Below are 121,250 nucleotides of genomic sequence, written 5' to 3' on the forward strand. Positions count from 1 at the left end.
CCTCGTTGGCATGTCTTCACTTAAAGCATGGATGTTATACATTAAGCCCATGGACCGAAATCAGCTGACAACAATTTTCCAAAGTAATTTTTAGGATTTGTAATTCATAGTTTAGCTGTCAGAGTCTGGTCTATTTGGTTTTTAATCAGTTAAAAGAGCTTCAGTTGGTGATGTGATTGCTATCAATCATGTACAAATTATTATTACAAGAGGAGTGATTGAAAGTGTTTTTTAATGACTGGACAGGCCAGGCCTCATTAGTTCACAAGTTAATTAAAGTGGACTTCTCTGCGGCACATTTCATGTTTTTGACTATGCTTTCAACCTTTCGTGTCGGTTAGAAATGGATTATAATCCATTGTGTTGTGCAGTGTTGTCGTAGCTGCTTTCTGCTGTTAACCAATCCTGCCCTGTCAGGCTACAAATAGCCATCCAAAATGACTTTCAAAGTGGAGGGAAAATTATCTCCCAGCTGCTGCACTGAGCAGACAGATTTACTTTCATGCTTAGAGTGGTATACAGGGCTGGCGGTAAAAATACGGCCCTGTAGCACTGACCTCACATCACTCCATGTCTCATTTAAATCTCACCAACATCAGTACCTGGATTGCCAACTGAAGTGGATAAAAAGACGACAGATATTGGCTCAGTTGTAGCATCAACTGCCTGAAAGTGAGTTTTTTCTGGCTTCATATTAGTTGCCAGATTTGGCAAGGAATTGGGTGAGTGGATTTTGTCCATTTTGGGTTGAAACGAGGCCGCTTTAGCCATTTACACTGACTGTGGATCTTGTGTGGTGACCCGATAGTGGGCAGGATGCGGACCTGGTTCAGTTTCAGCATCCAGACTTGGGCCATGTGTAGTCGGGCCAATTCTGGAGCATCATTCATGCTGAACCCAAGCCAAGAAAGTTTCCTGGCCTGATGGATCTGCGGCCATTACGGAGCCAAACCATTCAGGCAACCTAGTTAGAAAGAGGTAAAATTTCACCCGGTAGCCCAGGAGCCATGACAGTAACCTGGCTTTCTTCTACTACTCATATTAGATTGTGAATCATTTCATATTATGAAATATAATTATTTTCTCATAATTTTTTTCAGAATTTATCATTTTATTATAACATTTCATCTTTCATAAGAGCTCTCTCCAACTCTTTTTGAACCACAGACAGGTTTTAAGGCACAAATTTTTCCAGCAAAACGTTGTATAACACCTTAACAAGAGCTTAATGATGCATCATGCATGGAAAAATACATGTTTAAGGACAGAGTAAAACAATGCTGACTGAAGTGAAATGTTTTTCCAAACTAAAAAAAACTCCAAACTTTCCATTCACTCTTTGCTGCATACCAAATGATCCACAAGCCATATACTGGTCCAGAGCTTGGTGCTTGGGGTCCCCTGATTCAGAAGAGAATAGAAAATGACATTACTGTCCAATATTTGATCACATTGTCAGGTTTTCTGTGTGATTTCATAGTATGATAATGTGATACAACGCCAATATATCCACAGAAAATTTCAAATTCAAAAAATGTTGTCGTAGGGTTTTTAGAAAACAAAAAAAATGTTTTTTTTTTATTATTCAAAACTATTTTTGTTTTGTTAGTTGGAACAAAATCTATGCAATAAAGTCCAGTTGCACAATGCTTAATGCCACGCAAATGGCCTACTTTATCTGTAAAACACAATTCAGTCAACATTGCAAAGTCAAAGTAAACATTTTGCATGTAGCTGTGGGCGTGATCGTGCGCGTGCGTGCGTGGCCACGCCCACCTCAATATCCCTGCGTCACTCACAGCTCCGTCAAGTCACGGCTCCGGGAACTGGCGCGCGCCACTGCCATCGCAGCCTCGTCGCAGGGATTTGGGCCGCGCCTCTTCCACAGTCCACCCTGCTCGCCCGCCCCGACTCGACAACAACAAAATCTCATCCTTTGCAGTTTTAGCTTTGAGTCCGCGCCATGGCGTCCGACAACGAAGACGTCGCGATGAGAGAATCTAAAAGACGGGAGCGTCAGTCAGGTAGAGGCGAGTCTCCGTTCTTTTACTTTTTTCACGTTGTGATCACCTCGAACAAAAACATCAGCCTCGTCCTAAGTCGCGTGGCTTTAAGAGTAACAACACAACGCCGCGGGTTATGTATTTTATGTATGTTTGATTAAAAAAATACCCGTCAGAATTAGCAGTAAACATTAGGTGGCTAACTAACTAGCTAATGTCACGAGCTAACGTTAGCAAACAGATAACGGTTTTGGGGGCGATGCAGTTCACTTGTTGACATAAAGTTTTCAGCGCTGGTGAATTAAAACAGACGTGTAGAAGGAAAAGTTACGTGCTGTGTTTAGTTTATTTTGTTTACTAGCTTTTTTGTTTGTGGGTGCTGCCTCCTTACGTCATCTAGTGTGGGAGGAAAACTTAATTTACAGGCTGACATGGAGCGATAACAGTTCAGGGTCAGTGATAAGGAAATGAGGCTGTTAATAGCAGCATAGGGTAAGATCATTTCAGCCAGACCAGTTTAAGGTAAAAGCATCCTGATTTACTGCTAATGCGATGAGGCTGTGCAGTACTGGGTGATCAGTATTGATTATGTCTGTGTAATCAGTCCAGGCCAGCCACTGATGTTCATGGGGATGTGATTGCTGGAAATGTTTACAGGACTTGGCTTACTATTCTGTAGCCAATGTAGCTTTACTATAAGCAGATGAATAGTTCTGACTTCTGTCTGTAGGTCGAAGCAGACGTGATTATTATGATCAGGAAGGTATGGATCTGCATGTGGCCTCTGCGTTGTGCCTGCTAACATGATGGGACTGTCTAACACAGGGTTTTTTTGTACAGCCTGCAAGCCAATACTGGTCAGTGGGGTCCAATCTGGCTCACTAGATGACCTTGTATATGGAAAAAAAACATTAATTCACTGATATATATGTCATATATAGATATGTCAGCTGTAACCCTAAGCATGCAGTCCTTAGGAGTGTGTGAGCCCCTCAATAGTATGCTGGGATGGTCCAACTGGGAGTTAAGTACCCTGAACACACAACATTGGGATATTTGATGGCTTATATGTTGGCTTCCAAGGAAAAAGATGGCCAGTCTAATCCTGAAGACTTTGACAACAGCCATGCTATTTTCGTGATATGATAGAGTTCAAATGAAGCATCTCAGCTGAGCGGGACATGCGTTAAAGTGTGTTAAAGTTTCCATCAACCTTAACTCATGCAGTCGTAATAACAGTCACGACTGCGGTTTCTTTGCACAGTTTCTTTGACTCATTTAAAGTTTAGTTTGGCCTTTTTGGCTAAAATGGATGTTGTAAAATGATACAAGTGCAACTGTCTTTTACTATAGAAAAACAAAACATGAAAACACTGGTTATACACATCATTTCTTTTCCTTCTGTTTTTTTTTGTCTTTCTTTCTGATAAATTACACCTTCATTCCTGAATAATGTCAATTCACAGCCCTTTTGGCGAAGTGTTAAAATAGATTTAATTTTTAATAGAAGTAGCAGTTATTTGTGGTTTATTCAAAAAAGAGAGCTGCTTTTAATAAGAGTCGTAGTCATCGGGGGTTATCTCTCTTAATGCTAGAGAAGTTGGCATGAGCACTCTTTTATGGCTGTTGCCAACATTACCCTGAGAAGAAATACTGTTGCAAAAAGGAGCCTTTGCTAACATGGACAATTTTGAGTGATTAGTTGTCTTCTTTGCTCCCGTTCACATGACAGCGTTTTCAGGTAAAAACACAAAACTTCCGTTGCTTGGGGTGTCTGAAAATGCAACTTTTGAAAGCGGCTCCCAAGCTGCTACTGCAGTAACATTTGCCGTGTAAACGCAAACACTTTTTTCAACAAAAATCCAAAGACAGCGCGATTTTACCTGAAATATGATCACGTAAATTAGGTCTAAGTTGAAGCTAAATTTAACAACGTACATAGATACATTTATTTAGACATTTGTGCACTTGTTCTGACATAAATAAGTAACATTTTGGAGTTTTTGCTTTCTATTGATTACTATGCCATCCTTTTGGTCTGTCTGTGAAGTCAAACGAGTGTGACACCCCTGGACTAACATGTCACCGAACAGATGTGTGTGAAAGTGGTTTGATGTGGCAATAAGCCTGACTAACCACATGTTTCACAGTAGGTGGGTGGAAGCTGATCTGATGCATGGTTAGATTACAGATCTGATCTGTAGAAGACCTCTTGCTTTGAACAGATGTGTTAAACTCAGTGTGCTTTCATGTGTTTCTGTGGACAATTCAAAGCAAATGTTTTCGCTGTGTGTTTGCCGTCTTTCCCCCCCCAGCTTTGGAGAATCCAGACACAGACATTGGTTTATGCGGCTGGCTGCTGGTTGGCGTTTCCATCCTCCTCATGCTGGTTACTCTGCCCATCTCCATATGGATGTGCATTAAGGTCAGCTCAAGCGCCAGTTTCTACTTTACAGTCAAAGTTTATTTTGGTCTAAAGTTCACTTCAGCTGATGAAAGTAAAAGAATCGGGGCAGGTGTGCTCAGTCACTGTTTAAAACGTCTTTTTTGTGCCATGTCTTATGTAATTATTTACTCGGCGCATTAACCGCTGAGTCATTGTTGATTTAAGTTGTTAGCATTCATCAGGAATCCAGTTCCATTTGACCCACGCGTGACAGTGGTGTGGTTTCTCCTCTGTGTACAGATTGTGAAGGAGTACGAGCGTGCCATCATCTTTCGCCTGGGGCGCATTCTGCGAGGAGGAGCCAAAGGCCCAGGTCAGGAATAAGTACTGCTTCATCTTGTGACTCAAGTGTGAATTTTGACAAACAATTTATTAATGATCTCATGAACTCTTGAGGGAATAGTTTTCCTCGATCCACAAGCTAGAAGTGAATTTTTTTTTTTTTTTTTTTTTTTTTCTGTAAAATACACACTGGGAAAATTCACAATGGCCATCATGACAGAAAAAATAGAAACAAAGTAAGCAATTTGTTTTTCAAAACTACTGATATAATCGATTCTCAGAATTAATCAAACCAAAAGACGGAAACCACACCGAGCTCTCCAACTTAATATAAACATGAGAAGGAAAAACAGCTGTCTATAAAAATCTCTCATCAGAAAACAACTGCTCGAGCACACAAGAAAAGCGTGATCTATCCGTTTTTGGGCAAAATATGGAAGGTGAAACGGCTTCATCAGTGAGAGGACAGAGAAAACACCCCTCCACCTGAAGCATGACAAAGATCCCCGCAAAGACGAGAGCACTCACTCACACTCTCAGAAAGACTCACAATACCAAGACTCCTCATACAGAACACAGATATAACACAGATGATATGCCAGGGTCATAAAAAACACTCAGTACATCTATTGATGCCAAAGGAAATGAAATAGTCACTTTCTAAAATAACAAAACCTGCACTGATTGCTGAGTTTTGTTTGGAAGTTATAATTTCTTTGCTGTAAAACATAAAAGATGAAAATATCTGTTTTAATAAATCTAAAAAGTCTAGATGTTTGGGATTTTGACAGGAAAAAAAATTACCTTTCAAAAAAAATTTTTTTTTTTTTTTTAATTGCACGTATACTGCTGGCTTCTTGTCCTTTTTCAATCAAAGCCACTGAGAATTCTCAGCTTCATACGCCCCCCAGCCCGGTCACATTCAGCTGTTCCCATGAACTGCACTTGAGCTAAGTCATCCTCTCCTCCATTTGTTTACAAATGCTTCTCCTTATCTCCGGGATTGTGATTCTGGGGTGTGGTGTTTTGCTTGAAATGGCAGTGAAGAGGGGGAAGGAAGATCACGTGACACTCCGATGTGGTCAATTCACTTAGAGTGGATGCCTTGTTTTTCTCCTGTGGGATTAATCTCATCAGCAGCTCTGGAAACCCAATGTTCAAGAGCAGAGAGGAAGTGAAACATGCATTTTGCCGGCGAATGGTTTGTTTTATGAGGGCAGGTCAGACACAAACCAAGGCAGTAGAGTCCACTGGGGGAAGATCATTTGACGCGCTCACACAATGTAAAACTTACTCTCATCACCAACATCTGGTCAACCAAGAAGCCATAAAGCCAATGCAACAAGGTCGCTCGCTTTCAGAGCAGCATCACTGGTGTCTCAGCTCTGCTCTCAATGATTCTTTGTGTCTCCGTGTTTAGCTGAAGATTCAGTGGAGCTATATTAGACTCAAATTAGTACTCCTGACAATTACTCAATTTGAGGAATGAGGCAATATTGAGCTGTGCAGGACTCTCAGTATCGGCTGAACATTCAGTGAAGCGTGTGGTGCAAACTCAAGCAAATCTTCAGTGTGCCAGTCAGTGATTCCTACAAGGGAGACGTTAAATGAATGTTTCTTTGTCTCAATACGCAGCCTTTCATTCTGCGTTGCTACTTTTTAATCAGACCTGTGAACATATAGGAGAGCTGCATGCAAGCATGTTTTCAGGATTTTCTGTTGAAATTCTCTTGTCAACACAATATATAACTTTTTACCTTTTCAAATAGCAATTGCAGTGTGTTTTGATTGTCATCCAGCACAAGTCAGTGAACTGTACACTCTGTGGTATTCTTCATTTGGCTTAAAACTCCTCCTCCGAGATGAAATGTAAACACAGGGGCTGTGTTGGAAACTACAGATATAAATAAAACTTCTTCCATGTCCATGTTTTCTGCACTTAAAGATGAAAACAAGATGAGTTTATCGAAAGAAAATTCCAGCTGTGTGTCGCCACCAGAAAACTTTCAGCTCTGCAAGTTAAATATCCAGCTTCATTTGAAATGTTTATATGAAAGCGAAACTTAATATCCAAACATAAAACTGACTTCTATGTACTTTTTCTTACAGCCGTAAAAGCATGCTAAGCTAAAAACTCGATGACCATTTATACGTTTTCACGCAAATGAATGTCTCAGGCATAAGTTTGGCCTAAATGGGACATTGCTCTGAATGCATACCTAAAACAAAAAGCTCTGTAGCACGAGTGTGTGTCCCATGTTTCTTGGAAATTCATGTAAAAAAAGGTTGAGTATTTTTAAATCCACATATTAGATCCTGAATGAACCTCTGAATAGCTGTTTGATTGCATGTCAGTCTGCAGTTGGGCCCATTACTCCTATAGTTCTGTCCCTAGAGCTATAAACTAAAAACCTGGAAATGATTATGGAAGGATGTGGGTGTGTTGGGTGTGTTTCCATTGTGCTTTCCTGCCCATCCCCTGCCATATTTGACTGGCAGAGAGCCAAAATAAAAAAATTTGCAACATTGATTAGAGACTGACGTTGTTGTCAGCCGCACATCAACCAGAAAGTATCACAGTGTGAAGTTCAATCGAGTGACAGAGACGTGTACAAAACTCAGTGCTACTGTAAGCTCTGAGTCCACAGAGCGGGAGGAGTCTGTATGACGCCTGGATGCCTCGGTTCTTCTTCCCCCTCTTTTGAAAGACAGTGCATTTGTTAGGAAAAGAAGTCATACAGGCTCCCTCGAGGTACAATTTGCATACATCTCATAAGTCTCCGTCTCTTCATCTTTTTGATTTGTTGTTTTACCGCATCTAAAAACAAGGCGGGGTCCTCTCAAAATGCTGAAATGTGACTCCTCGGAGAGCCAGGGGACTCCGTTTATGACAGCGCGGGGTTAATAATAGCTCTCTGCATGCAAACCTCACATTCTTGAAAAGCTGGAGGAGCCAGCGCCAGAGTTGAATTCAGGATTTGGTTTCCTATTGTGTCCCGTAAACCTTTGAATATACATATATATCATTCTCCATCTGCAGCAGCTGCCGGTAAAACATTGAATAAAAAGGATGTTTTGTTTCCTGTGCACATCAACCGCATCCAAAAAACGAGTGATCAGTGGAATTTTCCAGGATGTCACGAGATGCTTTACAGTCTGTGAGAGCACCCGAGGCCCTTCCTCCTCCCTCACTGTGTCTGACAAGGAGTAAATTGTTAGGAGTGTTGGGAATGTCATGGTGGAAGTGGCTCCTGTTGTCTTCATTTCTCTTCCCCGCCGAACAGATGGTTGTGATCTCACCGTTTAAACGCACAATATCCTGACAGGAAGTGCAGCCAGCTACTAGCGGGCTGGCGCGATATTAGTGTTTGCTAAATGATCGCACACCTAGCGCACGTCTGTTTTCGCTCAGCCGCGAGCGCGCCGTTTGTTTGACGCGCTAATTCGGTCGCGGCGAGTCGGAAAAGCGGCTAATGAAAGCTGCAAATATCCACAGCTTTGCCTCGCTGTCAGCACAGCTGCAGTCTTATAAAGAGAGAGCTGGTCTTGGCTCGCCGCCAGGCTTCCATTCATCCTGGTGTTTTCAAACATTTGTGGAGAAGCTTCCTCATTATTGTGTTTACCGTGGCTTTAGTCTTTGTTGAAACTATTTGCATTCTGGTGATTCCGCAGGCTTGTTCTTCATCTTGCCGTGCACCGACAGCTTTATTAACGTGGACATGCGCACCATCAGCTTCGACATCCCGCCGCAAGAGGTACGACGCAAACGCAGCCCGTCACTTTTATTAGCAGCTCATTTCCGTCTGGCGTTTCCTGACCCGGTCGCCGTCTTTGCTCTCAGGTTTTGACCAAAGACTCGGTGACGGTCAGCGTTGACGGCGTGGTTTACTACCGGGTGCAGAACGCCACCCTGGCCGTGGCGAACATCACCAACGCGGACGCCGCCACCCGGCTGCTGGCCCAGACCACCCTGAGGAACGTCCTGGGCACCAAGAACCTGGCGGAGATCCTCTCCGACCGCGAGGAGATCGCACACAGCATGCAGGTACAGGAGCCGTCGAGCGCGCTGCCATGAATTCATTTTGAGGAGATATTCTGCACGGGACCAGTAAATGTCAAACCGTTTAGCTCAACATTGACATTTACAGTCTGCAGACCAATGTTACCCTGCAACCGAGGGAAAATCTGGTTACATTTTTCAGTAAATGCTCCTAATGTGTCCGCTGGAATTCATACTAATTCTGTAAGAGTAAAAATCCTCACACAACACTGATTCTTAAGCATTAACATCAAGAGAGAATGTTTTTTTTGTTTTTGTTTTTTTATGCACTAAACGTTGAAGTTTTGTGTTGTGAGAAGCGGCAACTTTTTACCCATGTTCCTGTTCATTAGACATTCTGTCCAAAATGTCATTTAAAGCAGCAAGACGGTGCGTAATTTAACGTTCATTTTGCACTCGTCTGGCTAGATTGAGTTGAAACCGTGCTGGATGTGGCAGTAGTATTTGTATTGTGACTTCAAAATGTTTAAATATATCGCTCGCTTTACGTCTTGGCTACTCTTGAAACTACAACTATTACAAATAGATCTTTGTAGCCATCTCTACTCTTCTATAAATAACAAAGAAATGCTCATTTGTTAGTTGCTGTTCAGCTCTTAACACACTGATGATGTGGCAGGTAAAGTACGCACAGTTCAGAATAATGCTTTAGGGTGGAAAACACAATGTCCGTCAGCTGTGATGTGATGTTTTAAAGGTATATTTAATGAAGGATTTGAATGAACTTGCTATTTTCTGTAAAACTGGACCTTGTTCCAGGAAAGAAAAAAAAAAAGAAAAAAAAACTCGTTTTGTGTGGCATAGTAGTCCATTTTGTGAAGAAACAAAGCATCAAAAAACGTCTCGCAAACAGCTGCAAACAACAGTTTTTAAGCCTAAACAAAACAAACAAAGCTGAAAAAACACCAACAGACAGTTAACCTTCACACAATACTGGTAACTGTCGACACTGAGAAGATCAGGAACCCCGACTCCTCCAGTAAAGTGACCTCAGAAACCGTTGGACTCTGCTTAAATCAGATGTTCCGGTGGTCTTAACATATGGCAGCCCAACATATGGAGGAATCTTTATATTAATCCCATTTGTCAATCATGGATTTATTCATTTATTTTCCGTGTCGCTCCTCATTTCCCGCATTCAGGTTCTCAAGCTCATTATTAAACGATCAAACATGGGACTCCACTAAGAGTCCACCTGTCCCAGGAACTCAGCGGAGGATTACAGTCCCATCCTCCTCTCAGGCTGCGTAATGCAGCTGTCACATGAACCTTGAGAATCCCCGCTAAACCAGCAAACTGCACTTAACTGCATGTGGAATGTTTACTGAGAAAAGCTCAGCTTATCCAGTATTTGTACGTGTGGGAACCAGCATTTAGTTGGCGCTCCAGTTTTAATTATTTATTTATTCATTAAACTTTTACTTGCAGTTTATGCTGAGCTGCTGTAAAGGATGAAATATTTATCTCTAAAGCAGACTTGAGTCGGCCGGATTGTCAGCGATCAGGAGGAGGTGCGTTCATGTGGAGGAGGTTACACATCGAAAAAACATGTGTTTCTGAAAACCAACAGCTCGCCGTCTTGTTTGGGTTCGTGTTTTGATACAAGCTCTTTGTTTTTAAACTTGAAGGCAACAAAACCTAAGTGCAGCCATGGGGCGGAAATGCCAGAAAAAGTTCCCTTCCACAAAACCCTGAAAGGTGCGGCGTTTTCCACCGTAATGATGAAACACGGCCCGATGCCGGGTCTCATTTTCCTGCTTTAGATTAATGAAACGCAGCATCACTGAGTCTTTGATTCTGCCTGTCCAGCGCTGCGGCCAAACACCGCAACGTTTATGTTTATAGGATCAGCCTCTTAAGATTCCAGGTCAAACGTCTTCAAAACCTGAAGCTTTGAAAGCAACAGACTTGTGTTCACGGAAATAACCGAGCATATCCATTGAGTTTGTGACAAGTTGGAATTAAATGTACTCGCTGCCAAACTTTCCGAAACAAACAGCCCTGCAGAGCCTGCTGCAACTCGGTGCACGACAACGTGCTTCCAACTTCTCTTTATATTACCCTCGCTCAGCTTTATAAGGCTGTAACATTCCAGACAGAGCCTGCAGCTGCCGCTGCTGCCGAAATGAACCAAAAAGGCCAGATTTTTGCTTGAAAGAGCGCAACGTCGGGGACCCTGAGTGTGTGCCGCGCAGAATGCAGCAGTATACATTGAAGTTTCGACAGTGCCAGCATGAATAAACATAACAGGCGCGCCTCCTGCACAGACATCAATCTCTTAGTGATTTGAACAAAACTGGCAGGTTTATGTGAGCGCTGCAGTTTAAAATCGATTGCAGCGCTGTAAAAAATTCATTTCCTCTGTCATATGATGTTAGCATTGTCTTCTCTGATGCAAACATGCCGTACAAGCACCTGCCATCACCTCTGTTTGTATTTCATTTGTCTAACCTGCACACCATCTGTGTTCCTGCCTTTCCCCGTGCAGTCTGCTTCAGCGCCATCTGCTGGACTGCTTTGGAAATGCACCACAGGCAGTAATAAAGACGGATGCAAGGTCATTGTCAGATCATATATTTAAGGTGTTTGATGGAGTCTTGTATGTGTTTGTCCTCTTTAGACCACTCTGGATGATGCCACGGACGACTGGGGCATCAAGGTGGAGCGGGTGGAGATTAAGGACGTCAAGCTGCCCCTTCAGCTCCAGAGAGCCATGGCTGCTGAGGCCGAGGCGGCCCGTGAGGCCAGAGCCAAGGTGTGCTGCTCCCCACTGTTTCACAACACAAACTCAGTTTAGAAGGAAATAAAAATGCAGCGTCTCACATGGAAACGACTAATGCTGAAAGCAGGTCATTTTCCTGTAACTGGGCCTCAAGCTCCTTCACATATGAGGCAGTGTTATTTCTCTTGCTCAGACATTCCCTTCATACGTAATGGGAAGATGGATGGCTGCCTGATGGGTCAAAGGAGAAATAAATGTGATGTTTGAGTGACAGAAAGTCGTCACATACCGACCACCAGCAAAAGGCTCAGCGTCTCATTTAGATTTTTCTCATTGGTTTATTTCATGACAAAACCCTGCGAGTGAAGTTTATCTGAGGGTTGAAGTCTGAAGACACTGCAAACTTCATGATAAATATAACTTTTCCCACGGAAGCTTCTTTGACCAGATCCAGCCCGCTGGCTTTCTGCCTTTTGTTAATGTCGTGTTCCAAGATAATATTCCTCTGAGGCTTCATGTTAAAAATGTCTCTTTTCATGAATTTGTGAGGAGTCAAACTGCCCTCATGTTTCCTCTGCTTTACCCTGCGTTGGAGGGCGAGGATCCTACAGGAAACCCATGACCTTGATGATTTGTTGGAAGTAGTGTCCATCAAAAAACAAAAAAACTAAACAATCCCTTTATAATCATTCATTTAGCCGACCAGGAAAACCACAGCGGCTTGTTGAATGTTTGATGAGCGTTGGCAGCTCTGCACTTTGTAGAAAGAAGGAACACACACTTCACTTAATCGAGATGTGTGTCCGGTGTGTGGCTGAAGGCGTGACCTCTCCTCTCTCCTCAGGTGATCGCAGCGGAGGGCGAGATGAACGCGTCCCGCGCGCTGAAGGAGGCGTCTCTGGTCATCGCCGAGTCTCCCTCCGCCCTGCAGCTGCGCTACCTGCAGACCCTCAACACCATCGCCGCCGAGAAGAATTCCACCATCATCTTCCCGCTGCCGCTGGAGATGATGCACGGCTTCATCAAACACTGAATCGCTCCGCCTCCCACACACACACACACACACACACACACACACACACACACACACTCGTAGGCCGCGTTTCTCTTCCACCCTCAGAGCCCCGAATGGTTAAACACCTTTTATCTCCCCCATTCCTGACTTTAACGCACCTTTCATGAAATTACTTATTAATGTTTTAACATAAAGCAGCAGGTGGTTTAGCTTTTATCTTCCACTTTTCCATTTGATCGTGTTTTATGCTACAAATGTTTAAAAAAAAAATTCTTACAGGGCTCCGTGGCTGTCTGAGAATCTCGAACCTCATCAGTTTTATAAACACTTTGAAGCAAAGTGCCTGCTGGATACGTGGCCTAAACACACACACACACACACACACACACACACACACACGTACGCACGCAGTTCAAACTTTATGGGGTTGTGTCGCAGACCCTGTCAGCTGATCAGCTGACCCCCCCCCCCCCCCCCCCCACCCTCGTCATGTCAGGACCACCTTCAAGACAGTGGGAGGGGCCGCCTCACCCCCAAAACCACATTATAGCATTGGATCTCCTGTGGGTCCTTCATTTTGGGCTTCACAAATGTCACGTACTCCACTTTTACACCCCCACAAAATAAGAAACACAAGACCACACACAGACAAACACACAAGTCAGCATAACTTTGACCTAATCTCTGGTGTTCCAGCTTGACGTGGGGTCCCTGTTCTTCGCCCCACCAAGTGAAATTCGCAAACGTAAAAAGTCTGTCTATGTCTAATATCTGGTATTGTAGCACTACTGCAGCCACTGCCAGCATCTTAGTGCTGCGCTGCTTTTTCCACCTGAAGTGGAGTTAGTTACATGTTTTCACATATCCCTGTGCCATTGCATGTTCTCGTACTATATCCATGTAAAGTTTAAAGCCTCAAACGTAACGGATGGTACAGTACGTGATGTACTGTATCGCAGAGATGCTTTGAATGATCAGGAATGAGGTTCTTACTGAGGGTCAGTGTGTGTGTGTGTGTGTGTGTGAGGCCCAGCAGCTGAATCAAAATGACTCGGCAACTGAAATGTGATGATCGGATGGAGAGGGTCTGTTTTCGTGGTTGTTGCTGCTTCTTTAGCGGTTGTGCTGTGAGCCACACTTTTCCTTTCATACCTGCTTCTCGCTCCATCAGGATGATCTCCGCCTTAATCAGATCATCTTTTCATCAGCAGTACAATTGGTTAGTTTGTTGCCAAAAAGAAAGGATGCTTGCAGTATATGCTGAACTCCTTTTACACAAAACTCTGACCTTTAATAACGACCCCATGCAGCCTGACATCAGATGCTCTGAACCGTCTCTTTTGCTTCTTGGTTTTGTTTGTTACATTTAACCAGAAAAGTAGCAGCTTTGTGTTTCTCTGTGGGAGCGTAAGAGATTAAAACTTCAACACTAAAGCAGCACTAAAGTTGTGCAACATTGTCAGAAAAAGCTCAAATTTTTTTCTCAGATTGCCAACGATGACACTATGAGCTAAAATGTCAAATTTCTGTTTTTATTTCTTTTAATGTTGTCATGTAAATATCTCTTCTCTGTACTCTGTACCTTTACAGGAGCGGACAAAATCTAAAAACCTGAACCGTTCCTTCAGGTTCAGCTCAAACCACTCAGCCACCGTCGCTCTGACGAGCCAAGAGCCTTAACTTACTGCCATCTATACACCTTACAAGCTAATGTTACATTCTATGCACTATGAATAAGATTACAGAGTTTAGTTCCTTTTTTTTTTTTTAAGCATTCTGTCACCTATGCCAAAAGATGTAGTCAAGTGTCAGACTGCTGTAGTTTGTTTAATGAGACGTTTCTAAAGAGTCCAAGTGTGACTCTGCTGTTTTTCTATAGACTAGTGGTGTGAACTGTATGATAGTTTTTGCTGTAATGAAATGGAGAGTTAATTGCACCGAACAGCTGTTACATTAAGCAGGAAGTGTTTTAGTTTTATGTAGCTGCCTGAAAGAGATGTTATGAAGCTGGGAAACCAAATTCAGAGTTTTAAGCATGAACGTATTCAGAAAGAAAAAGTACACGCAAAACCACTCCTGATCACTGATCAGAACTCAGAAACGACTTGCCTTTTTTTTTTTTTTTGTGGTCATCGTATCTCGTCTACTCACCCCTCTGACCTATTCTTTCTTTGTAGAAAACCTGACGTCTACATTTCATTTAAAGCCTCATTTAATATTCATGCTCATGTTAGCAGTGGCTGGATTTTTTTGTACGGTTTGCTAATTTTTGTATGATTTTTACCTCTGCAAAGTATGTCCCTGTATATGCAGAATTCAAATAAAGCTGTTATTCAAAAAGGATCTGATGGTTTTTAAAACGACTGAAAAGTAAACCTGTGAAACTGTCCTGCTGCTAAAGGGAAGAAACGGAACATCTTCGGTCTGGATTCAGATTTGATGCTCGCTCAGCAATACTTTTCGCAATATACAGACGTGGATAAAATTGTTGATACCCTTTGTTTAATGAAAGAAAAATTCACAGTGGTCAGAGAAACAACTTGAATCTGCTGGAAGTAATAGTAATAATAAAAAAAAAATCTAAGAAATTTAACTAATGAAAGTCAGACATTGCTTTTCAACCATGCTTCAACACGATTATTTAAAAAAAAAAAAAAAAAAAAAAAAACTCAAGAAACAGGCCTGGACAAAAATGATGGTACCACTAGAAAAGACTGAAAATGATGTGACCAGAGGGACGTGTCAGTCCAGTGTGTCCACTAATTAGCATCACAGGTGTCTCCAATCTGGTAATCAGTCAGTGGCTCATATAGAGGACGACAGGTCGTCACATGAAGTACCACACTCAACATGGACCAGAGGAAGCAGAGGAAAGAGTAGTTGGAACTGGCCAAACTACATGTTGACGAGCCACAAAGCCTCTGGGAGAATGTCCTCTGGACAGATGAGACAAAAATGGAAGTTTTTACCGAGGCACATCGGCTCTATGTTCACAGAAGGAAAAATGAAGAAAAGAACACTGTCCCACTGTGAACTTTTCTTTCATTAAACGAAGGGTACCAACAATTTTCTTTATGTCTGTAGTGTCATTTATTTTCTGAAAGCTGTTTATGGCTGGGAACAGTGACGTTTTTACGCGTCCAAGTTGTAGAGATCCACAGTCACGAAAAAAAAAATCCCAGAAATATCTAAGCTTTGCATATATAATCAGTCACTTAATTTCTGAATTATATGATTTAAATTAAACTGCATTATGCCTAAAATGACTTTAGTGTTTGAAAATGTGTTTTAATGAAATGTAGTGTTTCAGTACAGTTATTTCTCATCTGGATTTATTATGAACTGAAAGTGAAAAATTGTTCCTGCTTGGAAAAAACATCCCTCCCGCCCCGACCCCCAGAGTTCTCCTTCTGCACTACGAGACGTTTTACTTGGACCCTTTGTGGAATTTCTGGTTTTCATATGTTGGGTTAAGTGTCTGTAAAAGCAGAGGCAGAAAAAACTCTTGACAGGTTTGGTTTGGTTTTATTGAAATGATAATCGAGGGGAAACCTTCAGAAAGTGCCAGAGAAGATGTAACTGGTTTTTAAAAAGCAGCAAAGCGTCAGTTCCCCACTAAAAGTTCGACGGCAGAATTCGAGCCTCCCGGGCGGGATCTGTGAAATTTTCTTTAAAAAAAAATAAAATAAATACAAGTGACATCTAAACTAAAGTTACAAACAACACATCTAGAACTGGAACCGTACCTTAAAAAAAAGAGCAGGCTTACTGTAAACTAAAGGAAATGATATTAAGGCATTGGTTGTATTGCTTTTCATAAGCTGTTTTCGTGGCAGTGAGGTTTCTAATATTGTAGCACGCGAACTTTAACTTTGTCGCTCGCTGTACGTTCCGCTAGTCAGAGGGTTTTATTGTCAAACTATAAAATGAGAAAAAAAACCGTGGAGAATAAAAGCCACAGCGGACTATATTTAGTGCAAAAGCCAACAGAGAGCCCGTTTGTCTGCTGGAAGCCCCGTTCCTACTGGTGTCCTGACGAGTGTGAAGGCACCGCCGAAGCATGTGAGACACAGTGGATTAAAATTCATCAAAAGTAGTAACATGCTTGGAAAAGAAAAAAAAAAAAAAAAAAGGGAAAGTCTGGAGCTCAGTGCAGCAGCGCAGCAGAGGGAGGAGGATAACGGTGGAGGGAGGGGTGGGGTGGGGGGGCGGATGCTTTCATATGGCCAGCTCGGCCATGGCGCGCTCCAGAGGGTCGCTGGTCCAGTAGTCGTCGTCCCAGCCCAGGAACCAGCCGGAGAACGTGGGCGGCTCGAAGCCCTGCTTGATTTTGACGATGGGCGTCCGGGAGTCCCTGTTGGCCGGGTCCGTCTCGATGTAACGGACCGCTGAGGAAGAGGAGGGTGAGGGTGACAAGCGGCTCACTTTGCAGGCAGCATCTCTGTAGAACATCGCTCTTGACTGGTTTACGTTCTCCAGACCCATCTTTACCTCAGGGTCGTGGAGGGTTGAGCCACGCCCGGCTGAATATTGACTAACCTGGACCGATCACCAGTCCGTCACACAACTCCAAACAACTCCTCAAACAGTAGTGATCAGCCTTCCTTTGTAAAACCACACATTTTTCGTCTCTTACATACGAATGCTTGAACATTCCAACCAACTAATCCACTTTAGTCAAGCTTCTGTCCATCCAGCAAACCAACCAACAAACTAACCAGCCATCCCACACTCCAAATATGATCTCCTCACAAAAATGAACACCAACGCACGACTCAGGGACGACTAACATGCATGTCTTTATATGTAGGAATAAAGCTGGAGTTCCAAATACGACATGATTCTGTGTTGTTTCTTTACCGGATGCCATGGCTTCGGTCTTCTCTTCCTCCTGGGCCTCATTTCCGATCCAGACGAACACCTATCAGGAGAAGGTTCGCTTATTCAGACGCGTCAGGCCATGACACAAATCGCGGTGCGCTGCGTCTCGCTGGCGGAGCGGGCTTTACCTGCTCCCAGGTGTCCAGGATCATCACGTCGTCCGTGGCCAGGTCGTCCTGCGTCATCTCCCCGGGAACCTCCTCAATCTGACGGCAGCAAACGTTTACATTCAGTCCAAACCCCCCAGTGAGGAGAGAAATCTGCTTCTGAGGAAGACTCACGATGAAGTTCCCGGTCTTATTGGAGCAGGCGAAGAGACGCGGCGGATGAGCGTCCATCTTGTCCTTGAGTCGGGTGGAGGTGCGATACTCCGCCTTTCCTCCCAGAGCCTCCCAGAAGTCGTCTGTCAATGGAACACACACACTTCAGGTCACTGGATGAGCTCTTAGCAAAGCTGTTTTCCTAAACTACAGTTAGTATGGAGCTCACATTTCAGGATTTTAGACATCGTCTTGCCAAAATTTGAGTAAAATTGCAGTGATTGTCTCACTGAACAGAATAAGTCCGAACTGTTTGTTTGGGTAACAGACGTTTCTGAAAACATCTAAACCCACAGTGCTGGGTCTTTGTGAATGAATGATTGCACATCAGAGGCAAAGAATGGAGAAATGAGGCGGAGAAAACGAGCTGAAAGAGGTAATAAAGCCCAGCCAGACTGCGCAGGCGATCGCAGCGTATTATTGCTATTTCGTCCATGATGGTGCGAACATCAGAGTGTTGAGTGGGAGAAGCTTCGGCTAAAACGGTGGATTTGTCTTTAGCAGCCATCAGACGAGGCCGAGCGTTGATGAAAAATTGACCACGTTCTGTTTTAGCCCGAGGAGGAGGCTTTTTTTTTTTTTTTTTTCATGAGAAATTGTTAGCGGCGAGTTTCTTCAGCTGGACTGAAAACATCTGAAGGAGTGACGCAACCCGCTCTCCTGTAATATAGATGAAGGCGAGCGCTTGGCTGAAACACAATGAGAGCTGTTTAGCTCCAGCAGCTGGACAGATGTGGCGCTCACCGCTCTCTCCTCCCTCCGACACGTCGGCGGCCGACACCCCCAGGATGCCGCACAGCTGCTGGGCGCCCTGCTTCTCCGGGTCGCTGGCGCCAACGCCCACCCAGGTGAAGGCGCCGCCGGGGGTCACCAGGACGAAGGCGTCGTTGGAGTTCAGGTTGGACGCCGCCGCGTCCAGCTGTGGGTGGGGGGGGGACAGAGGAGGGAAGGTCGATACAGCGTCGTTTCGACAGCGTGATGCGATGAGATGCTTTCAGAAGGTCGTCTTACCTCCACGGCTCTGGTGTGTCCCGCCGAGTTGGAGCGCACCTGGAAGAGTCGGGTCTCGGCGGGCGCCGACTGCCCGCCCTCCCTGGACGTGCCGCCCTTGTACACCACCATGGGCTGGCCTCCGAACAGACTCATGAGGTGGGCCGGCTCCTTCCCCTGCACCACCCTCACCTGGCACACAAGCAAGCGGCGAGGTCGCCGCGGGTCAGCGGGCGGGGCTGAGAGTCACACCTCATGCCGTCGGACGCCGTGAAGTGTCTCAGTGAAGCCAAGGTGCGTCAACAAACCGCTGCAGACTCCGCTGCCGCCACACGATGGCGGCGTGGAGCCGAGCCGAGTGAGGTGTGTGACACTGAGGCACAGGGTGTTTTAAGAAAAGTGACCAGAGTCATCTGATGCGCAGATTTTAGAAATATCTCCAGGTGTGAGTGTGTTTTGCAGGCATTTGTTCTCCACATTCATTCACACTAATCCCAAATCTGCTCGAGGAAGTGGAGTAAATATTTACTGATGAATCACACCGCAGGCAGCCGATCTGTGTTATAGGGTGTTTAACACACTTTGGATCAAATATTTGATATGTGCAGCTTGTAGTCGATATTTTTGTGGAGCTCGCCGTCTCTGTAGATTTGGCCGTTTCTTTTTTGAGGAAGAATTACACCAAACTACAGCAGAAAGAGCTGAAAACAACAAAACATGGCAGCATCTGACATGCCTGCATGGACGGAGGATTCAGGCACACAGATGAAGACAGGCCACTGCGCGGGGACGTCATGAGCATGGAGGACGCACATGCAACGTGGAGAAGACAGTAAAGACTCCCATGATCACAAAGACACAATGAAAATTACACCCTCCAGGGTGTAATTTTCCTCATCTCAGTGGCTACTTGCACTCTTTGAAGTCAGAAGTGTTTTTTTATGTGCTGATGGAGGAGAAGGAAGCTGCTCATTAACATCCGCACTGGAATGTCCTGTTTGGATTCAACCGAGATGGTGTGATATAAGTTTAACTTGGTATCCTACTTAAATATTAAAAAATATATATACATTTTCAGATTAAAACTTCTCAGCTCCTGAGGAGTTTTAAAAGTGTCATTTATAAGCAAACTTCCATCATTGTCTGTGAGCTGATTGATGGATATCACATAGAATTATGTGTGGGTTTTCCATCAAGTAACAAAAAATAGGATAAAAAAAAGCATTTCTAATGTAATTTTAAAGTCATTTAACCTAGTTTTATGCTCATAATACATCACCAGTAGAGAAAAAGACCCTATCTCACTACAATCTAAACCAGAGGTGGGCAGATTTAATGAACAGGAACCCAAGTTGTGACCATTCTGCCAAAATTCTGGCAAGTAATTTCATAAAAGTTTTAATCTATCACGGCAATTAACTGAGTTTTTGCAGTTCACTAAAGTTCAATGTGGCTTAGATGACTGGTGAAAATGATATCTAACTGAGTTTAAGAAATTGTCCAGTCTCATGGAAGAAAACAGTGGGATGTCAAACACTCCGATATGAAACTCCTGCACCATCCACAACAGTGCCTTTACTTCAAACTAACATGTGCTTTTAAAGTTTTAAACTTACACGTCCAGAGAAGTCAAGATTTGTATTTAATCTATCATCAACCTTGCTATACTGTACCTTCAACTTTCCTGCTTCTCCTTTTTCACACATTGAACTGAAAACAGCCAACATCCTGAATGTGATTCATGCTGCCATCTTGTGGTGAAAAGTGCTATTACAAGACATAACATTTAATGCAATATACAGAAACTCTGGTTTCCTCGCATTTTGATTATTTTAAGTCTTTTTTTTTTCAGTTCAGAAACCTTTATTATTGCAACTTTTCTTTATCTATGAGTGAATGAGGTTGATAATGTGGCTTTGTGAAATCACAGGAGTTGCTTTGGGAGGAGGAGGAGGAGGAGGAGGAGGAGGAGGAGGAGGGGAGATACCTGAGTGGTTATAGGAGCACCAACAACCTGAAGAGACAGAACAGGCCAGAAACCAAGGAGGGAGAAGCAGCAGCAGCAGGAGGAGGAGGAGGAGGAGGAGGAGGGAGAGGAAAAGAAGAGTTACAGGAAGTAAAGGTCGGACAGGATGTGACTGAGTGAGCAGCGGAGGCATGATTAACCTGAAAACGAATGTAAGCACATGAAAACAGAGATGTAGATGGAGACAAAGGGGGGAAAAAGAAGGAGACTGGTACCTGCACAGGACCACCGCCCAGCTCCTCATCCAGCTGCGCCCCGAGGATCGCACAGGCCCCGATCTCGTCCTGGCTGGAGTCCATCCCCTGCCTGGAAACAAGGCGGATTCACTCCGGCTGCCTTCAAAGCCCATCCACTTCAAAATGGGCTTCATTGAAAAACACACACGCTTTGTGTTTCGATCTCATCTCTCATTCCCAAACTTGCTCGTTCAATTTTTTTCTATTTGATTCTCTTTGTTTTTGATTTGCAAACTTTGCAAATACTTGTTGCCAGACTGTTATTGATTCATCTCAGAGCTCTCACACAAGTGAATTAAGGGTAGATTTTTTTTTAACTCTAAAAATCAAAGTATTTAAGGGAACTTCTAAAAACTGACTGTTTTTTTTTTTTAGTGTTTAATCTTTAATGCTTCAGCTTGTAACAGGAATTTTAATGTTGCAGGAGATTCCACCAGCTCACTTTGATATCTAATCTCTCATGATGCACAATCCATATTTGATGCCCTATAAACTCCTCTCTGAACTGGGAACATATTGATTTTTATCTCGCGATTATCAGATGCAGCAATTTGGGGAGCAAAAAAAAAATGCACTGAACTCTTCAACTTGAGCTCCATTGTATTTAACCCTTGACCTCCAAATCAGACTGTCTGCCTGGAAGTCACTCAGACCTGGAAGTAGCATTGAACTGAACAGTATTCACTAAAACCCTTTAGTGAATGCTGTATCAAATTTGTCGCAGCTTATTTCAATAGAGGCTTTTTTTCCTTAGACTCTCAGTTTACCTTCATCATTTGTAATTTGACACCAGCTTCAGACAACCATAAAAACCAAGTATTCACAGAACCCACAGACATCAATGTTTTCCGAAAAGTTATTATTACACTGTTTGACGCATTGAAAAACAGCACTTGAAACAAAAGGATGACAAAAATACCTTCAGAAATCTGTTTTTTGTTCGTGTAAAAAAATGTAAAAACCTCCACAGATTTCAAGCTGCTGCTTGAGACGCGCTCTCACCACATGTAGATGATGTGTCCGCGGCGTCCTCCGTGCTGGTAGTTGTACAGGATGATGTAGCTGTCTCCTCCGTAGAACTGTCCGTACGTGGACGGATCCACCGCCACCTTATCGGCTCCCTCGACACGCCAGATCTGTCAAAAAGAAAAAAAGTGTTTCAGCAGAATCCCTCACGATGGAAATCCCAAACCGTGCGCGCGGCGCCGCCGTCCCCTCACCTGCTTCTCCCCGGTGCCGTCGTCCACCATGCCGTGCTGGGCGGCCATGGCCGACGACTCGTGCAGGCTGGCGGCGTCGAAGGCCACCTTCTCGATCTTGGCGATGCTGTTGGCGATGTACGCCACGCCCAGGCCCACCGTCTGGTCCTTGTCCCGCCAGTTCTTGAAGAACTGCTTGAAGAGCGGCGTCTCGCCCGACTCGGGCAGGATCTGGACCTGCGTGTGTTTGGGGTAGCCCATCTTCTTGATGAACTCGTCCGCCGCCTTCATGGCCGCCTTCCGCTCGTCCATGTTGGCGTCTTTGCCTGAGGAGAGAAAGAGAAGGGCGGGATGTTTAAGAAACCAACGTTAAACCAACGTACAGTCCGACACAACCCACAAACTACCCAGCCACGATGATCTCTGATTCTCTGACATCTTGACGATATGGAAACGTGAAACTGAGGTATTGAATTTTTATCCATGAACGCCGACCTTTCCAGACGAAGATCTTTCCGTCCGACCCGTGGTCGAGGATGAAGCAGTCTCCGGACTCCAGGGCGCTCTGGGCGAACGGGTTCTCTGCTGCGACCAGAGCAATGGTCATCCCCCCGCTGGCGTTGGACACCTTCAGGAAGCACAGAAAGCTGACGTGAGGGACTTCTCTTCAAACCTGATGGATGCTCTTGGGGTTTCCACCTGATTTGATATTTTAATTTGTGGGGTATTTTCAGAGTTAAGAATCTCAGAACCTGTTCACACTGAGGGAAACATTCCTGTGGAAAAAAAAGGGTCTGTACACAGAACAACCACTGAAAACTCTGCAGTGTTAACACCAGGCCTGCCGTCACACTGCAACGCAGCCACAGACACAGAAGAGGAAGACAGTTGCCACACTCTGTCTGAACTCTAAAAACTAAAGATTGAAGCATAAAACGTGACTCGGGGGTGAAGGAGAAGGCGACAGTCTGACACCTGTTGTGGCTGGACTCCAGAGTGAGGCTTCCTGCTTCATCACAATAGCAGCATCCTGCTATCGCCGCCAGAAAATTAGAATAATGACTGAATGATTTCCAGTGACGTACTTTATAGATGTAACATATGTGTTGCAACAAGCAAATCTGATATGAATTAAAGGATGTTTTTATCCTTTTTTTTTTTTTTTTTTATTGTATTATTCCTATGGAAGAGGAAAGTGAGTCAGAGAACCCAGAAAGCCTTGTGTTATCTCCTCCTCTTCCGTCCATTCCCTCACCTTGTAGAGTTTGGCTCTCTTCCGGTTGGAAGCGTCGGCCTTGATGTCATCTGAAGCTCCCGGCGGCAGATCCGGCTTATCTCCCAACACCTGAGCACGGACGCACAAGTCTTAACTCAAAAATCCAAACAGCTCAGTTTGTGGCTTCATCCGCCCTCCCTGCTCACTGCTCCCACCTCCAGCATCTTCTCCCTCTCCGCCCCCTCGTCGCAGACGTAGACCCGAGCCCTCCCGCTGCGCTCGTTGTCGCGGATGCCCTTAGCGACCTGCGTGGCCTTCAGCTTCTCGAAGCGGTTACTCTGAGAGCCGCACCACTGGTAGATCTCCTGCAGGCCGAAGAGGAGAAGGACAACTTCTTTTTGTCTCTTCTGTACTTTCACACCATGTTAAATAAAAGGAGCTTTATGGGATTGTAATCCAGCCTCACGTTTCCCAGGTCCAGGATGAAACAGTCTCCCTGGTTGAAGCTGTCCCAGCTGACCGGAACCTCGGTCGCCCTGACGACGCGCTGACCTTTGATCTGGAGCACCCGCTGCACCTCCACCTCGTTGGTGACCACGTGCTTGAACCCGGAGGCCACGCCTCCTTTCTGGAAGATAGAAGGAAGTCACAACAGGTTAAAAAAAAAAATTGACGATTATCTTTTAAAAGAATTATCTGGATTTGTGAAAGGAGTAATGAAATGACCAAATAACAGCTCAAGGAAGTCAGTCGTATCAGCTGTTTGATCCTAAATCCTGTCCTTCTACAGCTACGCTCCACTAAAAGCTTCATAAGGGGTGAACATCTGTCAACCAATGATCATCAAGCCCTGTGACTGCATGGAAAAATGAAGGAACATCTTATAATGATGACACTTCTGGGAAAAAGCACCAGCCTCACCATGTACTTGAGTCCAGACTTGAAGTAGCCCAGGAAGGTTCTGGACTCGTGTCCCTGCACCTCGCGGTACTGGATGGGTTTCCCCCCCAGGAAGTCGTCCATCTGGACGGTGAAGATGGCCGCCGAGCCGCTCTCATCCTGCGTGCAGAAATCCCCTGTGATGGAGGAACAGCACATGAAATCCATGCTAGTCCCGCACCTTAATTCATCTCAGCGCTCGGACTGCGCCCGTCCCCAGAGAGATGCAGAGCCCGTCTGACCCGACGTCCCGGCCACAGCTTCACAGAGGCGCCAAATCGATGCATCTGAGCGTCGGAGCTTCCGGACCCAGCAACGCGTTAATGCGTGCATGTCACCCTGTTCCTGACGTCAGGGCGCGGTTCAGCACGGTGTGGGCGGGTTACATCACAGCGTCTATTGGGAAATCCTGTTTCCAGGATCAATCAAACTGACTAAAACCAAAACAAATCAATTTGATATAACAGACATGGTCAAAGTGACCCAATTTCAAACCTGTTTTGACAGCCAATATCTATTCTGAATATGACCCCGGACTAATATGAATATATGATTTATGTTAAGCTTTTGGACTGTTTCCCTGCTATGATGTCTTTGTCAAAACTAAACAAACCAAAATGTTGATTCTGACAGTTGTTATTTGCATCTTTCTCAATTTCATCAAAACGTCATCTAAAGTTGAAAATCCTGTAAACAAATGATAAACGTGGAGTAAAGGTGATGATGACGTTTACAGAAAGTGTCGTTTTCGCCCGTTTACACAACGATGGAGATGGAGAGTTTTCAAAAAGTTCCACCTTGGAAACTGGTGTAAGAAAGTCGCATTTTCAGTGGTGCTGACTAAAGCTGTCATGCAACAAAAGTTTTGCGTCTTCACTTGAAGTCGTCGTGTAAACGAGCCTCAGTAATCGCTGCACTATTTATCTCGATATGTAGAAATTTCTAGAGAGGCTGAAAATAATTACTATCGTAGTGGTTTTTAAAATATGAGCCCTTTTACCAGCACAAAACCATGTAGAAAATTTAAAAAAAATTTAGGGTAAAACTATTGTTTTTTCCAATCAAACCTGTTCTTAGAACAAAATTAATTCGAAGTTGAATGCTGACAAACGTTTTTAGTAGAAATTTTGAGTGCAAAACCATAAGAATCGTGACAGTTGCAGACTTATATAAAGACCTGCCAAACATTTCAAATTATGTTTTTTTTTTGTTCCGTAAGTGGGAAAGAAAAGTTAATGACATATTCTAACATCGGGTAAAATGTAGAAGTAGTGCAATCAACCTAAAGCATCTTTAGGAGTATTTTGAGCGGCACAATCTGCATATTTCACCCTTCCCTCTACAACAAAGCGGTCAAATATAGCTGCAAAAAACACCACAAACCCCTCCAGTCGACTGAAATGCAAAACCACAACAGTTATGAAAGAGTAATGAAACCGTCATGTGTGTCAACTGTCGACCAATGCTCGTGTCACATGACCCCTCTTCCTGTCTGCTCTCAGCATCTGCAGTGGAGACCGGCGGCTGCAACTCCGTCAGGTGGAATGATCTTCCCACAAAGCTGCACTCACCCAGCCAGAAGTGCAGGTCGTACTGCAGGGCGCCCGAGCGCTGCTTGATGGTGTTCAGGACGAGGTAGGCGTCCCCGGTGTAAAAGCCCCCGTACAGGTTCTCGGGAACGGGCACCAGGTCGAAGTTCTCCACCCTCCAGACCTGCAGGCCCGGCTTCTGCCCGGCCCTCTCGAACTCTGGGTGGCTGGCCATCCTTCCTGCGGGGGCAAAATCCACACTGCTCACTGGTGCTCTGCAGCGTTGTGTGTTTTCTATGTGACATTCACGGAGGAAAAGGCAGAGCCCTTCCTCCTGGAGGCCGTCTGTCGCCATGGGTACCGAGATAAAGTTTAGAGCTGTAGTTAGACATTAATGCACAGCAGCGTGAGTCACTGGGGTGCTGAGCGTCGGGTGTTTCCTCCAGAGCAGCAGCAACAGGAAGTCCTGGCAGCTGTGGCTCAGTTAATCATAACACTATGAGATGGTAGCAGAAGACGAGCCGCATAAATAAAGAAACACAGACTTCATAACTTCAAGTTCCTCATTTCATCATAACTACACGCACGAACACAAATGTCTACAACTGCTAAAAGCCAAAACAACCTTTTTCCAATACCTCTTAAGGCATTTGACTATTATGATGATCAGGTTTTCTCTGTGTGTGGTTTTCTACCAAGACACACACGCAAATTTCCACATTGATAAAGATAAATGAAATAATACACGAGGCCAACCTTCAATCCAACTCTCAGGATTTTCACAGCTTGATCTCAAAATTGACGCTTAAAGGTTTCATTCTTCATGTCTGTTGAGTAACATTAACATGCTTTTACACTTTTTTATACTAATAAAGTTACTCACTACACCATCTTGTGGTACAAAGTAGTATTACAAACTTGACTGGGTCAGGGTTTATCATCTTTGACTTGACTAGATAATTGCATTATAATGCTCATTTTGTGTTGTTTTGAGAGGTTTTTATCAAACAGGTATATTTTCACTGACTTTCTCAATTGTTTTACTTTTAATGTAACAATATTATTGTGAGATGAGAAACAATCGGATAAGTTTAATAGTCAGATCAGTCTGTTTCTTCACTTTTCCTTAGAGATTGATTTCGAATTAAAAATCAAAAGTTTGGCTTATGTCAACATTTAAATAAATTAAAGTTGCTCATAAAAAAAGCCTTAAAAGAGGAAAATAAAAGTGGGAACTAAACTAACTCTATTCCTGGCATCCAATCTCACCCAAAAAAATTTTTACACACACACACTTGAGCTGTATCTGATACACGGGAGACTCATGGCGCCCGATCAAGAGACTGAAGTAGGTGTTTGTGCTGCTGCTGGATTACGATCTGGTGCCCTCTCTGCATGTGTGGCTGCCTGAGATTATTCAGACTGCCGCTGAGCTTCCTGTTGAGATCTCCGTCACAAGCGTCTGCGAAGCTACTCGCATAATCCTGATTACAGCAACAACCTGAACTCCACCAGCTCTGTGTGTCGTTGCAAGTGGGAGATGTTTATCGTAAAGGTTCAGGTAACAGTTGAATGAGGAGATATTATTGCCGCTGATTGTTTATGTCTATTTATTTCTCCCTCCCCCAACATCAATATCGAAAATCACTCAAAGCAACACTCTGGTACCTTTCTACTTCTAGTGAGAACAATCTGAAAAGATAAAACATTTCTGGATGTGCACAGTTTCCATCGACTTATTGTGAGTCAGTTTTTCATCGAACTTATTGCAAGGCTGTTTCCAAGATTAAAATAACTGCTTCAAGAGAAATATCTGAATTCTTCTTCTGCTTCTGGCAGCGGTTTAGTGGTTAAACTAAATCACATTATACTGCGAAGCAATGCTGTAATAAAACATGCAAAAGAAATTACAGCAGACTCCAACCCACACTGACTCCCCAAAGCATATTAACTGCTAGATGGGGTCTAAACACTGCATAGAGCGTGTAAACAATTTAGGAAAGTGAAGCAATGATCTGAAATTAGAGTCTGACCTCACTGAAGGGACCTGAAGGTTTTGTGTAAATTTTAGAAAGTTTTGAATTTAGATGTAACCCAAACTGTCTGAATGAGAGGTTCTGTCGTTCAGACTGAACACGGACTCAAGTTTTCCTCAGGAATTCTTCTTGGACCTGCCGCCTTTCATTCTGCACGGCTGACTCGTCCACACTGAGGGAAGAATCGCCCTTTCTTCCAGGCAGCCGCCTGCCCACAAACATGGCAGGAATCCGATCCCGAACCAGGAGGAGGGAGGCGGCTCAGCATTCACAAAAACTAGAGCCACAGCTGTAAGGGCGCCTTCTCCTCCTCTTAGGTAACACACAGTCTGCACTGTATTCTCCAACGCTGTGGAAAAGCAGCAAATAAATTTCACAGACGTGAATGTTTTTCATGTTTGTGACGTGTTTGAGCGCATTCTGGAGGCCGGCTGGCAAAGTCCGAGCATGAAAAACAAACACGAGTCTAGGTTTGCCTCGAGGTCACAGTATAAAGACCTCTCACATTTATAGCTTGACTTCAAGTGAGGACAGCCAGACACAGTTAAAACTGAAATGTCTGAGAGTCATATGAGGCCACACCAGCTTCATAGCTTCTACGCCGAGATTTCTGAGGCTGCAGGGCAATTCTTACCTCAATTACGAGGTGTGGGCTTTGTGCTGGTAAAGTCAAACAGGAAATCTGCCAACTGAGGAACTTAACCAAGACGTAGGTTCAGCATCGGGCAAAATGAAACTACTAACAGCACAGCTATGTGTTTATTCATCAGCTCCTTTTGGTCTTGTTACATAACAGCAGCATTCTGTTGATTTGTGTTTCTGCTATAAAGTAGAGGGCAATCAAGCCGAGAGGCTTGGAAGTAATGAGACGATACTGCTGGACCGTGGGCCGTCTCACCCACACGGTGGAAGGTTTTACTGTTCAAACATCCTACTTTTAGCTGTATCTGTCGCATATCACAACATTTTAATCAAACTTTGCTTGAATCTCTGCCTGCCTGTTGCATCACTGTTTAGGTTATTTAGGTTTTTTTTTTTTTTCTTCAAGCTAATTAGCTTCATTTCCTCCTGATTTCCTGTTTAGCTCAGTGATTCGATGCAGTATCTGGACTGACGTGATACGGCCCTTCACTTTGTGTTTAACAGAAACTTGGAAGCTCGCTAAACTGAACATTTCTTCGCATCAGAATTCTCAACTTTCAACCAAGTTAATAAAGCAATAATGTGTGTTCGATATCCAAAAACTGTCGATTCAAACTGAGACACCAGGAAAGCAACTTGCAAAGCAGCGGTGTAGAGAGTGTTTTGCTGCAAGCTCGACTTGAATTCATTTTCCTTTACGCTCAAAAATATCTCGCTCCCTGGATGTCTGAGATTCAAGTTTTAAAAATCCAGAAAAAATGGCTCCATCACGTAAAAGTCATCCACCTTCCCACACGGAGAATGTCACTTTTTGTGCAACTTCGTGGCATAAAGATCAGCGTCTCCGCGGCACTAAATAAACTCGAGTCTAACGGGCAATCTTCCCCCTTCAGATGGAGCTCTGTCTGTCTGAAAACATCAGAGCTGTTTTTATCCCACCGTTAGATACTGTCTGTGACTTATTAAAGCACACATCAGAAGGAATACACCGCATCTGAGCAACCTTTGAAGAATCAAAGCCAGTATTAAAACCTGCAACAGCTTTGACAAACATAGACGATAGAATAAAAAAAAAAAAAAAAAAAAAAAAACTAAAGCAAGGGGAAAGAAAGGTTAAGGCTCAATAAGTTTGGTTGTTCTTGCAAACACGGGCAGTGTTGGCAGAAGGGAAGCAGCTGAGCGAAAGATTAAGTTCTGACGGTTTCCGGGCTCCTCCAAGTTGGACGAAGTGGCTGAGGGGAGTTTTGAGTCAACGCTTGCTGAAATAGAACGGGCCACATGACTGGTGTTCAGCGTGTCTTCAGAGGGCATGCTGGGTAAAGCAGATGGTGTCTGCCGAGCCAGGGGCGCTCGGCGAGTCTGCACCCCCGTTCAGCGGGCCCGCCCCTTTACCAAACAAACGCCATACCGGGGTGGTAGTCCAACCTCAGCTATTTCGTCCCATCCCCCATTTTTTTCCCCCCACCGGCCTCTCTTTTGTGTCTGCTCAGGGTAAACTCTCTCCGCTGCTCTGGGGACTCATATGACACGTCATTTCAAGCCTTGTGATTTGCCTGCTGGTGCAACACTTTAAATGCAATCTGTGAAATCTGACTTCACGATAAAAAAAAAAAAAAAGGAATGAGAGTGAGAGAAAGATTCCTGCCCCGGGAAAGGGGCTTCTGATGACTCATTTTCTCCATGCATACCACTCTCAACCTCTTCAGGGCTCGTCGAGCGGCCCTGTCGCTGGGCTCAGGCTCATCAGATAACACTCTGGCTCTTCAGCAGACAGCCTGCTTCCTTCTCGTCTGTTGACACAACGCGAGACAAAGGCAGTCAAAATAGACGTTTACCACTCTGTAAATAGGGGCTCTGATACACGGACGGTTATTAAAAGATAGGAGAGGGTTATTACACCAACTGACTGAAGTGAACTTCTGCAGGAAGCAGCTCCAGCTCTCAAATCAGTCATCATATGAAACTGTCAATTGGAATACAGTTAATGATTAAAATGTTGTGTAATTAGGAAGTGAAAGTAAGCCTGCAGAGAGCCTGAAATACTGAGACATCCGAGATACAAGGCGACAGGAAGGAAGGCCCTCTGAGTGACAGGTGTGATGCTTTTTCATGACTGGGCGAAACATCATGAGTGTTGAAGTGAACAGGGAAAACAACCTCAGTCGGTCAGTCAGTGATCTTCATCGTCATTTGTCGAACACCTGCTCGCCTGGGATACGAGGTGTAGAAAAAAGGCAATAGTACCGAACTTCAGTCTGTCAGTGAACACGCTGAGAATGGGACCTGAGAACAGCTGTTTCTTCACACTGCACACTCCTTTTAAGGAGGAAAAATTCAAAACAAAATTAAACCATCCCTGTGGTGGAGGAGGTATGGACTTCTGCCACCGAAGCACCAACTGATGGTTGGTGCAACAATTACAGACAGTACACGCCACATTGATCTGTACTCATCCCGCATGACTGTGCTTCATGTGTAGTTACTACAATAAATAATACGTCGAACAATTATTATGTGGAATGACGACGAAGTCTTGAGGTGATCTGACCTTAAATTTACCAAATGAAAGTTTACTGTACTTGGACGCCAAAACAGTCACCCACTGAACCTTCCCCAGGACATTTTCCCGTGCAACAATGACACACCAGCATGGTGGACAGTCACTGCGTGAGCGCATCGCCACAAGGAGCCGCTTGTCAGGCAATGAAACTACAACCCATATTTAAGCTGCAATAACACAAGACATGCTGTCATTTTTTTTTTTTTTTGCGCAGGGTTTGTCTTGAGCTGGCTTTCAGCAGCTGACTGCAGGCTGGAAATGTCTCCTCGATAACATGTGGTGACATGAGAGAGACCTATCAATTATGCCGGGTTATTTCTGGACCTCAAATGCTGGGTTCAACCAGAGCAGATACAGATTGGTCGGGTTTAACTCAACGTTAGGATCAAATTGGAGAGCCGGTGCAAAAGCCAGAGAAACAAATTACTATTTGTTGTCTAATATGGTTGGAATGACTGTGATCTCATCCAACAATTATCTTTTATTATAATAAGTAGACAAAATACTGTACTAGTTGATGAAGTGTCAAATAGTCGGAAATGTTCATGTTGTAAATCATGTCTGAATGATTTGATGTGAGGCAATAATCCAAGTGACCTCCATGACACTGGCTGCACTATCATCAATGGACGCATTCGGTCCAAACTCAAGATTATAACGCTCGAGAACAAAATCTGGTCCCATTCAAAAGAAAACTTTTCAGTGAAAACGTGTCATTTTTGCATTTTCGTTTCAGAAAAGTTTGGCGTTTACATGGCAGCATACTGAAACCAATATCTGTTTACAGAGCTATGTGACAAGGCGCCCATGCACAGTAGCAGCGCTTGTACCGTCTACTAAAAGTTCCATCTTGAGAACCTTTTCTAAACACAATGAAAGTTTTGCATTTTAACTGGAAAATCTTGCCAAGTAAAAGTTCCCAGAAAGGCTCCTTCTTGGCCCCATTGAACCATGGGTCAAACGTCATCACCTCTTCAGCCTAGTTATGCATTTAACATAAATCAATCGTCTAATTATTGACAAATAAACTGTTGTACGCTGTAAAACTGTGCTCAGAACAGAACTGTTTAGATGTAGCATACTGAGAAAATGCACTTTCTTTAGCAGCGTTTGATTAGGATAATGAGATTGCACAAAATCTAATCACAATTTGTTCCACAAAATCCGAACATCTGCAGGTTTTTGGTGCTCATGTGATAGTATTGTTTTGCTTTGACATTTGCTCTTTCGAAGAAGTCTTTTTCTGTCACTCAGATTTTGAAATTTACTGGAATCATTTTTAGGAATGAGTCTTGATCAATTGCACTTTGGTGCCATAGCTGATCACAATCTAACTATAATGCTGCCCACCTCAAGATCACTGCAACCCGACTTTTGCAACACCATTATTTTCTTTGTGAATGTAGAACTTATGGCTGAGAGCTTCAGTAGTGGGTGTGGCTTTCATTCTAAACATGCAGAATATGTTGATATGCAAACACGCCCCACCGTTTAGCCCCCTGAATGCAGGCCTGCAGCTGCTTGTGGCCTGAAGAGGGGCGAAGTTGTAAAGTACAGCTGGAGAATTCAGACATCCCATAATCTCTGCATTGAGGGATCTGATACATCCCTCTCTGATTGGCCAAAACGTGTCTATGTATATCTGACACTCACACTTGTCTGACACACACGCTCCTCACCACTGAAACAAACAGCCGCATACAGGATGCTGTGACTAACATCCTCAAAACAGTCTCGCTATTTGGATGTTTCTATAGCAACCCAAAAGTTTCATGGTGGATTTATGCAGCCGACATGTGGAAAGTTACGAGTTGGGAAAGTCTCATTTCTCAGCTGGGAATGTTCACATGACTACAGCAAACAACTAACAAGTCATTTTAATAAATCTAATCAATGATTTTTTTAAAATAGATGTGTTTGAAATAAAGCTTCCAATCTAATCCTATTTTCACATAACCCATGATGGAGTTGGTTCATTAATGAGCACATCCATCACAGCCTCAAACTTTTAAAGTGGGGTGTGTGTGTGTGTGTGTGTGTGTGTGTGTGTGTGTGTGTGTGTGTGTGTTGGGGGGGGGGGGTATATCTTTCTGCATTATGAACAATGACAACACTTCAACTTTTCCAATCTCCTTTAAACGTCCAACTTTCTAAGTTGGCAGTTTCCATGAAATCCAGATTTTTTTTTATTCACTTCAAATAAAATAAGATTGATTCAATAAAATTTTTTTGAGTAACCTTAAAATATCGCTGTCACGTTAGCTCAGTTCTGGTGGTTCAAAAATCTTCTCTCTGCAGAGTTTGCAGGTTGACTGAGTTCAGTTTTCACTCGGAAGTGGGACATTTCCCACTTCCCAGTCCTGTGAACGCACCAAAGATGCTGAGGTAGACACTGCGCAATCTAATGACTTCATTTTTTCAGGTTTGAAAAAAAAAAAACAAACAGGTTTGCGTTTATCTGTAGTCATAAAACTAATCTTTGCGTGATGTGTTGTTAATTTGCGTTGACTTTAAAAGGTTAATGGAAAATGTGCGCTGTTGAACCAGACTGAATCTCCAAATATGGGAACCGCTCCTGCACCTATAATATTAATAAAACCTTTTTTTTTTTTTCATTTATGAGCACGAAAGTACGGAGCCCCGGACATGACATGGTAAAAAAAAAAATTAAATTGTGGCCACGAATTACTAATTCGTTCCCACGAATTAATAAATCGTGCGCACGAATTACTAATTCGTTCCCACGAATTACTAATTCGTTCCCACGAATTACTAATTCGTTCCCTCGAAATAATTAAATCGTGCGCACGAATTACTAATTCGTTCCCACGAATTAGTTATATCATTCATATTGTAACGTTCTGCAATCTGCGAAGCACCAGACGTCTCCAGGTCGTTCCACACGGCTCTTTTTATTGCACTTAGGCAAAACAAACAGCAACACAGGGCTACTGTTACGGCCGTAACCCACGCCGATCTCTCAAAAACTAACTCTTTCCAACAGTTCATGAACAACAGCAAAAGGCTGGCTTCAGCCACCTCTCTAATCCTAGAGTGCCACCCTCAGGAAAAATGGTGCAACAGCACATTTAACTAATACTGACTCAAGAGTCATTACAATATACTGAACAGTTCAGTAAAGTTGGCAGCATATTGACAGATACGGACTTTCAGTCTCAATAATTCTTTAACAAAATATCAGTAACATACAAAGGGCGCTGCATCCCATCGTTGTGAGGTGGACGATATGCTACAAGTTCATTTTTATTAAAAATATCTGTCTTTCAAGCAGCAGACACAATATTGATTTCAATCAGCACCCGGTAGTGCTGCGGGGTTAAGGGACCGTCTACAATTTACAAGACGCCGCAACAGTGAAGACAAATACCTTATCCAATAAATTTGATAGGAGACAAATGAAGGTTGTAGCGATTATGGTGACACTGTAGTAAATCCCAGTGGTGGTATTACGTTTTTTTGTTGTTGTTGTTGTTTTAGTTGTTGTTTTTTTTTTTTTTTTTTTTTTTTTTTTTAGCTATTTGTCTTCACTGTTGCTGCGTCTTGTAAATTGTAGACGGTCCCTGAAGCCCGCAGCACTACCGGGTGCTGATTGAAATCAATATTGTTTCTGCTGCTTGATAGACAGATATTTTTAATAAAAATGAACTTGTAGCATATCGTCCACCTCACAACGATGGGATGCAGGCGCTCTTTGTATGTTACTGACATTTTGTTAAAGAGTTATTGAGACTGAAAGTCCGTATCTGTCAATATGCTGCCAACTTTACTGAACTGTTCAGTATATGAATGATATAACTAATTCGTGGGAACGAATTAGTAATTCGTGCGCACGATTTAATTATTTCGAGGGAACGAATTAGTAATTCGTGCGCACGATTTATTAATTCGAGGGAACGAATTAGTAATTCGTGCGCACGATTTATTAATTCGTGGGAACGAATTAGTAATTCGTGCGCACGATTTATTAATTCGTGGGAACGAATTAGTAATTCGTGGCCACAATTAAATTTTTTTTTTACCATGTCATGTCCGGGGCTCCGTACGAAAGCGAGAGTTTTAATGTGTTACTCGGATTCCCAGCAGACTAACGGTTTTAATAAAGCGTCAGATTACCGCAATCTGCGCAATCTCAACGCGCTCGGGCGCGCGACGGAACAAAGTGTGCGGATGAAGGAAGAGTCCTACCTGGAGGAGGAGGACTGCGATCGGAGGTGAGCGGAGGAGTTTGGGTTCGGATGAGCCGCGGGGAGCGCTTGGAGGTGCAGCAGCGGGAGCAGAGAGAGGCGTCGAGCCGCAGTGTGGGACTCCGGGCCGGGGACACTCCCTGGGACACTCCCCTCCTGCACCGCCTGCAGAGGGGCGGACAGGCGCGTCTGACCGGCCCTGCTCGTGTCAATCTGCTCTCTGCTTTTATTAATTGGCACTGATCATTTGTGTCTAACCATACAGATTTGTGGATTTTTTTTTTTAATGTATGTGTTATAACTGATTATTATAAAAACATGTGCATGCAGGAAACAACTTCCGGCCACGACTCAAATCCCCTCACAGGAGAGATCATCCTGAACAACACTGCCCCTGTCTGTCCTGAGTGAACCACTACTCCACACACACACACACACACACACACACACACAAAACCCACTAACTAGACTAATTCTGCTCTACCTGGAATCCAATATAAATAACCTTTATATCACATTCCTGTCAGAGCTGGCAGATTTTAACCTTTGAGAGCAGTAAAAATGCTATAAATGTATGTAAAATATGATTAACTTTAAGAGAATTTAATCTAGCCATTGTATTTATATCCTAAAATGCTATTTTTAAACACAATTCAGTGCATGAAAAACATTGAAAATAAAGATCTTTACCTCAATTTACATCACTACCCCTCTAATCTTGACTACCCTCTAGTGGCCAAACTGGACAATTGCAAGTCAGTCTATGTCCAAACCAAATAAGGACATATTTATTCTCAAACTCCAAACTAAAATAATCATTAAATCCTCACCCTGTCTGTTGATACTTTTACAGATTCTAACAACAAAAGACCAAATCAAAGATAGAATGTACAAATACTGCCCAGAAAAATAACGTTTTAATCAAGGGAATATATATATATATATATATATATATATATATATATATATATATATATATATATATATATATATATATATATATATATATATCTATATCTATATATATATATATATATATATATATATATATATATATATATATCTATATCTATATATATATATATATATATATATATATATATATCTATATATATATCTATATATAGATATAGATAGATATAGATATAGATATAGATATAGATAGATAGATATATCAGATAAGTTAAGAATGAATTTAATCACCTTATATTTTTTTATCATATATACATATAATACTCGTATTATTTTTATTTCTAAACTTTAAGCATTCTGAAGACTTATTTGGTCCACCTGCATTACCGTAGGGGGCCACCAGGGGGCCAGTGCTCTGATTGATTGAATCACTGCCTTATTCGATTTGGAAAAATATGGTAGAGATATTGTTGAGAGGGCACGTGTTATTTTAGATTCATCCAACTGTTTATTTTTGTATACAATGGAAAACTGATCATAAGACAAGAAATGATTTTTTTTTTTTTTGTTGATATCGTCTTATTAATGGTCACTAACTGATCATAGTCTTTTTTTCCTCAAGAGGAAATCCCTTTTTCCCCCATCCCATTTCCAGAATTCTATGGACAACCACTTTAAGGCACTCTGGGAAGCTGTTGGGGGTCAGGGGTCAGGGACACACAGTGATGATCTGCTTTTGGGATTTGAAACTCCAAACTGCTAACAGCACATCCAGCCTTGCAGCCTCTCAGCTCCCAGCATCCCTATGTAAACCAGTGGATGCCACTGCCATGTAAAGTGCACAATGGGAGTATTTTGAGGTTCAGTGCCTTGCCCAAGGACACTTCAACAGGTGGAGATGGGGAATTGAACCTCCAAACTTATGATTGTAGGACATCTACTCTACCAACTGAGCCTCAAACGCCCCCAAAAACAGCAGGCTGCATCTGAACAGCAGGGAATATTTTTAGTCTCCATGAGGACAAAGCACTGATAACATATTCATGGAAATCACGTGTTGCTGTAAACAGATCCCACTTACTGAATTACTCTGCCTAATGTGCATTGTCTGCCACTTTCTAAAATTAGGAGCTGTAATTTATGTGCAGGGCTGAAGGGCTCCAGTCATGGGTGAAAACATCTCAACAAGAAAGTCTTGTTGCTGGGCCTGGTTCTCTCTCTCACACACTGCAGCTTGGCATGCAGGAAGTCCACTAACTCTCAAAAGACGAGCTGCACACTCGAGACTGGACCCAAAGTGACCCCCTGTCAACCAAATGCACAAATAAGCACATGCTCCACACAGAGAGGCCAGCAAGCCTGGTCCAAACTCAAACCACAGGCGTTCCTGCCATCAGGCTAGAGTCCTGATCACTGAAACACTGTGCTGCCCAGCAGGACGGCCTCAAACATGAAAGCCCAGATTCACAGGAATCATCTGCCTCATTCCGATTTTAAAATTGGTGCATTCAAGAGCAGTGAAAATCCCCTTAAAAGTCCTCTGGTTCCTGCCGGGGGGAACAGCACTGCTCCAGTAGTTACAAAACTGAGAAACAAATGTTTACTTTTCCACAAATCTCACAAAAACAGAAAACTCCAGCTTCTTTCTTGTCCTCCACCTCAGCCTGAGCTAATTCATCAATACTTTCCTTCCTTTATTGCCTCTGACATAAAGGCGTCAGCCACAGGAGGGCGTCTCACATCTTATCTTTTGAAAACAGAACAATATTCGAATCATCAGATCTTCATGGTTTCAGTGAGACTCTCTTAGGTGGATGTTTTCCAACAAAATCTTGTGACTTCTTGTGACTCAGATGCATTATCATGTAACAGTGATACAATCCTCCTTTGTCTGATGATTGATCTAATCTTAATTGCTATGTTCATGCTTGACTCTCATTATTGATCCGATTATAGTTGTGATTGGTCGAATTTACCGTCAGGAACAACAAAACACAAAACTGAACATATTTCTTTTGCAAAGTCATCCCTGATGTATTTTTGAGTGATTTAGAGATGAGAGGGCTGTGGGAGGTTGAACCAGCAGCTGGTGACTGTAAGTCCTGATGGTCACGGGTGTCTTTTCCTCCCATCCGCTTTGCCTCTGTGCCTGACTGAGGGTCGGGTGATTGGGCCAGCTCAGGACTGCTGCGTCTCTGACAGAAACAGAGACAGATCTCCTTCTGGGAAACGGCAATTACAGGGTGTGTGAAAAGCCTGACAGGTGAAATGGGTGAAAAAGCAGGGACCGGGAGTGAACTGACAGCTTCACTCCGGCTGAGCAAGTGTCTGGTCGAGCAATTTTCATTTAATTTTCTCTTGGGCTCGTCTTTGGACGACGTTACTCAGATTCCCGCCTGTCTTAGCGAGCTGCGGCTCCATAATGCTGCGTGTCTCTTTTCTTCAAAGAGGGTTATTTTCTCTGAAAGAGATGAAGGATCTGAAGTGTCTCTGTAGGTGGTGAATCTATCTGAAGGCCGACGCATCTTATAGGTTGCTCGGTCGTCACCAGAATCAATCAGAACGCTGCTTCTACTATCCAGCAACAACCTGGACAAAACATCGTGTTCTCAGAGTGTGCATCCTTCTGCATTTAACCATATAAGAGACACAGGAAGGAGGGACTGATATGAGTATATTCTCGTTTCCAAAGACCTCACAGGCCTTTAAGTGTGGCATGATTTCATGGTTGGATTTATCTAGGTACATTATCTCCAGTGTGAGTCTGTTTGGAGGCATTTTTCTGTGTAGTTTGTAGAGTTTTGATGGTTTTACTTTAGATGGATCATCACACACCTGAACTCCAGTTACCCAACTGAGGGATGAGAACCTATCGCTCAATGCTTCACCCTTTTTTGCACCAGTTTGTGTTGTTCTTATAACTTTTGAAGTCTCATAATAGTTGTTTTAACTCAATTTGCATTTTTTTTTTCAATATTTGATTTAAAATTTGTTTTGTAGGTGGTTCTGACTTTCCAACATTAATAATGCCTCAAGTTTCTCTTTTGAACTTCTTTTTATATTTGTAATTTAGCATTAGTCTTAATTGAATTTTGTCTCTCTGAATGTGTTCTTATCTGATGTGTTTTTAATCTTCAATATCTTGCTTTAGCTGTTTCTTTGTCCTCACTCCATTTGAATTTGATTTTTTTCCTGTCTTTTTTATCATACATTTAAAAACATATAATTCTGTCTTGTTTATTAAAATGTATGATGAAAATTATTTGTAAAGATACAGTATTTAATCTTAATTTAAACCGAATAAAGTGTTCCTGAGACAAAGAGAGTTACACTATCTCTCCTAAAACATTTGACTATTTTCCATTAGTGTGACTGAAGACTAAAGTGACTCAATGCCCCCTCTTGTGGTATAAAGTGATTTTGCATGACCATGTAGGATGCGCCCGAATAGCTTGCTAACCTCAGTAAATATGTCTATTGTATAAAAAAAGACTGTCAATTTTTCTCAAGATTGTTGATTTTCAGTTTTAACTTTTTAAAGCTGTTTTCAGAGAAATTTGACTGAACAGGAATAGATGTATTTTTAAGCTTATTAACTATTAGATGCAAATGAAGTTTCTTTTTTTTTTAGTAAGATGGTGTAAACTAGATTTTTACATACCTAAGTGAACAGTAAATTATGTGTTTCAAGTTTCTTGAGCTATTTTGTAGTATGAACTGGTTCAAAATGAAGAAAATATCACGAATAGTTATTTTGTGTCTCTTTCTTCTGGATTATACCAGCCGCAAAATGAAAAAAAAAATCAGGTTGGTAGATTATTTCTTTGTTATAGAAACACTTCTTGGTAATATATGGTTGTAAAGTATTTCCTTTACTAACAGGTGCCATATAAGGATTGTGTATTTGGAGGATGAGCAAAAGAGCTGAACGTGTGGGCTGCAATCAGCTTTTCTTTGCTGACGACTCTTGCTTGATAGATTAGATGATTGAAAACTGAAGAGACAAGACATTTGAGCAAGATGACAGGTGACTCACAAACAGGGCAGAGGAGTCACGCAGAATCACATCAATGTCTGAGTCTGAGAGTTAATTGAAACAAAGATTCAAGTTTGCTCAGATATCCTTTGAGAAAGTAACAACTTTGCATCACTTGTGGATACTTTTTTAGGGCAATCAATAATGATACATTGGTAAAGTCTGGATAAAGTTGTAGTATTCAAAGAAAAATGCAGTGAGATTCAGTTTATTGTCATTCAAACAAATTCAAAAAGAACAAATTTTCACAGTGCTAATGAATTCTGAACAAAACAGAACACATCACAGGCATGACAAACCTGTGGCCCAGAAGCCAAACCCAGCCTGGAAGAGAGTGAAATCTGGCCCAGTGTGAAGCACAGCACAAATGTGAGCAGACGTCGTTGTATTCATTGTTCGTATGTGAGAAAACTACTTCCTGGAAAGAAAAATACACCAGGGTCACCTTCTAAAGTGTAAAAATGACAAAGAAGACTGGTAATCGTTACAGACTGTACCCCGAACTTCCCATTCCTGTCACATGGTTACAGATCAGAAAAGGGAATTGAAAAGGGCACCACTATTCCTGTTGGAGCTGCACTGAAGGGTGGTGAACTCAACCAGTTATTGTGTTCTAAAAGTTATTTTTGTACAGAGAGGAAATAGTTTGTACATATGATGAAAGCACTGAATGTTGAACGCTGTAAGACATGATGTACTTTATTTCATCTGTTCAATATTAAATGAGCACTTTGCATGTTAAGAGCATGTATGTCCAGATGGAGGGAGAATAGAAATGTCCTAAAAACCAGGAGTTATGAGAAATACTGACTAAAAGTCCAATTTTCGAACTAAAACTGATGGAAACACTGCAGATACTGGTGGTCTGACTGCTGAGGCCCTGTGCCGTGTGACGCCCATGGTCTGAGATCCGCGCCCCCGTGCCTATCCGTGCGCGCGCTTCTTCAAAAGCCTTTGGTTCACGTGCGGAAGGGCCCGTGGAGGGGTGTGGAAGAGGTGACTTGTGGGATGCGAAGCGGCCGGCGGCAAGAAGCGACGCGGACGGACGGACGGAGGGGGGAGAGAGAAACACCCGGGAGAGGAGCGGGAGTAGGACGACACACACATATACTCACACACACACAGGGCCTGACGTGCAGCCCCGCACACACATACACATACACATACACACACACACGCACACACTGAGCGGAAGGAAAAGTTCACATCCCACGAATCAACGCGTGGGAGTGGGAGCAGGATCGTGACTGACTGAGGCGAGCTCCACTGTCTGTCTCGTCATGGCAGGTAATTCGGCCGAGCCTCCACACGCAGAACCGCCGCTCGAACAGCTCTGGTCGGTCTCAGCGGGGACAGTTCAGTCCGCTCGTGTTTCTGCTTGGGCGTTTGCAGCGTTTCGATGTCGGGTGAAGCTAACAGAACTTAGCCGGTGCTAATGCTAGCTCGGATGTCACCGCTCATCCGGCCTGTCTTGTCGGAGCCCGGAGCTAGCTGTCCGGCTAACTAGCCGCTAGCAGACTTTAGCTGTTTACCGTATACCGGTGTTACGAATTAGCTGGTTTTCCAGATAACTGCTGACCGACTTCCTGTAGCGTCCGACGTTGCCGCTCGTATCAACTGATGTTGGCAGAAATCCGTAGCTGTTGTTTAACCGTATGTACAATAAAAATTTCAAGCGTTACACCTTTTTGTGAGTCGTATTTTAAGATTTGCGGTACCTGTTTCTGTAAGTACCTGTTACTGTTGTTCAACGACGGACGCTGAAGCGGGGTGGGCACTAGTCATCAGGGAAACCAACTAGTCCGAAACACCGGCCCGGGACCGTTTTCTGTGCATGCTAACTTTGCATGGCCAAACACTGCTATCCGTCACACTAAGTTCTCGCAGCTTGTTTCTTGACTTCTTTGGAGCTTTTGGTGTCAACGGTAACCTGTGCCGGTAAACATATTCATATAAAACTATATAGATTTCCTGTGAGCCAAGCTAGCTTCCACTAGCGCAAACTTTGACATTGCCCACATGCAGGCTAGCACAGCAGGCCTGCTGCAGACCCAGAGGCTGGTTTTCTGTATTTATTGGTTATACAAATTGAACAATCAAAACCAGTGTTCGGAATATACATCTTTCTGCATATATTCTGAATCAACCTTGTTGAAAAATAGCTTCATAGTGGGGGATTTGTACACTTCAGCTTCATTTCATTCATTTGCGTTATTTGTACTGAAGTCAGCGATATTGTCAATTTGGCAGGAAATCATGGCTATGCATGTAATTTCCGATTTAGATTTAGTAGTATTACGTCGGTAAAGTGAATAGGGGACCTCGGTGATGTGTTAAGAACATGCATACGGTCCATTTGGGCGGGGAAATCGCATTGGTCTGTAGGCAGATGCATTGCTCATCACCATCTAGTTGAGAGATTGGCACATTTTAACACCTGTTTGCTTTTAGGGACATTTTTTCTCATAGATCACTCAGATATCCAGGTTTCTATGTAAAGACTGCTTTTAGTGCAGCCATGCCCTGCCTTTTTAAAATGGTAAACCATGATTCATTTCAGATTGTGTTCATTCTGAAGCCATGGTGACTCATAAATGTCCTTGATTATTTTGCAGAGCTCCTCCAATACGCCTGGACATTGTTATCCAATCGGACCAGTTTTTTATTGCATAATAACAGAAATGATTGCGCCTTTAAAATATGCAGAATTCCAGCTTCTTTATTGAGCAATGAACTGTGTTGACGGGAACCTGTAGGGACTAGTGGCAGAGGCTGCTAACAAATATTGTGGCGTGTATTTTCTTGTAGCAGTATTTTTAACGTAGGAGCCTCTGACACGATTGCATCTCCTGCTGTTAACAATGGAGCACGGTTTAAATAAAGGATGCTTCAAAGCTGCATTTACAGTGTGTTACTGTGGTGTATTCTTTAGTCAGTATTTATGGCTGCAGTATGAACTCAACTCTCCCTCTCAGGCAGAAAAAAAATCACTTTGTGAAAGGGACTGAACATAATTCCTGTTTCTAACAATCTGATAAATTGATGAAACCGATAGAGTACATGTATGAAAAGTTGTGCTGAACTTTGAGATAAGGTCTGCTTTTGTTAGGTTTCTAGCTTTTGTGGAAATGTACATCACTTTTTCTTCCTGCTTCTCAAAATACCACAAATAGTGCTTTGTAGCTCTCAGGTCACTCACTTCCAGTCAGTCCAGAGGCCTGTTGTGTTCAGTGTGAGTCCTGACACCGAGTCTGATCACATTTAACCTGCTGCAGTTTTTATTATGTTCAGTTCATCTCTGCCAACACTGTGGCAATAAGATCAACTTTTTACACAAATTTGTTCACAGCAAATTTCCATAACGACTGAACGTGTTGATCTCATTACGTGCGGATTGTGTTAAGTCATGGTGTGTGTGTACATTGCTGGTGTATCGAAGAGGTGTGCTCTGCATGCTTTCAGGCCGGGCTTGCAGAAGTTTTGAGAGGATATGTGCACATTTCTATCCGTGCATGTTTTTGCAACATGTCCCCCCAAAAAATGTACCAATGTTCTTAAAAGAACAATGTTTCACTCCGTTGCCATTTTTAACAGTGTGCATGTACTCTGCAGGAGTTCTAATACATGTTGTTTTTAATTGCCATTTCATCTAACCAGAAATGAAAATGTTGCTAATGTAACACGTAATATGTGCTGTTTGTGCAGGACCTGGAGGCGACATGCAGTGGTGCTTCTCTCAGGTGAAAGGAGCCATTGATGATGACGTAGCTGAAGGTACGACCTCTTATTTCTCCCAGCCTAGAGCTTAGATGTAAAGCTGTGAGCAGCCTTCCTCTGTCTGTGTACATATGCACACTCCCCACACCATTGACATCCAATACATGCTGAGCATGGCTGGCATTGTGGAGTTATGTATCTAATTGCAATTTCACTAACAGATATATGTATGCAAGTCTAAAGGTAAAGACTTTTGCCCTGTATTTTGTTTTTCAAAACTGTGTATGGACATTTGCAAACTGGTTGCATTCCTGTTTGTATGTACATTAGGACTGTCATAGTCGATCTTTATGACAGATTTAATTGCCATTTTAAAGTAATGCTTATACAAACCAAACACTTTACAAGCTTCCTGTGGGTGAGCCGCTGAAAGCCTGGAGTTGTTCGAGGAAGCAGAGCATTATTGGTCTTGGAGGTTCACTGTGTGATAAACTAAATCAGAATTTTTTTGGGGCGCATTTTGGGATTGGATTCATTTTCGGTCACATCTGAAGTTCAGTGTTAATGGAAGTGACATTGTTCTATTCATCTTAGAGGAAAACAACATTTCCAAAGCTGTTTTTATGATAATATACCGATACCAGTATCGGGCCTGATACGACACGGAATACTCGTACTAATAAAGATCCTTGATACGACCCAGTGAGTGTTACGTCTTCTATCGGCTGATATACAAGAGACCATGGATGATGCCATTGGTTCAGAGATTCTTTAACATGAATGAGAATGACAAACGTAAGACAGATTTATGATCTGCAAAAATATCGAGAGGTGGTGAAAGTTCGTACAACACCAGTAACTAATTTGCCAACCACATTTGAACCAACAAACTTGGCTCGATGTCACTCATAAGTATAGCTGCTCACTGGATCCAGGAGGATTTTACTCCCAGCCGTGCTTTATGCAAAAACGTTTTGGGGCTCACACACCAGCAATGATTAAAACACGACTGATGCGCTCATTACCAGCAGACTGGAGTGTGTTTCTGCATCTTCAGTACGCACAGAGCAGCACGTAGATGGACGCTACACACTGGACAGATGCTGGACCCTTTGAGAATATTGAAGGCGTTTTGCAATAATGCATAGACTTGTATATCATTTATGTATAGAATATGAATTAGGCTTCACAGTATTTATTAAGTACTTGTCCTTTAAAAAAATGGTATTGGTTCATCCCTGTTTTTTTTATATTGAAAATGTTACTAAAGTTCAGAAACAGAGTGTCTAGAAGTCTTCAGATAAATCGTTTGCACATAAACATCTCTCAACGACAGTCCGCAAGTGTGAAACAAAACCATAAAGTCCACCCACCTCTACAAGTAGCTACTTCTCTGCTTGGATGAGAAAGAAGCCATTCCTTACCTGAACAGAACGAACGCAGCATCGCGTGCCGGGCAGTCCTCCGACGTTCCAGGTAGCAGTTTTCATAGGCGAGCAGCGTGGTCGATACAGCCGGTCGGGCACTGCGAGCTTTTAGGGTGGATGGATACTTCCGTGTCTTTTGGCTTCTTTCCCAACTGCTGTGGATGCAGACCAGTATCATGTCTCTGGATCTGGATTTCAGTTGGATGGTTGATAGATGATCTTCAAATGTGCATTGAAGCTACACATCAACAGGGTTTGTCAGCACGTTCAAACTCTATGCAGCATTTGCAGCTATTTGCACTGTGTGAAGGAGAAAGCCGTTGTTGGGAATGACAACACATTAACTTCTACGTACACTTTGTATTTGCTGTAAATCATATTATTGTAAAACTCTGGAACATTGTTGCGTATCCGATGTTCAGATGATTCCGTTCAGCCCTTTTTATACTCCTTTGAGGTTCAGCTATAGATAGGACGAAATGATCCGTCTGTCTGGAATAGAAAATACTATTAATCCCAGGGGAAATTCCTTACAGCGTTGCTCCACACACAGAATATTAATAGAATATTAAAATATTGAGTGAGTCAAATGAGTTCAGAACAGGGGTGTGAAACATAAGGCCTGTTCAGCAAAACCGACTCACAAGAGGCTCAAATCCAGCCCACTGAACCGCCCAAAAAAACTCTTAAGGGTTTCATGATTTTTTTTCTTCATGTCAGTTGTCATTTTTGGTAGTAATTTTGTGGTTTTGTGAAAATACTGACATTTTGTCACTAAGTTTAAATTCAAAGGCTATTGTGGCTCTATTTTACTGGCCCGGCCCACTCAGAATGAAACTGAACTGTGTGTGATCCCTGAACTAAAAACGTATTCGACACCTCTGATCCAGACAGAATATATAAAAGATTTCAAGGTTATTCGTTGGATCAGCTCTATGCTGTCAAGTGTTTCACCTCCAGCACGTACTTACACATTTGACTAAATAATCCATTGATGAACATTTCACTAACCAACCATTAGAATAAGTACACTCGACACACACTAAGACTCCTGTAAGGAATCCAGCACCCATCTGGATTTAAAAACATTTCTTTGATTGATTAAATGTTTCTAGTTTGAAAAACCCTTTGATTTTAACAGTTTTTATGTGACTCGGCATTAATTTCCTCACACTGATCTCCCACTTTTGGCGGGTCAACGCACCTGCTCCTGATATTTGCAAGTATAGTTCATTCCGTGCCTCCTGCACCTTCTTATTTGGATAGTTTCACTCAAGAAGAGGAGATTTGCAAATGCTCTGCTGGAATAGCTGATTGAGACTTATAAAGTGACTTCTGGCCTTCGTACTCTTGGTTGACTGTGTGCTCACTAACCCGTTCATCTATATGCCAATAATCTCATTAGCTAACTTGATTTTATGTAATTATGTGGTAGTTGTTGACATTTAATACGCTGCACTTTCACGGTCATGATGCAAGAAGATGGTTCATCATTTGGAAGCCTGATTTTCTGTGCTCGGGCAGTCAAATGAAAAGGTTGTTCTTGCTTTGCACAGATGCATAACAACACTCTCTGTAGTTATTGGAATTTAAAGAATGTATCTGTGCTTTGCGATTTATTTTACAGTTAGTCCTTCGGTTCATCATGTTCTGCACCTGGCTGGTATGTTTCAGCCCTTTAACACATGCCAGCAGAGGAGTGACAGAAAGTTTTCATTGCCCTCTATCCATGCAGAGGTGGACTCCATCTGTCTGCAGGGACTCGAGCAGGAGATTTCCGATGTGTAGAAATGTTCCTGTGGACTGAGAAACAACTGTAAATCAATTGCTGATGAAAAGGAAAGCAATCCAACCATTCAAAATCTGGCATCGCGCATTCAACTTGGTGAAGGCTTCACCTTCAAGAAAGAGAAATGAAGATTTTACATGATTACTAATATGAGAAAATGTCCCAAAAATGCTGAAATTCTTTCAAAGTTTATTGGTGGTTGTTGTTAATATCGTCCCCTAAATACATTGTGTGTATTCGAAGCCTTTGAATGACAATGTTCAAGAAACCTCAGACCATGAATGTTGAAGTGCTCAGGAGGTTAGCGTTTCGCTTTCTGGCTCCGTCTAGTCAGACTTGTGTAGAATGAAATTTCCACAGCCGTTGCAGAAGTACATCTCCCTGGATCAGTGTCATGAGTGGCTGCATTATCCTCTCAGACCAGACTCAAACTGGCCTCAGTGTCGCCCACAGCGCAGCACCAGCGGACTGTGTAGCGCCAACTAGAGGTGCGATGGATGTGGATAAAACACAAATATTCCAGTGACAGGGTCTCTGGGTAAATGGTCGCACCGCTGTCATCAGCTCTCCGCAGTTAAAACACAAATGCTTGCATGTGACTGATGCTCTAGTGGAATGATTACGTGTATTTTTTTCTGCTTCCTGAGGGCATTTTTTTTTTTTTGTCTAAAAGGATATTTTTGCAGTCACTTCTGCATCTGCATCCAGAAGCAGCTGCAACTCGGTGGAATGCTTTTGTCCTTGTTTTCTGGAAGGTGTTCACTGAAACTCAGAAACAAGGGCTCAATATCTCCATTTGGACCTGAGCAGTATATTAGTACTGTATTGTATCCTGAGATGTGAGGGGTTTTAGTAAGATCAAATTTTGCTCTATTTTTATTCTTTTTTTTTTTTTTTTTTTTAAGGTTGACAGGATTGATATGGAAGCATCTTCAAGTAGCCTGACAATACACTTGAAATATAAAAGTGGTAGTATAAACTGATTTCAGTATTTTTAATGTTTTTCCTGCAATGCAGCCTTTTAATCAGTTACTTTTTCATCCTGTGCTGATCTCTATATCTTTATATAATTTAAACGTCATCAGCTGCTGCTCCATCACGTTGCAGCGCGTTCATCTTCAGCCTGCGTTGAAGTGGAGGATGCAGTCCGGTCTGTCTGTCACATTATTTGTGCGCCGGCCTTGCTCAGTTGAAGGACGCAGCAACACTTGAGCGTCAGCCGAAGCTCTCTTGCAGTCAGATCTGCATCTGTACATCCCTGCGTAACAGACGTGAAGCTTCGTCCCTCTGAAGACTTCCGTAGTCTCCCCCCTTTGCCTTTTAATTGACGTCGGAAATTGCAGGCTGGAATCATCCTGATATCTTTTTATAGCCCTCTTCTGCTTTGTACACATCGCTTAGCGTCGCATTTAGATCCTCAGTCGGCTGCTCGCCGGCGTCTCGGGCTGTTGTTTAAACACACTTTGAAGAGTTGACAAGAATTCAATATCTAAACTCTGATGATAGACTGTAATACTATTGTCCAATAATGGTTGAAAATTTGAGGCAATATTAATCAAATAAGGCTTAGTTTTGTCTCACTTTGCACGTGTTATAGTTTTTTGCTCTCACTTGAAATATGCCCAGTTGTGTAATATGTGTCAAAAAACATATTATTCAGCTGTGCATCATCTTGAACCGCCAAGCTATCAGTTTAGATACGTCCCCCAGCACGAATAGGCCCTCAGGACGGACGGCGTACACAGAGACAGTCGACAGCCTTTCTGGAGTATTGTCTTCATGCTCCGGTGGGCAACAAAGGGTTAAGCGAGTGTGCATCGATGTGGCAGCGAGCTTCAGTTTGTGAAGCGGCGCTCTGCTGCTGGGGGAAAATGTGCAGCGTTGTCTGAGTAAGACAGAGAGAAAAAGGAGGAGAAAAGTAGGTTAGTGATCGTTCTCCGTCTGCTCTACATGCGGCGACATCCTTGCGCAGCAGCGCGCCCGTCCATCTACCACCGGGATGAGTCCAGGGTTAGTGAGGATTAAATGAGTGGCTCCTCGGTGTGTTGGAAAGAGGCTGCACACTGTCAGTGCTCCATTTGTGAAACATGGAAAATGTCGGTTTTAATGTCTGATTTCTTTTTTTCCCTCTTACAGCGGACATTATATCTACTGTTGAGTTCAACCACACAGGGGAGCTGCTGGCCACTGGAGACAAGGGTGGGCGTGTGGTCATATTCCAGCAGGAAATAGAGGTACAGCCTTGTTTATTTTCCTCAATAGTTTCAGAAGCATTCAGAGGGTCTTACTGAACAAAAGTAAAGTTCGGACGACGTCTCTCCATTCCCAACAGAATAAGAGTCAGCCTCAGTTCCGGAGCGAGTACAATGTTTACAGCACTTTCCAGAGCCACGAGCCCGAGTTCGACTACTTGAAGAGTTTGGAAATCGAGGAGAAGATCAACAAGATTCGCTGGCTTCCTCAGAAGAATGCTGCTCAGTTCCTTCTGTCCACTAATGGTGAGAACTTCGATCTCAATGAAACCTGACGACCAAGGCCCCCCCCCCCCCGACCATACAGTTCATTCACAACAATGTGTGAGGATGAGATATTTGAAATTAGAAGCAAGACGGAAAATAAAGACCACCCTAAAACACACTAAAAGGAAGAAAACTATATGAAAATCATAAATGTCTTTGATTTTAAGTCAAGAGCTGCTGTCAGCATTGTATTGGACTGAGAAACTCATGGAAGTGAATACAAGCTGAAGTGAAGGAAGCTCATTGTGTCTTTTTCCTCCTGACAATAACAGCAGTGTTGAACAGTTTTTGTGATCTCACGTCACTTAAGTGAAAACACTGTTTCTGCACAGATGGCTTAGCACAAATAGATATTACTTGGCAGTAACCCCTAACTTATGGGACTCTGTGCGCTGTGTTCAAGTGACTCCGAGATCGTCTCAAAAAAAAGAAAAAATTACCTAAAGATGATCTTAAAAAAACAAAAATCCTCCAAGCAGGGGCCTGGATCAGATCCCTGCTGAGAGAGATGTTCCCTCTCATTGACATCTACAGTTTAGAGTAACTTAATAAGTAATGCAGAATACTCAAAGCTCACACACTAGTAAAACATACACAGTCCACACAGAAAGACCCTGGAATCCAAGGGTTTGCTGCTCATGGTCCCAAAGGGCTACGCCAAAAAATTAGCACTCCTGTTGAGGATTGAGGCAAAAGTTGACTTGGATTTTGCTCAGTAAGAATTGTTTACTGATGAAAAGTATTTAAATAAAAAAAAAAAAAAATAAATTATGAGCTGCTGTTTCTTTTGACAGTTTTTCTCAGTCTTTGTTTGGAAATCATGATTAGATTTGTCAAAATTACTACAGTTAAGTAAATCTATAAACAAAACCCATGTTTTTTTCATTCAATTTTATGTTTGTTTTTTGTGAAACACCATTTTTATGAGCTGCTTACTCTGCTCCTGGTACTGTGAATTATTTGATGTGAACTGGTTTTGTTTTTTCCCCCCTCCCCGTTTTTTCTCCAGATAAGACGATTAAATTATGGAAAATCAGTGAACGAGACAAGAGACCAGAAGGTTATAATCTGAAAGAGGAGGATGGACGCTACAAAGACCCCAACACTATCACGTCACTGCGGGTCAGTGCTTGATTCAAACACACTGCAACAGGCTGCAGTGCCTCATTGTATATTTTGTTACTAAATTTCTTTAAGTCGTCTTAATTAATCAGAATCGGGTTTATTGCCAAGTACAGTAGCCTCTTCGAGGAATTTTGTTTCTTCAGACTTCATGCAGTCTCTCCTGCTTCATCGATCAGGTACCTGTTTTAATACCCATGGACCTCATGGTGGAGGCCAGTCCACGGAGGGTGTTCGCCAACGCCCACACCTACCATATCAACTCTATCTCAGTCAACAGCGACAACGAGACTTACCTGTCTGCAGACGACCTGCGCATCAACCTGTGGCACCTGGAGATCACCGACCGCAGCTTCAGTATCCTTAAAGACCTCATCAGACACTTCTTAAGCTCCCGAATCTGCCGATTTTTCATTCATAACATGTCCTGTGTCGAATAATTAAGGTTATTTGAGTATTTCATAATAAAGTCGCTGATTTTATCTGCCTGTAAAAACGAGTCGGAGGGTTGATGACTCAAGCGGCACTCAAGCATTTCCAAATCCGGCATCAGAGATCAATTTCTTTTCTCCGTTAGCGATGCATCTGCGCTTTCACATGTGCCTCATCAACAGCTCTGGAGAACATGGAGGGGTTTGCACATTCAGCTCGATTAGCTACTGAAAGTGTCAGTGCTGGCAGACGTCCACTTGATGAAAGCCCGAAATGTGTCTTAACACACATGCAGTCTGACCGCTGTATGAAATGAAAAGTTAAAGGTTATCGGTCAGTCTTCATCTGACCAGCTTCGCCAGTTGTGATCGTCCCCCCCCCCCCCCCCCCCTTCCTTAACCGTGTGCTCCTCAGACATCGTAGACATCAAACCGGCCAACATGGAGGAGCTGACGGAGGTGATCACGGCCGCAGAGTTTCACCCTCACCAGTGCAACACCTTCGTCTACAGCAGCAGCAAAGGAACCATCCGCCTGTGCGACATGAGGGCTTCAGCGCTCTGCGACAAGCACTCGAAGTGTGAGTTTCAAATCCCTCGAATCCCTCCTTTTCTCTGCACTGACCTGCCGAATAAGACCCGGTTGGTCCCGTCCCGCTCGAGATGTTTGATTCTACTCTCTCTATCGTAACAGTGTTCGAGGAGCCAGAAGATCCCAGTAATCGCTCCTTCTTCTCTGAGATAATATCCTCAATCTCAGACGTCAAGTTCAGCCACAACGGGCGATACATGATGACAAGGGACTACTTGTCTGTGAAGATTTGGGACCTGAACATGGAAACCAGGCCTGTGGAGACCTATCAGGTGAGCCAGTGTTCCTTGGTTCAGTTTTATTTCATTCATTCTAAATATAAAAACAAAACAGTTTTCAAATCCCTGAATGAAAAGGAGCAGAAAGAATAAACTTGTATAGTCTGACCCTTTATCTCAGTCATGTTTGTCAGTGGTAAACATGTCGGAGAATTGTTTCTAATTTTCAACTCTAATTTAAAATTCAGCTTCATTCCAGGTGTAAACTTCCCATTATCTGATATATATTTTTTCCTGACTGATAATCTTATCTGCTCTTGTTTACACGCTATCTGAACAAATCGGCTTTCTCTACTCGTGGAACTATTGGCACAGGCTCTTACTTTTATGACCAACTGCCTCAGGCATTCCTCTCGAATGCAGATGAACCTGTTTGGGGTCGAGCCCTCTGATTGTGTCAGACCAAACAAATACCATGTGACATCTCTCAAGCTCTACCTTTTTTTTTATATAATAGAATGAAATTAAACATTCATTTCTTGATGCCTTTTATCAGAAAATATTGTTCTAACTGCAGCTCCACACCGAATACAGAATTTGAACATATAAAGATGTGATAAAATAAAGCAAATTATTGATAAAAAATAAAACTGGTTTTGCTTCCTTTTGAAGAGCAGTTAAATCTTAACACATGTGAGCCTCAGCAGGTCTGAGCCGTTTTCCACTACCACAGCACTGACGAAGGCTGCTGTCATCAGTTTCTTATCAATTTTTAACTATTAGTGTCATTTATTAACACTTTGCTATGTGTGAAGTCCTCACATGGTCATGGATATTTTTTTAGACGGTAAGAAGATTTCAGTATCACACCTTTGGCTGCTGTGAGGACGTTTTACAATACTTGAACAGACGTTAACAGGAAGGAGCTGAATGAGTCCTGAAGCCTAACGTTAGTTCAATAGATGATCATCTCCAATAAGCCGCCCGTGGAAAAAAGCTTCTTGATGTGTTGATCATTTATTTTTCTAAGGGATAAATGGAAGTGACAATTGGCTTAAATTGACCCTGAATTAACTTTGAATATGCAGCAAATCTGCATCAGGAAACCCCGATAGTTGTTTGTTTGTTTTTTGTTTTGTTTTTTTCCGACAACCATAAACAGCTGCAATAGCAAGGGTGTCAAACATAGGGCCCGTAGGCCAAATCTGGCCCACAAGAGACTGTTCTGGCCTACCAAGGCCATCAAGAAAATGGTAAAACATTTCAAAACATTGATTTTTTTTTTTTTTTGATTTTTTTTAACCACTGCTTCTTAAGCTTAGCTGACAACACGGCTCAGAACCAAGCTGAGAAAACGGCGGTGCTGCCATGAACCTCAACCTCAAAGCAATGCTGTCAGCCCGAGTGTGTGTTTAAAAAGAAAAAGCATAACACATCAGCGATAGAAAAAAACTCATATTTAGCACCAGAAGGTATCAGGAAAACTTGATTAATGTTGACATTGTTTTTTTGTTTTTGTTTTTTTGCTGTTGGTAATTGATTTGGTTTTGTTAAAATATAGACATTTTCGTCACTTGTGCTCTGCAAAACAACACAGAAAAATCTTTAAATTTTAGATTTAATTGATTGGTTTGGCCCACTCAATATGAAATGTGTTCTGCTTGTGACCCCTGAAGTGAAAGGAGTGTGTATGGGTGTGTTAATCTGCGTACTGTATCCGCTCAAGCTCACTTGTGTGCGTCCTGTTAAGTCTACACAAGAAGTTAATTCCCTCCATTATGAGGCAAATTTTACATTTTTTAATTGTTTTTAATAAAATATTTCCTCTGCAGTAAGAAGAGTTGTTTGTTCCACTGCACGTCAGTCACTTTGTCTCTAGTGTTTCTCTGATACTATTTTAATGTGTGGATCGGTCACTGTAAGTCTGTTGTTTGACAACACTGATAAATATCTAAGTCATTTAAAGCTGCAGTTTGCTCCAGCTTCAACTACTGTTACATAACGGTGTCGACTTCTGGGTGTCGTGTCAGAACGATGTTCCAGTTGATGTTTTGATGAATCATATTGATTCTTATTTTCATTTATTGTATTTTGTCTGTATGTAAATGTATTGAATACAGTAATAATTTGACAAATATTTTCTTAGTGTGGCCACACCTTTTTTTAAATCACTTTTAATTCCATTGGTGGCCACTAGATGGCTCCCTCGTATGTTCTTAATGTGGTGCATTGAAGTTACTCACTCCATAGATGTCCTCTGCCTCCAGGTGATTGTTCATGAGCTGAAAAGCCGTTCCTCCGGTGTTTATAAGCTGCTGCGGTCAGCATTTGACCCGCCGTCTCCTCATGTTTTCACAGGTCCATGAATACCTGAGGAGCAAGCTGTGCTCGCTCTACGAGAACGACTGCATCTTCGACAAGTTCGAATGCTGCTGGAATGGAAATGACAGGTACACAGAGGGGCAGTTTACAGCTGCTGCCAGAGCAAACATCGAAATGGGGGACTTTTTTTTTTTTTTTTTTTTAGGCCATTTGAATTCTTCCATCTGCCTCTAAAAATACTGTTTTTCATTCGATCAGATGTCTCATCCTGTTTAAATCATAGAGCATGATCATCACAGTTCTTCTCTTGAGACATTTACCTGCGAAGCAGTTCTACTTAACGTATAAAAGTTTGCCAAGTTAATTTTAAGTGATGTTGCTTCCCGAATAGTGATTTATGTAGAAATGCAAGTTTGTCTCATAAAGCCTCTCGCCGTTTTCGCAGCGTGGTGATGACCGGCTCGTACAACAACTTCTTCCGGATGTTCGACCGCGGCCACCGGCGGGACGTGACGCTGGAGGCGTCCCGCGAGAACAGCAAGCCCATGCAGGTCCTCAAGCCCCGCAAGGTGTGCGCCGGCGGCAAGCGCAAGAAGGACGAAATCAGCGTGGACAGTTTGGACTTCAACAAGAAGATCCTCCACACAGCCTGGCACCCCCAGGACAACATCATCGCCGTGGCAACGACCAACAACCTATACATATTCCAAGATAAAGTAAACTAAAGCGCAGGGCGAGCTCGGCGTGAGACCGGGCGCTCGGCCCGCCCCGCAGCTTCACCGGGGGGGTGATCTGTGGTAGCAACCAGCGTCCCCCCCCCACCCCCGTCCCGTCCGTCGCTACTGCGTGCCCAGACTTTGCCACTTTGTTCTCGGTGTGGACGGAGGGAGACTCGCTCTCGCCCATCATCAGTGTGTGTGGCAGAGTGACACCTGCCTTGTCGTTTCAGTGATGTTGTGCCAATTTTTTTTTCCTCCCATGTCATGTTTTTTTTTTTTTTCTTTGCTAGCCCACCAGCCGGTTTCTTTTTTTTTTCTTTTTTTTTCTTTTTAACGTGGGTCAAAGTTTAATTTTCTTAAAAACTCAGAATACAGACAAGCTTATTTTTATAACTATTCCCCTCGTTCCGAATGGCTTTGTGGCTGTAAATGACAAGACCATCCCTTTAGAAAGAAAAAAACAAACACCCTCCCTCCCTTTTTTTTGTTTTTTTGTTTTTTTTTTTGTCCTGTGCCATTGTAGTGTTTATTTTTCTAAGAGAAATTTGACCTTTTTTGTGTGTGTGTGCGCGTTTGTGTGTGTGTACACCTTTTTATTAATGAATTCATTCTACTGTCTGTCCTTTGAGTCTCCTCACATCTCCAGTGTTTTCATTAAACCATTCGTACCCAACCGTCACACCGGTATGTTCACGGTTTTCTTCACACACACACACACGCACACACACTCTCACACACTCGCTGCTGGCTCAGCTTGGGTCGGGTCCAGCGATGTGTTTGTCCCGCTCTTTGTGCCTCAGGTTCTGGGTCGCCACATTCAACACGAGATCTTGGTTTTCTACGTTTAGTTTTGGAGACTGACTGTGTGTCTCTGTGAATCAGTTCTTTTTTCTTTTTTTTGTCTCACAATCGTCAGGTATAAGAGAAAACCTATTCAAAGATAATTATTCTGATTGTCATATTTATATTAAAAAGAGGTTAAGACGTTTGTTCCGTCCTATTTTGTGACACCAAGCCGGACCTGAAACACATCTATTTTTTTTTTTTTTTTGTTGTTGGAGTGATCTTTTAGGTATGGTCTTCCCGCGGTGTCACTGCAGCTCCAGCTGTGCACCACAACAGGGGAAACCTTTCTTTTTATTTCAATTTGACACTGGACTCTTGTTGCTGCACCAATTAAAAAGTACGTGGATGTCTGTGTTGTGAGACTGCAATTTAAAAAAGAAGAAGAAAAAAAAAAAACATTATTTGAGGCATTACGTCACTGAAAGTGTGTGTTTGAACTACTGCAGACGGTCCCGCTGCTGGACGCGGTGGCGGCGCAGCGAGCCGCCCGGAGACCTGCAGCGCTTGATGTCGCCGCACCATATTTAAAATGTGGACAGTTCAGATTCTATCGAGGCCTCTAGTAATGTATAGCTACAGTTTTAATCTATGATGGTGGAAAAAAAATAATAATAAAGGAACTACTTTTTGCATTGCTGCTCTTGCCTGATTGTTGATGGGATCCCATCAGAGCCTCATGATGGTTAAATGAGCTTCACACTGGTTCAACTTCATCATACATTTAAATTATTAAATCTGAAAACCACATATGCAAATATGTTTCCCCTTCCTGATCATACCCACAGCACTGTGGTTACACCTGATTGCAGAATGAGTATTAAAATGATTTAAATGTAATACTGATCAGCACCCTTCATTTTATGAATGTGTCTTGAGGCCTTCTGCACCACATCAGAGCTTCATCCATTCCCAACTCGGTGTTACTAGATCTGTCAAAAAGAAAAGCCCCTCAGAGATTCACATTAGTGGAAAGCACAGAAACGTGCTGCTGCTGTGTGATGCTGTGAAGCTAATGTGAAACCAGATCTCTGAAGGTTTGACTGAAGGCCAACATGCTGCCAATAAAGTGCACCAGGTACATCATAAAAAACTCTTGGATCAACTTGAAGATTGTCAAATTCAGTTTATTTCATTTGAGCATGAAGAAAACTTGCACTGACAATTATCTCCATGAAAATTGCATTTTGCTATATTTTTATCTATTAGTATTGTTCCTTCTCCATTATGATTCTGATTGTATACGTATAAACAAGATAAAGAACAAGTCCTGCCTTCATTGTGTTCTAGCTCATTTAAAATGGACAGAGTTCAAGTGGAAAAGTTCCCTGTGGGATTGTTTTCAAACTTAAAATTACCACTTGATGCCAAAGATACCGAGTCCAGTTTAAAGAGGAAGGAATTTAAGCAAGGTAAATACTTTTTCCTCATATAAAAATGATTTAATTTAACAAACGCTCTTTGAAAGATGCTCTTTCTGATTTCTTTGAATATTATCGTGAAGCTAAACGCTGGTTGTTTCAATGTTGAGTTCAGGGGTCACAACAAACAAATGCCCAAAAACCTTCTGTAGCTGTCACATCATGTTTTTACAAACTCACCCTGACAGCGTGGCTTTGAGGCAAATTTGACAGCAACGTGGTAGCAAGTTCTCTCACCGATATCTCAGCTCAGGTTGTTCAAAAGTCAATCTTTTCTTTGAAATGACTACAATTTCCAATGTATCTGTTGTGAGTTTCAATTCACTTGGATAAAATCCAGCGTTCCAGGGGAAACACTTTGGTACATCAAGGCTCTCCTCCTCCCGTTGCACCTGGTAGGTATCTGTTTATCTCTTAAACAGTTTAATTAATTTTGTTTGGCCTGCTACTACCTGCCCGCCACCATCACCGCTCCCAGAGCTGCACGGCTGCTTTGGTTTTATCACTGATTGTGTGGTTTTACCTTTTGTTTTGGTTCTACTTCATTCCTGCTTAGTATATTTTCTTTTCCTTTGGCGTGAGTCCAAACAGGAGATTCCAGCCCTGACCCGCTCTGCCCCGGACCTGGGTTATGTCCACGAGTTGGGGTCTCCATGCCAAATTTCCTTTGCCTTTCTGCATGAGGCTGTTCCCCTCTTTTACTGATGTTTTGTTGTGTTAGGGCCTTCACAGTGCAGAATGTCGTCCTGCGTGACTTCAACCGTGTTCCCTTTCCTGACGAAACCAACGTTTTACTGATCTGGCCCTTGAAATCTAACCTCTTCATGCATGGTTAATCCAAACACTTGCAGATTGACCACCTTTCCTCTCCATCACCACTCACACGTTTACTTCTAGCGAGATCTCCTTTTCTTCCGAGATAAGTCGACTGAACCTCACCCATGTCTGTTTTGGGTTGAACCAGCCCCATCATGACATTAACATCTTTGTGTTTGTTGGAATCTCTCGCAGTTTTCTTGCACTTCCACCCCGAGGAAGCTGGTGTGCAGATGCCAACTCCATAAACGCTGTTCTTTGGCCATTTTTACTGGGTATGTGTGTTCCTCAGTAACCTCCTCCCCTACAGTGATGAACCCTCTTATTCAGGTCCATATGGATGAATGAACAAATGCTTACCCTTCTCTCATTGGTCATGATTTCAGGGATCTGTTTTCCAAAAAATCAGCACACTTCTACAGTGTGTAATGATGTTTTCACTTGAAGTCTCAGATATTGTGTTCACGGATGTTATGTTGGTCTATGTCTTGTCATTTCATTATTTCTGATGTTGAAGAAATCCCATAAAAATACGGAAAAGTTATGTTAATAATACAAATGTCATGGTAAAATGAAATGGCATAGTGTTTATGTTCTTTCTGCTTTCAGACCATATGTTCCTTTGCACTAACAGTTAGCTTCATGAATCTTGATACACTGTTTTTGAATAACCTATAAGGCTCACATTGTTTTGGGATTTTGTATATCCATAATACTTTCAATCCATGCCAAAAATCTCAAGTGGAAGTCAGTTGGTTGCCTTTCCGAGCTTAAATAAAAATAAAAGTAAAAGAAAAACAAAACAAAACAAAACAAGAAGTAAGGTATTGAATGGATGTTTTTTTTTTTTTTTTTTTTTTTGCAGTAACCAGTTTATTGTAACTGTATTACTGACTTTATAAAACTCTAAAATAATATTCTTAAATTTTCTTCATCCGACAATGGCAGGATCTCAGTGCGCCACCTCGCGACGAAATATAGTTAATTTTAGGAGCGCTGATTTGGATGAAGACAAGAGTTAAAACTGGGACGGACTTCAGGTGCACACACCACTAAACTGAATAAACAAGACAAATGTGTCATAGCAAGGCAAGGCCTACAAAAATAATAATAATAAAAAGAACTACAGTAAATTCTACATGCACATGTTCAGGGCCTGAGCGCTGACGGGGAGTCGGATCCAATGTATGAGTGAATGTAACGGATCAAGCTCTTCATTTCCCCCTTTCTTCATTGTTTTTTTCCTGGTCTATTTTTAACATCTCAAGCTCATTAACCACTCTTCATACAGCAAATGTTTATTGCGATCAGCTGATGTGATGTCTACTTGATAAATACCAGAAGCAACCACACACACACACACACACACACACACACACACACACACACACACACACACACACACACACACACACACACACACACACACACACACACACACACACACACACACACACACACACACACACACACACACACACACACAAGGACGCGCGTGCCTGGACTAACCGTGTACTTGGGATCACGTCCGCATGCACCCACGTGAACGAATTACCTCCCCATTAATCTGAACATGCGGATTCCTGTTTTCCCCCTGCAGACGGTGTGCGTTATGGAGTCACGCATGTGGCCCGCACCCCGCGGGTGTCTTTTTTTTCCGCCCCGTTATGTAATCCTACCCCCTCTCCCTCCTTTTGTTGTCAGCGGGACGCCGTGACGTCATCAGCCAGCGGCTCGCGACAGACAGACCAGCAAACACAACAAACACCGGAGGCGGCGGAGCTGCTAGCTTTAGCCCGGCCGCGCTATCTCACTATCTCTCTCCCCCTCACTCCTTTCTCCTCGCGTTCCGAGGAGGACTCGACTCACCCCTCCACTATCGCACGCCTGAATGTGCGCAGATAAGCCGGAGCGCGCTCTGCTCTGACTTGGACCCGTTTATGCGACCCGCCCCGCTCGCCACGCACCACGATGTCCGCCGCTGCTAACGCTGCTGCTACAGACAACAACGGAGACTCGGGACTGAACGGTGAGCTGAGAATAACAACACCGCGCCGTCATGTTCCGCCACCCATTGCGTGTGTGCACACACATGCGTGTTTGTTTGCCATTTATTGCATTGTTTTATTCACCGGGATAGATTTTTTTTCCACAGCCAGGCTTCATTGGAAGGGGGCGGGAGTAGAACGGTATGTTCCGTATGCTTACTGACAGCCTCTGTGCCAATAGGCGTGCTGTTTGTTTGATTGACAGCTACATGAGCCAATCAGCGGTGCAAGTAGATGCTGGGGTGGGCTTCAGTGTTGTCAACAAGCCTCTGAAGAAGTGGCAAAATACGGATAAACACCATTTCGATACTTTTCACCTAGTTTTAGTCCTTCACTGTTAGACCGTATTGTAATTCCTATCATGTACATAAACTTATACCTTTATGTAACTGCTTAGGTAACTTGAACTTATTTTTTAAGTGTCAGTCTTATTGAATAATACAAGATTGAGACAATGCACCAGCTCTCCTAGTGTTAACTTGTTTTACACATTTTGTTAAGTAGACTGTGATATTGGAGATGTAGTCCCTCACTATGACAGGCGACGTGTCATCCCTCCACTAGCATTGGTCATCAGAGACGTAAACAAAGGCGTGTTTATTGCACTGACTCAGACCTGCCTGGTATAAGTTTTACAACACTCAGGAGGAACTTGACTTGACCTGCTATTTATGGCCACAGCTCGAAGGGGACAGACGTTTGAAGCATGAGGGAGGGGAAGGGAGATGGTGTGGCAGCACGTAGCACTTCAGGAACAAGGTGGTGTGTTCGCTCAGAGCCAGTGGTCTGGGCACAAACACAACTTTCCAGGCATTTGTTTCCTATATGAGTAAATAGCTGGTGATGACCCATTAATTGTCAAAATACCAGAAAATAACCAAATTTTTGCTTATTGACAAAAGAACTGTTTATTTCAGTTCCCCTTTTCCTCTCCAACAGTAGCCTGAGAAGAGCTCAATCTTGCAGTGAGGCTATATGTCAAATATGATCAAAATCTTTCTGTCATCTCTGTGCTGCATTGTCTTCTCTTGTTTATGGATTGAACATTTGAGAACTTGAATTGCCAACAAAACATCAGTGTTGCAATCCGAAAAACCAAAATTAAAAACAGCGACCAAAAATCATATCAATGAAGAACTGATGCTCATGGCAGAAACCTTCAGAATGTAAACACAATTCTGAAGGTGTATTCCAGTCCCAATCAGTTCTGTTTTGTGTTGGGAATGCAGGTTACAGAGATAGCTCATCATCTTGATGTCTTATAGGAAAGATATTCCTGTAGGTCGATTTAGCCCACCTAAGCGATGGTGCTGTGACCTTACTTCCGAGTTTACAGCTTCAACAGCTTCATACACTGCCAACGTTCAGCGCATGGCCAACTACTGGGTCCAATTAAATGCAACATTAAAACATTTTGATCAACTAAGATTCCATTTCTAACTTTTCCACCGAGGATGTACGGTGAGTGTTGGTGAGATGAGCTGATAAAACACAATGCCAGGATTTAGAACTGAACACTCAATTACAGCAAGATGCTGCAGATAAAAGTTTCCTTTTTCCTTTCCAAATGTTTATAATAGTTTGTGAAGACATGCATGCTGTAGGCTTGAGAAATCATCCAGGCTGAGATGCAATAGGCTTTTGTAAACGGAGGAAAAAAATGCCTGCTGGAGAAACGATTTCAGATTGCACTTTTTTGAAAATAAAAATCAGGTTGTTCATAAAGGTCTGTACATACTCTCCAGCAACAGAGCAATTCTTTCTCTCTTCCAAGGCTATGAGAGAAGAATAGCATCATTCAGCATTTTACATGACATGTCTTCAGGGCTGAACTATTTTCTCATGGCAACTGCGTGATTGAGCAGAAAATTAAAACGTTCTTAGTTAATGCAGAAATATTAACATTCCACTTATGCTCACCCTTTTTTTTCTTGCCCATCTCCTCTCAGGAGATCTGCTTTTGAGATATAAAATTCTCTGGCCACAGCCAACAATGTTTTGGTTTTTGTTGCTGTGAGAAAACAGAAATAAGTTTAGGTGTTTGCAGTGTATGTATCCATCCTAATAGTATTTTGCCAAAAGTATGTTGCATTTTTGCATCCCTAAAGGAAACACTTCTGAGTTGTGGGTATCCCGCCCAACTGAAATCAAATAAAGCTGATGTGTCGCCTGGACTAATATGAGATTGACACCACAGTTTGATACAGAGCTTTTTTCTGGCTGTTGACACAGAGAAAGTGGAGATTAGTGATTCAGGCTGCAGCAGCGACTACCTCCTGTTATGTCATCTTCATGCCAATGTATGTAGCCATATTTTCAGTGCACAGAGAGCACCGTGTTTATGTGCACAATGCAAACTTACACAAATATCCACAGATATTTGCCAGCCATATTAAGATGAATTCCAGTATGAAAATAAAGCAAAAGGATAGGGTGCACCCACTCTTCTGTGTCTGATAGCATAGTGTGTCCACTTCACCTGCAGGCTCTGGTGCATCCGGACACGCACTGTACAATCTAAGACTGAGGCCCTGTTTACACTCCAATGTTTCAAGTCAAAGTGCATCATTTTTTGTGTTTTAATTTCAGAAAAGGTCTTACGTTTACTTGACATCTGAAAACGATGTCCGTTCACACAGTAACAGCAGGAACACTAAAAACAATGTCTTTTATTTGGCCACTCATGGGTACTTTCCTAGGAGGATTTGAATTGGGAGTCCTGACACTCTGGAAGTCACCATTACTGTTACTGTCCATGTTCTCATGTGCGTGGAGAAGTAGTGTTTCCTCCATCTGCACAGAAATGGGCTCGAGCATTTCCAGAAGGTATTGTTTTTGCCCGTCTACACGACGGAGTTGGAATGTTCTCTGAAAGTTTCATTTGTAGTCGCTCTGAGTACCGTTGTTGTGCATGCGGACCCCCAAAATGCAATGAAAGTTTTGCAGTTCCTCTTGAAATCATTGTTGTGTAAACGGGGCCTGAGACACAGCTTAAGGGACAATAAGACCTTGTGCTTATCAGATGGAGAGGCTTGCAGTCCGATCCATTATCTGATGTTATTCTCTGAAGTTTCCTGGCCTTCTCATTCCTGTCCCATTTTTATCTGAAGCCCGAGGTCTTGAGGCCAGAGGCAGCCTCGGTCCGGCCTGAGCCTCGGCGTCGGTAAATCAGAGAGGTCACTTCATGCCTCCCCTCCCCATTAAGCCCACCCGACAGCTGATAACGGGCTCTGCGGCCAGAATGTTCGGAAAGCATCAGCGCCATGGCAACGTGGTTTTAGTCTAGCGAGTGGAGACAATAGACCGTCGACAGCAGCTTGGCTCACAGTCTGCTGTGTAATCCACGGGATGAGCGCGGGTGCTGAGTCGAGGCCAGTTCAGGGGCGAGCGGAGCAGTGTTTTGGTAGCGGGTCGGATTGAAACTCGGTCCCTCTACGCCTCATGTGAACACGGTGTTTACTTACTGTCACAGGGTGACGAGACCCTCCTCAGGTTCATGCTGACGGGAACTTGAACAAGAAAGTGTTTTTTTTTTTTTTTTTTTTTTTTTAATGCAGCCTCATGAGCAATATCAGAGAATCCCACCTCTCCATGCTCTGAGTTCTAACCCGGGCTAACCTGCCCCTCTGCCTGCATTTGTCCCCACCCCTGACCTGCTGTGCCTTCTCAGCTGCCCATCCATGCCCCCGGCTTACGTACGAGCAGGCAGGGCGTTGTATATCACGGCCAAGGTCTGTAAGGAAGCGCAGCACATAACACAGCCAGGCATTTAGTGTCCTTTCATCACTCAGCAGTAAATAGCGCTTCACTCTGAATGACAGTCTCAGACGGTCCGTTTTGTTGTCCCCTCCCAGCTTTTTAGATGAAAGGTCGTTTTGCAGCAGTTTGTGGGGGCATACTGCCAAGTCAGGAAATTTCAATTATAGAGGCAATTAATTAATGGAGATGGAGGCATCAGATCCATTTTAATAAGTCATATATTCTATTTATATTATAGATTTATTCTATTATAGAGGACCTTTGATACTTATACTCGGGGTATTTTTTAATGATCTCACTCCGAGCTTTTTGTTATTTTTCTTTTTCATTGTGTGTAACAGCTCTATTTATGAGACAACAAAAGCAAACAGCAAATAATAAATTATAAAGCAAAAAATCCTCAGGAAATCATTGGAACATGCTAAAGCTCAAACACGTTAAATTAGGCACAGTAATACATTCCTTTGTTTAGTGTATCTGATATGTACTAATTTAAAAATGTTTGGTAGACAGAGAAACGAAGAACATTCCTAGTACCAAATGACTGATTTCAGCTTATTTTATGTAACGGGAGATTAAAAAAAAATCCAGCATTTTACTGGAGTCCAGTTAAGTCAAAAACCGTGTGACATAACGTTGCAACCGGACGTAGTAAATACAAACCCCATGCATGTGTGTTGCCAGTGCAGGCATAAAGTACGAGAACATGCTAAAACCCTCCGATGCACATTTCCCGTTAAATCCAAAGTCCAAACAATACAAAAATAAAGTCTCTAATCAGCTGAAGTGCAACATAAGACGGCGGGCTGTGCTGAAGTGTACACACACACACACACACACACACACACACATACACACACACAAGCTGTTACAAGCTCTGGAGTGTTCCCAACCTGGTGGGATGGAAAAGGACACAGTGAAATTGGACGTTTCCCATTTTGCAGACAGTTGATTTCAGTGGAGACATATTAGCTGTTGCTCTGAGCAGGATGTTAGCTCATTGGTTTATTGACACAACTTCAGTGGCCGCATCTTATCGGCACACTGATACTTCTGACCTGTAATCAAACACGTCTGAAGAAAGAAAGATGTTCAGAGGCAATGCAGGATCTGATCGGGTCAACAGGTTGAGACGTGTTCATTCAGTCCTAATTGTTCACAAATATTTTGCATGAATCTTTCAACTGAAACAATGTTTTCCCTCCTTCAGGGTCTTGGGTGGAGTTGGAGATGAACAGAGGTCATCAAGGCCAGTCATCTCAACCTGGCGGCCTGGCCCCGGGCCTGCTGCCCCTCCCCCAGGTGGAGGAGGAGGAGGAGGCCATGGCGGGGGGCCTGGAGCATGTCCCGTCGTCGTCCTCCATCCACAACGGAGACATGGAGAAGATCCTGCTGGACGCCCAGCACGAGTCGAGCCGCAGCAACTCCTCCTGCGACAGGTAGCGTGACGGGAAGACGTAGAGCTGCTCCACAGGACTCCACCGCTTCCGTCTTTACTCCTCCATCTTTTCTTTTGTGTGTCATAGAAACATACAAAGCTCATATTTTAGAAGATCAAATGTTGTGTTACTATCTAAATAGCTTGAAACTTTTCAGTTTATATCTTAGTTTAGAATTAAATGAGAAACAATACTTGAATTGTATTGGATGCACCTTGATGTAAAGATGTAACTTGTTGATACAGAAGCTCCCAAAGTGTGAAAATGTCACAAAATGAGATGAAAGGTTTATTGTTTGTTTGTTGCGGCAGGAGGAGTATCCCAGAATAAACATTAGCTTTTTTGAAATAGACCATCACACAGTGAGAGACTCAGTGTTAGACAGCATATAGACAGATGGAATAACTGACAAACAGTCTTTCAATCTTTCTCATTGTTTAAGAAATTTGGTAAGTTTCTGAAAATATTTTGCAAGCGCAAACTTTGCATATGCGACCAGGATGATGGGAACTGTTGGAATGAATAATGTTGACCATCCTAAAGAGAGTCACAGATACTTGAGAGACGACACCCAGCCTGTGCTGTGACTGTTTAAAAGGAAATCAACAAGTCGTTCAGAGGAAATCCCAGCACTGTAGCAAGTCATCCCCGACATGGATCACAATATACTGGGGTTGGGTTTTCCAAGTAGAAGATAAACAGGATCCCCTCTCGACACCCACACTGCACTCTGATACGCTGACTCTTTAGTGAAGGATGTAAATAGACCACATATTAAATGTATGTTATGCAAGAGAACTTTTATTCTTTCCATGGCAGGTGCAGCTTAATATGCTGACAGGATTTTTAGGGTTATATTTGAACAGCTAAAAGCTGGAGATCACACAGGAGACGTTCAAAGGAATCCAAAATAGAGGCAGGAATCCCTCTGGCAGCAAGGAGACACTACAAAGAAGCACTTGTCTCGTCTTGTTTCACCTGTTTGGTGGCGTTTGGTCTGTCCGGTCACGCTTCAGTCAGACCGCGGAGGAAGTTATTTGGAAGACATCTGTGTTTGTTGCTATAAAGGTCCTGAGGAGCTGCACTCCTTTTGACATGTCTCTGCTTCATCTGTGACTTTCAATGAATTCAGTTGGTTTGAAGCAGGAATTAAAAACACGAAGGACTGTAGACTTCCATTACCACCATTTTTTTTTTTTTTTAACGTAATGTGTACTTTCAAGTGCTACTTTATTTCTAGCTAACAAACGTGAAACGACTGTCTTGAAATGATGTCTTACTTGAAGACAACTGTGGAGCTGCCGTCTTCCTCTGTCCTGCTCCTTGTGGCAGCTGCTGGTTTCAGTCACATCCAGCTATGTGTTCACGGCCTCGGGCGTTTCGTAATGCAGTTAAAATGAGCCCGTTCCTCATGTTGAAAACAGTTTCAGAGCTGCTGTCTCTCTGGAGCGAGTGCACGATCTTTGAATTGATCATTTATTGAACTGACCTCTGCAATACTGACAGATCAACTAAGAGCTCAGGAAAGACCGGAACCTCAATTAACTCTGTTAATACTTTGTTTTGTTTCATTTTCCAACTTTTCTAGTATTTTGTTAAATCACTGGGATTTGGGAGTGGTGAAATAACCACCATTTTATTGAACAGTCACCTCGACTTCGCCATGTTATTTTTAAGGCATTTTTCCTGGAAAGAACCCCGTCACAGCATATTATCGTGCGACTGCAGTAATGCACTGTTTACTTTTCCAAGGACATGGCGATTTCTTTTTTATTTTATTTTGGGGAGCGAGCAGGTTGCATCTGTCATCAAATACTAATTTCCAATCATGTTGGTGGACACGAAAGTACAGTCACTAACTGAACGTTCTCACCGTTATTTATTTATTTATTTCCCCACAATAGTGGTTTTATTTTTAGATTTTTACTTTTAACACAGGATGAACAATCAGAGCGACACATGAATGTAATTTTCCTCTCAGGTGAAAATATCCCCCCAAAATCAGACATTGCTTAATAAATGCTTAAATTAATCAATTTCCCCAGTCAGATATTGTCCTCAATCATCTTCTTCATCCCCAAATGACCTTCAGACATTCGCAAAAATGTCTGCATTATTGCATTATTATTATTTCAGTATTTGCATTTGTATTTACATTAACCATTTGTATTGCAGCAAACTTAATCTGGGATGAAGGGTTTGCTTGAGCTTTTGCAGACAGTCAGACTTCCATCAACACATCCTTTCTTAAACAGTTTTCCATGCATCCAACAAGCTTTAATCAAAGCAAAGGTTCCCGGTGTGAACACACCCTGACGCAGATGCGATGAGGCTTCCTGTCGTCCTCGATTCATGACGACCATTCGGGTTATTTTAACTGAACGTGAACGCTCTCTCAAACTGAGGAAAGACACGCTGAAGGGTTAAAAAAAAAAAAAAGTTGCTTCACATTGGATACAGATGAGGACACAAGAATTTCCAGCCTGAGTGCACAGATAAATAGAGTCATGGGTTCAGAGCTCGTGAAAGATTTCAGCCGCGTCACGTGGCTCCTTTCTGTTTGTCTGCTTTAATTCACTTCGGTGCCAGACACGTCAGAAGAAACAGCTGAATGTCGATTGAGAAATGAAATGAAACAAGATGACGTTCCTCGCTGGCTTTTAACAAAGGAGGGTAAAAACCAAGTCAAGTCTGTAATAAAATCACAAAGTGCGAGCCAGTATTTTGTTGTTTTCCTTTCATATTGACTTAATTTTCTTCAATGTGAAATGAGAGAAGAGGCTCCTTTTCAAAATATTAAGAATAAAAGTCCATTCAAGGTCACACCAATACATGAAGAAAGTGCTTTCTGCCTGGATTCCCAAATGACTCGCGTCTCTTAAACACACATTAGGAGCTTAATGGAGAGCAGCAGCATAAACGCTTCCTCTCATTCGAGCCGTTTAATATCACTTAGTTTCCAAAGTGTCTTATCTGTGTTGAGTCAGCTGCAGCAGCGGCGGAGGAGCCCTCATGACGTCTTCCTTCACACTTCGCCTCACCTTTTCCCAAACACGTTTAAAAATAAATAATGAAAGTCTGTGACCTTTCAACCGGCAGCCGCATCATGTGCTCCTGCGTAATCCCTGAGCTGCAGCGAAGCTCGTCTTATCAGGCAGCTGTGAGTGAATCACCTGCGGATGTTTCTTCAAGTATTGAGATCACTGCATCAGCAAGCCGATACACAAACAGCAGCACGGCAGCAGCTTCACACCGGTAGAGCCGGCCCGGTGTCGCGTTACTCAGAGTTAATTAAGAAGATTCTGACTTATGTTGTTCAGACACACGCTTCAGTACACCTTTCAACAAAGAGGGCAAACATTCAAGACAAAGGAGATTAGTTTTTTCCTGAGGGCTAATTTCTCTGGAGCCGAAACACAACATGTAAAACAATCGTTTTGCAGCGTGTGACCAGGATCAATGTGTGTTCTTGAAGATGCCGTAAGGTCATTATCCTGATCAGCTTTATCTCGTCATATCAGTGTCTCAGAGTAATCGATGCCAAATACAATAAGGATGATCATTTTAAAATAACAGAGCATACAAGAATCAACAGAATGACTTGTTAACAGTTCTAATAGTGTTTTCTATAGTGCTCTCTCTCACCATCACTTTCCCTTTGACTATTTCATCTTTTAGTTGTTATGGTCTAATTTTGAGTTTTGGGGAGGTACTACTAATACAAGATGATACTACTAATAATCACAATGATGATCGTGGTTTATAACCTGCTTTGACGGAAAAACATTAAAAAAAAAGCATCAATAACAATGAAAAGAAATGACAAAACAGTAGCAGGTGTAAGACAAATAGCGAGAGTAAGCAGTAACTGGAATAAATTAAAACAGAGTGAAAGTCAAATAGAGTGTCAACAGCCACAAATAAATGCAAACTAAAACAAAAACCAGCAGCAGTTTAAATCAAACTGAATTACCAATGGCAGAAACTAAGTGAAGTACAGATACAGGTTAATAACCACTGCCAATGCAGGTGTGATAGTTTCTTATGAGGTTTCTGGTTCAGCCTCATCCGTCCACATGTCGAAGTGAGAACCAGTTAGTTCTTGAATAGTTCCGTCTGTTCTAGTTCTGTTCTTGCGAGTTGGTCAGTTCTTCATATTTGACCTCTTCCTCCTGTTTTTTTGTGTCGTCCTTTCACCCTGACCAAACTGGTGTTGTGATAGAACAATGTAGTAACTTCTATGATGGGCAGTTTGACTTTTCTGATGAACAACATGTTTGTGTGTGTGACCCGCAGCCCCCCGCGGCCCCACACCCCCCAGGACGAGGGGCAGATCATCTTCGACGTGGACGTGACCAGCAGAAGAGACAGCCAGGTAAGCTCACCAGTCTCTAGCTGTTAACAGTGTTGTATTTATTTATTTATTTTTTTTCTTTTTTGTGTTGATGTTTGTCCCGACTCCCTTCCTCTTTCATCCCAAAGCCACTGTCCGTCTCACACACACACACACACACTCCACTAATCTTTGGATCTGGCGTTGTTTGAGCTGGCAGGGCGGCCGGCGCCGACAGAAAGCCTCCTGAACGGACGTGTGTGTGTTTGTGTCTTTCAGTCTGAGGAGGACGTCTTGGAGAAGGAGAGGGACATGGACATCCTGATGAAGGACGCAGACTGGGTTGCTGACTGGTCCAGTCGGCCGGAAAACATTCCCCCCAAGTAGGTCTCAGCTCGAGTCAACACCAGCCGGCACACTCAGCGAATTGTTTGTGCTGAGAAAGCAGCTCATCGTCGCCGCAGTATAAACAGTTTAACGCACACACATGAAGCCAGCTGCCGCCGCCACTTTGGAGGAGGGAGACGTTCACTTCCCTACAAAATGAAAGAGTTTTACATCTTGAAAGTCAGATTTAGTGATTTTGATGATAGAATTTACCATCTTCAATAGAGACTGACACATACTTGCGTGTGACCTGTGCAGGGAGTTTCATTTCCGTCACCCTCGGCGCTCAGTAACGCTCAGCATGAGGAAGACCGGGGCCATGAAGAAAGGAGGCATCTTCTCCGCCGAGTTCCTCAAAGTCTTCATCCCCTCGCTGCTACTATCACACATCCTCGCTCTGGGGCTGGGGTAAGAGTCGCCGCAACGCTCGCAGTTAGAAAAACAACAGCGACACAGCAACTGGGCACCGGCCTCTGCTCGGCTGGATGTTACGTGTAACCAGCGGGGGGCGCTGTGGAGCCGCAGGCAGGCCGACGTGAGATCACTGTCAGGAAGCAGAGTTCAGAGAGCAGCGTCACGCTGAGCAGACTTTTCATCCCGAAATATGATCAGTAAAATTCTTAGAAGTTTAAATCAGGGCCGTTTGCACATTGGTGGTTTTTTTTCTTCATTTTGTAGAATTTTCTCGTGTCTGATTGGATAAATGAAAAATATATTCGAGATATTATCTCATACTTTTGACCAGGTGTGTCAAACGTAAGGCTCCAGGGCCAAAACCAGCCCGCAAGAGGCTGCAGTGAGGCCCATCAATCCACCAAGCAAATTGTTAATAAAAAAAAAAAAAAAAAAAAAAATCAATGTCTTCTTGGAAATTTTCGCAAATGAAACAACAAAACCCTGAGATCCACTACTCTACAGCCATATTCCCGCTTTTAACATTTGGAGCTTCTTTTAAAATGATTAAAAATGTTCAAGGCGCCACAAAAACATGGCTCTTAATGCAACTTTGGTTGTAGCGACAATGTGATCCCGATATTAAGCCTTTAAAGTCCTTTCGCCGCTCATCCCCATCAAACTAATCTGACGCTGAATCAGCGTAAGCCGACAAGTCGGATAGTCGGCAGGTTTGCTCTGCGTGCAAACACGACAGCACGTCAGCATCGGAACTGTTGTTCATGACGGTTCGAGCATCGATGCTCCAGCAGCTGATCAGGATCTGCTGATAAAGATTCATTGCTTATTAGTGCTTGTGGATCCCAACAGGATCCCTTTGAAAACAGAACTCCAGTTTCCAGTCCGTCCTCACTCAGACGGTTGAAGCTCCTTCTGTGTTCGGCCTTCCTCAGAGTCTACATCGGGAAGAGGCTGACCACGCCGCCTGCCAGCTCTTTCTGAAGCTGGAACTGAAGAAAAGTGCCTGAGAAGTGGCCACGAGCTGTCGGAGAAAGTTTTTGCTGTTGTGAGAAGAAACCCCTCCCCCTCCCCCGCTCGCTTCCTCTCCTCCTCCACCCTGAGATTTGACATGTTCTCGGGTGAAGTGCATCCACCTTCCTCTCAATCAGCTGTTGTCTTACTGTCTGTAGATACCCCCCCCCAGTACCCACCCCCCTCCCTCCCTCCCTCCTCCACTCCCTCCTCCACTCCCTCACTCATTTGTATAAGCTTTTCAAATACCAGTAAGGTCATACTTCTGTTTTACTTCCCCCAGTAATTGGGTTCAAATCTTTATATTGGGTGGGTTTCCAGGGAGGGATGCAGTGTTACACCAAACACTTCCACACACACACACACACACATACACACACACACACACACAGTGTTCCAGTGCCCTTCGATTAATGCGACTAAAAGGGGAGGACTGTTTTCCCACCTGACCACAGATTGTGCCACACTCGATCTCCATAAAGGGTTCGACCAAATTGGGAGTCGGCTACGCAGACTGAACCTGTGATCATGCCTTTATCTTTTTTTTTTTTTTTTTTGAAAGTAGCCATCTTCTTTAGGTAATATCATCTTTTTTTTTTCTTCTTCTTCTTTTTTAATTTATTTTTCAAACCGTGGTGGATTATTGAGACATAGCAACGATGAAGGGAGTTAGTTACCACAGTGGCCAAACCCGAACCACAGGCTCTCATGAATTGCACTCGGTGGGGGGATTAAAGTGAGTTTCTGGCTCCGTCTGCCGGAAGAAAGATTTACGTGACTTGTTTTTTTTTCTCTCTCTCTCTCTCTCTCTCTCTCTCTCTCTCTCTCTCTCTCTCTCTCTCTCTCTCTCTCTCCTTGCATTCTCTGTGACAATAAGGACCGTTTGTTGAGTTGTGCATATTCTTGCTAAGTGGCGATAACTGGAAAGCGGGTGCGGAGGTGTGCAGGCTTGCAGTGCGTCCCATTCAGTGTGTCCTACTTCCAGTATTCTTTGCGGTCCGGGCTCGGCAGTCTGTCCAAACTGCATGTTTTTTTCTTTCTCCCCCGCTCGCTCTCGCGCCGTCGGCGTTCGTTTTAAAGGTACAGCATGTTCGGAATGATCAATGCATCGATACCACCTGCTGCCACACGGCGGTGGCGCCGCTCACTTTATTGCTGACTTCGTTTGAAGAAACACTCAGTGCCAACATGGCAACATGTCTGAGACTTTTGGCAGCTACTAACTCAAAACCTGCCAAAACCGGACGCGTCAGTCACTCCCTACTGCCACCCAGTGTACAGAAGTGGTACCAATCAACTCTTATGTGTTGTACCTTTAATGACAGGATTTGTTCTGCCCCCCCCCCCGAAAAAAGCTTTGAGACTCGTAATCAGCTGACTTTTGTTTTGAGGAGGCTTTGTGTGTTTTTAGTTGAATTAAAAAAAAAAAAAAAAAAGGTAGCGCGCTTTCGTCAAATGATTTTCTTTTATTCAAAGAAATGAGCTTTTCTTTAGCGTGAGAAACACTGGAGCCAGCGCTGCTTTCCGATTGTCCGGCGTGTCGAAAAAAGACAAGACAGACGTTGAGTGGAGAACTTTGGACGGGGTAGAAAGTACGTAGCTTTAAGTTTTCATCCCCTCTCTCCAGCGGCCTTGCATTGACTGACGGGACGGAGGGGACGTGAAAGAAAAAGGTGAAAACCTGAGACTGAGCTGCAGCCACTTTTAATACAACTCAATAAGGACGACTTTACAATCAGGCTCACCTTATTCCTGACATTGGTTTTTTTTTCCTTTCTAGTTTGATTTTACTTTCAAATAAAGTCAACTTAATTCCTCAGTGTAGAATTAACTACACTTTCCCCCTATCCACCTGGTTGATCACTTTTGAAATGGATCAACTCAGCTGATCAGTAAACTTAGCTCAGACTCCAACATACCCGAAAAACCTTTATGAATCATTTCATCAACTTGTTCAGGGTAAAAAAAAAAAAGTATTTTATTGTTTGATTGGAATGAAGAAAATCCCATCAAAGTGTTGATTTGTTGACTTTTCAGCCACAGAGACACTGAACTGTTTGTTTAAGCCACTTTTCAAGAGTTTCACTCTGTTGTTTTTATTTGTTTTCTTGGTTGTAAGAAAAAATGCGTGGAGTGGGCGTTTGACTGGGATGGTGTCTGAAAGCATGGGATGAAAAGAAGCCCCCCCCCCCCCCCCCCCTTTGTTGATGGCAGAGCCCAATGTGACGTTTCTGAGGTTTCCCATCAGACTGCGATGGTCTAACAGTAGTGATCGTAATGATGCTTTTGCTTCGATTTTTCTTTTCCCCACCACATTGGAGAAGTTGATCAACCTTTTTTGTCATTAAAGATTACCTGAATGAAGCGTATGTCGACTTTGTCCTGTTTCTTTTTCCCCACATATGTTTTAATTGTTTTTTAAGCATTTTTTTTTTTCAAATTAAATATTGAATGTTCTCATGAAGCACAGAACCGTCTTCAGCCAGAGATTCTCGTTTCTCCCGAAGACGCCACAAACTGTTGTTCCTGCTGTGACCGTCAGACTTTGAATACTTGAATCTGAGCTTGGCTCGCTCAATTTATGCCGTTAATAATTATTCTTCAGTGATTTCTTATTTATTAATGGATGAGTACATGATGGTTTGATAGTGAGAACCAAAACTGAGACTCATTTTCCACTTTGACCAAAGTTTGTTCAACTTTTCTTTGTCGATCGATTCCAAGCGTCACTCTTCATTGAAATAAGCCACATTTTTTATCCATTCATTCAGAGAAAATTCAAACAAAGGACCCAGATTGTGAAGTGATACCTGAAGTGATGAAGACTGTGTTTGAGGGTTTTGTTATTTTTTTGTGATTGAAGCCTTCAGTGACAATGCACTTGGAAAAAGAAAAAAAGGTCTAAATTTGTGAGATAAAGACTGAAAGCTGGTGTCTGATTAGTTCATCATCCAGTTTTAGGAAACGGCTAAACAGTCTCTTGCATGTAAAAAAAACCCCTAAAAATGCTGAAAGTAGTGGGTCTGTTCAGTAGATCTGCACAGTATATCGACTGTATATGTAATAAGATAACGTCTGGACCGTCTGCTCTTCTTCACTCTGCCACCGCTGCCTTATTTGGATGAAGATGGATCGGGTAAAATCATTCCTCTTTTTTTTTCCTTCTTGTCAGACGTCCTCATCCTCCACTGACCTGCTTTCTGTTTCATCTACAGTTACAGTCACATCCGAGGTCAGACAGTACGACTGAAACCTCGTTTCTTCTGAAATGCTATTTATACCCCGAGTGGCTCCCGGGCTCTTCGTGCTCTGTTGCTTTAGAATTGGACCTGTCCTGGGCTGCACCCGCTTTTCACACATGACTATTTCAAGCTCTCAGCAAATTAAAAAGCTTGGAGGTGTGAGGATGTTTGGCCTGCTGTGACTTCGGCCAAACTCACATCAGTTAACCCACAGAGGAAACAAATGAAGACAGGGAGGATAAATTACAATCATAGATGAATTCTGCAACAGAGGAGTGAACAAACTTTCAGAAAAATGTCATATTACTGCTGATTATGAGTTTTTGGGGTCTGGTTTAATGCTCCCACACTGTTCGGTGGGGAAACAGTGCCCTCCAGTGGCAAACAGTCTGTACTGCGTGTTCAGCCAATGACAATCAGATTTAGTATTCTGTCTCATCATGCAGCAAACAAAACATTGATTTTATAAATGATAAAAGACTTTAAATTTTAGCCGTATAAAGGCACACTGGATCCAAAACTTAAAACCATAAAGAAATAAAATGATTAAAAGTAACATGATTGACGGCACCAAACAGATTAAAGATATAAATCTGACTTGTGTCATTCTAGATTAATATTAAAAGAATACTGTGATTGGTTAAAATAAGATTCATTATACATACACAGTGAAACATTTCCATGCTTTTTATGAACATATTGAATTATTTGATGAGGTCAGATGATATTTTCTTACTGGAGGCCATGACGATCACCGTTAATGTTTCAAAAATTCCCCCAAAATTAATTTTTTATGATGTGAATATGGAAATAACACAAAAACCATCTCAATGTTTAAGTTCTAATTGATTTTTCATGTAAGGATTTACACCTCTATGTGTTCACTAGCACCACCTGTCAGCCACAAACTGAAGTATGTTCAGATCCTCAGTCTTATGACTCATTTTGTAGTTATGAATTTATATTTTTACTCTTGTTGGCTTCTCAGACTGCATGTTTGAAGCTTCGTATCCAAATAAAGTAGAAAGTTGGAGTTAATCTTCATATTAAACACAACAGAGAACATTAAACTGATCTATGGACATTCAGTAAACTTGGTTAAACTGAGCTTAAACTCGTTATAGAAGAGGGATCATTTGACTGTATTTAGCTTTAAGCTGTCAGATGCACAGTTCCAAAACTGACTTTGTTCTGGGAAATTGTGACCGGTTTCCACACAAATGGTGCGTTAAATCAGTGGTGTCAGTCACTCTGAAGTGGTTAAGAGTGAATATTTCCTGATATTTTAATATGTGGATAGAAGAGCCTGGTGAAGATTTTTAATTCATCGGATTGAACGAATGTCAGAATAGTGAAAACACAAGATGTAATCCTGATAAATGATTCAAAAAGGAGTCATGAATAATGCATCAGTGTTAACGGAGTCATAATAAAATAAGTGGTGTGTAAGTAACCACACCCGTCTTCCTCCCCCTTCCCTCCGTGGAGGCTCAGGACACCTGTTCTCAGCCAATCAGGACGCAGCGAGCTCCTCCCACTGCAGCTGATGCTGTGTTGCCATGGGTTACGGGGTGGTGGCCGGCTCCGTCTCCACGTCTCTGGTGAGGAGGCTCATCACCTCCTCCTTCCTTCACCTCCTCACTTCTTCAGATCGTCATCTCCTTCCCTCATCTCCTCACCTCCTCCTCTCCTCAGATCAGACACGCTCTTCAGCAGCTCTCATAGCCGCACATTTTATTCACAGAATTACACAAAAATACTCAAATTTTCCCTTGTAATTAATTTTTTCCTCCAAACATTCACCTCTGATTTAAATAAATCTTTTTCTCTGAATGCAATGCTACAAACTGTCAATGCAGCTCAATGTGGTTAAGAACTAAATCGTACACTCTGTAGTGTATTTTTACTGGAGTTTTTTTTTTTTTTTTTTTAAATAAAACTGAGTTTTCTTTTAATTGAGTTCAAGCAATGTAACTATTTTAAAGAGAATTATTTTTCCACCTTTGGTGTTAAACTGTTAAACTTTGTTCATATTATGTTTATTAGTACTCTTTAAAAATCAAATACATTTCTCCGAGTGTGAGCTGGATGAGTTAAGTAACAGCCGAATGAAAAAAAAACCAGAAAAAAATACCTGAGCTTTGTTTTATTGCAAAGTGACACAAGCATACAAACATAATTTTTATTTTTTTTTCTAATACAGCCACATGACACAAAAATATATTTTACTGTTTTGTTGCAATTGAAAATGCAACAAGTGTATAGAGGCAAATCTAATTGTTTTGCTACAGTAATGCCTGATCAAGGTTTTTTCTACAGCTGTGAAACTTTCTTTTTGTTCTTCAAACGAAGCCTTGAACCAGGGGAAGGAGCCTCTGGGACTCGGGCGCTGCTGTCCTGCGTGCTTCATGCTGCTCCCAGTTGCAGCACACCTGATCGCAATGAGACTCGTCACCGTGCTTCTTCACAAGCTCGATGAAAACATCAGCATCAGACTGAGGAGAGCTCAAGCAGAAAGCTTCGACGCCCGAGGCTGATAAGCATGACTGGAATGCAGGAAAAGGGAGGACTTTACAATAAGAGGATGATATGTTGGACTATCAGGTGTTTTGTCAAAAACCAAAACTACAAAATTATTAAGTATAGTTGTGTGAACCTTTACAGTATTCCTTATATCAGCACAAACTCTACAGCGTTTATTCCTGTTTTACTTCTTTTTACACTAAGTGCAGCAGATTGAACATCACCACTGCAGACAAAAACTATTGGGAAAGAGACAGTATCTATGTTTAAGCACACAGCAAATGACTTTAGTCATATTCAGTGTCGTTTGTGACAAATATAGCATGTTGTGAGATAGGAGTACTTAGTATAGGGGAATATGTGTTATGCTGCTCAGTTTTAGACAAAATTTCAGGAGATTTGATTGAAAAACTTGGGTAGTTTATAGTGTGCCAAGACTTGAAGTTTAGAAATATCCTTCAACAACACGTTAAATGTCAACTTTACACAGTTGATAAATTCATTCACTCAGCAATTTTTGTTTAATTGTTTTTTAATCTGCACATTTTCTGCAATTCCAGTAAGATTGGAAACTGCTGCACACTTTATCTTCGTGTCAGATGTTGTTAAATCCTTTCATTTGGTGGTCAAACTAAACGAGAACATGTCAAGCTAAAAATATCTTCCTTTCCCCATTTAGGCAGATACACTGTTGCTTTGTTTGTTTTTTGCTCTGTCCAAGATGAAACCATTCTCTCACTGAAATGTAGAAATGATGCACTGGTGATTCCAGAGTCCTATTTCCTCATGTAGATTATGAAAACTGTGTTCTTCAGTATGAAAACACGCATTTATCCGGTAGCCTGGAGCTCCGACAGTCCCAGCCCCACTGTGTGCCGTCTGGTCTGGGGAAGAAGAAGAAAAAACCCTTTTTAATTAAAACTTTATTTGACCCGGCATGTCTCCATGTGGCTGGAAACACGGAGGAAAGAAAACAATATCAGGCAACAGATGGTGTTTCCACTCTGGTATTGTAATCCGGCCTTTTCCTTCACTGAAACATTGGATTTGTGTTTCGGAGTTCGGATCCCTCCTCTTCTCGCTATCAGACTGTCTGAAGAGCTGAAGAGGGCCGATAATCTAATGAGTGTTTTCAGTGGGAGAGTCCACTCATCCTGCTGATCTCACCACTTGTCCTACATCTGTTCCTGGATGCCACGGCCGTGCCCTTCCTGTCCGGGGACCAGACTCTTCCAACTGTTTGCGGGGCACGCCGCCAACTTTCCCCCCCTTATCGTCCTGCGCCGGCCTCCTCCCACTGGGTGCGTTTGTTTTGTGTTTTTGTGAAGAGGGGAGGTGTCGGGGCCTGGCTTTCGGGACAGCTCCACTCCCACATTCCTCCTGTGGTTCTCACACATCAGGCTGTTTTGTCCACCCACCGGCAGACGGCGGCCCTCCCAGCAGAGGGAGGGGGAGCCGCTCGCTGCCCACCACGTTGTTATGGAAACTGGGCCCACATGGACTGGCCGCTCAAACGCTCGCCGTGGCCTCTTGTGCGGGAGAGCCTGGGCCCGCGGTAATGGAAGTCAGGAAACAGAGTGTGTGAGAGGAGGAGGTCGTTACTGCCTGGACTTATTGATCAGCATGCACCACTGATTTATTTATACCTCACTGCCATTTATTCACTGTATGTCTGCACCAGGAAGGGAACATTCATTGTGCAAATTGATTAAAACACAATATCTACATTTTCATCTTCTGTACTCTATGCCATCATGAAAAAGTTTGAATTTAAAGTTGTTTTGGCTCTGTTTTACTGTTCTGGCCCACTCAAGACGAATTGGGCTGTTTGTGGCCCCTGAACCACTGACCGTCCGTTTTTGTTGTTGGTCTAATTCACATTTGAGCTGTAATTGTACACAGACAGTGGTTCCTGAACATGTGTAGTGCTTTGAACTACACAATCAAGTCTTTACTATTAATTATTCTGATCTCATCTCTCACGTACGCTAACTCCTCTGGTCTTTATGCATATTTTCATAATCCTATTTATTGCAGCCACAAACATTTTATGCAGAAATGTTGAATTGTTTTTGCATTTGCTTCACCTCAATATAAGCAATCTTGATCTGATCTCTTTCTAAAATGCTGTTTCTATATTCAATTATGCTACTGACTGGTTGTCTATTCATTTAAATGTTCCACATGCAGTTTTTTAAACATTACATCTACATCTTCACACACGTGCTTTACATTGAAGTCCACATTTCTCAGCCTGAGTGCAGTCTGGCTGTGTGTAAGCAGGCTGCAGCAGGACAGCACTGTAAAGAGCGTCCCATGAATTCACCGCTTTGTCAGAGACGACAGTCGGAGGCTCGAAGTGCCAAAAAAAAACCCAGAGTAAGCAAGTGTTTTTGGAAGAGGGTTTTTGCAGCAGTCATAATCAATACCACAGAAACAGTGAGAGCAGTGAGTTTCATTGAATACATGCTGACTGACTGGATGGATGGATTAATGGATTAATGAATACATCTCCTGCTTGTTGTCCTTTCCTTCCTGCTCTCTCTGTATTAAAGCCACATGTCATTACTACAAACTCCACTCCATCAGTGATTCAGCGTTTTCTATATCCGTGCGCTCTGATGGCAGCTGAAACGTTTCCCAGTATGGATCAAATATGGCCTCAACATGTCCAACAACCTGATACTGCACTGATCACATTACAATATATACAAGACAAGTACAATAGAACAAGAATCTTAGAAGTTTCAAACCGCTCCATCTGTGGTATTCAGGCAAGATAAATTACTTATTATGTTATGATATTCTTGTTTTAACCATCTTGTGGTGAAAAGTGGTATTCCATGAGAGACAAGACAAATGGTTGTATTTGTTGTTTTATCATGTTGAATATTTTCTGCAGTTTGAGAAATTCTACTCTCCATCATTTCTTTTCCATGTTGATTTTTTTTTTTCATTTTTATAAAGCCTCTTTCTTATTGAATCTTTGTAAAGATTACACATTGAACAGTTTGAACAGATTTTTAGAGTGGATTTAAGGGAAACGATGCAATGCAATCTTTGAAGAATGTGTAAATTGATTAGGAATGTGACATTTCAACTTTGTGTCATCTTCAGCAATTATGTGTTTGATTTATTATAATAAATCATCAAAGCAAAAAATCTCTCCATGTGTTACTTTACATCCTTCATTATGCATACATTTGTAAATTTCACTCTCATATTAATTCTTCGCTAAAACACAGTAACACATTAGAAATATCAAATTCTTTGATATTACACACAAGGCACACGTGACCATAAATGACTTTCTAATGTTTATGCTTTATATAGGCATCCAGCAGCCTGGGTTGGACTGGATGATTTTGGCCCAGATGCCTTCTATATTCTAATGATTTATTATAGAAAGTCATTTTCTCCTGTTATCCTGACAAATATCCACTGATCACAACCACAGTCCTAACCCTTAACATTAATTGATGCTTAAAATGACAGTCAAATGTGGCCCAAATCTGCATCAAAATCACACTGCAAAATGTAAAAATAAACAAAGTTCTTTTTATTTTGCCCATTAAAATTCACATTGTTTTAGTCAGAGTAATAAGATTGCACTTTTAAGGAGACATTAGACAGATTGAACAATCAATAGCTAGCTAGCTAGCTAGATCGATAGACAGGTTACAAATCCAGTAATTGGAATTAAATCATTCCATACATGATCCCTGAGTTTAACACTCCCGATTCTATCAAATTAGAAAACATATACTGGGACGAGTGAAGTTTCCGCAGCGGTCAGGTGAAGCCTCACCTGAGACCTGTGGAGCTGGGAGAGGCGGCTCGCTGTGGGCGTGGTGCTGAAGGGACAGCGCCCCTCATTGTTGGACTGGGTGTGACTGTAGTGGGAACTGTCCGCGGTGCTGATCTGACACGCATCCATCCGCTCATTTTCCACAGGTAGCTCCCCCCCCCCCCCCCCCCCCCCCCCCCCCCCAAAATGAGGAATGAAAAATAAAAATCCCCTCCTCCTACAGCTTATTGGGGCTTCATTTCCCACATCACGCTGACTTCTAGGTGTTGTACGCGATCAGCTAATTTGAGTCATGAGTAAGCAGTCTGGAGCAGCTGCTGATCTGTAACGCGGGGATCCTCCTTTCTATTCCCTGATATCGGCGGCTGGAGGTGCGCTCCTCTCTCCAAAGTGGGAGTGTTTTCATGCAGCATCAGCCTCGCTGATTTTTGTCACAGTGCGACCACCTGCGCGTGGAAACCGGCAAAAAAGGCGGCGGCTTGTCCAGGCAGGATTAAAAAGAGAAAGAAAGATCAGATCAACACAAGAAGCCGAGGAGAGCGCACAGCCACTCCGTCCTGTGAAAACATTAGGAGGGATTGTAATTATTAGCGGGGGGAAAAAAGAAAGAAGGAAAGCATGTCTACCACCGGGGAAGTACCAGGCTTTTTCAACAGTATGGGCTCCGACAGCCCCGCCAGGCCCAGGCAGAAATTCTGTGGCATGTTCTGCCCGGTGGAAGGATCCTCCGACAGCAAGACGCTGGACTTTGACGCGCTGTCGGCGTGCAGAGGAAAGAGCGACGGCCGAGTCATTGACCGACAGACGGACATCACCCAGCCCAGGAAGGTGGAGATCAGTGTGAGCACCGGGAAAGAGGCGCTACAGAATCTGGATGACAAACGGGTACATGTTTTTGGCACCTTTATTTTTTTCTGTACGCATGTCTTTGTTTTTGCGCCTTTCGCTCTCCATCTGCATATTTCTCTATTTTCTTGCTGTCATCTCTCACCTCGGTGCACACTCTGCACCAATGCTTCACCCAGGTGTGCACAAATGTCCCTCTCTGCTCCCACAAGCAGTTTGTTTAAGCTTATACAGTCAGTGCGTTACCTTTTGGACAACTTGGCCGGACTACATTTCCCACAATGCACTGTGATGCACGGAGGGTCCACCGCGCAGAGCTGCCAGAGGGAGTGGCTCTGCTTCTCAGAGCTGTTTGATTTCTCCTCTTTCTGCTGCACTGTGCAGCTGACCGATGATGACTAAACACAAACACACGCTAACTTGGTGTTTCCCTTCCCTGAGTGAGGAAACAGCCTATATGGATAAACACCAAAGAAACATGTTTCTCCAACGATCTTGCACCAATGCAGCATCACTGTCCTTCAGGGTCTTCATACCAAGGCAGAAAGTGAGGGCGTGGAGCTGATGGACCAGTATGATCCCAGTGGTCAAGCAGGGCTTTGGCATGAAGTCATATCAGCGTTTCCTTTACTTAATATCCAAGCACTCAGGAGACTGCTAAAAGCTTCAGCTTGGTATCATGTTACATATTGATTGGAAGCATTAGCCACTGAACCCACCCTTTACTCATGTTAAAGTGTTCAAGTCATGTACTTTGATACAAGACTTTATTCAGAATATCAGATATCTGCACTCCAGTGCAGGTCTGGATGTACATATTTGCACTTTTACTCAGGTACTTCAACCTGGATCTACTGCCTTTTACACATAAGTTCAGTGAGTCCAGTTTAATGATATATATTGATAAGGAGGTAAGGCTTGCCACAATTTCATGTGAATAAACACAACAGAGTTTGAATCGTCTGAATGTAATCTGCACATGGTGCAGTGACCAGGTGTTTTTTTTATTTCTTGACTCTAAATAGTGAGTCTGTGCTTGTCAGCTGTGATTGCGTCTAGCTTCTTGCAACCCCAAGCTGGATGAAGCAGTGGATACAGTTTTGTAATGCAGCTTTACACCACAAGCTCGCCTGGTGAGTTCACAGAGCATTTCGTCTGCCTTTGATTGAACAAGAGGAGAAACAGCAGGAAGCGTAAAAACAATGACTGAAAAAATAGCTGCAAAAACCTCTCAGAGCTGCATTTCGGACGGACTGGATGCTCAATCAGACACACTGTAACTTTACAGGAAGACCTTATTGCACATTTTGCATATAAATGCACAAATAATTATATTCCCATTATGATACCCAGGAAGTGTAACAACCAATATTGTAATGGAAGAGAAAAAGCTATTTTATGACCATGATTGGGCTGGAGAATGAGTATGATGACTTTGACATCCACTATGCAACCTTTAGAGAAGCAACCTGCACAAAACCTGCAAAATAAGTGTTACATTGTTGGCTGCAGTTATTACATTTAAAGGATTTTTTTAATGCTACTTCAATCATGCAATAACTTATTACACTGTCAAAAAATGTTATAATAATGGATCCAATATCCAATAGCACCATGGGCTTTATTACACTGAAAAGGGCCAAAATTATTATATTATTGTCAACTATGACATTATTTCTTGTTGCACGGATTCTTTCAAATCAAAGCATCAAATCTAATTTGATGAGCGAGCCAAATACTGTGGGATCATGGGAGTTCAACTCCAACCAAGCATCAGTGACTGCATCAATGCTTAAAACAGATTGAGCTCTGTGTTTATACTGACAACATCGTCCCCTTTGCTTTTTTGTGCATTGTTTCCTGTCCAATAGGTGGTAATCGTTCACACTGAATAGAAATATCACGTTCAAGCCATCACAGGAAGAGTTTAACTGTGTTTCTCAGATTTTCAACAAACCTTTCTTTTGTGTTAAACTGATGTGAAACGTAGTGTACTTTTGCTCGATGTACTGTATTTTCTGGAAAATAACTTGAACAGCGTGTGTGTCAAAACCTGGGAAAACATGTCGGGTGCATGTTTTTGTTTGACTTCTCCAGGGTTGGATTTTGGGTTACAAAGAAGTATCAGTAAAATTGTTTTAGGCCCGGTTACGACAACAATTTCAAGTGAAAACACAAAATATGTGTTGTGTTTTGGGTGTCTACCGTACTTATATGACAATCACTAAAAGGTGATTTTTTTTTTTTTAGGATATCTCCAAATGGACACCATGTACAAAGTGATTCATGCCTGTTTTGTGCATTGGGTGGCAGTGTTGAGTCACTTTATTGGCAGTCTGTCCTTCTGTGACTGTCTCTTTAACCAGGGATCAGTCCTGGTGCAGCGGGTGTAAAGCTGTTTATTAGGAGCTCAATACAACCTCTTATGGTGCAAACTTGTATTGCAGCACTAAACAAACTGAGTAAGGTTAGCTGATTGGTCGATACAGCTATCACACACCTGCCTGTGAGATGGAGACTTTTTTGTCATTATTCAGCTGAATCTGTTGGTTGCACTGATTTACAAAATCATTATGAAACATATCTTTAAAGTGCACTAGTGAGGATAAGATCGATAGAAAAAAAGAACATGCTGCCTTTTGATGGAATTCCGTTGACTGTTGAGATTGTTTGGATCAGGACTGTTCAGTTGGTGTCACAGTGGTGTATTGGTGGAACAACCAACCTTGTAATAAAGTTCAGTTCTAGTTTATTACTAATGCGATAAGATTTTGCTAATAATGTGATAAGTTAAATGATTGAAGAATCAGTAAAAAATAAATATTTAAGAGCTGCAACCAATTTTGTCAATAATCCAAAAAATGGAATGCAGTCTTGAATATCAAAAATAGTTTTACTGTGTTGGCCTTTTTGCACGCAGAATGGACAATAACTCATACATTTGTTGTTAGTATGCATTTGTCTCACATTGAGATGGTTGTGTGTCGAAGCTCAGGGTCTCTTCTTGCAGCGTTTGCATGTTTTCCCTTTTTAGTCGGTCTTCTCACGATCCACAACCATGCATATGAGGCCATTAGGCGGCGGAGGCGTGAATGCGAACGTGTTTGCCCTGTGATGGACTGGGGTTCAGTCCTCATCGCCCTGTGACCCTGAACTGAGTAAAGCAGTGTGTGGATGGAGACGATAGGGGCCGTACACTGGTTAGCGCTCTCACCTCGCAGCGAGAAGGTTCGGTTTCATAAAGATTAGATGAGATAGACCTTTATCAGTCCCACAAGGGAAACATTGCTGTGTTGCAGCAGAATAGTGGATAGTCACAGACAGATACTTTACAATTAAACAGAATGGACACAAAGGGAAGCAACAACAGAATGAAAATGTGAGTGTGTGTGTGATGGATGAATGTGAAATGAAGCACATGTGATGTTTTTCCTCTTCTCAGCAACTTTCTCAGAGTAGACAGGGCTGTTTGAAATGTGAGCAGGTGAACCATGTCTCGCTCTGCGTTTGTGTTTCTCCGGTTAAAAACTCCCTTCAGAGTTCAGTTGTGTTGTTAAGATGGCTGCTGGCTCTTCCTCCTGCCTGCCGGCGGGCTGCATGCTTGCAGAGCTGCTCCTTAATCCAGGGAGAGCGATTGATGGCATTAGTGGCTCTCTCCTGTCAATGGGAGCAGGGCGAGGCTCTGCGCATGCGCCGTGGGGTTCTTTTATGGGAACGCGCCTCTGAAGCGGACCCTCCTCCTCCTCCTCCTCCTCCTCCTCCTCTCGTCTGACTCCGTCTGGGAAAAGGAAAGGAAAGGTTTGGCGCATCGGCGGAGACCGGGAGGTTGCCACAACAGGACGCGAACCGGAGTTGAGAAACAAGTTTGACTGCAGCGTTTTCGCGGGCCTCCCGAGAGGATCAGCGGTGACCATCATCATCCTCACCTCCTTCATCTTCCTCACTTCCCCTCCTCGTCTGTCGCGTTGTTTCCTAGCGGACCGGTGAAGATGTCTGGCTACCAGGGCAAGAAGAACATCCCCCGCATCACAGTGAGTGGGATCCGCGTGTTTTCTGTCCGGTGTGTGTGTGTGTGTGTGTGTGTGTGAGAGGGGAGTGGACCCCGGTGTGCGGTGTCCGGCGTGCAGGACCCGGCGTGCGGGGCCTGCGGGTGCGGGCTGCAGGATGTCACCGGGGCGGCATGGCTCTCTCCTTCCACCCAGCGTCTCCACTCTGCACACACACGCACACACACACGCACACACACACACAGACTCATCTCTTCATGCAAACTGATCACACGCGCTCGGAGTAAAACAAAGGCGGATCGATAATCCAGCGAGGCCGGGGTTAAGAGGCGAGGCTGGATTTTTTTTTTTTTTTTTTGCAGCATCTTTGCGACAAGTGTTCCAGTCGGATCCAGACCCGGACCGGTATAGACCCCGCGTCTGGGTTTGCGGGTGTGCGCGCGCCCCCCCCTCTTTGTCTGTGCGGGCGTGCCGGAGGTTTTCCTCCCGGTGGTCTTTGTCTGGTGGCCGGCCGGCGACCAGCACGCCAACTGCTGGAGCAAATGCCGCTCCGCATCCAGCACCGCAACAGAAAACCCGCCCGCATTCACCCCCCCCCCCCCCCCCCCCCAACCCGGCGGCGCCCTCCTCCACCACCTCCACCCCCCCCAACCCCACAAAACAGGCTTTCAGCAGCCCTGTTTGTTCACGAGGAGCTGGAGACGGAGCCATTGTGGGCCCGAGTGTGTTTTTTCCTCTGGATCGGTGATGGAGCTGCTGCCTCAGTGGAAAGTGGAGAGAGAAGGGTGGGGATGGGAGGGAGGGGGGAGGGAAAGGAAGAGGAGGGGAGGGGAGGGGGCACTGGCTCCCATTTCCTCCCATGCTCAGCTGTGTAATGAGGGGATGATGATGCAGGAAGGAGGACGCTGACTCTTCATCATGCAGGAGCGGAGTGATTGGGTTAAAAAGACAAAAAAGTGCGCACGAGATGCCAATTATGAGCCCAGCAGACGGAGGACTGCCGTCCTAATGAACAAATCATCCAATAAGCCTCAGATGAGCGATGATGATCCATGAGGTCTCCTGGGAGGGGGGGGCCAGGGGTCAGGAGGTGGTTCAGGACTCGACAGGACTCATATCAGTGGGGAACTTCTCCTCCTGCACATGTTTTATTCCCATACTTAATTGGAATAATAATTGGGAAAAGAACTGATTAGGTTTAATAATTCTTAATATGATTAAAAGTTACAGGCGCCACTGCAAGTCTTTGCAAAATATTAATGATTGGCAAGTTAAAAAACTTCCTGTTGCAACCAGGAAATAAATACTGTAGTGCACCAGCAGGGGGACTGACTTTATGAATTTATAAGCGACATGTGAAAAAATAAATACTATCTAGATCTCAACATACTTGATGACATGCAGAATTAAACAGAATGAATCTCTCAAACTCTGATGTGAGACTTATCGGAACTGAAATACATGCTAAAGGCAGCTAGCTGACTGACAGATTTTTTTTTTTTTTTTTACTTGAGATCACTGGTCGGAGTTGCCTTTAAAAGAAATCACCTCTGCCTCTGACCTGCTTCTTTTTCTTTGATGCACCGTTTAAGAATAGGCAGTCTATCCATTTAAGGCCTGACTTAATCACTCCTGGGACTACAACGCCCACTAATCCTCTGATCTCTCCGCCAACCGGCTGCTGCGTCTCCAGCCACCGGGAGACGCCGGGGAGGAAGATCGCGCTGCCTTTCATCTCCTCCCACCGTGATATCAGGAAATATTTCCATTTGTTGTCAAAAACTCCATCTAATCACCAATGACAGCACAAAGTTGTGGAATGCGTCTTCGTTTCCTGGTTGGCCTTTAGCGTTTTTTTAACCCACATGGGAATTAACTTCCTGACACACAGTGACAGTGAAGCTCAGTGATGGTGGACACGCCCACTCCCACCAAAAGCACTGACAGGTTTCCAGGCGTGTGTTTTCCATCATAGACAGTGTGTTATGATGATTCTGTTGACATTACCGGTGGGGTATCAGGGCAAACTGTTTGGAGCAGCGATGCACGTAAGTCCAATAAAACCATAATAAGAACCTTTGTGGAGCAAAAGACAAACATGGAAAGGCTCCTGCTTTTTGACTTGTAATTGCCCGGCTGACCAGAGACCAGGCGGAGGGAAATTGGGAGCCGATGACTTTGACGTTCAACAGCAATTTGTGAGCGTTTTGTTTCCACAAGAGGAAGCTGAGTTTGGTTCGTATTTACTAGCTGAGGCCGCAAGGAATGACTAATGAAGTAACTAAAAGGAACAAACTTGCTTTTATTTATTTTTTTTGAGTTGGACACATATTAGGTCTTATTTGCAGCGTGGAGCATTTTTTTGTGTGTGTGTGTGTGTGTGTGTGTGTGTGTGTGTGTGTGTGTGTGTACGTGTGCGTGTGTGTGTAATAGTAGGCCAGATGGACCTGGATCAGCTGCACAGACTTCTGGGACGTACTTATTGCACCTCTCATTAAAAATGAATGAACCTACCGCAAGTGCAGCATCCCTGTGACTCAAGAAGCAGATTTCTTGAATCGAGCAGCCAGAAAATCAACCAACACAATTTTAAACAAATGTAAACACAGTTAAATATTAATTTTTCCTTTTTGAAGCATTTACAGTGAACCTGAAACACAAACTTAAAGATGTTAAGGTGTTGCAGACATGCGCTGATAAGCGGTGCTGTGATACCACTTTGGACCACAAGAGGGTGCAGGAGGTGACTCTCATGTTTTTCTGACTCTAGCTCGCCACTTGGTGCACAACAGAAGAATTACAACAATCCTATTCATTCTGCCTGTGCAATAGAAATAAAGCAAACTTTTCTTTTGAGTTTCTGCCTTTAAATCGTTGATTTTTGGTCCAGGTTTGCTGCTTGAACTGAGACTAAATGTTCCTTGAAATGAGAGCTGATTTAGTTTGTCAAAACCATTTTGACATGACAACATTGAGTATGCTGTTTTGGTTTAATTCAGATATATATTAATAACCCTCTTTCTGTGATCAGTTACTTGACCAGGTAGCTTCTCGGTCCTGCAGGAGAATCAGGCAAAGTTATTAATACGAATAAACCTGACAGGAGCCGTTTACCCTGATGTGCTTTGCATGATAAAAAAAAAGAAAACAGATAAAGGAGCAGTCAAAACTGGAGCGAGGACGCTGTTTTAGGAAAGTGAGGAATCCTTTCAAGAACCAGTTTGAGGAGTGTAAAAATGGAGCAAAGCTATTTTCAGACTGTCCTGGATTAAAGTCTCTGTGACAGCAATCCTCAGAGGATGAGCCAGCATCGGGTAGTTTACACCCAGTGCTGTAATCATCCCCGCCGATCGCTCCGTGTGTGTGTGTGTGTGTGTGTGTGTGTGTGTGTGTGTGTAGTCAGTATTAAGGCATGTTCCTGCTGTTATGACCAAGTAGCTCGCAGCGCTGTCTCCACAAACATCAAAAACACACACAGCATGCTGAGAGTCCCAAGTCAGCCGCCTACAGGCACATAGTGCACAACGTCATCCCGAATTCCCCCATTCATAAAGCCAAAGTGTGTGTGTGTGTGTGTGTGTGTGTGTGTACATGAACTGTGTTGTAGATCAGTAGAACAGAAAACAGAGCAGCATGTCATTGAGTATCGCGGAGCTGCTGGCTACACTGCGTCCTCAGCAGACCAAGACAACAGGCTAACACGTGTTTTTGATAGTAGAATTGAATTCTTCTCTCTTCTGTCTCACGCATCATGTCCGATCTTGGGCGTTGATTTGAAGTTTGACCACAGTGTGAGATTCTGAGATTGCCTGCTTGGTGAATTAGCTGCTTGATCTAATTCCTTTGCACAGTCTGATGCTCTCCCACATTTCTTTAGATTTGTCATTTTCTTGCACATTGTCAGTGTGAATGTGTGAATGAAAGAAAATTATATTTATATTTTGTGTAAATCCACAGTTGTGCCAATCATAGCAGTCTTTATATAAAGACTAACACAATAGTTATACTTTGGATCAACACTTTAGATATACTATTCCCGCACCAGTTTGAATAAATGAAGCCTCAGATATATTTTTATTTTCTGCTCCTGGTGTATTTTTGCAGACAGGGAGTGAATTTATAGGTTAGCTTTGTGGGAATGACATTATTTCCTGTTTTTCTTCTTATTTCGAACCAGCAGCTGCTGTGTTTGTGTGTGTTTTCGCTGCAGTTGTTAGGAACATGTATGGAGATGTGTTTGGTAGTCAGGCTTTACTCTGTGTGTGTGTGTGTGTGTGTGTGTGTGTGTGTGTGTGTGTGTTGTTTTTTTTGGACTAATCCGGGACACACATAAATCACAGAGTCTGAATCTCTGACCTGGCAGCTTTTCTCCACCTGACTTCACAAATGTTTCCAGGATATTTTCCATTTGGACAACACTCTCAGCATGTTGCCGGGTTACGTTTGTAACACTGGCAGGCATTTTCACTGGCTGGATTGGTGAAAGTCGGCTTCCTCAGGCACCGGGCTCACTCCGCTGTTTACTGAGTGGTACTTTGTTTGATATATGATAGAATTTTGATAATCCCCACACTCCTACGGTCCATCCTGATCTGGCTTCTTTCACGCTGCTCTAACCTTAACGTCACTCCGATGCCAGGTTTATGAGGTCTTTTTTATGTTACAGTAGGTCACATGGTGCATAAAGGATCGCTTGTGTGCATGAATCAGCTCAGAAATCCTAACAGAGTCTGCATTGCTCCTCAGCTCAATGGGGCGTTCAGCATCCTTTAACCATTTGTTTTGGTTTTATGACCTCCAGCTGTTTTAAGCTCCCTGTCACTATTCTCACTCACGTTTCTGGCTGCGTTACACTGCAGCTGACAGAGAGAGGCCAAAAACTCAGTGAACACCCAGCAGCAAGTAGACACAGGCAACAGTCCGTCGGTTAGTGGTCGAGATGAGAGTTCAGCTACTCGTTTACGCTTTTAATATCTTGTTTTGTTTCATCATTTCTTTTCTGATTTGAACGTAGCTTTGTTTTTTGTTTTTTATTTTCTGGTCTTGTGCAGCATTTCAGCTGAATGTGTTGTTTTTTATTTGTTCCCCATAGAGTTGACATTGTTTGACAAAAGTGACTCATTGCACCATCTTGTGGTGAAACATGGTGTTGCAGGTCGGGCTGAAAACATCAGGTAAACATGAAACATTGTGATAAATACAAATACAATATCATTGGTCTTCCAGATAACAGCGCTCTTTCTCTTGCTTCAGTTTACACCAGCTGTGCCTGGCTTTTATTCCCGCTGCATGTGAGAGAGCTTTCAATCAGTTAGACATTCATTTGGATCATTTTGTGTGTTTATATTACATTTTCTTTCATGTAGTTTGATTTTGCAGAATATGAACACAGTGAATGGAAACATAATTTATTGTAGATATTGTGATAACTACAAATTGGTAAAACGTCAGTGGATATTTATTTTTTGCTGATGGACATTTCCACTTTTTGCAGAAGAAATATTGATCTTAATAAACAATCACAGGCCGATAGGTCAGTGCGCCAGCGCCTTTAGCACAGAGGTTTCTCTTTTTCCTCAGCTGAACTGTGTTTGACATATCAGAGAAGTTGCTCATTGTTGCCTGGAATGAAAACACAGCGGTTTGAAAACAGTGAGGCCATTGAGCTCCATCCACATCCTGCTTGTGGGCCCTGCGAAGAGGTTCCCATGAAGGGAAGGTCACTGTCCCGTCTGGCCCGGATCCAGTACAATCACACACTCTCCCTAATCCCCGCGAGCTCTAAAACAATTACATGGTTCCACAGTGCGGGTCTGCATGCACGGCATCCAGAGTCATGTTACAGAAACCAGCAGACTGGAAAGACGTCTTGGCAGAATGCAGCCAGAAAATGTAATAACGACAGTCGTGATGAGGCACATGATGCGACAGCATATTTCAGAGCAGCGATCGGGATGAGAGGAGGCCGGCAGCGGGGCTGGAGCCGGGCCAGGCGCTCCGCGTCGGTCCAGCATCACCACATGATGTGTCTGCACCAGGCCCGTCAGGCCCGTCAGATACCAGGAACGCTCATGCAGCACGAATGCATGCAGGACAAATCAAACAACACAGCAACAGCATTGGTTCAAAATTTGTTCTAGATGCTCGAAAGATCAAAGATGTCCCGAAATGCTTATTTTCTAAGAAATAATGTTTGAGGACTTCTGTGGCTTCAGATGGAGCTGTGAATCTGCTGAAGTGAAATTGCTTCATTCAGGAAAATAAAATGATCTGATCGAGTTAGAAAGAAGTGTGGTGCTTCCTCGGATGAGGCTGAGAATTCAAAGCTAATTCAGGGATTTCTTTAAAGGTAATATTCTGTACTTTCAGCTTGAAATGTCCTGTGAATGAAATAAAATATCACCATCAGCAGTAAAACCAAGATTGATATCATCTCTATTTCAGGAGTGTGTTTACAAAGCTGATTAACTAATCTCAGCCAATGCCGTCCTGTGTTGTAATTTATATGAATAATTCTGTATCAAATGGTGTTGCTTTGGTTCAGCTCTGTCATGAAAATGGACGCAAAAGGCACAAACCCTCCTCGATGAAACAATAGAGTTGAAGGTAATTCAAAGCGTCAGCGTAACAGCATTTCTTAATTTTTTTCTCTAATATTAAAATTTAGCTTGCCAATTTATTGTCATCTTATTGATTTGACATGCTTCATTTTTGTCTCTTTAACACAAAATCTAAATGTTCAGTTATATTTTATGTACATTCCTGTTACACATAGTTGGTCTATAAATACTACAGTGGTCTATAAATACCTGAAAAATGAAAGAAAGTGAAAGGTGGTATTTCAAAGCCCTGCGGGGAGGGGCCTGCAGGGGGGGGGCGCTCGGAGCGTCTGTGGGTCAAACAGAGCGGCCTTTGTTAGCCGGATGCTGGCGTGCTTGTGACCAGCGCTGCCACTCCCTCTGAGGGGCAGAGAGAGAGAGAGAGAGAGAGCTGGGGCTCCTGGGATGATTGGAGGAGGGCGGGGGGGGGGGGCGAAGGGAAGGGTGGGGTGCAGGAAGGAGTGAAGTGGCACTTAAGCAGGCGTGGACGATCGATTGCACGCTTCGCTCTCTGATTGGAATTTTTCTCGAGTCCGCTCACTGTAACAACACAGCCACATGGGAAGGACGGGTGGGCGTGTCAGGAGGCGGGGCTTCTGTCCTCCTCTGTCCAGCAGCGATGGCACTGCGCTGTTTGTGTGTGTGTGGTGGGAAAGAAGAGATCTGTCTGTAAATACCAGCCTCTGGAAGTCAGATCCTCCTGGTTTCTCCTTGCTGATTACCTCCTGATTTTATAAAAACTCCCTCCGTTCAGAAATACGATAACTGCAGCTGAGAGCCGCTGGTTAAAGGCCGAGCAGAGTCTTCGCTGTCACGCTGGCAGGTTTGTAGTATTTGTGTTTATCTGCGAGAGCCAGCCCTCGTCTTTACGTGACATTTCCCAAAAGCATCGTTCATCCAAAGCCTTTAATCATGAATCTCATCCTGCCAAATCGGATGCTCATCCTCATGAGCCGTGTTTTTACAGGTCTCTATAAAATCCCCCCCAAACCATTCCAGAATGGATTCCCACAGATTTACCCAAGCCTTTCTTATTCAACTAACTCCGGTTTTTAAATGTGTGTCTTTTCTGCTTTACAGAGCGACCGTCTCCTCATCAAAGGAGCGAAGATCGTGAACGATGATCAGTCCTTCTGCGCCGACATCTACATGGAGGACGGAGTCATCAAGTCAGTTTGGTTTATTATCCACGGGTCCAGCAGGTAGAATAAAGTTGGAGTTACGATTTCTTCTCCTGCACAGACAAATTGGGGAGAACCTCATCGTTCCCGGCGGGGTGAAAACCATCGACGCCCACGGCCGCATGCTGATGCCGGGCGGCATTGACGTGCACACGCGCTTCCAGATGCCCGATCGGGGCATGACGTCCGCCGACGACTTCTACCAGGGCACCAAGGCGGCGCTGGCCGGAGGCACCACCATGATCAGTAAGTCCCAGTGACATAGCAGAGGTTAAAAGATGGGGTCAGACTCGGGGGTCTGTCTGCAGCTTGTCCCCCCCCCCCACCCCCCCCACCCCCCCCGCCCGGCGGCGACCCCTCGCTCGCCGATTTGCTCTTAATTGAAACGATCTTAATGAGAGCAGGACGGCCGCCAGACCTGCTGGTGACCGAGCCAGACATGTGAAACAGTCCATCTGCTCCGGGGACTCGCAGCTACGAGCCGCCAACTGCTGGACATAATGAGACCAGGAGGGAATTCGCTCTTCCCCTTTGGATACTGGGACTGATCCATCGCTCCATTTTAGGCTTCTTGTTCTAATCAGACATCAGTTTATACCTGCTTCTTGAGCCAATACATGAAACGCTTTAGCTGGGAAGCCACTGTAGTCAGTGAAATTTCACCTTGTCTCTTTCTGTGAGGGGTATGCATGTTCTACCTGAGCATGGATGGTTTAGATAGTGTGATGTTGACGTCAAAACGCCACAGCAGATGATAGCAGTGCTCATGCCCGTGAAAAATCTTTCACCACGAGGGTGAATTAGTGATTAAGTGTGAAGAAAAGGAGTGAAAGCTTCATGCTGACCCTCCCTCTCATGACTCAGCAGTTTCTCAAAACACAGCGTGTGTGTGTGTGTGTGTGTGTGTGTGTGTGTGTGTCGTTTGTGGTCGTTCTATGCCTCGTTGGAACCAGTTAACTCATTTTATGTCACTCCGTAGTCATTTATAGTCTCTTATTTGCTGTGAAATTCTCTTTGTGGTCATTTCAAGTCTTGCATGTGGTCTTTTTTCTCATTTTGAGTTTGTTGGTGCTGATTTGAAAACTTTTTGTGGTCATTTTATGACACTGTTGTGATACTTTTTTTTTTTAAGTATTAGTTTAGCTTCTTTATGGTCATTATGCGTATTTTTGTGTTAATTCTGCGTCCATTTTATGAGCTCTTTGAGGTCATTTAACTGCATTGTCTTAATATAGCGTCTCTTTATGCTTATTTTTTTATTTTTGTACCTCATTCTGTTATTTATTTGTCTCTTCGAGGAAAACACATCTCTCTGTGGCTATGTTGTCTTCCTTTCTGGTTATTTTGTGTCTCTTTGTATTAATTCTCTCTGGAAAACTTTGAGGGTATTTTTGCATCTGTGTGTGTGTGTGTGTGTGTGTGTGTGTGTGTGTGTGTGTGCGTGTGTTGTCTTTTTCATGGAGTTTCTGTGTCTAATTGATTTTATTCTATTCATTTTATTGAACTTGCTCATAATTTCATGAACCACTTCCCTGCCTTTGGATCGCACTGTGTGGTCTTTCATGGCCGTTATGAGTTCAGCTGAGCTCACAAACCGAGACGTTGCGTGGTGGAAACTGTTGCTTTGTATTATGAGCCTTCGAACATGTGGCCACGCAGCAGCGGCGTGCGCCTGGTACTTGTCACAGATGAAATCGCTGCCTCAGCGGCCCTTCAGGAGCGTTTCAGTCACATTTGGCAGCCAGGTGTGAATCAGTGAATCGGCCACGTCTCCGCTAGATCCAGACACAACATCAGCGGATCAGAAACGTTATAACGCTGTGTGTGTGTGTGTGTGTGTGTGCGCTTGCAGTCGACCACGTGGTGCCCGAGCCAGGCGTCAGTCTGCTGTCGGCCTTCGAGCAGTGGCGCGAGTGGGCCGACAGCAAGTCGTGCTGCGACTACTCGCTGCACGTGGACATCACGGAGTGGCACAAGGGCATCCAGGAGGAGATGGAGACGCTCGTCAAGGATCACGGTAACAAAAGAGAGAGGGGAAAAAAAAAAACCCCTCCTTTAATCAGGCATCGACTCACAGACTCAAACTGTAAATCTCATGTGAAGAATAGCATGTTTTACTTTTGAAAAAAATTAAAACATATCGACATAGAGGTTGCAAAGACTCCTCAGCAGGATCAAAAAGCCCGTTATAAGAAAAATGGGAAAGGAATTTGCTGGCCACATGCCTAAACACCGAGGGATTTTCCAATATTTAAATCTTGGCCGGCTGAGTGTTGATATCATGATGTCTATCAGAAGTTAAAACCAGACGAACTCGTTCAGTCTCACTCTTTTTTTTTTTCCCCGCTTTCTCAAGTTTTTCTCTCCTGTTCCTCAGGTGTCAACTCTTTCCTGGTCTACCTGGCCTATAAGGATCTTTTCCAGCTTACTGACGCTCAGGTGGGACTTCTTCCGGTTCTACTTCTTCTTCTTTTCCTCTTTGTCTTGTTTTTCTTCCTTTTCTATGTCTCGTCTTCTGATCTTCCTCAGCTCCTTCTTCCTTCTCTTTTCACTTCCTCTATTTACTTCTTCTGTTCCTTCATTCTTCTTCCATCTCTATTTTTTCAGCTTCCTGTTCTTCTTCCACTCTTTGTTTGCTTTGGATCTTGTTCCATCTTGTTCTTGTCCTTCCTCTTATTCTTCTTGTCTTTACTCTTTTTTCCTGTCTTTCTTGCTCTCTCAAGGACTTTTGATTTTCAGAAACACTGCTTTTATCAACAATCTAGAAGTAGTTCCCAAAATGTAATGACTTTGAAAAAAAAAAAAGAAAATGGTGAAAATCTATTGTAGCTTTTGACAAAACAAGCAAACAAAAAAAAAAGCAACGTCAGCATGGCACCGCTAAATTATCACCCCAAGAAGCGCTGTAGTTTGTGTTATAATATTAATAAACCTCATATCTTCGTCTTGCTTGCTGTACTCGTTCCTCGGTGTGAGAATCAGCTCGGGTCTGTTTTTCCTGGCGAGGCAACGTCTCACGCCGATTGTCTGAATGTTTTGTGGAAAGCCACAGCTCTCGCTCTCTCTCTCTCTCTCTCTCTCTCTCTCTCTGTCTGACTCAAGGTTAAAATGAATGAATCACAGGTTTTAAAACACGTCCGTGATGTTCTCTGCACCTGTGTGAGGACTGCAGCCGGAGTTTATCGCTCCCTCTCTCTGGGTTCAAACTCCGGCCGCCCTCTGGCTCTCTCGCGTGTTTGGCAGTCGCGAGATGACGAATCGTCCGGCGCGTCAGCTTTCCTCCGGTGCGCGGACTCGTCAGGAGGCCTAAACACTGCGACCGCGGGAGACTGGCGCCGCGAGAAAACCGGCGGCCATGTTTCTTCTCACCTCTCACACGCTGACAGTATGAAGGTGATGGTCAGTGTCAAAGAGGACAGGAAGTTATTTTATGCTTCTCAACATCCCGGCGTGCTCCGAGATGATATTTCAGATTTATTTTCATTACTGATGACGTGAAGAAAAATCAACTTTAAACATCAATTTGGAGACGGGTATAAAAATACATTAATAAAGTAAAGTGAGAGGTAAATAAAGTCACGCTTGCATCCTTTCAATATGGCAGACCAAACCAGTGAGCACCCTGTAAAAATGTCAAAGTATTTGTTGATTTTTGGACCGTTTTTTGGACATTTCACTGTGTTTTGCACCATAAGGTCTCGTAAACATTTGCTTTATGTTAAGACTGTAGTGATTTTACATAGTAATTGCCTGTTTTTTGTAAAAATATAAACATTTTCATCAGGTGTACGCTGTGAAAATGTCCCGTTTGTTTTTGAAAATTTGTAACATTAATCGTTATACAGATTAAGCAGTGACTCGCTCACTGATACTAGGAGTTCATTAGCCCCCTTTCTATTGAAGAAAATTAGTCTACTGATGTAGAAAGTGAAGTCTATGGACTCAGAGTTAAGGATAATCCCTGTGTAACAAACAAACTGACTGTGTAAAGTTGACCCGATCATCTGCTGCGAGTGCCAGATTAATAATATAATAAGGTTTACTCAGCCCTGTGGGGAAATTTTTCCCATGAACTAATCACATTAAATAACTTGAATAATTTCAGTTGCACAAATTCTGGAACAAGCAGCCAGAACCAGAGACGCTGGTCTTCATGAGCTTCATTAAAGTGTTTCCCCTCGTTCTTCTAGAAAAAGCCTGTGTTAACATGTTTTTGGTGAAACCGCCGAGCGTTCAGAGCGTGAGCCTCGACGATCCGAAAATAACCAGAAGTGCAGGTTTTAGTCGGTGATCTATAAAACAGAGCAGCGAACCTCTGATGGACGTGACCGCACCTCATTCTGAGACCAGCTTAGCCACAAACCTACACACACACACACACACACACACACACACACACACACACACACACACACACAAGTGGATTTACTGTTAAATCCCTGTGGGTAAAGGAAAGGTTAAGGAAAGCTGCACTCAAGCATTTTATGATTTGTGCTCGGCAACTATTAGAAGGTTCCTGTTATAAACCTTTCTTCAACTTCCTGCTCATGATATTTTAATGAATTTCTGACACATAGGACATCTTAAAACAAGAAAAGAAAATCAGTGCTGGGTTTGTTTTTCTCCTCTTTAGCTTTGAACATTTGAGGACAGCTCTTACCTGTGTCCTCCTCTCTGCTGCAGGTGTACGAGGTGTTCAGCGTGATCCGCGACCTCGGAGCCATCGCCCAGGTCCACGCCGAGAACGGGGACATCGTAGCCGAGGTACGACATCCCAAAATAGGCCCATTTTTAAATGATTCTTCTGGAATGTGTTGATTAAAGGCTTCAATCGATGCTCCAAAAATAATTTATTTTTCCGTGGTTGTAAATGAAATTTTCATTGTCATGACCGTGTTTGCTAGTGAAACACACTTTTGTCGGCACATGACTCAACATTTCCCATTTTCCACGCATCAGGAGCAGCGTAGGATCCTGGAGCAAGGCATCACCGGGCCCGAGGGACACGTGCTGAGTCGCCCCGAAGAGGTGAGTCAGCCAGAGTGTGTTCTCCACGAGTCGACGTCTGATCACGAGATGGACAGAACTCATCAGATTAAGACTTTTTACAACACAACAGCAGATATGAGAAGCATTTAATAACCGCTGTTTCCCTTTTTGAGGCAAAGTAAAACCAGAGATTTAAAACCACCGAACAGAAATCAGTAACGCGAAGCTCATACTGCTCACATGAGTCAGCTCTTGATTGGACTCCATGGTCCCATTTTTTTGGTGATTTCATCCAAAGGTTATGAAGATCCTGTGGTGAAAGGAGCAGAAAGATCACAAACCCAAAATGTGATTCGCTGGTGTTTCTTCTCGGAACATTTTCTCAGTCATTTATCAGTAAGAGTGTGTTTTAAGTGTTTTACCTGACCGCTGTTGCCCCGGAGAGGGATCAAACACACTTCCTGCCAGGAGGTTGTTGAAGACTTTTAACATTTACTTCTGCACAGTTTCACTAATATGCAGTGTAAAGTGTCTATAAAGTCAAATACAGATTAAACTTAAGCATTTCTGGCAAAAGCAGGGTGATATGATGCATCAGATGTGAAGCGGCTTTACTCTCTCGAGATTTGATCCATTTCAAGTAATAATCACTGTTATCTCTGGATTATTCAAGTTTTTTTCACTGTTTTCTCAGAAGCAGTGCCTCTTTAAATCTATTGGCTGGATCAGTGTAAGACTTGGTAACAGCGTTCACGCTGGCAGGAAACCTGAGAGCACAGCAGGGAAATCGGCTCGCTCTCATGTCAAAGCTTTTCCAAACGAATCCGTGGCGATTATGAGAAACTGGACGTCACATGTAAATATTGGATTGGGATGAAACTCGCCAGTTTCTTACACCGTCCTCTCTGCTGTCCAGGTGGAGGCCGAGGCTGTCAACCGCTCCGTGACCGTGGCCAATCAGACCAACTGCCCGCTCTACGTCACCAAGGTGATGAGCAAGAGCGCCGCGGACGTCATCGCCCAGGCCCGGAAGAAAGGTAGGGAGCAGCACCCCGACGGGCCTCTGTTCTCAAAACCGATGACGCCTTCTGGCTGGAAACGCCTGGAAGTGACCGGACTCCTCCCTCAGGCACCGTGGTGTACGGAGAACCCATCACGGCGAGCCTGGGAACGGACGGTTCACACTACTGGAGCAAGAACTGGGCCAAAGCGGCGGCCTACGTCACCTCCCCCCCGCTGAGCCCGGACCCCACCACGCCCGACTATCTCAACTCCCTCCTGTCCTGGTAGGAACTCCGCCTCCGCCACTCCCCGTCCGCGGGATGACAGGGAACTGACGGCGCCCTGCTGGCTGCCTGTGTGTCGTGTCTAGCGGCGACCTGCAGGTGACAGGAAGCGCGCACTGTCCCTTCAACACCGCCCAGCGCGCCGTGGGCAAAGACGACTTCAGCTTGATCCCCGAAGGCGTCAACGGCACCGAGGAGAGGATGTCCATCATCTGGGACAAATGCGTGGTGCGTGTATTTCTGCTTTTCAGTTCTGTGTTTGTCTCCACGTCGGTGTCAAACTGGGCCAGATCTCAACTATCTCAATGGGGACTTAAAGCAGTTTTACAAATTTGTTTAGAGCTAAACACATACGCCCCAAAGCATTTATCAAAAGTGAACTGAAGCAGCGGACGCAGATCTCTAATCAATATGAGGACCTTATCAAGTGCTTCTGCTTTAAGATCATAGCTGCTCATATGAAAGGCATGTTGGATCGCACTGTAATAGTTTCCACATTGTGAAAAAAAACTCCAAAATCAGAAAGAAAACAAAACCTTTGCTGGAAGAAAGAGTGCGTAAGTGCAAGAGGATTCCATGGATCATCACCAATGCCGTTCTCCTGAATCAGGGCTAAAAGCTCTTGCGTACACCAACCAAGGCTGGATTCCTGTAAACCAACACAGAACGATTAATCTCTCCAAAACAGGGACATGAAGGCTCAGAAATCTATTAGAAAAACTGACTCAGATCAAGTGATGATGTTTATTCTTTTAATATGTAATTGGATAACAGCTTTCACTGATTTACTGAAGATATTTTAAGATATTTGCAGCCTGTTGACATGCTAACATGCACATATCAAAGGAGGGTTTATAAACTCGAATTAACGAAGTTACTCACAATCTTGTTGCTTCACAACCCCCGAAATGGAGCTGATCCAAGAGAAATGTACAAAGAGATCTTATTTTTATTTGTTGTCTGTGCCAAACACTGATGGGTAAATATTATGGATCAAAGTTTGGAAGCACAGCAGTAAACAGCATGGCTTCGTCCTCAGGCAGCTGCTTAATTTCATACTTTCTGAAGTCATTAAGGGCATAAACTTCCCAAAACATCCTCTGAAAAGATCATATTTTTCATTTTATGAATTGTCAGACTCCTCACTCTGCGTCTGATTCATTTCAGGTGACAGGAAAAATGGACGAAAACCAGTTTGTGGCTGTGACCAGCACCAACGCTGCCAAGATCTTCAACCTGTACCCCCGCAAGGGCCGCATCGCGGTGGGCTCCGATGCCGACCTGGTCCTGTGGGATCCAGACATCACGAGCATCATCTCCGCCAAGAGCCACAACTCGGTACGTCACTGATACAGAACTAACAACACTGACCCGTGGAAAGAGGATCTTTAAGCTTATCTGCTCGAGGAAGCTGATGTCAAATTACAAGGACAAATGCAGGAGGTCAAAAAGATTTCAAAACAGCATCGTTTTTGTTTCAGAAAAGGTTTGCGTTTACACAGCAGCGTTCTGAAAATGATGCCCGAGTCAATATTTGTAAAAAAGGCGCGTGTTTCCCACCATGTGTTTCCATGGAGACAGTCGTAGCATTTTCAAAAAGTTCCACTTTGGGAGCTGTTTTAAAAAAAATTCATTTTCAGTAAGTCCAAGCTCTGTTGTCGTGTAAACAGAACCCCAAAGCGCAACACGAATATTCTGTTTTCTCGTGAAAATGTCGTCATGGAAACGGGACACACATCATTAAAAAAAAAAGAAAAAAAAAGTCCCATATACAGTCCGCCTGTCCACCCCTCCCACCTCCTAATGTTCCATTCCTTATTTTCTCCAAATATCACACTGAGTATGAGGGCACGGGTAACATTCATAAAAACGTGAATATCATGCTATAAAGCTGTCCTGATTAACAGAACTTCAGATGTTGTGTTCGATGACAGAGCCGAAGTTTTGTCCGTCTGTTTTTTGTGTATTGTTGAAGAGGGTGTGGGCCTCACACGGCGTCCAGGGAGTGATGTCACCCCCGAAATCTGCCAAAGAGCTGGAACACATCGGGTCTGATTGTTAGCAGACCGGTCTCATGTGTGTGAGTGTGTGTGTGTGTGTGTGTGTGTGTGTGTGTGAGTGTGAGTGTGTGTGTCTGAAACACAGAGAGACTATTGCTGCTCAAGTTCTTGGAATCAATTTGGCTGATCCCGTCATGTTCTTTGGTTTTCTTCTTATTCCGCTCGGTCAGAAAATGATGGACCAACATTCATGGGAGGAATTGCTCATTTCGTGTGTGTGTGTGTGTGTGTGTGTGTGTAGTGTGTGTGTGTGTGTATGTGTCATAGGATAGCCCCAGCCCACTGGTGATCTCATTTCAGGGTCTCAGAGCCTGCCAGATTGCCATGAGCTCAGCCTCAGTCGAAAGATTTCCAAACTGGTCACACAGCAGCCTCCGTCCACGCCCTCCCCGTCCACACACAAACGCCGCCGCTACCCAAGCCACCCTCAAATGACGCTTCTGTGCGCTTTTATTCACCCCCCCACCCCGTCCCTGGCCCCCTCCCGGTCCACCTCCCGACAGGCTTTCCCTCTCAGCGTCAGGCCGGAGAGGGAGCACTTTGAAAACGGCGCCAGGGAAATCAGTTTAAGCTTCTCTCACAAGTGCACGTTAAGCTGCACGTTCTGGCAGATTTCACATGGTGGCATCATGTGTGAGTCCATCATCTCCACTTTGGCAGTTGTTCAGATGAAGACTCAGTGAGACGGTTGTAAATCTGTGAAACCAAAGGGGCGTGCTCCGCGGCGCGCATGAGGCCACTTCGCTCCGACAGCGTGGAGGGGAAATGCAGCTGGAGAACATGAATCACTGCATCTCCGCTTTGAAGGTGCTTCTGTTATGATGTGATATATGGGCGCCGGTGTTGGGAGGTACACGACGCTGTGGTAACTCATCGCAGGAGCACAGCTGTCAGATAAAAAGCTGTTCTTAACCGAAAAGCACCAACTGAAGCTCATCAGACTTCTGGATCTGGATGGAATGTTGATTCTGTAGGCAGTGATCATCGCAGGTGTTTATGGAGAATATCCATTGACGCCGGTCGTCTTCTGTCCCTCTCAGACCGTGGAGTACAACATCTTTGAGGGCACGGAGGTTCGCGGGGGCCCTCTGGTGGTCATCAGCCAGGGGAAGATCGTCTTAGAGGAAGGGAACCTCCACGCCACGGAGGGCTCGGGACGCTTCGTGGCCCGCAAACCTTTCCCTGACTACGTCTACAAGAGGATAAAGGCTCGCAGCAGGGTGCGGTTTTGTATGGTCCTCCTTCACTGTTTGAAGCTCTGAAGTTACATCGTTTATTTGACATGTTAAAATATATTCTTACCAGTGTTTTGTGGAAAGTTGATCGACCAGTGTAGATTTCAGGGGAACATCCAGTCCATGTCCTTTTAAACTATAAATTGTTTCCCTTTATAGCTTCCACTAACTGTTGTGTCTCACCCCTCTCCACACACACTCACATGCACTCCCTGCAGCTGGCTGAGCTGAGGGGCGTTCCCAGGGGACTGTATGACGGGCCGGTCTGCGAGGTGTCGGTCACTCCCAAAACCATGACCCCTGCCTCCTCGGCGAAGACCTCGCCCGCCAAGCAGCCCAACCAACCCGTCCGCAACCTGCACCAGTCCGGCTTCAGCCTATCCGGTAAGTCGCGCAGCCGCCAGACCCTCACTTTTAACGGCGGGAGGAGTGTTTAATGCCGTAATCGTCTTAAGTCCTCGTGAACAAAGGTCTGCTTTCAGCCTGGTCTGTAGGGAAGGTCTCGCTCCGAATCTAATCCATCTGAACACGGTCAACACAAACGGATTCTTTCATGACGTGTGGGATGTGAGGGGAGTTCAGCTTCGGTCTGCTGGAGATCGAATCGGCTCCCGGGAGCATGTACACCTCTTTCCTCAGACTTGAGTGATGGTGGAACATGGAAAAACCTGCTGAGGTTCATCAAGCTATAAGCTGCTCATAAAGAACCTGCAGAGGTACTTTAATGCAGGAATTGAGACTTTTAACACACACACACACGCACAGTTTCAAAGCAGGATTCAGTGAAAGGAGGTGACAAAACATTAGTTTTCAAAGAGGTGTCACATTAAAGAGCATGCAGCTGGGTTAAAAACAATATTATCGTAGTTTTTCATTTCAGTTTTCCTACACTCAGAAACTCAAGGTCTCAGGAGGACCATGTTTTATATCTCAGTGCTGCCTACAACTGTCAACTGAAGGCATTTTCTTTACACGTTCACTGTTTTTGTTTATTATTATGCCTGAGAAACACTGTGAATAAGTAGATTAATCAGCTGGTGAGCTGAACCAGTGAAAATGGTCGACCTTTAAAAAAGAAAATAATTTAGTTTAGTGGATTTATGTGATTTGAAAAAGTCTGCAATTATCTATCTATCTATCTATCTATCTATCTATCTATCTATCCAGCTACCTCGTTAGCTAACTCGCTAGCAGTGTATAGCTGTAGGTAGCTAGCTAACTGTAGGTGTGTGTGTAGCTGGCTAGCTAGCTATACACACACACCTCCACAAATACACACATATACACTGTACCAGTGGCGGCTGGTGGTGAAATTTGTTCGGGGGGGCTAACAAATGCTTGCATAATACCGATTGAATAGTTCACAGAGTTGCAAAAGCAACATCACCTATGATACACACAGTTACATCAGTTACAGGTACACTATGCTTTTTCAGTGCTCTACAACATCTCTCTCTCTCTCTCTCGCGCTCTCTCTCTCTCTCTCTCTCTCTCTCTCTGTCACGTGCATACACGCACACTACAGACGTGTTTCAACCCAACTTCAACGACTGCCCACAGATAGCCTGCTGCAACTGTCTTATTACAACTGTGTGGTGACATGTAGCCAGACGCCTTCAGGACAACAGCTAACCTCAGCAAAAACAAGGCGTCACAGTCCTTCAACAGGTCAACATGGGCCTACCTTATCTGAAAAGAAGCTCACATCGACGCCTTTCTGGGATGCAAACAGGTTAATCACCATGTGGCTGAAGTCTGGCAATTTTTGGATGAAGTCTGTCTCGATAGACAGCGTGGCAAGTGCATTCAGTCGGTCCAAATAATTGGATAATCCAAAGCAAATAGTCCACCTCGTTCATGCTGACGCCGCCAAAGCTGAACTTTTTCTCCCTCCTTCCCAACTCTGGCACCAATAGCAGCACCGCTGCGTTAAATCGCCGCTATTGGTCAAAAGTCAGTGGCCTGTGGGCTGACTGAAGTTAGCCCAAAATGCTCAGTAAACCACGGGGGGCGGGACATGACACCTGTCAGTCACTTACAAGAACAAAATAAATGTATCTGCTGGGGCTGGAAAAAATCAGCCCATTTAGAGATATTCTGTGTTTTTCTTTTGACTGATTTTCTTTTGCTGTTGCTGCCTTTGGTTTTATCTAAACTTAAAACAACCTGTTGTAAGTTATTTGAAAAATAATTTTCTCATCTTTTTTGTATTAGCTGTCTTTTTGTGCGGGGAGGGCTCAGCCCTGCTATAGCCCATTGATACCAGCCGTCCCTGTACTGTACATAAAGCCTTGTAAATAATCTATCTAAACAAGTCAATCTGTGTTTTATGAAAATAGACACACAGTCTATATCCAACGCACACTCACCTATAACTACACATATAACTCATATATCTAGTTCAGCATGTCAGAAAAGGGCAAGAATGAAAACTTATTTCATTGTACCACTACTCTAATACTGAAGAATTATTATTAAAAGTATTTTTTTTTGTGCAATAATCTCTGTGATGCATTGTGATGGCAGAAGAATCAGAGAATGTGATCTGTGAACCACCAATGACCTGCAGACCCTCACCGGCCCGCCGTTTGTTCCCACAGGTGCTCAGGTCGATGACAACGTTCCTCGCAGGAACACCCAGCGTATCGTGGCGCCTCCCGGTGGCCGGGCCAACATCACCAGTCTGGGTTAGATTTTCTATCTCCGGCCGCTGAGGAGGAAATGATGAAGATTTTGTGGATGGGTGGCCAACAGGGAGCTGGGGAAGTTGGCGACGACGCCCGGGATGAAGCGAAAACACCCGACGGGGAAGGGGGCCATCTGTCAACCTCCGTCTTTCATGTCCTCCTCTGCTGCTTTTTTCACATCACCACTCCCACCCCTTCCCCTCAACCCCATCCTAGAGGACACAGTTAGAAACAAAGAAAAAAATCCTGCCTCATTTGATGAAAAAAAATGAGAGAAAAAAAAGATAACACTCCTTATTTGAGCACTTTTGACGGCATTATTTAGAGGTTGTTTTATATATATATATATATATATATATATATATATATATATATATATATATAAAACTGTCCCTGCCATGTGTCTTTTTGATGTTTTGCTTTGCTGTTGTTTTCACTGAGGGCTCAAGAGAGACCAAACTGAAGAAGAAGGTAATGCACAGCCTCCATCGTGTTTCCATTTATTTCGGGGACCAGTTCAAAATGGTGCATGGGTACAATACCGGTGTTGTTCTTTTCATGTATTTCTGATGTTGAGTAACACACAGTTGACAAGGAATCTCATCATTTCTTCACTGATCGATCTGCTCCATTCCGGTGCGTTGCTCCCTGATGCGCCGTCGGAAACACTCAGTGGTGTTTTTGGTTCTGGTCTCACTGGCTCGCTAGCTAAGGTACGCACACTGTCAGTCTGCTGGAGAGTCCCGTGAGACACGAGGAAGCATCAGCGGTTAGTAAATGCAGCTTTTCACTCGGTCTGTGAGTGTTCAGATGGTTGGTTAAGGCGTCAGCCAGCCTCTCCTTGCCTTACCGTCCCTCGAGGCCGTCCTCTTACAGAAAGGTTAGGAGTGTGGGGAAGGTGCCATTCACTACGCAGCTACACATCCCGTTTTATTTGCATCCAGGTAAATCAGAGCTACTTTTCTTTTTTCTGTAGAAACATCGGATATCCGTCCACCACCCAGTGCATTTACATCCAGAATGTGTCTCCTCCTCCTGATGTGACTGTTTTTTACTCATCAGAAATCCCTCTTTCCTTTCTACTCTTTATGTGCCTGAACCCACAGAAGTTGTACTGATAGTTTATTTTCTTGCTTTGGGATTCTTTTGTTATTGTTGTGTTTTGTTTTTTTTTTTTTTTTTTAGGTAAAGTGAAGGATGTAAGATAAAAAGAACAAAAAAAGAAGAAGATGTAAAATAGCCAGGATTAACCGATTCAAAGGTGCCAGATTTTTGTGCTTTCATAGGGTCTTCTCTGCCGACAGAGCCCCCCTGTAAAGACGAAAAACGCTCGATATCTTGAAATGTTCTAATGTTTTAGGGTTTTAACTTGTTGTCAAACTGCTTTTTAGTGTCATTCTGTAACTAGGTGCCTAAGGGCTGAGCGCTATTGATTTACGCTTGAACGTAGACATGAGCTAATGTTACTTCTGACTAGTGTGGAGTGTTGATGTGTGAGGGATGGGACACGCACAGCAGGCTCTCCCCGCAGTGGTGGAGCTCTTCGTAGCTCCACGTGCTGTACTGAGCTTTCAAATGTTCTACTTTTTACTTTATTTTCCTCACATGATCTGGTGTTTTTGGAGCAAAGCAAATGTTTCCTTGAGTTTCCTCTTGTTGCAACAAGGCGTTCGTCACCAGTCACCATGTCTTTGCAGCCTTTTTATTGTTCCCGATTTAAGAAACGCAGCTCACAATATGCTCACCCCGACACTGCATCGCAATATCACTTTGGAAAGAGTCCCTGTAACGTCCAGTCTGTCTTCTCACTCCAGGAAACTGACGAAAGAGCCAGACTGGACGCTACAGTGACTTTCATCTCACATTCAGAAGGTGGCATCACCGAATTTCACATCACATTTTGTACATTTGAAGTTCATTTTAAGAAGCTTTCAAAAATAAATTGACTGAATTTCGCAAACTAACTTGCAAGCCCTGGCCTATCCATTGCATTAATACCACACTGTCTAATTTCAGTCCAACACGTGTAGATGTAAGAAGAGGCTAAGGAGCTGGACTGAGGCGGACTGGATCCATTAGTCACTCGCTATTACCAGCAACAATTGGAATGTTCATACCACGTGGAGAATCTTTTCTAGTTTAAACATTCAAAAGAATAACATAAAGGAAGTAAACAACAAACATGAGATGAATATTTGCTGGAAGATTTTTAAAGTTAGCGATCTGGCTGTCGAATTGCACCATGTAATACCACTTTCCACCACTAGATGGTGTGGTGAGTTACTCTAGTTGGTCTTTTGTACTTCCAGAGGAGAGAAAGCCTGCGTCAGCATTGACAGATAGGATGGACAACATGATAAATTGAAGCTTTTGAAGCTGACGTAACCTGACAGACCGGACGCTGCAGTGACTCACTGCCACCAGACGGCAAAATTAGCGTTATTTCAGTTTATATTCAAACTTCAGATTCTCTGATCGGACACGTCTGGTGAATAAATGAGCACCACCTCAGTGTAGAAAACCAAAGTTTGCACTTGGCTTTAAAGTGACTCTTTTTGCAGCTGGCCCTTCAAACATTGCGCACACACACACATGCACCTCTTTTCTTTTGGAGTTTGCAGCCTCGGCGTTGCAGACTCGCTCCCCTCTGAGATAACTGGAAGCTGCTGACAAAACTCGTCAGCGTTACAAATGCTTTATGTATTTAAGGAATCCGAGGCTGGGGGGAACGTAACAAATGCTGTTCTGAAGCACTCAAAGACGAGACAAGATAGGAATGGGAAATGGAAACTCGATCCTCGCGGCGACTCACACACACCGCGCTGCAAGGTCTCATTCTCCTGGAGAGGGATTTTCATTGTTCGACTTTTTTTTCTTCCTATTATCGTCTTGTTGCTACTTGTAGCTTCTCCTACAGACACAACATTGTTCCTGCTCTAATATCCCCGGTGGGAGGTTGGGTGAAGGTGAAATCCACCCACACTGACACGGTTTGGCAGCGAGCTTTCCTTTTCACTCCCTTCTTTCCTTTCTTCTTCGCACATTGTTTCTGAGTTATTTAAAAAGTTGAAGCCGCTGCACCTTGACGAGAATCTGTCGGAGTAGAGAAGGAAAAACACACACTCACACACGAGTTAGACGGCAAACAGCTGTTGCCGGGATGACGACCCCCGGCCTCCAGATCTGAGGCGGATATTAGGAAGCAGCTGTCACGGCTGGCACCCTCGCCGTGTCCCATGCCTCCTCAGCTGAGACACACACACACACACTGAAACTCACACCTATACTCCTTTAATGCTCTGTCAGCTTGGATGCTATCTCTATGCCATGTTATGCTAATGATATATGAGTGATATGTATGTACGCAACGTGCTGCAGACTGAGAGGAGCTTGCCCTCCGCTCGGAGGATGTTAATGCTGTTGAATCACCCCCCCGAGCCCCACTGTCGCCCCCCCTCCCCTCCCCTCGCTTTTCTCTTCTCCCCTTTATTTCCTCTGACCTCCCCGCTCCCCCTCCTCCTCCTCTGTGAGCCTCACTCCCCCCCTCCCTCGTGAAAGTGAAACTGTGTGATGGTATTTCGTCTTGGTGGCTGTGGGGGTTTCCGGGATGCTTGCTTACGATGGAAAAAAAAAAAAAAAAAAAAGTGTCAAATCCCACGGACGACGATGTAAAGAAACATAAAAAGGAAAGACACAAAAAGGACTTCAAAGAATTAAAAAAAAAAAGTGGAAAAACTCTTGTGTTTCTTCTTTTGTTTGAAATATAAAAGGAAGCTTCAGCTTAAGCCCGAGGCCTCATTTTTACACACAAATATCTGAACTGACATATTCATGTGGTTTTGGAAATAATATATTCATCCATTCAAACGTCTTCCCAACCAGCGTTTTCAGTGTTCGTTTACACGACAACAGTGTTTGGAGCCATTGAAAACGCAACTTTTTGAAATCATTCGGGCTCAGTCCAGAGCATACGGCAAAAGCACTGAGTGTTTTGTTCTTTGTGCACGCGTGTGTGTAGTTTAATTACAAAAATAAACTGACAGCATCAGCTCATTTTCAGTGTTTCTGCCATTTTTGTAAAAATAGAAATCCTTTTCAAAATGTTTCAGTGTAAGTGTGAAAAATTTCTGAAACAAAATCACAGAAACGATCCATCTTTGTTAGAAATGTTGCTTAAAGGGATACTTCAACATTTTGGCAAATTGGCCCATTGAGCACAATTCCTTCGTCATTTCGAACAGTATACTTACTTTTTTGTGAGGGCGAGCTGTTGTTTATCCAGAGGTGAGTCGGGGAAGGTTTTTGGGACGGACACAATGGAGATGAACGGTATTTTTGTTCCCCCTCGTCAAACTCATCAAATACACAATCCAACAACCCCAAAACACTTTGGTGGACACGTTATAATCCGCACATTTACTACGCTATGAAATATTAATGCAAAATTACCAGATTGAGTTGTTTATGCGAAGATTGCTAAAACGGAACTACTTACTAAACATGGCGTCTGGGCGTAGTGATTTCAAAAGAAAAAGTACTTCCCAGTATTTGCTTCAGTGTCGTAACGCTACAATATTATTTGTTGGTGTTCCACAGCGTAGTGAATGTGCGGATTATAACATGTCCACCAAAGTGTTTTGGGGTTGTTGGATTGTGTATTTGATGAGTTTGACGACTGGAACCAAAAATACCATCCACTTCCATTGTGTCCGTCCCGAAAACCTTCCCCGACTCACCTCTGAATAAACAACAGCTCGCCCTCACAAAAAAGTAAGTATACTGTTCGAAATGACGAAGGAATTGTGCTAAATGGGCCAATTTGCCAAAATGTTGAAGTATCCCTTTAAATGGAGCCTGAAACTGTGAGCTGAAGCAAAACCAGTCCCTCAAGTCCAAGAAACAAGTTTATCTTCAGTAAAAGCAAGTCATCGTTACAGAATACAAGAAAGAAACTGTATGTTGGTACACAACGGGGGAATCTCCTGATAGAAATTGGCTCATAGTTCAAAAAGTCTTGAGTAATGCTCTGAAAACATGCCACATATCTTTTTTTTGTTTGTTTTTTTTTGCCAAAATTTAAGCTTTACTTACTAGTCGGGATTATCTGTCTATTTACAACAACTTCAAATAGTCAAAATATTAAACACCAGTTGATATGTAGCATGTTTACAGTTCATAAAAACATAATGTACGTTGCAGGTTTTCCTTTGAGTATTAAATGGGGAAAATGACTGAAGCTGATCAGACATTAGAGCAGCGCTTCTCGTCTGGCCTGGATCCTCCGTGGTAAAATCAAGAAAAATATCCAACTTTTTAAACTCATGGAATAAGAAGAGGAATCAGATTGAAACTGTGACAGTCTGATCAAATGTTTCAGTATTTCAACCGAAAAAAGACCAGTTCAAAGCACAAACTGTCCCGCGAGCAGAGATGTATTTCATTTTAGTGTCGACCTTTGGTTTTCGTTCACAGATGTTGCTGTGTGGTTTCACCTCACTAATAAAATCCACATTTCACTCATGCTTAACCGGCAACCTTAAACAAACTCAAGAGACTTACTATCCGCTGGCTACAAAATGCTACTTTGATTTTTATCACGTTTTTCTTTTTTTCCAAAGACAAAGGTCCACAATCCTCTGTTGCATGTGTTTCCAGTCCTGGAGGGCTCTGTCCTGTTTGGTTTAGGTCGCTTCTGGAAAACAGTGGACAAACTTAAAGCTGAATTCATCGTTTTTGATGAAAAACTGGCAAAAGAAAGATTGAACCCGCATGTCAGTGAGCATTTTCTGTTCCGTCTGTTTCCTGTTTTAGTTTGAAATGTCACGCTGCCTCTGGTTTCAGGCTCCTTGACTTCCACTCCTGTGTGTGTGTGTGTGTGTGTGTGTGTGTGTGTGCGTGTGTGTGTGTGTGTGTGTCCTTCACCCAACCGTGACACTGTGCAAGCTGAGGCAGCAGCAGTCCATCACACACCCTGAAACTGTGCGTAACCTGAAAGAGTTTATCCTCAGAGAAAATGGACTCATTTTCACAGGATATATCAAAGAAACCATTTCACACATAGTGCAGTACGAGATTCCTTCAACCTTCTTTGATTTGTGTCTAAAGTTAACTTTTTGATTGCATATTTGCACACTTGGTTTGTTTCCTACCAAAAGTCTACAGATACTTGACTCTCTGTGCTAGAGATCAGGGGCCTGCAAAGTTCATGAACTGTGATTTTTCTACCAAATGAAATTTACCTGGAGCTGAAAAACACATTTAACCTTTAAGATGAAGCTAACCGCTTGCCAGAGTTTCAAATGTACAGTGGTTTTGAAACATGTAAAACAAAAAGTGTATTTTTAAAGACGTTTTAGTAAAATCTTTGAATGGCAAATATTTCTAGATAATTTCACCTGTTTTTGTACGTGATTTGAGCAGTTTCATCCTTCTTTTAGAAAAGAAATACTGTACTTTATTATTCCCAGAAGGACATTACTTTTAAGAAATCATCCACACAGAATAAATGTAAAGAAAGTTAAATATCAAATAACACCAGATAAGAATTAAATATCAATATGGACAAGGCTTAACTGTGACTAATATAAGAACAGAAAAGATGAAACGAAAGAAAACACAGCAAACACTATTTACAGAGAGGGGTTATAGAGTCTTGTGGCCACAGGAAGGAAGGACATCTAGCCATTTTAATAATTTAATCTCTTTTCTGATATTTTTTTGCTGTATTTTTAATTTCAGCATATTTTTCCATTGCAGCTTTTTTTAATCCTAAAAATACAATTCATTTTGAAAAACACTGATGTGTAAATTGAATAATAATAATAAAAAAACTATAATAAAATGTTTATACAGGTATAATTTAGTGAAAGCTCCAGGGAGCGACAACAGAAGGGTCAAAGGGTCACATGTGGCTCCAGAGCAGCAGGTCGCGGACCCCTGACTCCAGAGGCAGGAGGTTTTTATCATCTTGCGCAGCAGGGGGCAGTATGCACCTGAATTTATCAGCAAACCATAAACCTGCAGAGGAGTTAAAATGATCTGCATTTAGTCACTGTTAGAGCTGGCTGCAGTGTAGGAGCCTGAACAACAGGACACGAGGACAGTCTGGAGAGCCACACACACACACACACACACACACACACACACACACACACACACACACACACACACACACACACACACACAATCATTTCATCCCATCAGCTTTGATTGGTGTAATTTAGCAAACACAATAAGAATAACAATCAATAGTTGTACAGTTATTTTCAGGCTTTCTTTAAAGTGTTTTGCAGTCCGAATGTATCTCTTCCAGTTTAACTAATCTAGTAAGAAAAAGTTACGTCAATAGAAAAGAGTGTAAAATGAAAGGTTTTAGTTCGATCCTCCTGGTACTCATTGGCATTTTATTGTGATCACTTGATCACACGCTCAACTTCATACAGTTTTTTTTTTTTTTTTTTTGTCATGGTTCCTTTGCAGAGTCAGTATTTAAAAGGTGCACTTTATGTAAAGTCCAATACTTCAACAAAACTATATTGAGTGGTCCAGCTGCATTATCATTGTAAAAAAGCTGAGGGATAAGAAGATCTGCACTCACACTTCATCGACTGAAATGTAGCTGTCAGCTTAGCAGCAGCCCTAAAGTTGCCTTTCGTCAGCGAACATTAGCTCAAGGCCCAGGCAGACGTGTCATTTCATACAGAAAAAAGGCTGAGCAGAAAGACAGCCTGGGCCAGTTGGTTGTTGTACACATGATGAAGGTCGTATCTGGCCTCGGCGGTAAAGAGAGAGAGCCTGCAGCCGTCGCCAGAACGCTACCGTGCAACTTTTTTTGTCGCAACGTGATGTGTGTGAGCTGATCTGTATCTGGATAAGATCAGCGCTGCAGAGACAAACAAGCATTCAGACTTAAATCACCAACAATCACCAGGAGAAATTTAAGGTCAACTGTTCATATGTTTCTGAACTATGGGAGGAATCCCATGCACACTCCATTCAGAAAGGCCCCGGTGTGAATTTGAACCCACGACATCATTGCCAGGAGGTGAAATCACAAACCACTGCACTGTTTTGTAACAACCATGGATGGTGATTTAATGAAAATAACTCAACGCACAACTTTAGTTTCAATTATTGGTCATATTTTTGATTCTTTTCCCTTCAAATGAACATGGTAATACAGTAATTTAGAGCAATTTCATTTTGTATCTGGTGAAAAAGTGTCTGATATGACTGTCATCCTGCCTGAGAAACCAATGATTTGTTGATTTTTTTTTAAATTTCTAAACTGCAGAATATGCAGGCAGCGGCTGCATGTAAACCGCAGGCCTCCAGCTGCTCCTGGTTGCATTACAAATACCTCCAGGGCGCGAGTGTAAATCTCAGCGCACACAACCCCGGACGGAACAAACCACCTATAGAAAAGTGATGAGTCCTACTGGGGTTATCCCCAAAGCGAATGCACATGTAATCCACATCTTCCTGCTTGCACGGCTGCCTCAGCAGGGCGTGAATTCCTTTAACGCCACACAGTGAAAGCAGTAAATCACCGACAGACAGAGGCTTCCTCTCGCCACTAGGTGGCAGTGCTGTCATCTGCTTCACCTACCTTCACTCTCCCATCACACAGCAGTGAGGGTTTTCCTCCCCCTCCTCCTCCTCCTCCTCCTCCCATCCCAGTAGGTGAATGGAAGAGATCCTTCTGCTGCCTTCATTGTAAATCATCCGTGTTGGAGCACCGGCTGCTCCAATAATGAAATGCAATCAAAATATGACGGTAATCAAGTATCAACCTGCAGAGCATAAACGCACAAATCCATCACATCCTGCAGCATTAAGGCCTTCAGCGACTTCAGAGGAGCTTTTCATGGGCCCTCCTGAGAGGTGCACGGAAAAAATGTGCCAGAAACACAGAATGAATGGATGAAAGTGTTGGAGGTTTAAGTGGATGTGTTCAGCAGGATGGATTTTAATTCAGGAAGCTGCTGCTGTTTCTCGCGTGAGTCACGTAAACGAGTTCACATGGAGTAAAGACTGGATACCATGATGATGATGATGGAGCTGCTCTGGAGCCACACACTGCCCTCTAGTGGACACTCAGGGTGGGTTAGTGTTGCTGCAGACTGTCCTGAGTCACCAACTTACACCTTTCACATGATTCATTCTTTCACCATTCATTTATAGTTGTTCATGTAGATTTTGGATTGCTTTGTGTCTGAAATGATTTGATTGTAATTTTAGTGATATAGTAGTTCCTGTTGGTGGTGTTATGTGTGTGAAATTCTGTCTGTTTTGCATAATTTTGTGTCACATTGGTTGCTTTTATATCTCTCTTGAGCTGTTTGTTTGTTTTTTAGGTGGCTGTTGTTTTTCCCCATTGATTGAATTTCTCTTCTTTCTCTTTACTGTTTTTACTCATTTGGACTCACAGTTTGGTCGTTTTGCATCTCTTTTTCATCCTCACCATCATTTTGTGTCACATTTTGATTGTTTTGTTCGTCATTTCCTTTTTGCTCCATAATATTTGTATTCGTTTTATGAATGACTTCATGTTTGTTCCTCATTAAAGTACAGTTTCTGTCTTTACCTTCAATAAATATCCCTCAAGGACTTGAGTTCAGAGACTTCCTGACTTTGAGGCTCAGGCTGCTGTGCTCAGGCCCTTGTAATCTTCCATCTGCGGTCTGACTATCATCTGAATGGCTTCCGTCCATTCAGCCGTGGAGCGCACTGGCAGATAAGTAACCCCACCAAGGTCTGTCACAGCTCTGATGCATACAGACAGGCGACCATTCAACCACTGCTGCAAACAATGTAGAGGTCTCCATTTCCTCCGAGCCGCTGCCGCACACATCCAGGGAGGAAAGCAGGAACAAAGGTAGGAAACCGGCAACACTGGAGAAGAGAATAACCTTCACAGAGGCTCAAAAGAGAGGGTCCAGGTAAGGACTCCTCACGGCCCCAGAGCAGCTCCTCTCCTTTAATTCACTGGAACGCCATGTGGATGAGGAGTAATGTGAATCGCTGTTCTCTGAATGTAACAGCACTATAGACATTCATTTAGACTGAAATCACAATGTTATGCTTCATTTTCTTCTGTGGTTATTCTTGTAAAAATGTACTGAACTGTATGAAATATTCATTCTTTTCAATGAATACATTTACAAACTGTTACTCCTCAGGTCGGGACTTTTTGAAACTTTTTTTTTGTGTCTCTTTTCCAGCAAAACTATTGGAAACTTGAGTGGTACCAAATCAGTTCTGTTTGAAAAAAAAAAAATCCACTTGGATGTTGTTTTCATTGGAAAATGTTCCCTGAACTGATTAAAAGAAAATTGAACTAAACCTGAAGGTGCAATATGTGTGATTTAAGTAATACCACGTTTGTGCACTGGGGGCAGCAGTGAGTCAATGTAGTCAGTCTGGTCCTCGGAGACTTTTGCTTTTTCAGTAAAAGTTGTTGAAATAGCAAAAAAATGAGTCCAAAATGTTGCAAAAATGAGTAATTGCAGCATCATTAATTTTCTGGCTTCAGTTCTCACTGTGTCGACGACAGGAAGTCTTATTAAGTGAAGGTTGCCATGAGCTTTGCCATGCTCTGTTTATGAAGACCTTTTAAAATGGTTAACGTCTCCATCCTCTGTGTTCTCAATGTGGCGGCAGACATTTTAAAAGGCCAATAAGCACTGACTGCAGATAGTTTTACCAGTGTGGATTCTGACAGCTTCATATGTCACGAATGCGATCGAGCTGAGAGAACCAGCCTGACCTCCTGACGTGTCGGGTGTAAATGACTCGCTTTTATGAAGTGAACAATCAAAACCAGGTCCTGCTTCAGAGCTGGAGCAAAGATTTTGAATCTCTCTTTATTTATCTTTTCGTTGCTCGATGTTTTCAATGCTAAATTCAATGGATTTTGGTATAAATTGGACTTTTTTCACCTGTTCTGATTGTTTGTCCGTCTGTGTTTCTGTGTTCTGAGATTTATTCTTCCTGTCTCCACGTGCTGCTCCCTCACTCTATGAAGCTTGAAGACTTTAGTTTTTGAGTTTTTGGGATTTTGCATTCTCCATTGTTTGAACATGAGTTTCTCCATCAGCATTCTGGCAGACTGAGTCCACCTTCCCTGAGCCAAACCGAACAACACAGTCATATTTCTTACAATATTTCTCAATCTGACATCTTTACAGAGATGGAAAAACTTCACAAGAGTTCATTTAAAACAAGAAACTTGTCCGACACTTAGATTTAATTCTGTTTTCAACTGAAAAATCCACATTATCTGTTGAACCCAAATACCTTTTAATCCCTTCATCACCTCACAGCTGAATCTCCTGTTTGAACAACAGAAAAAAAAAATCAAAACAATTTCACTCAAAAATAATCTTTTTCAGGGTTGTTTGACTGATTATAGTTCACAGTGTTAATTAAACACAATATTTAATTTTAATGCCACTTTTCCTCAAAGGTTTTGTAATTAGTAAAAGCAGTATTTTCACACTTAAAATCAATGTACCGTCAAAAGAAAGCTTCCCGACATATTTTTTCCTTCCTTTATTGTCATAGCAGTGGGTTAAATTTCTTCAAAACCATGTAATTAATGTTCAGAGCACAATTTAATTTCAAACTACATTCAGGAGCATAATTGTTTTCAGCAGAAGCTGAAAGAAACTCAGCAAAAATATTTTTAATATGCTTTTTTTATTCGCAGAAATGCACATTTATTTTGAGATTCGAATTATTGTGAGTCATCGTAGGAGGTAAAACGGTGCCACCAAGTGAAGTGAGCACATCAAGATATGGGGAAAAATATAAACTGAAAAACACTTTTCATTGTGATTTTCAGACTTTGCGAGACTGGACTTTCTTGGGAATGTGGACTGAACTCAAAGAAAAGCTGCTGTAAACATTATTAGGTTCAATATAGTCACTGAATTATTAGATGTGCTTCACTGAGCTGGGTCCAGTTAAATGTGTTTTTGCAGTAACTTTTTTTCCGATTGGAGGAATTCAGGGAGACTGTCCATTCATTCAGAGACCCGGGAAGGCAGCGGCTCAGCTACTTTTTCTCATTAAAAAAGTGTCGTTCTGGTAAACAGCGAGGAGTTTTTGGGGTGATTCAATCAGTTGACTTGTCCTGAAACTCTGTCCTGACACGGCGTCGTTACCCGGACAGGAGCCGCGACCTTTGGACGAGCGCGGCGACCTTTTCCTGCTCGCTCTTGCTTTCAGAAATGAGTCCGAATGTTTCCCTGCGCTTGTTTGCTTGCTCGGAGCCAAACTGTGGCGCCGGAGCAGGTTCGCAGCATCGTTTTCTTCCCACGGTAATCCTTTACGATGGGCGCCATCGCTGGGAATCGCCGCTATCAGCCCGGCTGCTGTGAAAGATTCTGAAGCAACAAACACTCTGCGAGACGTTTAATGTGCGGGCACGGTGCGGTCGGACGAAAACAACTTGAAACGGCAAAAAAGACCTGAATGTTAAATGCATCTCTGCGTCTTTACAGGCTTGCAGTCTTTTCTAATTATTAATATTTAAATTCCACACAGCTCCAAATGCCAGCAGTGAGACGGTAAATCATCTGAAAGGTTCCCATTCAACTATTTGTGTGTGCATGTGTGTGTGTGTGTGTGTGTTTTATCGAGCTCTCCTCCCGATGTGTGCGTTATTTTTGCGGCGGGACAGAGGGGAAAGTAACTGCTTATTATTGTTGATCCTCTGCAACCAAAGTGGCTTTATTTTCTTTTCCCCAAAGCTGAGAAATATTGATCCGAAAACTTGTTTTGTATTCTGGGAGAGTCGCAGTTTGCCTCTGGCGGCGCGCCCGTGGATGCAGAGCATGCTTCACTATCAGCAGAAACAGCTGCAGGATTTTCTTGTTCCTGATAGATTTTTCAAGGACCTGCTGCACTCCCAGCGCAGGTGTTTCCGTTGTTCTGCTCTGTTTAGACCTGCTGCGGCTCAGCTTTGAACAGCGTGAGGCCACAGAAGTCACCAACACACATAGCAAAGGCGCACTTAAAGATGGCGGTCAGGGTGAGCATACAGGTCAGATCGGGGTAAAGACATAAAATAATAACTCACCTTTCCTGAAACACTGCTGTTGTAAATACTTCTTGTGCAACTACGTCGAAAATAACTTTGCCGATGTAGGTTTTTCAAGCATTGCGTGCAGAGTTGTTGTTTTCACAGCTGAAAAATCTCCAATTTTGTGATCTGTCCCAGTAAGCACAGTCGCACACGGCGCAGCATGCTGCACGGGAACAGCCGGGCATTCTGGGGTGTTTGTGCAGCTGCAGTGTGCGTGCAGAAAAAGTAGTCCCCTCAACCGGAGAGAAAAATGATTGTAAGCAGCAAAATCCCTTTAGTAGAGGATGGATTAAATCACAGAGGTTTGTGTATTTGAATAAATAATGTCGCAAGATCGATCTTTTCATTTGAAAATCAATCCTCAAAGAACTTAACTGTGTTTCAATCAAATCTTTACTCAATTTTGCTCAGAATTTCTTCCAAAATTTATGCATCAAGCTAGCTTACAGGGTTTGAAACAATCTCTAAGCGCAAACTGAACTATGGCCTTCAAAAACACATTATTTCTCCACTTTCGAAGCTTATTCTCGTTTTAACTGATGCGGAAACTTCCAAATAGGAGCTAGCGGGGCCGAACAAGAGCCGGATCTGCATTAGCATTCACGTGGAATCGCTCCTGTTTCTACCTGATGAATGTAAGCTGCACAGCTGGTGATCATTCTCTCTGCTCATCACTGCAAGTGTCTCTCACATCCAGTTTGATTCATTAAATAAATGGATTCACGCTGCTCTGAATAATCATTTTGCTACTCGGGGCGGGAGACGCCTGCCTAAGCAGCCGGAGATGGAAGGACGCCGCGTCGCTCGTGGCACAACCGAAGCTTCGGAGTTAATCTGATTCATTTTCTTCTCGCGCATTACGATTCTCCGTGCGGCGGCTCTCCAAGTCCGAATTAAAACCGGCTTTCACGGGAAGAGAAACATTTGACCTTCACCCAAAAAAAAAAAAAGAAAATATCCAATTAGAAGTTAGAAGGTAGGAATCAAGCAACTTTGTCCGACTAGATTCCAGCCGGCAGGCAGCGTTCGTCACCTCTCCGGCGGCAACGTATCATCTCAGCATTCGATGAGACGGAAAATAATCGCAGTGATCGGAGTTTGGCAACTTCGCCAGGAAGCGCTTATGCCAGGAGATGCATTTGGTAGCGAGCTGCTAGTTTATGCAAAAAAAAAATCAGCGCACACAGCTGCAAAAGTTACACCTGGGTGTGTGTTTTGGGTTCGATTTTCAAGCGTTCGTCGGATCTGGTGAAGTTGCAAAGATTTTTCGTCATTCTACAGCGAGCCACCAATTTAATGGGCTAATCAAGTTCAAACTCATAAAAAAGTGCAGACTTTTTCAAAAGAAGTTCCAGTCTGACCCACACACACACACACACACACACACACACACACACTTCCTCCTTCGCAAATAATGAGTCCTCTGCGACTCCCATTTCGATTGCTGTCATCCGCTCCAGTCCGCCGCTCAGCGTTATGAATCATGATGGCCCTTTGTAACGTAACATCGCTCCGCAAAGTCAACTGATTAGGTTAAAGCTCGTCTTTCTGGTAACGGCAGCTCTGCATCCATTTATCACCACGGCGTTTGCCTTTAATACGACAGCTGCTGCAACGCACCCCCCGAATCATGAGCTGCCTTTCGGAAAATGAGAGCTGCATGTTTAATCGGAGTCTGATGCATTTATTTCCATAAATAATGCCGCAACCGGCGGAGGCAGAGCAGCGCTCCTCGCGCACGTATATGTTCTTATATATTTATATGGAAGAAAACCAAAACAGCCCACACTGCAAACACACATTCAAGGATGGAAAGGAATTCTCTTGGGCCGCGCAGAGAGAGCAAGCAGTGGTTTGATTATTCTTCCTCTGCCCTCTTGCACCGCCGCCGTGCTATGAATCATTAGCTGGCGAGGATTCCTTCCCATAAAAATCAGCGCATGCAGGGGTGAGGCGGTGGGCTTCGGCAGAACTCAAAGCGGAATGGATTCTGAGGAAGGATTGTGTGGGCCGCTGCTTGACATCCACACACGAGAAGTCATCACAAACACTGTAAATGCGGGCAAATAAACATCGCAAAGGTTTGAGGCATTTTAGCAGAATGTGATTCACGCAT

The 121,250-nt window shown here is 43.2% G+C and overlaps 5 protein-coding genes across 7 annotated transcripts; 4 read left to right on the forward strand and 1 right to left on the reverse strand.

The window, feature by feature from the left end:
- Positions 1 to 1,819: 1,819 nt before the first annotated feature.
- On the forward strand, positions 1,820 to 14,862 carry stom (stomatin). Of its 2 annotated transcripts, none has more exons than XM_030084137.1 (7): positions 1,820 to 2,030; positions 4,319 to 4,428; positions 4,690 to 4,762; positions 8,404 to 8,486; positions 8,573 to 8,776; positions 11,412 to 11,546; positions 12,358 to 14,862. In XM_030084137.1, the coding sequence occupies exons 1-7, from the start codon at positions 1,964 to 1,966 to the stop codon at positions 12,544 to 12,546; spliced, it is 861 nt and encodes a 286-aa protein (XP_029939997.1). In that variant the 5' UTR covers positions 1,820 to 1,963; the 3' UTR covers positions 12,547 to 14,862. The 2 variants fall into 2 exon arrangements, with proteins under 2 accessions (XP_029939997.1, XP_029939998.1); XM_030084138.1 differs by having other exon boundaries at positions 1,820 to 2,024.
- A 1,171-nt stretch (positions 14,863 to 16,033) lies between these two features.
- Positions 16,034 to 35,444, reverse strand: gsna (gelsolin a). The gene is made up of 16 exons (XM_030084125.1): positions 35,309 to 35,444; positions 25,907 to 26,104; positions 24,318 to 24,472; positions 23,863 to 24,024; positions 23,612 to 23,761; positions 23,436 to 23,525; positions 22,676 to 22,808; positions 22,202 to 22,506; positions 21,984 to 22,117; positions 20,961 to 21,051; positions 18,741 to 18,911; positions 18,474 to 18,648; positions 17,691 to 17,812; positions 17,538 to 17,615; positions 17,389 to 17,449; positions 16,034 to 16,916 (listed from the first exon to the last, which is right to left on the reverse strand). The coding sequence occupies exons 2-16, from the start codon at positions 26,097 to 26,099 to the stop codon at positions 16,747 to 16,749; spliced, it is 2,190 nt and encodes a 729-aa protein (XP_029939985.1). The 5' UTR covers positions 26,100 to 26,104; positions 35,309 to 35,444; the 3' UTR covers positions 16,034 to 16,746.
- Positions 35,445 to 41,234: 5,790 nt separating this feature from the next.
- On the forward strand, positions 41,235 to 56,588 carry ppp2r2ab (protein phosphatase 2, regulatory subunit B, alpha b). Its single transcript, XM_030084130.1, has 10 exons — positions 41,235 to 41,542; positions 43,961 to 44,029; positions 49,325 to 49,422; positions 49,521 to 49,686; positions 50,717 to 50,829; positions 51,009 to 51,186; positions 51,676 to 51,840; positions 51,954 to 52,123; positions 54,428 to 54,519; positions 54,837 to 56,588. The coding sequence occupies exons 1-10, from the start codon at positions 41,536 to 41,538 to the stop codon at positions 55,114 to 55,116; spliced, it is 1,338 nt and encodes a 445-aa protein (XP_029939990.1). The 5' UTR covers positions 41,235 to 41,535; the 3' UTR covers positions 55,117 to 56,588.
- A 3,393-nt stretch (positions 56,589 to 59,981) lies between these two features.
- Positions 59,982 to 73,946, forward strand: bnip3lb (BCL2 interacting protein 3 like b). Its single transcript, XM_030084139.1, has 6 exons — positions 59,982 to 60,219; positions 65,208 to 65,436; positions 69,733 to 69,811; positions 70,049 to 70,152; positions 70,415 to 70,564; positions 71,503 to 73,946. Exons 1-6 carry the CDS (start codon positions 60,162 to 60,164, stop codon positions 71,549 to 71,551), a joined length of 669 nt encoding a protein of 222 aa, XP_029939999.1. The 5' UTR covers positions 59,982 to 60,161; the 3' UTR covers positions 71,552 to 73,946.
- A 7,811-nt stretch (positions 73,947 to 81,757) lies between these two features.
- Positions 81,758 to 109,670, forward strand: dpysl2b (dihydropyrimidinase like 2b). 2 transcript variants are annotated; one of them, XM_030084126.1, is made up of 14 exons: positions 81,758 to 82,039; positions 93,687 to 93,775; positions 93,849 to 94,033; positions 95,640 to 95,804; positions 96,165 to 96,226; positions 98,471 to 98,551; positions 98,747 to 98,815; positions 99,693 to 99,813; positions 99,906 to 100,062; positions 100,149 to 100,290; positions 101,230 to 101,400; positions 103,163 to 103,342; positions 103,576 to 103,741; positions 105,958 to 109,670. In XM_030084126.1, the coding sequence occupies exons 1-14, from the start codon at positions 81,773 to 81,775 to the stop codon at positions 106,047 to 106,049; spliced, it is 1,947 nt and encodes a 648-aa protein (XP_029939986.1). In that variant the 5' UTR covers positions 81,758 to 81,772; the 3' UTR covers positions 106,050 to 109,670. The 2 variants fall into 2 exon arrangements, with proteins under 2 accessions (XP_029939986.1, XP_029939987.1); XM_030084127.1 differs by lacking the exon at positions 81,758 to 82,039 and adding an exon at positions 85,746 to 86,031.
- The last annotated feature ends 11,580 nt before the right edge of the window (positions 109,671 to 121,250 follow it).

The sequence above is a fragment of the Salarias fasciatus genome (assembly GCF_902148845.1).
Source record: "Salarias fasciatus chromosome 7 unlocalized genomic scaffold, fSalaFa1.1 super_scaffold_4, whole genome shotgun sequence".
Lineage (NCBI taxonomy): Eukaryota > Metazoa > Chordata > Actinopteri > Blenniiformes > Blenniidae > Salarias > Salarias fasciatus.

Excerpts from the sequence above, each read along its gene's own strand:
- bnip3lb (XM_030084139.1), top strand. The coding sequence starts at position 60,162 with ATGTCCGCCGCTGCTAACGCTGCTGCTACAGACAACAACGGAGACTCG. Across the intron at positions 69,812-70,048 it reads CCAGCAGAAGAGACAGCCAG|TCTGAGGAGGACGTCTTGGA; the intron begins GTAAGCTCACCA and ends TGTGTCTTTCAG. Across the intron at positions 70,565-71,502 it reads ATCCTCGCTCTGGGGCTGGG|AGTCTACATCGGGAAGAGGC; the intron begins GTAAGAGTCGCC and ends GGCCTTCCTCAG.
- dpysl2b (XM_030084126.1), top strand. The coding sequence starts at position 81,773 with ATGTCTACCACCGGGGAAGTACCAGGCTTTTTCAACAGTATGGGCTCC. Across the intron at positions 98,552-98,746 it reads ACGGGGACATCGTAGCCGAG|GAGCAGCGTAGGATCCTGGA; the intron begins GTACGACATCCC and ends TCCACGCATCAG. Across the intron at positions 100,291-101,229 it reads TCATCTGGGACAAATGCGTG|GTGACAGGAAAAATGGACGA; the intron begins GTGCGTGTATTT and ends GATTCATTTCAG.
- ppp2r2ab (XM_030084130.1), top strand. Across the intron at positions 51,841-51,953 it reads CTGCGACAAGCACTCGAAGT|TGTTCGAGGAGCCAGAAGAT; the intron begins GTGAGTTTCAAA and ends CTATCGTAACAG. Across the intron at positions 52,124-54,427 it reads GGCCTGTGGAGACCTATCAG|GTCCATGAATACCTGAGGAG; the intron begins GTGAGCCAGTGT and ends ATGTTTTCACAG.
- stom (XM_030084137.1), top strand. The coding sequence starts at position 1,964 with ATGGCGTCCGACAACGAAGACGTCGCGATGAGAGAATCTAAAAGACGG. Across the intron at positions 8,777-11,411 it reads AGATCGCACACAGCATGCAG|ACCACTCTGGATGATGCCAC; the intron begins GTACAGGAGCCG and ends TGTCCTCTTTAG. Across the intron at positions 11,547-12,357 it reads CCCGTGAGGCCAGAGCCAAG|GTGATCGCAGCGGAGGGCGA; the intron begins GTGTGCTGCTCC and ends CTCTCTCCTCAG.
- gsna (XM_030084125.1), bottom strand. The coding sequence starts at position 26,099 with ATGGCCAGCCACCCAGAGTTCGAGAGGGCCGGGCAGAAGCCGGGCCTG. Across the intron at positions 23,762-23,862 it reads TCATCCTGGACCTGGGAAAC|GAGATCTACCAGTGGTGCGG; the intron begins GTGAGGCTGGAT and ends TTCGGCCTGCAG. Across the intron at positions 18,649-18,740 it reads GACACACCAGAGCCGTGGAG|CTGGACGCGGCGGCGTCCAA; the intron begins GTAAGACGACCT and ends CCCCACCCACAG.